We start from the raw sequence: 144,179 nt of genomic DNA, 5'->3' as shown, positions 1-144,179 counted from the left end.
ACTCCGAATCCAGCATTCATTCCAACTTGATAATCACCACGTTGTCTTTCACCCCCGGTGGAAATGAGATTATCAGCGTATGTAAGGTTACACTTAAATCTGGGATAGAATAATCTTTTAGGAGGATTATATTTCCCATCGTGTAGACTGACTGATAACACTAATTTGATTTAAGGTCATTGATAACCAGGGGCCTACCGTTTGCGCGTTTAATACTTACCTCTGTAGGAATTTCTGAAGATATCACATCCTTCACTTAGACTTTGGACTTTGCCTTACCCTAAAAAAAGTAACGTTTTACGCTCGAATCAGAAGTTAAGTTTGGTTTGCGATAGCGGAACAGCAGTAATTGTTCTCCTGTGTAAACAGACACTTTGGCATCTTTTATTTAGTTTATCAATAGTAATGCAAAAATGGCTGTCTAATCAACGCTATCAAGCGTAACGATGAAAAATTGTTGGTAGAGTTTATGAATAAGTCTGGTCATTATTTGATTTCTTTATCTCCCAGGCTCTACGGTAGAGTTATTAGTGGTGTGTTATCAAATACCCATAGCAGCAGTATGACCTTGTAAGCCAAAAAAATGTTTTGACTCATTGCTTCATTTACTGTAACTTTCATAATATATATCATTGTCCTGTTAATTACAAAGGTTAATTTTCATACTGATTTCAGTCTGCTTGAACTCTTTACTAAAGTTTTCTGGTTCCGTGCCTGATTAGAAGTTTGTTAACCGATAACTGAGTCCCGTCGTATGGCATGGATGATATCAGACAACTTAGGCACCATGTCGAAAATTGGGACGGTGAGGGGGCTGCAGCATCGCTGCATCCTGGCTGCACAGGGCGTAATCTTCTGTGCTCTGCATTTCACATGTTAGACAGTTCTGTTGGTTTTCTGCAGAAATTATCTCTATTGCTTGATATTAATTGGGCCATGCTGAAGGGGTGCTTGCAGCTGCTGCCGCTTTTTGTCTCTGACAGAGTACGGTGATTGTTTCATTTTGAATGGAGACCATAATACAATTTGTGAAAGCCGTGACATACCATAAGCGTTCCATTGAAGGAAACATACTGTGAGCTGCAGTGGTTAGAAATTCATGTATTTCTCTCTTTGACTCCACAGGTGTGGTCCCAGAAGGAGTACCCTCTCATCCCTGTCGGTAAAATGGTCCTTAACCGAAACCCGTCAAACTACTTTGCCGAGGTGGAACAGATCGCATTCAGTCCCGCCCATATGGTCCCCGGCATCGAGCCGTCCCCAGACAAGATGTTGCAGGTAAAATGTCACAGCCTCAGTCGTAGCGGCAGGGAATGATAATGGGGGAGGAAGGATGGATGAGGGTTGGGGCGGGGTGGGGTTTAGATTGCATTTAATCTCACCCATATGATCCCTGGGATTGAGCCACCCTCAGGCGAGATGTTTCAGGAAAGAGATCATAGCCTCAAAAAGGTGATGTCGAGGAGGGCCATGTAGAGGAGGGCCATGTAGAGGGAGGTAGACAAAAACATTTCAAGTCTAGAAATTCTCTGGAGTCATTGTCTGAATTGCTAACAAGAAAGTTTTAAGATGTGACTTTCATTAAAAACTGTCCATTAGTCAAATAGTTGATGCATTGCAGTTGGTAGTTTTCTATTGCAACACTATGTGAGTGTATCGCCATGGGGATATATATCCCAGAGGTTATAGTGGATTAAAATAAGATACGTTCGTTGTGCTGGGTTCTTGTCGGCATGTAGCTGACCCGACAGGTTTGGTGGGTACCCGCTACGATCGAAGGGTACAAGGACTCAAGATCATATGTTAAACATACCCAGACATGTCAAGACTACCGATATCACTCGATCTGTACTACTACTGCAGGTGAAGAAAAAGAAGAAAGGATTATGCCAAAATCTCTCAGAAACCTACTAGAGAAATTTTCTTTGCCTTTTCTACCATCACATCATTATTGTGAGGTGTTTAATTTTTTGGCCTAAACATGTTTTGAATTATCTTTTTTGACCTCTAGGGACGTCTCTTCTCTTACTCGGACACTCATCGCCACCGGCTGGGAACAAACTATCAACAACTGCCTGTGAACTGTCCCATGAGTGCTAGACCAAATAACTACCAGAGGGACGGACCTGCATGTGCCACCGACAACCAGAGTTAGTCAATTATCATTTATCATTCCTTGCCAAAGGATAGAAAGAAACCTTAGAGTAGTAAATGGAGTGTGTATGTGTCTGTGTGTTCATGGATCATGTGTGTCTGTGTGTTCATGGATCATGTGTGTCTGTGTGTTCATGGATCATGTGTGTCTGTGTGTTCATGGATCATGTGTGTCTGTGTGTTCATGGATCATGTGTGTCTGTGTGTTCATGGATCATGTGTGCCTGTCTGTTCATGGATCATGTGTGTCTGTCTGTTCATGGATCATGTGTGTCTGTCTGTTCATGGATCATGTGTGTCTGTCTGTTCATGGATCATGTGTGTCTGTCTGTTCATGGATCATGTGTGTCTGTCTGTTCATGGATCATGTGTGTCTGTCTGTTCATGGATCATGTGTGTCTGTCTGTTCATGGATCATGTGTGTCTGTGTGTTCATGGATCATGTGTGTATTATTTGTGAAGTATTATGTCCCTCTGTGACTAGAAACCGAGAAACCTTGGAGTTGTTGAAAGTTTGAGTGAGAGCATGATGCTCTATTCAGAGCACAGAGCAGTGGCGGAGCGTCCATACAGTCAGGGGGGCGGATGCCCCCCCTGACGGACTCAAATGGACTGCTGGCGCCCTTTTCAGCTTTTTACCACTTTTTAATTATTCGCGATTATTGATTTATTTATTGCGCTCTCATCTACCTATTGACATTTGTCACATTTTGTTGGCGATGAAACCTATTTATTCTTCGTTTATATGCAAATTAGCAAGGCCATGAAAGGGTCATTTCCGATGATCTAGGGAGTATCTTTACTCAAATTATTTTTGTATGCTCCGCGCCAACCTATGGTGGCGCTCCGCTTAGATAGTGTCGAAAGCGCCCCTACAGACCATTCTCGCCCCCTTGACCAATACCCCTAGCTCCGCCACTGGCACAGAGTGATGCATACAACATGTTTTGTCTTGTACAGGCCATTACAATAACTATCTGTAACACTATAGTATATCAAAGTAAGGTTACCCTCATTATACCTTATCCAGGCAACCTCCAGTATGTCATCCCGGACTTGTCCAATTTATACAGATGTGGCAGGTTTCACTATAGGAAATGGACGTAAAACATATTAATATCTATTCCAGGTAGAACAGTCTTTTGAAGGTCCAGTATTCAGTTTGTAATCTCTTCATAAGGGAATTATTTAGTATTCCCAAATTGTGTAACAATTTTAGAAGTTAAAAATTTTTAAGTTCTGATAAAAAATTAAGTTATAACATTATGGTTCCATGTGGGAAAAAAAACAACTGCTGGACAAATTTGTAGCAGTTTTTCCCAGTTTATGTATTATTTAGATATACAATGCCAGATAAAATGACCCTCCCATTTCTGTTTGCATATTCACCAGCTGGAGCTCCCAACTACTTCCCAAACAGTTTCAATGGTCCATCCGACGACCCCAAGTACGCCCAGTCCCAGATTCACTACTCCGGTGATGTGAGGCGCTACAGGACTGACGATGATGACAACTATTCCCAGCCAGGAGTATTCTGGCGTGAGGTCTTGACGGACGAAGACCGTGCTGCTCTGGTTAAAAACATGGCCGGACATCTGAAGGATGCAGTACCGTTCATCCAGGATCGAGTCGTGAGTTTCAGAAAGAAATCAGAAGCAAATATGAATTATTTGAAGCAGTTGTTTGTGTGTTTCTCATTGTCAAAGTTATAATTAAATTGACTATTTAATGGCCATGCATTGGTGATAAAATATTCAAAATGTTGATTTCATAATTTGTGTAAAAGTAAGTTGGCCTGATGTTTCGATCCTAGCAGGATCTTCTTCAGAGGCTAAATGACAAGTAACAGTTACAGAAGAGACAAAAACATGCACAGAATACAGACAGGTTAATGAGCACGGTGAACACAATGAGATACATGTAAGGGGATTAGTAGACAAGGGATGGAGAGAAGAAAGCAATCAGGGAAGAGGAGCGGTAGGAGATAAACAGTGGAGGGACAAAGGGAGGATTAAAGGAACGGGGTAGGGAATAAACTGGAGAAGGACAAAGACAGAAAGGTGTGGAGAAAAATTTCATAATTTGGCAAATTAGGGTATACGTTGTTGGTTTTGACTGCCAGCAGTTTTCTTCCTGCTTCACTTAGACCTAAAGCCCAGATCAAGAAAGATGAAAAGAAAACTCTGGCTTGGTGGGTTTAATAATGACCCACTACTTGAGACTTTGAAAGTTCTCGAAAATTGTTATCATTGTCATAAAAATTTCTCGAAATTGTTACATATATCTTAGCTATTCATAGTCTTAACATGCACTACATCTATGTTTGATTGGAAATTAACAAATAAATTATTGTAGAAATAGACTACCTACTTAAGGACGTTGTTCTGATAACTGATTAGGTCTACTTAAAAGAGTGGAATGCGTCTAGAATTGGCTTGAATGACCTCAAATGAGATACAAATACTATCCATTGTTTTAATAAATGGGTAAAATCAGAAGGGTGCAGAAAGAATCATCAGGGTTTATATATTTGTTCACTCTTTCCATTGAATACAAACACTTTACAATTGAGCTGGTCTAAGTAACCTAATTTCAAAAAATGTTTCTTGATAATACTTAAACTTGGAGAAAGCTTCGCAAAGTTACGCATCATCGTTTGACTCCACTTTAGGGAAAAACACATCCAGAGACAAGTAAGCACACTTCAAGTTGGATTGACTTTTCAGTCGCTACGGTAAAATCATTAAATTTCCCTCCAAAAGTGCCTCCTATTATGAACCATGTGATAATAGGTCTCTCGTCTATAACAACAAATTTCATGGACTCCACCCCCCTCCCCCTCCCCCCCAGATGGTCTCTCAACAAGCTGCTTTATATGTTTCCATGGTTTCCATATCTGTCTTTGTCCTCTCTACATCAGATCAAGAACTGGAGCCAGGCTGATAGCGATTGGGGAGCCCGTCTGAGGAAGGCCGTGGACGCTTTCAAAAGTGTAAGTACACCATCCTTCTTGTGCATGCCTGGGGTAGAGGGGGAAAGAGGATAAGAAGGAGGTGTAAGTCAGGTTTTGAAGTGGGATTTTAAGAGATCAGAGTAAGGTGAAAGATGGCTTCCATACCTTATTTTCCTTGGATGGATTCCACAGGATGCACACGACTTAAACATTTAACATCTAATTTGCTTTTCAAAAGTCCATTTTTTTCTTGAAAATATATAGAAAGTGGTAATTATGACTTTGGATGATATTTGGTTAATTCATAACGTTCATCTTTTATATCATCACACTTTGCTTGTATTCATTACCCAAAAAAAAAAAAAAAATGTTGTCAAAAAAGGTTTTTTAAATTGCATAGATAAAATAGCTTTGGACTACATATCCGGATGAGTGCCTGTTCACTGTTGTGGCTTTTACTGCTGTTTTTTTTTCTTTTTGGTTTTTAATCCAATGTTTGAGAAAGCAATCACTTTAATCATCTTAGTTGTTTTGCTGTCTGTCTGTCTGTCTGTCTGTCTGTCTGTCACTCTGTGTCACTCTGTGTTGTTTCTCTTTCCTGAATAAGCAGAGTTTTGTGGAAAACATTCAAACAGCCAATGCTTCACTGCATTACCCCTAAGAGTATTTCAACCAAAACTTTACTCTCGAATTAAAGGAGGACATGGTGGTTGGCAACACAGAGATCCTGGCAAAGTGGTAGACAATAAAAAAACAAAGAAGTGAACCAATTCTATGCCTAGTTTGATCAATACAGTCCCTAATTTCAGAAATTGATATTTTGAAAAGTAAACTTTGCCAGCATGAAGTTTTCTGTAAAGTTTGTAAGTAGCTGCAAGAAAATAAACCAATCGAAGGATTTTCATAAATCTCTGATTAAAGCTGTTCAGATGTTTTAGGTAACAGTCAGTCATGGTTACATATTTGGGTATTATGGTTACATGATTTGGTTACACTATTTGGTTACACTATTTGGTTACATTATTTGGTTACATTAATTGGGTCATTATTGGTTGGGTCAACATGGTTACATTGGGTCACTTGGGTCAACATGGTTACGTTATTTGGGTCTGTTACATCCAAACAGTTGTCGGGTTTTCAACGGAGAACATATAGTTCGGGTTTACAAACGATAATCAATCCGTTGAACCTCCCTTTTCCTTTTGCATTTATTAATCAACAAACAGATTTGAACTGATTTCAGGAGTCACAGAGAATCATGCTGTTCTTGCAGATTTAATTAGAAATTCTTTTTTATTGATACACAACAGTATCGTCCTTTAATGGTTGCCGAAAAATCATCCAAAATAATGAACAGAATAAGTCAACATTAATTAGGAAAATAATTAATTCCTCTGAGAAGGGTGGATACCATGAAGTTTTTAATAACCTCTGATATATCTGCTTGTGACTTCTATGAAACCTCAAACACTCCTTCTCACAAACCATATTCAACGCAAAAAACCATCCCCTGTTGGATAATATTTGACTGTTTGTTTGTTATGTCAACATATTTTCAAATTCATTTACCTGCCCATTCCCAGCTTGTTTTTCATTCTTTGAAAGGTGCCAGTCTTTTTGTATGTTACGTATTTGCTGCTTGCTGTGATATCAGCCAGGTGGTGATCACATGAATATTCATTTAACCTTATGAATATTCATGCAGTTAACATGTGGATAACATGAACAGACTATGTGAATATTTTGAACAAACCTTGAGATAAATAACACTCATGTTATTGTAATGATCCCACCTAGTGTGGCTTCCACATGATGCTCTGCAGTGATTTTTTTATCTTCATCTGAAAGATGAATCTGTCGGGTATGATCATAGAGTGACCTTGTGAATATTTACGCAGTGAACATGTGGATAACATGAACTTAAAATGTGGATATCATGAACAAATCATGTGACAAAAGAATAACACATTGTTGTAATAATAATTGCGCCGAGTGAGGCTTCCAGTTGCTCCCTTACAGCTAGTGTCAATCCTCGTCTGAAACAGATGTTCGTTGGATGTTATCTTTGAGTGAATTCCAGTGGCGGAGCTAGGGGTATTGGTCAAGAGGGGCGAGAATGGTCTGTAGGGGCGCTTTTGACACTATCTAAACGGAGCGCCACCACTGGTTGGCGCGTAGCGTACAGAATTTTTTGAGTAAAGATACTCCCTAGATCGCCGGAAATGACCCTTTCCGGGCCGGAAATTTGCAGATTAATGAAGAATAAATAGAGGTCATCGCCAAATTACACCAACAAAATGTGACAAATGTCAATAAGTAGATGAGAGCGCAATAAAAAAGTCAATAATCGCGAATAAGTAAAATCATCCGCCCCCCCTGACTGTATGGACGCTCCGCCACTTGTGAATTCCTGTGCATATTTGTGCAGTGAGCATGTGCATAACATGAACTGAACATGTGGATATCATGAGCAAACCATGTGGAAAACAAACAGGATGTTCATAACAATCACACCCAATGTGGATGGCTTCCATGTGATCCTGCTTGGTTGTTAATTCTCATCTGAATGAGAAACTTATTTGTTATTTCATGTTCATATCCTAGTTTTTTTTATATATATTTTACATTTGATCATATCTCATCTGTCATATTGCATCCTTTCTGCTGTGGGAAAGTGTACATACATCTCCCTGGTAAAACAGTATTAAACACGACCTTGTGTTAATAAAGGCAGCTGGTTGAGTTTGCATTATAAACACTATGATGCAGGGATAGTAAAAATCTTTCATAAATCTAATTTACTCCTTGAAAAGTGAATTTAAATTCCTGTGAAACTGTATTTCGAATTGGTTTGAGTACCAATCTAAACCAATTAAGAGAAAGTCAAAGTTCCTGAAGATGTAAATTTACTGTACCAAATTGGCATCGGGTACTTAACAGTGAAAGTAAATTTACAACAGTTTGTCATCAGTTAAGGAGATCCTACCAGGATCTACATATCAGGCAGGCCTGCTACGGGTTATATATTTACCTACACAGGCAATTTTTGCAGTAAATATTAGCCTTTTGTTGACAGTGGTTTTCTCTCTTTTGATTTGGAGAAGATATAAAAGATCAGAGATTGGCAAATACAAAAGTACATCATTACAGAACTTCCTCTGCATTGGGTTACTCCAATAATGAGACTATTCAAACAATTAGCAAGCCAGTTTTCATTTAACAGTGGCATGTAATATTGCACTACAGTAGAAGACATAAAAACATACCTTATGTGTTCATGACCCTTGACCTGTATTTCCTGTCAACTCATATGTTGGTCAAGAAATCCTAGCATGAATCTTTAGGAATTGATCTTTTTGACATGAACATATATTAAACCTTCATGAACAGTTTTGTCTAATATCTAATGACAGTTGGCAAAATTCAGTCAACATCTCATGTTAATGATTTCTGTAAAGTTTTATCCTTTGAACTTGTTGGTTTCACCATGACATAAACATGTCAAGTATTAAAACAGTTGATTGCATTGAAAACATTTCAGTATCTAGCCATTACAGACAAAGAAACTTAAAGTGATAGTGGTATTATCGGTTTCAGCAGATGTGAAAATTTTCTCGTTGAAGCAAATTTAAGCAGACTTTAACATTTAATGAAGACCTAACACACTATCATAGCACAGTGAATGTAAGCGTAGCCTACATTTTATGCATAGCTAAAAGTAGCCAACAATAGCCTATACCTCTAAGCAAAATGGGCCTAGCCTGCATTAAATACAGGAATTAGGACTGAAGTTGCTCCTGATAGTACTGCCAAAACCGAACAAAATGCCCTGTTTTAGCCAGGATGAAAAGAAGACAGAAGAGTTGATATATACCGTAAACAAAGTTTGAACTATTGACTTGAGAAAAAGGATGGGTAGAGGGAGATTTTAATGAAACACAACCAGCTGCTTTTATTGTCGTCTCTTGGAAGAAAGGACGTTTTTGGTTTTTTTTTTTTCCCGGTGGTCCATTAATGAGCTGTGACTTACTTTTTCAACGTTTCAAATCCACAGGCTTAACTAAATGCTCAAATCAGCCAGGAGCGTAAGTGTTTTCACTATAAAAAAATGTAACCGGGACTCGAGGACAATCCATTCAAAAGTTATCAAAGTTATTACTTTTTTAACGGAATCGATAGTAATGTCCCTCGCATTTCGCTTTATGCCACCACTTACGACAGCTGTGCTACATTTTGCCACTCGCTTTTGGGGCTTTGCGCTTTCATTATTCGTGTATGTCTCTGATGTATATCTCTTGAAATGTCTTCAGTAATTGCCCAACCTCCACCCTAACTGAAATTTGCTAGGATAACTATAAAATGGTCATCCATGTTCAAATAGTCTTGAATCATTAATTTGACTATCAAATTTGGTACTCCTCCTGTGACTGTCAACTGACGATCAGGAGGAATTCAAAGTTCCAAAAAAGTTTTTCTTTGAGAATGTTCTCCTCAGCTGGCTAAATTCGGGCGGAATACTCATGACTTTAATAATGACTAATTTAGAACCAGGAGTCACGTTTAAGTATTTTGTGAGTGAAAATGTTAAGGAAGTGCAAGAGAAGAAGGGGAGGTGAGGGGAGGGGAGGGGAGGGGAGGGGAGGGGAAAAATTGGGGGTAAAGATGGTCAGGTGATGGATTTGTGACAAGTCTCTTTATTTCATGATAAATTTGGGGGCATTTCTACTAACTTTCCTGACTATCTTCTTTTGGTCAGACTACCGCAACAGGGGATCTTAGCTTTCAGGGGATCTTAAATTTAGAAATTAGAAATGCATGGTGGGAAAATTTCTTTTAATACTTCACTCCGGTTGATTAAGTAAAAAAAGAAGAAAACTGGTTGACTCCAGGCTTTGTTTTATTATGTTGTTGGTAAATTAGTGCATTTGTAGAATCTTAAAAGTGAGGTGATGTTGGTAGGGACTTGCACCAAAGTATCAATTATGTATTATCTTCATATGCAAAAATACTTATAACATATTTGTATATATATATATATATTTGTATACATATTTGTATATATATATTTATTTGTATATATATTTGTATACATATTTGTGTATATATATATTATGTATATTATTATATATATATAATATACATATGTTAATGCACAATGGTTGCATGTGACAACGTCAAAGATTGAAGCTATTAATAGCATCATGTTAAGATAGCATCATAATAGCATCTATTGCATGGGAAGTTATAAACTTAACAAAACCACATCAACTATCACAAACAGATGACATTATTTAACAATGTATGTTATACCGCAACAACCACTCTTATCACCATTTGCTTCAGCCGATCATTTTCAGGTCACGTAATCTTTCATTCGTACCAGATTATATGTTTTGAAACGAAAATGGTGCTTCGAGTCATGCTTGCTTGCTTGTAATAATCTCCATTAACTTGTATTAGAAACTAGCATATCATCCAAGGGAAGCCTTTACTTGTAGCCTACCAGTCACATAGAACAGTGCCAAACAGTGAACAGGCAAGCGTTAGAAGTATTAGAACTAGTGTTTATATAATATATGCACCATATTAACTTACATTAAATCTTCTGGTTTGGGGATTCTTTGCACACACCTTTTCATTTCTTTCTTTTTTTTTTTTTACTTCATTTGCTAGTTGCGAGCATTGATAAGTCGAGGACAGAAATGTTTTTCGTTTTTTTAGTCATCTCCCTCAAATCCAGTGGACGACTTATTTTAGTATGTATGGGATATGGGCGTACAATTTTGAGGTGGGGATGAATTTATTCCACAGAACTTCGGATCGGTTTACCCACGTGTGGGGTTTGGCAAAACTGAAGAGTAATGGTACCATACTGTTGATTTACAGATCCTTATGATGTGATAGAAAATTGAAGGAATAGCAGGGGGTTGGGGGGGGAGGGGTGCTTGGGGGTGGAACCATCTCAGGATTGATATTAACTGTTCTCTGTCACACATGAATATTTAGAGGGAAGTATGATATATTGATTTACCACAAGCCAACAATGTTGGCTTGTTCAGACTAATTGTTCTGGGATGGTTAGACATTGATCATCGTTATTGATTAATTTGATTACATTGATCAATTGTCAAATTAAGTCTCCAAATCACAATTTTTTTCTGATAATACAAGTTCAAAGATGCATAGCAGTTTTGTAAACTGGAAACTAAGTATTTTATAAGAGGCAAATGTCAGAACCATCAAAATTGCTGCACAAAATTTATTTTTTTACAAAAACTTTATTCCCTGTGTTGTCCTATAGGTTGAATGATATACCACAATGGACAGACGGACACCAATTCCTTCAAAATTAGCAAGAGGGGGGTACACATATCAGTCAGTAATTGCACGATGGCACCGGGGGATGGGAAAGAGGGTTCAATTTGGGGGGTGGGTGGGATCATCACTTTGCAGTGGGACATGTGACTTTGATTTGAGGTGGCCAACCACAAAGTTACCTCAAAACCCTACAATCAAACGTACATTGGGTTTTCGTACCATACATTCCACGAAAGGGCACATTTTAATTACTTTTTTTCTAATAACTGTTCAATAAGAACCACACTTTTTGAAGTACAAATTCTCAATTTTGCAACAAAAGGGTAGTAGTAATAGTTTGGTGGCAAATATGGGTTTCAAGAGTGGTATGTTGTCTGCTTCTTCACCTTATTCCATTTTTCCTGTTTTTCTTTTTCTAATGATTCATCCTTGCTGTAAGGGGTTTATATGTAGCTGCTGTAGCTATTGACACAGTGCCTGAGAGATCATTTAGAGTTTGTTGCAAGATAGCTAGATATAAATCTCTCTCACCAGCTTCTGTTAGTATCAAACATCGCCTCTCAGCTAGTCAACATTGCTTGATGATGCATATTCATTGCCTCTCAGGTAGTCAACATTGCTTGATGATGCATATTCATTGCCTCCCAGATAGTCAACATTGCTTGATGATGCATATTCATTGCCTCCCAGTCAGAGCCACTCTCAGTTATCCACACCCTAGCGAGGAAATATTCTCGTCGTTTGTCTAGGGGATATATCCATGATGTATTCTTTTTGCAAATGGATATGCACTTTCTATATAAGGATATATTCTTATTATTAAGCCTGACTTTGATAACAAGGTGACAGCCAACATAGCATGATGCATATTCATTGAATCTCAGATAGAGTCCAGCCAGTTGGGACAATTTTCTAATGCTAACACCTCTCTAAACTGTCCTCCCATATCATGCTTCAAAGCACACATATTGACAGTATGAACAATTCCTAACCTTTATCTGATAGAAACATGATATTCATACTGGTCATATTGACAATACAAGTGCTCTGAACCAGGACATGAGAGGACGGTCACACCTCTATGTTCTGACATCTCTATATTCCGACTTCTCTATATTTCGACGTCTCTATGTTCCGACAAAAGGAAATAATTCGGGACATTTTTTTTTCATCTAAAAAGTTGTTTGACCAAGAAAACAAGTTTTTAGACCCTAATATTTTGCTGACCAAAATTTTTTGGGCCCACTTTTTTTCGGACCACAAAAAAATGTGACCCAAAATTTGTTGTGACCCAAACAGTGAAAAAAAACAGTAAAAAATTCTCGAAAATTCGGTCCAAAAAAATGTTGGTTCCCAAAAAATTTGGTCACAAAAATATTGGGGTCACAAAACTACTTTTCTTGGTACAAACAAATTTTGGAATACCAAAAATTGCTCTGATTTTTTTTTTTGGTCGGAACATAGAGACGTCAGAACATAGGGATGTCACCGAGAGGACAGTATAGAAAACATTTTACCAACCGGGTGATAAAGTCAACATAGCTTATGCATATTCAATACTTTGGATACCTTTTCTATGGCAGTGCGAGCCAATGGAGCTGTGGAGTTGAGACATCAAGCTCATAATTTCACTCATTCTGCTGTGGCCATGTGATACAACTTTCCCAAAAATAAAACCAAATTTCTTCCCTATGCTATTTACCATCCTCATTCTTCTCTTCACATGCAGCTACAAAAAATTTTTTAAGCTATTCAATATCAAAGAAGTTCCCAAACAAAATTCCAAACGTCACATGTAATCAATCAACCGTACTGCTGTGTTATGATTGTAAAATTATCGAAAATTCACTAATTTTGTAAGTTGAGGTAAAGTTTCAGGTTGGGGAAGGTATTATTATATCTTGTGAATAGAGCCTTTTGTCAGTGATACGATCTGGCCATTCATTGGGGTGGGCTGCTGAGGTAAGTTCCCAAAATTCACTTGACAAAATGGCCAACATCTTGTAAGAAAGGGTGAGAAATAACTGTTGTGGATTTCACAAGATCCTGATGGAATATGAAGGCATATTAATTTGCTTTTAATTGTAGAAAAGTACCACCATTGGAATATCTCATTCAAAGAAAACTGGAGATGAACACTTTATCCTCTCTTAAACTCTCATTCAAAGAAAACTGGAGATGAACACTTTATCCTCTCTTAAACTCTCATTCAAAGAAAACTGGAGATGAACACTTTATCCTCTCTTAAACTCCTCCCTCCCTCAGGTCGACAAGACAAAACCTGGCAAAGATTTAGATTCCCTACGAAAAAGCCATTGTTGGCATAATTCTACTTAAAGTAATATTAACATTTATTGCCATAAAAATAAGATATCATTGTTACATATTTCAATAAGATATATATAGAGAACAAACCAGTATTTACCAGAGTTTAACTTCTTGCTTTATGTTTTTCCTTCCTTTTCTCTCTCTCTCTAATTACAGAAACAACCTAGACCTGTTGCCAGTTTATAATGAAATCACTTGGGATTTTTATTTTTGGAATAATTGCACCTGAAGTGCCAAATAACTCAGACGGTCGAATGAATAGAATGACACCAATGAGGAGAAAGAAAGAAAGATGCGGAATCCAGTTACAGGCCCTCGATGTCCAACCAATGTAGCTACTATTTAGCTTGTTTCAAGTACATGCTTTGTTTCATGGTGATAGCTTACAGATTGATTGCTAAGATGTTATTGATCACTAAGATTGTAAGAAAGAAAAAAAAATGAAATAAATCAATGATTCATTTTAAGACTTGTGCAACAGGAAGTATGGTTGACCATATCAAATAATTTTTTTTTTTCAATTTGCAAGTTAAAAACATGTTAACAATTTTCAGGTGACGGGTCGATTTATATCTTTGGAATGCTTCTCTTTCATAAATTTCCTTATTTGTAGCAAAATAATATGATATATTATAGTAAGGCATGTGTTGATTATAAACAAGTAATAATATACTTACATTCATTTATACACAGGTACTAGAATAATATCTTAAGTTTTAGTCAGTTTGATACTGGATCAAGCGTGGTGTCATTTTGATGATATAGTTAAGATCTGTTTACTAAATTTGGAGAAAAAAATCTGCTGTCATAAAAGCATTCAGGCCTCCATGGTGGTAAGATGTTGTGCCAAAAAAAAAATATTAAAAACATGGATCACACAGTGTAAATTTTAATATTCTATAAATAATATTCCATAACTTCCATCTTTCATGACAGGGCATCTGTTTTAAAATATTCTCTGTTCCAGTAGATTAAAATCAACCTCCTACATGTTTAGCTTCATTGAGCGTCGTCTCGGTGACAGCTTTTAAAACCAGGATGGCAAACGATATGTCGGCTAGAGCTGTTTGAAAAATGCTACAATACTAGAAGTATTTCCACTTTAGTACATTCCTCCAGTCTCTTCAAAATCAGCTGACAAGAATGAAAGTCAAACTTTTCCCATTTAAATTTTAAAACGTTTTTTTATGTTTTGGAAAGGTAAACCAATCTTTCTTGTGAACAATCTTTGTGCTTGAGTTTTTATTAAGTGATAAAAATTAAAAAATCATTGATATGTGATATCCATAGCCAGTCTAGACTACTGTGTACATTACAGTGTTATCTTTTTAATTTTACAAGTTACTGCATATGGTTTGCCAAATGTTTTCTTCAATATTGAAGGCTAAACTGTGAAAACGGCTGGACCAGTAAGTCTACAGACAAATAAGCTCACATTTCATGATATATCACGTAATGAATTAAAGACAATACAATGTAATTTTTTATCGCTAATGTTCGCTGCTTTATATTACTCAAATGGGAGAAAAAAACAAAAGTGGTACAAAATGATAATATAGCAATATACAAAGAAATTATAAATGTTTTTGAGTGTCTTTGAAAACCTTGTTCTTGTTCTTATTTATAATAAATAACTTTTCAAGACGAAACCTCTTAAATACACTAGCTAGCCACTGTGGTGAGAAATAATTCAAAGGAATTACAAAGTCTGAGAAATAAAAATATAAATATAACACAAAGCTAGTGATGTGATATAAAGCACATTAATCCAACTCACAGCTTTATACCGGCATCTTCCTGGATTAAAACAAAATATTCTGTTTTATGTGGTATTATTAACACACGATAATCTCTGATTTCATACACGGACTACAGAGAATCAACTGATTTCGTTTTCCATAAAACTTGCGAAGATTAAACAAACTCTTGGATAATTATTTGTTAACTGTGTCACAGGATGTTATTTATGTCGAGGTGTGATTTAGTGACACCGCACTAAAAGAAAAAGTGATTTCAATTCTGGTGGGGTCCGAATTGCATCAGTGAGTTTTATGTGTTGTCTATGTAGGACATCACAAATGATTGCACAATTTGCATTATATAAGAATAGTAAATTTCAAAATCGAATATCACAGCCAAAAAACAAGCTACCAAAGATGGGAATCAGACCAATGTGCTTCTTTGTACCCTGTTTGGTTTACGTTTTAATCTGACACTTTGTAACTCCTTTAAGTAAATGAGAGTTGTGGTGAGTCACAATATAACAGAATTCCTTCAAAGAAAATTTATATAAATGGTGGTTACTTTATCCTCCATCGCTTCCTGTTGTGTCACCACACCTGTTTGAAAAGTTGCTGTCAAACATATTGAGAGCACTAGGTTCCGCCCGCTCCCACCCTCACTCTCCCCTTTTCCCGCTTCCGAGTCCTGCGATATATGGAGTTCTGTTTATGTGAATGATTCATACAGATGATACACAAAATATGGATAACTTATATGAATGTTCATAGTTAATATAGTTCATAGTTAACATAGTTCATAGTTAACATAGTTCATAGTTAATATATGAATGTTCATAGTTAACATAGTTCATAGTTAATATAGTTCATAGTTAATATGTGAATGTTCATAGTTAACTTCTGTTCTGAATTTCCTTGACCTGCTCAACAAGAAGTTGTTTCTCCATCATCAGAGTAAAGATCTGCGAACAATAGACCAACCAAGCCACCCAACCCGATCTACTGTTGGAATGGGTATTGTGTATCCCACAGATATATACTCCACATATTTCATAGATCTCCACGGCTTTTAAAGAAAAGCCATCCAAGATGGAGTCTGACTACTCCCAACCTCAAGTTCCCTTAAATATCTCGAGTGTTACCATCCATACATTATCATGGCAGTGTAAGGTTAAGCATGGAGTTACCTTTCTAACTCCGTGGGTCTTTAGTGAAGTATCACTCTGTTATAGTCCATTTCCTTTGTGCGTCTTATCCATGATTACACTTTGCCCGAGCACTCTCAGCCTCAAACAACTTTTTGGCTTCCCACGATCAGCCTCACCTCGCCATAAAATTTTCATCGGTATTGCCTGCAAATATCAGCCAGAAGTTTTTCAAGCAATCCTCCTAGGAGTTTGATCCACCTCTTCAGATTACGCCTCTCCGAGGATGGGGAGGGTCAAATTTGACGATGTAAATGTCTCTGCCCGGTTACTGTGCCGAGCAGGAATTAATCCAAAACGTGGATTAAATATGTTCGACCACAGGTGACCATTCTGCTGGGTTTTCCAGCATATCTGAAAGCAACCATAGATGACCCTTCAAACGAAACTCTCTTCTGACATCGACGAACAGGCGAAGATTGAATCGATCATCTTGGGTCGGATCAGTTTCTCGATGTCCTCCTCTTGAAAGGACGCGGGTCCCAACGCGTGGTGGAGACGACGGAGAGCAGCCTGTTTGACAAGAAAAAACAGACAAGTTAAAGGGGCAGAGGGCATTCAGAAAGCAGATGGGGCGCCCTGGGAGACAGACAAGTTAAAGGGGCAGAGGGCATCCAGATACAGGTGGGGGCGCTGTGTGGGACAGACAAGTTAAAGGGGCAGAAGGCATTCAGAAGCAGGTGGGGGGGCGCTCTGGGGGGACAATGATGTCACAGGGTCCCGTTTTGCACTCTCTTCATTTTCCGCATCTGATGGGCAAGGGGGGGTGGGGGGGAAGAACTGATGACCTTTTAGTTTTTTTACAGAGTCCAAAGCACAACGGGGTTGTCTCCTTGAATACATTTCATTTTACTTAAAAAAAAAATTTAAGAGAAATTCAAACTCACCAAACATGCAATAAGTACAGGGACGCTTTTATTTCGATAGGACGATGTTTTACAAAGTCTGGCAAAGATTGGTATACCTGAAAGACAAAGGAGACAAAATGAGAGATAACTGACGAATTCTTACCTAACAAAAAAGTAGCCAGCTGTGTAAGTATTGAATATTTATGACTAAATCCCAAATTCCAGCCAATCCTAACTTTACAGTATTTCTCAAGAGAACCGTTTTGTACACAGTTTAATATGTCGAGCAATGTCATCATGCATGATACAGCCCAATGAATGACATATCTTGTGGACCGGGAACCTGAGGAATACTGCATCATGTAGTATCAAACAATACCGTTCTTCCTTAAGCAATGCAACTTGCCGCATGATAACTTGTCTTGAGAGATGAAAAAAACTTGAGGTCTTGATGCAAAATTCTATCACAGTAAGGCGAAACTGCATTTAATAGAACGAAAGAATTATGGTTTCCTTTAAGCATATACCATTCAAAAAGAAGAAAAGTTTCCTATGAATCTTTACGAGGACAAGGCGTGGATAATGGGGTTCCCAGTTTTTTTCTTCTTATACATACAAGGGTTTTTCAGCTTGATGAATAAAAATTAAGCTTTCCTCGAAACTACAAATGTTTTACAAAATGAAATAATAGTACATATTACATTCAATTTGTGGGACACAATTTTTTTGTAATGGGATTAAACATTTAGTATCTCTCTGATTAGCAGTAGCCATGGTTACAAGATATACAGGTCCCTTAGGTCCAGTTATTTATTCCAAAGTATTCTCTGTTTTGGCAAGCATGCTGCAAACTTAAATATACAAAATGACAAACTGAGGGCAGTCTTCATTCATCTTACCATCACAGACAGCAATTTCAACGGCACATGTAACATCCTTCGCGAGTCTGGCCAGAGCTATCGCAGACTTCTGTTGAATCTGTTCGCAGACTTTCTCTTCAAATTCTGTCTGGTCGGGTGATTTCTGACTGTCTCCCTCTGTGACCTGCGTCTGCAGTAGCGTGACCAGCAGACTGATTCCTCCGGCACGTTTCGACTCCTGCCGACAAGCTTGGTCCTCCGCCATGTTAGCAAAGATGGTAACCAGCTGTAAAGTGAGGGAAAAGTCCAATAAATGCTAGGATATGATCAAATCCTCTCCAGCCATCCTATATGTAACGAATTGTATGTTTACTAGCCTGGCACCTTCCATTAATTTCCCTACACTGAGAATGTCAGAGCCTGACCGAGATAGCCAGGAGAGGGGGGGGGGGAGATAATTTAGAGGGCAATCCCTCTGAAAAAAAAAAATTAAATTTTCTTGGGACATTTTTGAATGCTAAAATTAAAGGCACAGAATGGAAGGAGGGGGAGAGGGAGGGGGTGCTGTATGTCAATGAATATAATATAAGTTAATATCAACAGTAGTGCCCCTAAAATTACCTAAACAAGTTCAAAGGTCACTTAACAATACGGACGGTGTTTGAGGTAATATATTGGCGATGAATTCTACAGGAACTTGGTCTTCCAAAAGCAGTTTCCACTGACTATTAAGTATGTTAAACACTGCATTGAGATATTTCTAACATGTATTGCAAGTAGCTTTGTCACGTTACACATTAACAATTTCTCTCTTTTTAAACCCATCTTTGATATATACTATTTAAAAGTTATTGCATGATAAAACAACGATACTTGGAAATATCTTAGTCGTACATCCAGGGAACAATTGAGTGCTCAGATTGTAACATAGCAGTTTTGAAGAATGAAGTTTTGTCTCTTAACAGTTGTATGGTTCCTGTGTACTTGTATTAGCAAGAGCGATACTGGAAACATTATTCCCTGATTTCTTCATAGAGATTGCGGGGAAAAAAGAAAAGAAATTGCCATGCCGTATCCTGGATATAATTTTGACCTACCTGATCTTTGGCATTTAAAGTGTCGACCTTTCCGCCTCTCCACCCCTCCACTAACACCCCTGCAGTGCCTTGTTGGGCCAGGTACTCATATACCACCGACCCCATGAAGGAGATGTTAGCCACCGTGGATGAGATGACTAGAAATACCAACGGGTCTGTGCTCTGCTCCATAAGCTCTACAAACACAAACGATGAAAACGAAATGGAGGTTACTTGAAATTAACTGCTTCCTAATTCAAAATGTAAAGCGTGTTAGAATTCAGCAAATCATTCAGTTCATTAGTTTTCACTTGCCACCAGAAAGTCCCTGATACTTTTGTAGATGTCCTCAATAACTTTAAGAGCAAGTAATTTCCACCAAGCCACAGATGGCAAAATTTCAACAATCCCCCTCCCCCACCCAACCTCCCATCCACCACCATGTTATCTGTGCCAGGGTCCCTGTACCACAGTACACAAGGAAAAGTGACCCTGAGAAATTCTAAACACACTGGAAACTATCTAAGTTCCATGTCCAATTGAGTGGAGCATCATTTCTGCTCCGGTTAAAGGCATTGAAGACTCGCCTCAAACCGCGTGCGGCCATCTGAAAAAGTTAACTTTCTGTTGCTTGCAAGTGACGTTTTGTTCGTGTCGCTACAAAATGCAGACAGTAATGAAACGTGATACCTTGTTATCTTTAGCTGGACCTGAGATGTCCATGGCTGTATCGTTTTTACACTGTGATGTGGGTATCGACCGCAGCTGTATGTACTGACTGTACACTAGTGGCTAATTACCGACGGTAGCAAGCTGTGTGTGTACTTTCTGGGACCGATGGCTGTGTCTAACACTTCTGTCACACCTCATTGGAAACTAGGTCAGATTACCGGCATTAGACGATTCTTTTTGCGCGAGTCTTCACACCCTTTAAATCTTACCAGTTAGAGCTTTGAGGAGTATTTCTAGATGCTGGTGGATCCGTGTCTGACTGTACTCAGAGATAGTCTCTGGTGCGGTCAACTGACCGACCAATGCCGCTGCTTCTATTTTCAGAGCCTCTGAAGATGCCGGTGAAGAAATCATCTGTGTCAGGTATCCTATACCACCGATCTGTGACGAAAGAAAAAACACAAAAAATCTGATTTAAGATGCAACTGTTTACACGTTGTATTATCGAAAGTAAAATCCCTTAAGAGAAGGGCTCTAAAGGCAAAGCTCCCTCACAATTGACCTCCCTCCATCCCCTCCCTGTATCCTCCTCCAGAGACCTTCTTTAAAACTCTTTCAAAACTCTCTAAACTCTTTAAAACTCTCTAAACCTCTTTAAAACTCTCTAAACCTCTTTAAAACTGATGAAGTTTTTAGTACATGTAAAGTTTTAGTTTTTTATAGTTTTAGTACATGTACATGTAAAAAAAACTCTTTAAAAACTCTTTAAAACTCTCTAAACCTCTTTAAAACTGATGAAGTTTTCAGTACATGAAAAGAAACTTTAAGGTATAAAACTGATCCTTAATATGTCAACTTGAAATGTGCCAAAGTTATTATCCACTGTTGAACACAAACACGTAGAAAGGATGGATAGGGGTTAGGGTGTGGCCCAAGAAGAGTGGAGGAAGGGAGCTCAAGCCATGGGCCCCGGGTCGATTAGAGGGCCAGGGGTCAAATAGGGGCCCAAGGACAAGGCCAGGAAAATCTGAGATAAAGATGATACCAGGTAAAAATGAGTCTTTTCTCCTTTTCATAATATACAGAAAGGAAAACTTAAAAGTGCACAACAACAGACAATCAGTGTTATAAATGTCACAGTGGCCAGCACCCTGGCTCTTCAAGCCTCCGATGTGCAGAGTGAGGATAAAAATTCCCATAGATTCATGACCGTTAACTACAAACAGCGATGGATATATGCGACCACATCATCAACCATGGTAATCAATTCTCCAATCCAATCGTGCATTTCGTTTCATAAGCAAAAGAGGAATTCATGATATGGATGCAATGTCAAAATGTTATGGGACTTTCACGCCCCAGCCAGGATTAATATGACTGTAATAAAACATTGTTTTTAAACAGAGACTCATGACGTCATAATACCTTTTCGGTTTCTATGCGACCGTCAACATCTTGGCAGAGTTTGGCGATGGTCTGTAAGGACAAGAGCTGTAAGGAACTAACAGCAAAACTGGTCTGGAGGCAAACTTGAAAGAGAGCGCTGGCTATCTGTTCCTACACGAATGGAAATGAAACAAAACTTTGAGCATTATGAACTAAAGGGTTCGAAGGAAAGGATATTGGAAGTTGGGGGGGGGGGGGTATCAGGGTGTTCTGTACCAGTGATCAATTATTTTATACCAAGGTTTATAAGTTACCCTCTCATAAGCTGACATAACCAATGCAACATACATAATGTACATCCTCAATTTCCCTGCCATTGCCCTGAAATTTTAAGCACGATGGAAATGTCTACAACTTTTGAAAACCTCTTGCAGACAGGTTCTGACCAGTAAAATTGCTCTCAAACATTGTGGAGTGTTCATGTTTGACAATTTGTAAATGTAAATATAATCAATCAGGAATATTGCTGAAAGTTAATTGCAAAGTGAATATTAGCCGCCTTATTTAAAATATAATTCTACATCAAAAAAGTATGGTGGCTTAATAGTGACATAGTGTCCCCAAATCACAAAATTTGACTTAAGGATGTTACTCCCAAAATTATTCACCACACTGTATGAAGCTTCCACTTTCAAATATTACACACTGGTGGCAGTTCAAAATGCTTTTAAATTTTGTTTTGTAGCTTTCTTGTCTTATTTAAACCTTTATGAAATAAATTCCAAATGTTCACCTGGTCCTGCAATCTACAGTTGTCTGAATGTAATGTAGGACAGCCGGTTCACATCTGGTGAAGTTATCAGCGTATTACCACATTCCCAGCAGTGTTTGAGAGACGAGCACGGCGGCACACGTCTACATTCCAGTATTTTATTAAGCATACTATATTAACCTAGCTGAGCAGGCATCTTGAGTTCAGATATTAAGACTAGGATGGTAGGTATGTGTGCAGAGCCGGGGAATAGTTATGATGCAAGAATGATGAACGGGACGACACAAACACATCACAAGACGGCCTCAGACTTGATGAGGGGGATTGATTCAGACAGCTCACTCAGAGACAGGATCTGATCAGAGAGCAGTACAGGCCTGAACAAGGCAGTGATATAGTGAATATAGAATAAAAAGTTGAAATTGCCAAGTTTACCCTTTGTTTATTATTAAGTACATTTTTGAGCAACACTTAAAGGGAGTGAAGACTCGCACACAAAGAAACGTCTAATGCCTGTAATCTGACCTAGTTTCGAACGAGGTGTAACAGAAGTGTTAGACACCACCATCGATCCCAGAAAATACACACACAGCTTGCTACCGTCGGTAATTAGACACTAGAGTACAGTCAATACATGCAGTTACGGTCAATACCCACAACACAGTGTACATAGCAGCCATGGACATCTCAGCAGGGAGTTGTTATGGAACTCCCTGATCTCAGGTCCAGATAAAAGATAACAAGGTATCACGTTTCATTACTGTCTGCATTTTGTAGCGACAAGAAGAAAACTTCTCTTGCAAGCAACAGAAAGTTAACTTTTTTCAGAGGGCGGCACACGGTTTGGGGCAAGTCCTTTAACCGTAGAGGCCTAACCGGGATACCAAAGTAAGGCTAGGTATTAATTTAATGAACTCAGGCCCATGGTAAGGATCAAGTTTTAAGTTGGCAGGTGGTGGGGGGAGGGGGAATGGGGGAGGGGAGAGCACACAAATGTAGTTACAGGACACAGTGTGTGTGTCCTGTACCTTGTACAGTTTTAGCCACTTCTAGCTGTGCCACACAGCTATGTATGCTGATGAAGCAAATCCACATGGCAAGTGTGTCGTCATCAATCAGATAGCTGTAAATTAAGTCTGTTACATTAGAGGTTTGGAAACAAAGCTGCAATGCCTAGCTTATTTTAGAGGAGATTTTGATGGCTTGGTAGTACTAGCTTGCTTAGACAGCACCATCGACAACGTACCATATCCCTGTACCATAGTTACAAATAAAAATATTGTAAAACAAAACTAATGTGACTTGGAAAATGGGGGGGGAGGGGGATGGGACACATGAGTTTGCATGGGAGGCACATTAGTCTGCTGGGGGGGGGGGGGGAACCATGTCCCAGCCTGGCTGTGAGCCTACATAAACTACAGTGTGGATCTTTCTGAAGCCCCAAAATCATGGCGATACACTTTGGAAAGCAGGCGATCAGACTTACCCGAAGTAGTATCTGTTTAATTGACGGGTAGTCTGTGATGAGTGCGTGGACAGTCTTCACTGACACCATGATGTTAAATTCACTGGCTGAGTCTTGGACACTATAAACCAATGCCTGTGAGAAGGACAGCATAGTGTAGAGAGAAGGTAAATTGTTAATGGCTGAATTTACAAAGTTTAAACTTGCAATTTAGGAAATTTGTAAATGTAAGGGGGGGAGTGAGAGAGGAAGGACAAAGAAGGTGAGGTGGAGAGGGGGAGGGGTAAAGGAACCAAGACAATAGAAGAGACTCATATAGATATGAGTTCGTGAAAAGGAGCAGAAATTAACCAGTGAACAGTAAATCTTTATTAATTTAGAGAGGAACCATCGTTAGGATGACCTGGGAGAATGGATAGATGAGAGAAGCGGGTATGGGTAAGTTCATCGATGAAAATTACAGTGTTATGACTTTGTGTTGTTTGTCCTCTTTGTTCCTCATCCCTCTCCCACTTGTCTGATATCCCAAATGACCTCCCCCTCAACCCAACCCCCCTCAACCCAACACCCCAACCCAACTCCACCTCAACCCACCCACCTCAACCCTACCCCCTCAACCCAACCCACTCCCCGCAACATCTCCACAAAAGTCTTTTCATCCCCCGCACAAGATCCTGATACTAGCTAGGATGGAATTGGCCTCAAAGCCCCTAACTCAGGGTTTCCCTAACTTTATCCCCCCACAAACCCCCTGGGATGGACTCATGCACCCCCTGGGGGTTCATGCACCCCAGTTAGAAAACCTCTGCCCTAACTATTGTCAATTTATGGATATATTTAAGCATCTGTCCGTCACCTCCTCGCACATCAATTTATATTCACAATTAATCTCTGTCTCTCTCTCGTATTCAGAGATTTGTTGAACTAAGAGCATAATGTTCCAAAAATTGACAGACATGTTTGTTTGGGTTCATATCCAAATGATTAAATGTCATCGCTATATACAAACTGCATAAAATTCAAATGTATGGACCGCCCATCGTCCAATGGGCTGATCAAAGTAGATAAAGAAACAAATGCACAAACAAAGCACAAAGCACAAACAAAAACACAAAGTTTTTACAGTCTATTTCTGACATCAGTCTTCCTAGGCTCCGAGATTTTATTGAAAATTTGGGAGTTTGAAAACAAAACCGTCATAATTAAAATCATGCCCAAACTGCTGGCTGTCGATATGTCGTATCCATGGCAAGGGGCAGACAATTACAAAGCGAGGCTTTAACTTGTTCTCGTAATCTCCCAAGTATAATAAAACCTGTACTCGTACCCTCGCACTTCTACAAGAAGGGGATTAGAAAGAGGGTGACATCCCTATGTTCCGACGTCTCTATTTTCTGACGTCTAAGAAAAAAATCAGAGCAATTTTTTTTATCCAAAAAGTTGGTTGTACCAAGAAAACTAGTTTTGTAACCCCAATTTTTTGGGGGAGTAAATTTTTTTGGACCCACATTTTTTCAGACCTAATTTTTTTGGGGGGACTCGCTTTGGCTCCGAAAAATTTGGGTCCCAAAAAATTTGGGTCCGAACAAATTTGGTCAGAAAACATGTTGGTCACAAAAAATGTTGGTCAATAAAAATTATCAGTCCAAAAATTATTTTGTATTGTCGGAACATAGAGACGTCGGAACATAGAGAGGTCGGAACATAGAGACGTCGGAACATAGAGACGTCGGAACATAGAGACGTCGGAACATAGAGATGTAACCAGAAAGACAATGAAAATATTTCTACCTGAATCAGTTTGGTTTGGACCGTTTCGACAAACAAGGCACACTGTTCTCCTAAGTTGATCAGCTGACTGGTCAGGTGACTCTCCGATTGCACAAAGTTACTATGATTTACTTCTGACCTGTGAAACACCATAGAAAAGAACCCGTTTTTCATCTGAAATTGTTTGAACCGCAATCGGGATCAACATGTACGCCTCTGTTCACAGCTTTTGCCAAATATATCTACCATTCTACATCTACCATTACATATATATATATATTTTTCTTTTCTTTTCTTTCTTCAGGGAGTATTCCATACTGTTAAGCTATTAAGCTTTATGGAAGACTTCCCTCCACTTTGTACTTTTGTGGCAAAACAAATAAATAAAATCAAAAATGAAAAAGAAATAAAAAATTCTGAATGCTTGCAACGAGTACAATTCCAGTATACTTTCCATTCGCTGTAATCTTGTCTATATTCACGTTTTGGTGAGGTTCCAGAATTAAGGGGGGCGGGGGGGAACAATTTACATGCTAAGATCTCTTGATCCTTATGGGAATATCACCCCAAGTAATAGGGAACTAACCTAACGATGGTCAAACAAAAATTGGGGATTCCAACCCTGAGCTTCTCGGTTCGAGACCCATTCTTGCCCAATGTCTCTTTCTATGGTACAGGCTAAAACTTGGTGGCAATATATGGACAACCCTGAAAGACACATCTGGCCTTCCAAAAAGTAAAAAAACACAGCTTAACTAAAAGAATAAGTTCCAGACTTTCCCAGCTTCTTCAGACAGAGGGTCATGTTCATGAAATTTTAAATTTGTCAAAGCTTTAATCATTTTGAAAGATCTTAATCACTGCTTGTAAATCATATTCTACTTTTATAAAAAAGCAGAAATCAACCAAACAGGTTGGCCCTCCTGCTAGTCTCTGAGAAAGAAAATATGGCATATTAAACAGTTTTAAGGACCCCCAACCCAGAGAAAACAACAGTGGCCTCTGATGAGGCATTTTCTTTTTATGTTATACGTATATATTGATGAAAAGTTATCAGCAATCTTCACAAAACTCCCCAACAACTTGGGAGACATGGAGATAAAAATTCAAATATATTCAACAAAAAGTTTCAATCAAAACCAACATGGGAGTGAACATGCAAAAGGAATAATAAAGTTGTATCTGTCATAAGTGTTTTTTTGTTTACCGCGAACAATTATAAATACGTTCCCAGATTGACAAAGGCCTTGCAAAAACTTTGCTGTGTGACTTTTCATTTAGCCTTTGAAGAAGATCCTGCTAGGACCGAAACGTCAGGCTAACTTACTTTTACATATTCTCTTACACAGGCTCTTTAGTGGATAAGCAGTTTGCTAACAGTTTTATTTTATTTTGAAAGTGTTGCTGGAAGGTTTGTGACCCTAAGCCTTTGAATTGGGACAAATCTCTCAACTTACTCTTCGATTGATGCCTTGAACTTAGAACATTCTTCAAGCAGTCCTTGCTGAAGCTGTGTGAAATGAAAAAAAGAGAAATGGGAAAATTAATGAATAAAATGACAATAACTATATTTTGTTTTTTATTATTTTGGCCGACTAATATGTTACCTTGAGAGACGAGTACAAGATTCCAAACGGACAGTGGATGGGGGGGGGGCAGATTTCAAAATCCCCTCCCCTTAAGACCCCTCCCCGAGCACGGCAGCAGTCCTCCAGCATTGATGTGTTCCCCCCCCACCACCCCAAATCAGTTACTCTGGCTACTGGCCTGTTCCCCAAACTTGAGAAGTTTTAAAAATGACATAAAGTCTCATTTAGTGGAAGAAATTGATAATTTCTCCCTATACTACACACTGAGGGAACAGTTTGTTAGTTCCCAGGTTCGAAGTTTACACTTTATATATCGGCTAGGGATCGATTCATCAATCGGGGCAAAATATACCATTCTGAGCTATTAGCCGAATGGATAATACAATGGTGACAAATATTCTCAGTTTGTTCGTTCTCATTCTGAAAGTTTTTGTTTGTATTTTAAACTAATGGGAAGATCTAAGTATAGACCTAGAGCCACTCACCGAGACAACCGCAGAAGGAACTTCCACAAAGAATCCTGCGCATTCTTTCGTCATAGACTGTATTTCCTGTAACGTTATGCGACAAGAGTGCCATGTATCGTGCGAATGCTCGCCCGTTAATTTTCTGGAGGGCAGAAGTAAAGAAACAAAGGGGATACAAAAGTGATGTCTACTCACGGCCAAAGTTAAAATGACTTATACTTCAGCCTTTCCCTTACACTGCAAGCACAATCTTTTGGCACATTTTAATATTTTGTTAGTTTCCTCGAGAAAACGTTTTTTTTATATTTTTTTTTATAATTATACAGTGTGGTTTTAGAGTCATTTTAGAGTCACCCTTCAAAAAGCATGGTAATTAATTTTCATGCAAATTATGTGCAGATTATATTAAACTTATGTGGAATTGTCAAGAAACGACTCCAGAGTTGTTTTGTTTCAACTCTCCGGCAGAAACCCTGCCCCCGAACTTGTTAAAAAAAAAAAGTATCTAGAACAGAAGAACGAGAAGCAGAGACGACTTACTGATGAAGTTGACTAAATTTCGCTGACAAGCACTTGGATGCCGTCTTCAACTTGAGGACGTTCCCTACGAAAGAAAAAAATAAACGTCTAAGTAAATACTTCTTAAATTCTACTTGAAAGACTGAATTACTGACATTGGAAATTCTTTTGCCAAGAAAGCAACTGGTTTGTGTTTTCTATGGGTGGTAGATTATATATATTTCTTTGTGAAAACCACAAAACTTACGGTACAGAGTGTATGTATAGGAGACAGTTAAGGGAGGAATGAAGTAAATAAACACCTCGATCACTTCAGTAGTTAAACTTGCCAAGCCGAGCCAAAACAATTTCAAATTTGTGATATGATTCGAATACCATCTTCTGAACGAACTGTCATTATCCACTAAATGTTTCCCCTAAAGTAATGCCTACACTTACATATATTCCCAATAATTTGTCACCCAAAATATTCACTGGTAAGTTTAATACTTTTGCAACTATATACATTCACATGTACCAGACAATAACATTTCAGGGGAGGGTTGGTATTAATTTCCTGCTACCCGAACAAGCTTGGTTTAGCCTAATGAATTTGACAATTAATGCTACAATGAAGTACCTCCCTCCTCTGAAAAGGTCAAAATAAACATTGACCGATGTAATGCTTAGACTTATTGTTTTCTCTTATTGTTCAGTTCGGAGATTGAATGAAAGGTGAAAGGAAGAACACAGACCCATTTACGACCCCTTTTGTATTCTGCAGAATGGAAAGGATTGGAGAAACAGGAACGACTTATTGTCTAACCTTTTATAGTGTTGGCCGTCATCTCTAGGTTGAGGGGGGAGTTGTGTATAGATTTTCCTTGTAGGATGCACATACTCTCGCAGTCTGTGTTAGTTCTTATATCAAATAGCCACTGTTGAACAGAGTCCACCTCTGTCAGCTCCAGCCTGTAATTCATTAAAAACAAAAATAAAATTTCAAACTCGGTCTAAGCATTTAACAGAGAAAGGGAGGGGCTATGGGGGAGGGGGGAGAGGGTTATTTAATTTTTATGAATAGGATTTGAGTGCCACATTCTTGAAATATGTGATAGGACCATATGCACGCATATGAGAGAGAGAATTATGAGGGACATAAATATTAACTAGGACTCACTAAGGCCACAATGCATCTGGATGGATGAACATTACTAACATTTTGTGTCTTTGCCCCTTCACCTACCCCACCCCTCCACCATCGCCACCCCCACCCGCCCCCCCCAGTGGATGTCCCCAATATTTTGTGACTAGACAAAAATTTCATAACATGAATCTAGTACAGATTATTTTCAGTCTCTCAAATCTAGGTAGGCATACTGGTCCCTTCACAAAATCTTCCCATAGTTTTGTCTCTGTCCTAGTGAGGCCACATATCGGTTACTAATTAACTTACATGTTAATTCTGCCTGCCCTTGGGGAGGGGGGCTGGACTGATTTTGCTCAGCAGGAAACTTTACAATCAGACTGTGTGTATATGAACATGAGTCTGGCATCAGTGGAGGGGGGGGGGCAGTTGAGAAGATGAGTAGCTCTGTTATTGATTTGCATGAATTGCAGTACATTACAGTATCTTGTTATAAATGTATGAAAGATAAAAAAAGAGTTATTCCCTTCCCCTTTCCCAACCCTAATCTGACACAATAGATGGTAAAACCATTAGCAAATTTGGTACATTTAGTACTTACTGAAGAACAGAAGATTCCACCCATGCTTGCATTGGACTTTTCACTTCTGAGAGGGGTGGAGCTCTGAAATGTGTGAGAAATATGAGAAAGTATTAATTTTTTTCAATATCTATGTATTTGTTTACCACCGTACGGTCACGCACATGACTAGTTTCCTCTTATTATCACCGCGGATACGATTGATGAAAGAGCACTGTCCGTTTCTTAATATCGATGTCACCGACAACAGAAGTTTAAGATATTGAGAAAGGCTGTTATTTCCATATCATAGATTTATACAAAACTCAGATGTGCCTAATTAATTGACTGGAAATTGTTTTTTTTGTTTTTTTACTTTGAAAAACAAATTGGAGGCCTAGAATTTACACTTGAAATACTAACTTTGCCTAGTTTTCAAACTGTTACACCCACTTGGTCTGCAATTATGGGATTGATGGGATTGATGGGAGGGAGGGGAGTGAGGGTCATTTAGGAGGCTGTTAAATGAATGGTAAAATTAAACAATATTACAAGAGCAAGAATTCCACAATGATAATTATGATAAACTGAATCACTTACAAACAAAAACAGGAGGTTACAAACAGGTTTTGATTTGATACAGACCGACACAAAGGAGAGATGAGGGATAAAGGCAGATATAAACATATAACCATAATGGTCAGGGCCCAGGATAAATTACCAAACTGAATGATCTCAAACAGGAGCAAAGACTGATCTGAAATTCTCAGAATCTGTCCCTACAAGGTGCGCTGGCAGACCTTGTCACATACATGACAGAGGCATTATATATATATAATGCTTGGACTACTGCAATAATGTGCTCTTTGGACTCCCTGATAGTCAACTGGCTAAATTGCAACGCATTCAAAACTCTGCTGCCAGGCTGATCACTCGCACTAGCCCTGCAGCTGTCTCTCACATCACCCCGATACTTCATGACCCTCATTGGCTACTGTACCTGTCAAACTGCGTATTGCTTACAAGTTACTCCTGTTAAAATGTATTCATGATATTGAGCCACACTACTTGAGTGAACTTGTTCAAAGTTATACCCAACTCGCCGTCTGCGCTCTAGCACCCAATCATTGCTCTCTATGCACCCTGTGTCCACTAAATCTTATGGCGAGCGATCTTTCCAGTACTCCTCAACCCTCCTTTGGAATAAACTCCCACTCAACATAAAGAATGTTGTGTCTGTGGAGATGTTCAAAACTGTTTTGAAGACACACATGTTTTCATTGTTATAATTGTTATGTTTACTCTTATTGTATATTGTGTACATATCTTTCACTTTCTTTTGTACAGCGCGGCGAGACTTTATTGTAAGTTGCGCTATATAAGAACTGTTTATTATTATATATACAGTATGTCACGATACTGATTTGCATATGTGTGACTGCATGGTGACATTACGTTAAGTAGAGACCTAGATTGAGGGCGACAAATGTGCTGACCAATGGCTGTGGGGCACAACGAAGGATCTTGATCGCAAAATTGACACTTTTCAAAGGAGACTACTTCGAAATATTCTCAACATTAGATGGACCAATAACAATTGGTTATCAAACGATGTGCTCTACAACGAAACCAACCAAACACCTTGGTCATCCATAGTCGCACATAGATGATTGAGATTTTTCGGTCATGTAGCAAGACTCCAGGAGGACGATCCAGCAAAGGTCGCTTTAAGAGAAGCACTGAGACATACTGCTAAACCAGTAGGAAGGCCCATGACTACCTTGCTTGGAAAAATAAAGTCGCAATTTAAGGACATTAATATTAACAACAGCAAGATCGTGATACGTGGCGGAGGTTAATCACTGAGCATGTCGAATAGACGAGACTCAACTTACTACTACTGCTAATGGCATTAAGATACAGACCATATATTACACTAATGACTCGAGGGTATCTGTCAAGCCTGAGAGAATTATAGTAGCAGAGTTACAGGTTTCGATATGGAGCACCTATAGCTGTACATTATACAGCCATTACTGTATCTTTTTTAGGTATTTAAATAGCAATTATACTTCCTTAATTGTTATTGTTACTTTCGTTATAATTATTCACATTGTTAAATGCCATGGTTGTAATTATTCTCATGTTTCCTTTCACTTCTTAACAAAGATAGCTTCGACGGCTCCCATGGATGTGACATTTAGCGACATTTGTCCAAATTGATAATGCATTGTAAATAGATGTCATCTGAGGCCATGAAAGCTGTATGTTTGCCAATTTAGTTTGTTGTTGCATACGAGGAGGAAGTGATCTACGGGTATATGTGAATTAGACTGTAGAGTCCAGCCACTCTTACTGATGAGCCTCAGCTGTTTACAAGGTCATTTCAGAAAACAACATTAAAGTGGTATACATAGAAATACAACATGGATATCTGGCAGTGTTTTCTAACAGTCTATATAATAATAACGATCTTTATTTTATTCCTTATGATGATTATCAATGTTAATAATAATAATCAGCAGTTATTTTTATGACGCCTAAAGCGACCACAAATGTGGGAGAAACCCGCAAGGGCTTACGGGTTCTGGTGGTTTCCAATTCAACAGTTAAACTCAAATTTGAAATCTTTTCAATCTAGAAAGTCATTGCACATGGGAAAACCGTAGATTGCTCTTGGGATAAAAACCCACCTTACTATGACCCGGCCAGGTATCGAACCAGGACCTCCCGATTGCTAAGCCTCATTGTTTCATATGCCGATGCCTTTATCCACTCGGCCACAGCACCGGTATAATATTAAAATTCATTTTTTGCCTCCGGGAAGTCACCCTTCTCATCTAGAAACTCATATTTTTACCTTGTACAAGCCGATAATTCTATTTGACCAGATTAAAACAATTTAGCCAAGAAACGAGGCAGTGTCTGGTTAATGAGAATGAAACAAATCCTTCACAATAACTTTCAGGGATCGCAGATCTTTAGCTCGCCAGAGATTGGAATGCCTTTGCAACCAAGTTATAAGAGATGTCGTGAGTCGATAATTCCTTAAAATGTCAGATAACTAAATGCCCAATTTGTTACGCCACTTTGGTGACTACCGACGTACGTCTTTAATCTGTAGTCACTTATTACCTGTTCAGAAGCTTAAATGCATTAACTGTTGAAAAGATAAATGACTACCTTGCTTCTTCGAGCCAAACATAAACTCATATTAATTACCACCAGTTCATCAAGTGAGTACTATAATGTGTCAATGTTTCTTGAAAGTTTATTCAATATTCAAGTTAAATGCAAATAAACAGTTTCATAGCTGCAAGGGAAGAGGAAAAAGGGGGAGATAAAGGAGAGGGGACAGAGGGAAGTAAGAGGGGGCAGGAGAGGGGAAAGGAGAGGGAGTGAGAGGGGGAAGGAGAAGCCAAGAAAAGCGATATGCTGGTACTGACTGTCCTGACATTGGATCCCTGTTTTGTTTTGTTTTTCTGTAGTTTTTTATCATCAGAAGCTGGCAGTATATTTTTCATCAACTGGGTACAGCAGTAGTATCATCAGATCGGCTTTCAGCTTTATTACCTGTCCGGGGGGGGGAGTAGGGGGAGGGGGGACAGGACCCTGATCCTCCTTGCATTCTCAAATGTCAACAAGTCCAAATCTTTACTACAAACCGATGCTTAGATTCAAGGAAATTGATTCACAATAAAAAACACATTCAGGAACTTATACAATATAGTTTAAACAATCATCATTAGATCAAAACACCCTTATACTTAGCAAACAATTTTTTTCTCAGTTTCCACAACATATTATTTTTGACACTTAAATCGGCAACCTAGATTGTTCATTAATAATTTGTCCAATATTATTCAATTTTTATATTAACCCTTGTGACAATAAAACTATACAGTTTTCCCCCATTGGTAGACAATACTTAAAGGCATTGAAGACTCGCCCCAAACCGTGTGCCGCCCTCTGAAAAAGTTAACTTTCTGTTGCTTGCAAGTGAAGTTTTCTTCTTGTCGCTACAAAATGCAGACAGTAATGAAACGTGATACCTTGTTATCTTTTATCTAGACCTGAGATGTCCATCGCTGCTATGTACACGGTGTTGTGGGTATTGACCGTAGCTGCATGTAGTGACTGTACACTAGTGTCTAATTACCGACGGTAGCAAGCTGTGTGTGTATTTTCTGGGATCGATGGTGGTGTCTAACACTCGAAACTAGGTCAGATTACCGGCATCAAACGTTTCTTTGTGCGCGAGTCTTCACACCCTTTAATACCCCCTCCTAAACAGGGGTTACTACACTTTCTGACTTCCACACAATGACATACATGGCAGGGCATTCATCATGGCAGACGTTTAAGTGGTCTCATCAGAAAAGAAAAATCCTTTGAGCTGCTGAGTTGTCAAAAAATGGGAAACTTTGATGTTATATTTGTTTACAATTTCCCACCAGTGGTTTGTAATAAAATTTGGAGATATACCTTTACTTTAAGAAGGTTCAATTTAGCTGAAAACAAATGCCCAACCCCTTAAGAAAGTCAATAATTGTCACCATGGCAACTAACATATTTCTTACATTGGACTTAATTCACTCTTTATCACTTGTCCTATGTATTTCTTACATTAGACATAATATTGGTTCCATTTATTGCAAGTCGTCACATATTTCTTACACATTCAACTTAAGTTTTCACCACTTGTCTAACATATTCCTTATGTTAGACTTGGTTGGTCTTATACGTTCCTAATACATTCCAAAAATTTTCCTTTCATTAAAAAAAAAATCCTATTTAAAAAATGTCATCCCTTTCTAGTTCCTGACATCTCCCTCAAATCTCTTTCATGAGTCTAACTGTATCCTGACATGTTCCATACACAACAACTCCTAACATTTTAGCTTGCCAAATATTCTACAAACCTTTCTAATTTCCTCATATTTTTCTCTCCCCGTCACAGCCGGTATATATCTCGATCCAATTCCGAAGTGATTCCTCGTTCAGATCTCAAAAAGTTTGTACAAGCTCCGGTATAGCGTCAGTATCAATACAGCTGAGTAAACTATAACACGTATGGTGGAAGTATCATAACCAAACATCTACTATACCAGCATGGTGTTTATACACAGTTGGCTTCAGTATACTAGTATATATACATATATATACTGTATGCTTCTAATATTTTTAGTTCATCCAGGCAACTAAATTTTTGCATTAGGTAGTTTTACCCTGGATTTATCTGAAATACTTCCCCAACTACAGCCCATGACTGTATAAAAAGTACATGTAAGTTCTGAACTGTCAAATTTCTGTGTATAATTGTGTTCATTGTGATGTCGTTAGCCCAGTGAGCTCTACGCTAACAGTCCAACACTTTTGATAAAACCTTGACACCTGTTATAGGCCTATTTTTCCTAACTACAAACTATAAAGAATCTAAAGCTTGTAACAAAGAGGCATGCACACAGGCTGGTTGTAACTAAAAACCAAGACTTCCATAATAGGAACAGGAATGTTAGAAACCCTGGATTATATCCACACAATAGGAATAAGACAGCAATATAACTATTTAAACTATGTATACACATCTATTATTCAGCAAGGCAGTCAAATATTATTCTTTCAAATATCTATGAAAGGTAAGGGATTCTATTGTTAAATAACTCTATAATCTTCTTTCAAAAGTTAGAGAACAACTTCAGTGATTATAGGCCTATCTGAAGATACATGCATCTGTGGGTTGTATCCATGGCAATGAGTTTGGAAAGGGAAAAAAATGATCCTCTAATATATCAGATTGATTAAATTGTGAAAGATTCTATTTTTCTGTCCAGAACTAGACTCCTCAAATCTTTGACCAAATATGAACCTAAAATGACTGTTAACTGCATAGTGAAGACAGCTGTCCTGTTTAGGCAAGGGAAAGTAACGCATGGAGCGTTCTAGCAACTTTTCTTAGGTATAGAGTTTTATTTTATCACTTTTAAAATTCATTATTTTCATTGGCCCAATTTGTTTTTTTAATCGCTCATAATCGCAACATGTCAAAAGTATTTCCTTGAGGCTATGATCCTCCATATTATTCTCAACCATTGAGGATGAGTGTTAAAATAGGAAATAAAATCTCTCTATGTTGAAATTTGACCATCATGGGTGCACCAGCCATTATCTGTTGTTATTTAGTATTAATTAATTAATCACATGTAAATAGCACCCCCCCCCAAAAAAAAAGTGATTGGCAAATCGGAGAGTCACTAGCCCACTTAGACAAAAATACAATGAGGGCTGAAATGTTTCTATCTAGCTATTTCTGCTTTTTCAAGATATTGATCCTTAAAACTAAGCTTAAATGTCTGGAAATGCTCCTTTAAGGCTATAACCTCGATCATCACAGACCTGGCCTAAGTGTGACTATTAATCAATTTTTCTACCAATTGTTATATTACTCAACCAAACCATTGTTCTGTTAACTTCATATGAACATCAACAAAGCACCCTTGGACAACAATATTCAATACCAATTGTCCAATTGACAAAATTGTCCATGCATTGTAAACTGTGTTAAAACTCCTATATATTTTCACATAGAGTTTTGTGTTGTATCTGAGGAACTGACCTACCAGTCTAATAAAGCATTATTAAAGACTAAAATAGTACCTTATCTTAAATTAATTGCCCTCAAATTTTTTAAAGGGGCATTTCTCAAAAATTAAAGAGTTGTATAAATGACCGGGACTGAGAGTAGTGTTTTTCATTGGTACTCCAACATATTAAACTTAATTCACTGCTTATTAAGTCATCCTTTTAAAGCTTCGATCCCACAAGCATTTTCAACCGTTTACTCTCATAAAATCTTCCAACGATCACTCAAGATATGTGACTGTCTAAATTATAAGGCCTTTGTTTTAACATTTCTAATGGACTGGAAATAAACTATATATCCTCACGAAAAATGTTGATGAAATTCAATGTTTTTGTTTTTTGTCATCTTTAATGAGGGTAGTTCTGCTCAGTGCATAAGCACTGCAATGTTCTTGGTAATTTAATGTGTCCCAGACAGCTCTCAATCAATTTCCATGGTAACCACAGATATGGAAGTTGATTTTATAATAATATATCCTCACAAAAAAAGTAAATGTTTAGCAAATGTTACCATAATTAAACTGATCTGGATGGCAATGTTTACGAAATTCAATGTTCTTGGTAATTTCTGTATCCCAGACAGCTTTGAATCAATTTCCATGGTAACCACAGATATATTGAAGATACAAGGTATGTATTTACATACCATATATGCAAAAACATTTAGCTCCCCTAAGTACTGTAACTTCTCCTTCTATAAACCCAATAATCTTCTCCTAGACCCAACCTCCCCCCCCCCCACCCCAACCCCTCCAATCAACCATTCCATTATCCCTCAGTATCAGCAAAAATTTAAATTAAATTAAATTGTAAAGACTACATATTTAGCACGGTGATCAAAACTTAGTGCACACTTTATTGTATGTATATACCATAATATGTGAGATAATTTAAAGCAAAACTGACTCTGTCATCAGTCACCATAAACTGTGTTTGTTTTGTTTCAGCTTCCTATATGAGCTAAGTTATTGGTTCCTGTTTCCTTCGCTTAAGTGCCTGCTTAATGTGCTAATAAGGAAGGGCCTGAATTGAAAGTTTACTATACATCTGACACATACACTGCACTACATAGATAGCTATAGCCTTGTATATAGGTATTGTTATGTTCGCATGTTGATGTGATATGTCTTTTCTGACGTGTATGTACACTTTACAAATTCATTGGCAAAAGTATATATTATGTTTAATAGTTGATGTCACTTACTTGCAGGTCAGGGCCTAGCTATAATCAGTGCAGAATAAATCCCCTTTGAGGTGCTAAGGCATGATATGGTCCCCACCCCCTCTCCACCCCGTCCCCTTCCCCTACTCTTTCTCTCTCTCTATTTCCCTTATAAAACTTGGTAGGCACATCGTACATATAGAAAAGTAATTGCATATCTTTTCCTAGTACTACATCCAGGACTTGTACTTGGGGCTATCTACTAGCCAAATGCCAGTAGATTTTTTCATTTACCAGTAGAATTCAGAAGTCAAAACTAGAGTACTTTTTGTTGAACTAAAGTCTGATGTATCATATAATTTAGTAATGTGCAAAAGTCGTACCTATCGACAAACTCTTTTCGCATTCCATATGCATATGTTGCCATAGTAGTACCGTATCGTGCATGTGATAAATAACTGAATTATGAAACAGACACAGGCTGTTATGCGTATTATAGTATAATAATGACTCAGATCGTGTCTCGAAAAGTTGGGGGTTCGTGGACAACTCTGACATCCACATGGGGTTTGTGGGGGGATAAAGTTAGTAAAACCCTGTTCTAGAGTAACTACTGCATTGTTACTCACGAGAATGCCAGTGAGAACTTGAATTTAGCCAGTAGATTTATTTAGCACTGGTATCTTTTAGCTTGTGGCTAAACATCTGTGAGATAGTAGGCCTGGTATCCCAATAATTCACTGGGTACTGCATGACAAATTGCTATGCAAGATACACTATTGCTTTGCGTATGTATAAATATGTTTATATATATGCATATGTATGGCACTTTTTTTTGTACACAGCTAGGAACCATCTAGCAATTTATAAGAAACAGTGGGAAAATTGTGAGCCTTCAAAAATAGCATTCACAACTATTGAACGATATTAATTATGTATTGCCTACTCAGCTTACTTAAACTATATAGTTAGTTGTAACAATGCAGCCCAGCAAACGCTGTAAACCGCTTTGGAATTTCTTGGTAAATACACAGATGACTCGATCTTTTGCACTCTGAACTGACTTCCTTGTTAAAAATACAATGTTGTAGTGTAGATTGCAACAAAACCTATTGGACACACTAAAGTCAATATGAGACTAAAATATGACCTGTGATCATTAATAATTGCCAATATGAGATTTAATTAACATGTGTACCGTGTTCACGAGGTTTACCAAATCCATTATTAACGGCTTCTTGACTTTTCATCGGCTACAAACTATACCACAGTCGTGCAGGACGGGTTCAGCTAAAACAAGACGACATGTTATCGCAATTAATAACAAATGATAATTGAACAGGAACTTACTGAGCCATAGGTACGCTGCTGCGTGTCCTCAAAACACAATACTTATCTCGTTAAATTTAATAACATTCCCACCGCTCGAGACAACGAAACTTATACAGAGTTCTTTCGAAGGTGTGCTCTGTGTGTAGCACTGGGGTCTGCCGACTGGAGTTATGACTTATCTTTGACGTAGAATAACAAGCAGCGTCTGAGTTGCCGGTGTACAATATACTGATCGAAGCATTGTTTCCTTGTTGGCTGGCTGGGCAGCTCTCTGCTTGCAAAGGTTTAAAGGGATTATATTACGTTACCTTTAATAGTACTTCTACTCGGAAAAATGAATGAATGCATGCGTGCACTGTTCTGGCTATGAAAAGTACAAGTATCACCTTATCGCTATGCACTGGTAGGTTTGTAACAATGGCATGCTAAAGTTGGATAACGAAACAAGATAAATACACTGCAGCAACAGAAACTATATATATTTATGTATATATATATATATATAAGCCCCCACTTCTTCAAAAGCATATATATAAAGTACATTCAAATATCTTTGGAAATATTTTTAATAGCAGTCTTACATGGTAGCTAGGTACCTATATATTGATAGAAACACACAACCAGCACTTTTTAACAGCCAAATTCAATATTTATCTGTGGGATTAAAGTAAACATGTAAGATACAACAATATAAACTCTGAGAGTTATGAAATATTTATTTTTCTACAGGAATTTATTCCACAAAGGTTTGGAGATTATTACCGATTGGCTTCCTAAGCTTGAGGTATCTGTAAATACTTTGAAGAAGAAGAGCATTTTTGTGGTGATTTTGGTACATATATTCAATCAGATTAGTTACTCAAATTTCACAACTTTTGAACTTCAGTTCGACTATAGGCTTTTTATTTTTATTATTTTGTCAATGGTTAATATTTAAGATGTCATTTTCTATCTGATAACGCTTACCTCTAGGTGGTGAAATTCTTGGAATCGAATGGAATTATAATTAATTCCCGGCTATTTTTAGCTTTCTATTTGATGAGTTGCAATCTTATTTGAATAATACCCTATTAGTGGGTTTCAAGAAATATGCAGGCGATTGACAAAAAATTTGAAAATCACATAAAAAGCTATTTTCAAAACAAATGCATGGATACACCCAAAAACAGTCCAGCTGTATTGCACACAGATCACGGGCACTAGTGGTGCGGCTAAGCACCATGGGGATTAGTGGAGGGGCTAAGCCCCATGGGAATTAGTGGAGGGACCACAGACTTTTGTATGGCAGACTGTAATACAGTAATGGCGCATCTTAATCATTTGAGTAAAGTGAGGTCTGAGGAAAGGAGGAGTAGCAGAATTGAGACTGCTTGAAAAGTTCAAAAGATTGCCGATACACCTGTCTCCTCTTAATGCCCAAAGTTAAACACTTGATTCTTAACCTTTGTGTTTTAAGCAAACCTTTACAATTGAGACAATATCCTCTACCATCCCTTATTGTCCTCCTAATGTATTATGAGATCTACAAGACTGAAAGATACCACACCCCTAACGACCCCAAATTACCTTTGACCTCCACAAAAAACAATAGGCTTCTACTTAATTTGGTACTCCTTCAAAGAAATACGAGATTTCATGTTTACAAGATTTTCACCATTTGACCCCTGGTGACCCTAAATGACCTTTGACCTTAACGAAAACAATATCCTTTTTTTCCTAAATGTGGTTCTCTTACACACGAAATATGAGATCGGTCCAAGCTTCCCTTCTTGTGATATAGTAAATTACAAGGTTTGCACAATTTGACACCTGGTGACCCCAACATGCCACACCCACCCATGCCCCTCCTAACCCTCAAAAGTTTAACAATTTTTGTTGTTGTGACTTTTTTTTAAAACTTTAAATTTACAAGTTTAATATCCTTTATCATCTTTATTGACTTCTGTAATTAAGAAATCTGCTGGGGGTATGTCATATCATTTCCATAGAGTATAAATATGTCTTTAGTTTGAGTTTCATAATTACTTTCTAAATCAACCTGATATTTTCTACGATAATATTTGCATCATTTAGTTTTTTAATCTAATGTAAATACAAAACTAAGGCTGTCACAAAGCCCAAATTAGCCATTGATTTGATGTACAGTACAAGAAGCTGTTGTCTGCATGTCTGTCAATCCATGTTTGTCTGTTTGTATTTGTTTCATTTCATGTACTAAAACGTATGGTTCTGCCTGATTATGAGCATTGTATTAATGTTTCATATCCCAGTTCTGTTAAACCCACATGTGTATGGGATTTTTCTCTGTGTTGTCTAGATGTATTCTTTTTTCTGTACAAACTTTCTCGTTTTTACTTTGTAAGGGAACCAGACTTGAAAAGTTGTCTTACTTCTGGTCCCACTGCCTCTTTGCTATAACTATGTATTAACAAATTGTAAAACATTGTGATTTAATGGCAGAAATAAATTAAATTAAACAACAACTATGTATTTGTTTGCATGTATGTATGTATTCTCCTGCAAGCAGGAACTCGCAAAGAAGCCATCATTGGCTTATCAAAGCTGCAAGCTGACCAAAGTCAGTCTCTTACATTCATATTTAATGTCCATGATTATGACTTGTCTACTAGTATAAACTAGTATAAAATAGCAAATATTTACAAGGAGTACAGAGTCCTATCAAATATCAACATGAAAACAACATGTGATCAAAAATAATTTCGAAATATATGTGAGGGTGAGTAAGATTCCTAAAAGGTTAACACTTTAATATAAAATGAATGAACAATGACTGAAATTATATTAATAAAAGGTACTAAACGATCAGACTGGATGAATATATATTGCAGCACATTAAATGAAGGAATTGACTGAATGAAGGAACCTAAATGAATTAAATGATTGAAGGAACAGTTGAATTCTGTACTTTGGCAAGATATACAGAACCCTGAGGTTTCTGCTCGATTTAATTCCAAGGTATTTGGTGTTTGCCGAGTTAAACTCATAACATCTCTCAGAGATGAGCATACAGGCAAGGTGAGAAAAATGAAAAACCCCCCAAAAAATTAAACATCATGTCAAAGTTGAGCATACAGGCGAGGTGAGAAAATGAACAAAAAAAAATTAAACATGTCAGACGACATTTGGATCTTTCTAATACTGGCTGGCCTCAAAACGGAGCACTTTTGGCCTCGGAACAATTGGATCAAACAGGAAGCCGAATGAGCAATAATGGTTCCGTAATGAACCTTAGCTCAGAGTCAAGCTTTTTCTACAAACGATGGCTTTCACATAAAAAAACAAAAAACAAATTTAGGTTATTAGCTGTTAAAGTCATTGATTCAGCAGGTTATAAACGGTGCAAAACCGATTTTGATATCTATACCGCCATCAACAAGATGGAGAAATTATGGCACAAATTTTGGCGAGAAGAAATATAAATCAAGAGTTATTATTTACAGCAAAATAATAGTTCATGATATGTGTAATACAGATATGGCAATGGAATAACCAATAAGGTACTGTATGGCAACACAGTATATATCTGGAATAAGGCCTATGTGGAATATGGATGTGTTTTATTTGAATAAGTATAGGTTAGGTCTCAGCACTGAAACACAACCAGGAAAGTTATTAAATCAGTGGTATTTAAAACTTTCACACCAAATTTCCAAACGACCTGGCAGTTCCTAAATTTCCTTCTCCCCCCCCCCCCCCCATTTTTGTTGGCCTCATTCGTTAGATCTAACATAATCAGTAACATTGTCGTCTTCATTTTGTTTTATTTCAAATTGTCTTAGCCAATATTCAACCAAACTGTTTTGCATATATTCAATAATTTGCATACATAACCAACATTCCTACAAAAACTTAACGATTCGATTATAATTGATTTTAACTGATTGTCATACCTCACAACTCAATTTTCTCGAAAAAAATGTTCTCATAGTTTGCAAAATTTTATCCCATAAATATCACTGAATTACATAATAAGTTATATTTTGTGATCTATAGGCATTCCGTATCATTTCTTATTGTAATAACAGTCTAAGCATGGATTTCGCTGAGAACTAAAATTACTCCCCAAAAAATTGATCTTCCCAAACTGCTATCAAAGTACATGAAATGTAATAACACCTCTCTGTTCCCATTTTATACTAGCCTCATGATATCTTTTGGGTATTAACAAAAGTTCATCAACTTTGCAACAAAACCAAAAAAATTAAGCTCTAAAAAATAAAGACAAAAAATCAAAACATTAAACAAAGACTTTAAAAGTACAATTCACCGGCCAGTGGACTTTAATTTACCTATTACCATGGTTTCCTATGAACCACTTTATCATGGTAGTTATTTCCAATATAGATATACCAATACTTGTTTCCCTGGGTCCTTCTCTGTTAAGATCCATTGAATTGCTATGCAAACAACTAAAAGTATCATAACTTCTCAGACTGATGGATATTTTCACAACACATGTGCATAGGCAAGCGTGTGATGTTTCTTTGTTTTTTAACTTTCAATTAACAATAATTAACAACAAGTCATTATTGCCAACTCGAGTGTCTTGTCTGATTTCCTCTTTGCCTTCAACGTTAATCATGTCCGATATCATGAAGGAAGTGAAAACAAAATATGTTAGTGACTTAACAGGAAGTCGAAGGAAGAGATAACACATAGCCATCGTACTAGACGCATAGTACTATGCGATATGACATGCACAGCAGTCTAATACATTACATCTGACAAGGTTGTTCTATAGAATGGTACTTACTGATGACCATTGAATCAAATCAACAGGTTCTCACATTTCTTCTTTCTTTTTTTTTTGTGAAATTTATTTCCTCTCCATGATAGGCAAATAAAGAGAAGGCTTGGCAGGCTGGGACTCCCAGGTCCCCAAACCAACGGGCACGGAGATTCTTTTATCCCCTGCCGTGCAATGAAGCTCTCTAACTATATCTTACTTCATTGATTTGCGACAATTTTTAACACTTAACCGTATTGTTTGTATATGTACACATTAATATTTTGTTATCTTTCTTTTAAACATGCTGTACGTGCGAATACATGAATTTCCTTCTTTGGAGAAAATATAGTTTTTACTTACTTTATTACTTATTGATACTCTTTTAACTCGGTACTAACAAAGCAATGACATGTTTTCTTGTAATACTAACAGTACACAGATTTGGTTGATTTAAATAAAATCTTACCTGTAGACAGGACTCCACTCTCGCCCATTCTCCATCTCTGTTTTACTTCCTCTGTCGTCTACCCACTCCCCTATATCACCCTCCTCTTCATCCAAGTCTTTGCTAGCTGCTATGACGACTGCTGCCGGTATTAAGTCCGGCGATGGATAACCGGGCGATGGAAAACTAGTAACTAACTTACAATGTGAAGTTGATGACTGATCCTGTGAAAGACTATTGACATCCAAATGGTGGCTCCCTTTGTCAAATACAGTGGACAGTTGTTGTTCCTCAGGGACAATAAAATCCGTCATTGTGTCCCTTACAGTAGCGGCCATTTCTCTTCCATCGTTTTGGAATCGGTCTCCGGTAGCAAACTTTCCTTTCGAAAGATTCAAATGTTCGGAGTGATCTGCATGTGCATTTTCAAAATGGTATCCGGGCAACCTTTTCCAAGAATCTCTGCTCTCTCCGAGGGAAATTTCCTTGGATTTTACATGTTTTAATCTGTCTTCAAGAATGGTGGAGTGGGTAGCTGGAATTTTTGATTGACGATAAAATTGCCTTTGCGATGTGTCTTCAATTTTTGCAGATGGTCCGTACATGTCATGAACGAAACCATTTTTTGTCGAATAATTCGTTCTCTTGCCTTGTAAACCGACACTCCCAAATTCATCACCACCGCTGCAAGACTCGACTAAGCCATCTCCGGGACCTCTGTTGAGGTTCCTCCGGTCTAACGTGTCATTAGCACCAGTTATTTTGTCCCAATCGATTTGTGTAACGTTCTGATACAATGTCACACCGTGTAAATGTCCGATGTTATCCTCAGTCTGTGATCTCTTGTTAACTTCTCTGCCATCCCTATCGGAGTGGACAGCATTCTTCACACCCTCTCCCCAAAATGAAGTCTGCCCCCTCACAGAAGCTATTTCATTCCTGTCTGGACCGGTACGCGAGAAATCATCGTCCAAATATGGAGGCATATAGAGGGCAGCATTTGAGGGTAACTGTAACGGAGACCTCCTACATTTGCCGGAGATGGTAATAGATAGATCTCGTTCAGGAATTGGTGGAGGGACTCTGCTCGAACTATTTGGTGGACTGTTGTCATGGTTACAAACGTCACCGGCTACATCGGGTGTGTTATAATGCCTGTCGGGGGCTTTGACGCTAAAGTTATCATATCTGAATGCTGGTGCTCTTCTAATTTTACCTGAATTTTTGGTATTTTGACTTTGACGATCAGAATGGAAAAATAAATTGGATCCAAGATCTTTCGTCTCTAGAGGGGAATCTTCACAAATTGCACGGAAGTTTTGCTGGTCTCCTGTCATTTCCGAAACTGAATTTTCTCTCCTCCAATATTCCTTCCGAAAGCGATCGACTTTTCCGCCCATCTCAGATTTATCTGCTGCTCTCGTCGTCGTCGGGAAGGAGAGGGACCTCACTCGATGACCCAGCGCTTCTGATGTCTGCCGGCGTTTCGAGAGGTCCCCGTTTGCCATCCCGTCCGGCTGCTTACCACTCGTGTCGTTTGGAATTTTTTCCTTCGATGACTTCTGATTCACCTGATTCGGTTTATATTGGCCAAACTCGCTGGGATTAAACCCGTCTCCATCCTTCGAAGAGAGTCGGCTCCCGTAAAAATTTCTAGCGTTATTGTTAGGGTCGTCCTTAAGATTCGGAAAGGGTGGAGAAATGGGTGGGCTTTCCGGTACCGACGTACCCAAATGGCACGAACAGCTGCAGCATTTGTGGCTTTCTGCTTGCATATCCTGAATGGGGATGACGGAATAATTCGATACAAATTTGTCCTTGTTTCGTTGGGTCCTCGGTATGAGTGGGTACAGCGGAGGGTGAATATAGGACCTGTGACCATTTAATCCATCTAATCCATCAGCCACTCGCAAATCATGCTCGACTCTCTGCGGCCCCGAAGAAATTTCAGACGGACTCGCGGGAGTCGCCAATTGTTGAAAAACGTTTCTGACAGAGTCGTTCTCGATAAAAAGAGAATCGCTCAGAGGGGGCAGAGGGCCTCTCGCTCCGATCGTATCCTCCCATTTCGCCGTTAAATTTCTCGTCGTACAATTTTCTAACTTGAACTGGGATGGGCTCTGGCTGGAGAAACTCGAGCTGTGACTCCTCGGAAACGGCAAGCCCACTCCCGACGACCAAGAGGTAGCTATGGATAGAGTCGACGAATTCAAACTGTTCTTACTTTCTTGATCCGTGGAGGATGGGGACAGCTTCGTCAGACTCGACGAGACCCTCCGGCTGAAACTGGGAGACGACTGAGCCGAGACGCTCAGATTAGCTTCCTTTAAAGCTTTAAATTTAGGACTTGACAAAAGAGATTCGTTGAGGTTTCTTTCCCTGGACGAGTTCTGAATTGACAATGGAGACTGCACGTGACTCTTACCCTGTGCCCCAGGTGCATTCTGGGTATCAACAGGAAATCCTCTCTTATGAAAGATGGTTGAAGAGTCATTGTGCACATTTCTTGCATCCATCTCTCCTCCGATAGTTCTTACGGAAGACATGAAACTTGCATCGTTCTGATTCGGCGAAAGTGTGCTCAGCGATTCTGCGAAATCTTCTCTCCGAGAAGTCGCTGCACTCGTCGACCGATTATGATTGGTGGGACTTAAAGGACACGGGTCGTGAATGAGCGTTTGGGAAATGCTGCGAAGATTCTCTCTGCTGTAAAAGTCCCCGTCTTCGGAATTCGCACCATCAGAATAGATTGGATTTGAAATGCTTAAACCGTCCAAAGTTTTCTGCTGCTGTACACTGTCGCAACTCTTGTACACGCTAAATTCTTGCGAGAGTGATCGTTGGCAAAACTCGCCGTTTACGACGGTGTCGTCCGATTGATGACTACACCGAGTTTCGTTAATTTTCAGCTGTTTGATACTTACAGCTGGAGGACTCCGATCCGGAGTGAACTCAAAGGCTGTCTGGGGGTCTGTCGGTATTTCTTCCTTGGAAATTGGATTGCCATGGTTGGGCCAATACGAAGTCTCGGATTTGGTTTGGTATGTGTCGCGTTGACTGTCGTAAGTCACATGGTAACGAGGGTCATCCGTTTCTGACCGACGCTCATGCGACATCGGTGGGAATTCTATACAATATTGATCGTCAACATGTTTGGACAACTGATCGTTGTGACCTGATGACATTGACTGTCTTGATGAGGTCACATGATCATTTGGATATGTCACCTGATTATGGGGATAAGTCTCTTTCTGACTTTGATAAGATGAAAATGAGTCTGAATACGACAATGATGATTCCTGGAGCTGACCGTGGTCGGTCGTTCTCGGGTGAGGACTAACTCTGATAAGGTCGGGGGTCATTTTTCTCTCGACTCTTTGACCGTTGTGGCAGACTTCATGGTTTGCCATTTTGTGGAAATCGACGTCGTTCCGAGAGTAGCTGTGTTTCGAAGGAGAGGACTGATTAGCCTCCGTCCAATCACGTAACACCGTCATGATATCCCGGCCATCTTCGACAGCAACGGGTGCTCGACTCCTGTGTGATGTTGCGATATAGTGGTAGGGTTGAGAGGAACTAATCTGTCCCCTCATGGAAGCGGTGGTGTCGATCTCAAAAGAAGACATGACTTTTTCTTTCATCTGTCAAGCTACATCCAAGTACAAGATCCGCTGTAAATACCCGTGACTCATTTCGGCTGGAATTATCAAGCCCATTATTCCATTTTAGGCTTTCCAATGAAATCTTGTCCAGCTAGGAATCTGCGCAAAGGAAAGAATATGGAGAAGGCAGGTTGCACTAGGAATTAATAAATTCCGCCATCTGATTATCTGGTAATTATGAAGTGATGTATGTAAACTAAAGTTTCTCTCTAAAGTTTGCTATAAAAATTGTGAAGACAATGTCTAAAAAGGTTAATGTGAAATTTGGAATTGAATTATTTCAAAGTTTGAGAGACCTATTTTAGTAGCACTGTGAAGGTCTGGCCTTGTTTGCAGTGTTGTCATGGCAACAAGGTCCAATCATGGCAGCATGTTCTTCACTTCCAATCAAGCCAAGCTTTGACTACTTCATCTGAGTCCCTTCAAAGCAAACTTTTGCGCTCCATTGCTGGATTTTCGTTTCAAGTTTACCGAACGTACAAATAACATTCAAAGTACGATAACAACTCAAACTGTAACTCGTTATACTGTAACTCGTTAATTGCCCTCAAACAGTTTTGTTACATTAGCATAATTTACCATCGGATCAATGATTCCCTGTCTCAAATATCATCTCAATTGTTGAAACTATTATTTGAAAGACAATTTGAAAATTTCAGTTAATAGTTGTATTTTGGATAGAAAACAAACTTAAAGCTACATGCTGATTGAATTAAACTATCACAAAACCTTGTAAAAACAATCAAACCCGCTTGATCTTCTCAAGTGATTCCAAAAACAGTTTACTTTCTAAACTTTGAAACTTTCTGTTAATCTATCATTTATGATGAGTCATATGGCCCAATGGAATAACTGAAAGTTACTACTAATCCTTTAGGCTTGACGTAACACTTGTACAGATCTGTAACTATAGAGTCAGGGATCTAGAGCTTTTTTCGATACCAGCCCAGACCCGGTGCAACCCTGGAGTGCTCTGCCCTAGCACTGCCAGTTGGGTCACTGAGCCAGCGGCAATTTACCCTACCCTTTATTGGTTTGCCACTGGTTGGGTAGTAGTAGTAGTACATCAGTGTAGGGAAGCTGGGGCCCATGGTTTCAGGTTTGCCCAAGACCGCCTTTTCAAAATCAGTGCATTTATCATCCAAAACATGAATGAATGATTTTTGGTTCAAGCAATCCACATTCCACTGTCCCCACCCTCCCCTGCCCCCTTCAACTCCACCAACTTTCTAAAGAAAACTGTTGTTACAAAGATGTACTTGCTTCCAATTTTCCATGTTAGTACCATTGCATCATGTACTACTGATAAAATATCCTAGCCATAAAAGTTATCCAAATCTGCTTGACACCATGCCTACCCCCTCTTCCCCACTCCTCCCCAACTAATTTTCACATAGGCATGGTGCCACCACAGGTGGCAAATTCAAAACCACTGAACACTGATGTCACTCCTGCCATACCCCCCCCCCTTCTTTACCTCCCCATCTCTCGAACAACAATAAAAATACATTAATATCAATCAGTAAGAGATAACTGTTTCTAATCCCTTCCTTAATACTAATCCTTGATGCTACCAACTACAGCACAAAGATGAAACTAATGAAAATGTAAAAGACAACCCTTACCATGACCTCAAAGAAAGGTATTCTTGCAAATCTATTTAAGAACGCCAACAAAGTTCCTCTGTTCCTGCAAGACAATTTAAAGAATAAAGCCCAAAAAATGAGCGAGACATGAGCTTTTTTTTATCTCTCAATACGGGATGCTCATTCCGTTATGGGACACCCCACAGTGATGTGTGCATGTACCGGTTTCTCTCTGACTTAATAGAACCCTTGTTTACGGTTCTTCAAAATAAGCAAGAAGATGAAGACAATACCTGCCTCTCCTGACTACCTAGGATAACTTATTGATCCTTTTTACGAATGAAAGGAACAATTCCTGATGGGTGATCCAAGGAGAGCCATAGTTTGTATGCTTTTAACAAGATTATTGATTTTTTTTGGGGGGACACAGCTATTCAAATTTAAGTTTCCAGTTATAAGGGTAGAGCAACAGAGTTGTTTGCCTGAGTCACGACCGAGGACATGTATCTGATGGGAGGAATGTGTCGGATGAAATTCTTTGAGTAATCAGAGAGGGGTACAATCGCCGTCCCTTGTGTGAATATAGATTACGACTGGGCTGAATGACTGATGGATTGTAAACAACTTGTTTTGATTTAGGCTCATCCTGAGATGAGATCAATATTTTTACCACATAAAAGTCACCAACATGATGATTATCGATGTAGCCAGTGGAATCAGAAGGCCCATAATTAAATATGAATGTTTGGTATAAAGCAAATTAAACTTTTGTAGTATTTCAGTCCAAAATTCCTGATTGGAAGAAATCATGATGACAGAAATTTAGCAAATTAAATTAAAAGCAGACTAGATATTGGTAGAGTGGTGCAGAAAAAGGGGAAAAGTGAGAACGGTTAAAATATAAGGCAGGGTAGAGGAAGGAAGAGGGGTAGAGGGAGGTAGGGAAGGAGGGAGGGATGTATTGTGAAAGGAAGGAAGTGGAGAAAGAGCAAGTCATGGGTAGAAAGAAGGCAGTGATGGGTTCGGGGGCTGGAAAAGGGATATTTAGGTAGAAGAGAGGCAGGACGTGGGCAGGTGCTGTGGTAGGGAGGGAGGCATGCAAAGTCAGAGAAGTGAGGAAAGTAAATGATAGAAGCAGGGAAAGGGGATGGAGAAGTGGGTGATAGAAGGAAGGCAGGGAAGAATGATGAAAGTGAGAAGGGAGGCTGGAAAGTGGGAGGGACTGTGGAAGAGAGATGAGGATTAGAGGGGGGGGGGACAAAGAGTGGGAGAGGTTAGGGAAGGGAATGAAGAAGTGGGATTGAGAAAAGAGGCACGGAAGGGGGGGGATGCAAATTGGGAGAGTCAGGAAGAAAGGAATGGGAGATCGAGAAGTGATAGATAGCAGAGAGGCAGGGGAGGGGGAGAATGCAGCATGGGACAGCATGTGACATTGGTTACTATAGTCAATGGCTACTGTTCAGGACAACTTGACTGTGTAAGTGTTATTCCAATATATCCTCATCAAGAGTGAAAGGTTGCTAACTGTGAAACAATGATTAGCACCACAGTGTTCCAATTCAGGACTAAGTTTGAAAGCTGAACGGTGCATGGGGAATGAAAAGACTGGAGATTGGTGCTAAAACAGTTTTGTATGAGCACTGTAAATGCCAACCTTTTGTATCCCAGTTTACCCTCGGGCGGATCCAGACTGGTGGGACAAGAGAAAAATCAATCAATAACATATAGAATAAACTAGAAAAGAAAACAGTCTAATTGAAGCATGCATGTGCAGTAGGAGAGATGGGATTATGGAAAATAACATGTAACCAGAATAATCCACAGTAGTATTACTGTACTCGAAAAATACAAAAATGATTCCCCCCCCCCCTCCTACCCTCCTACCCACCTCTTTCTCAATCTTCTTTATAGAAATATTCAGTATATGATGGCAGAGTTCAAGAGAATTAATTGTAGGGAAATGGGTATTTATTAACACTTAATATGCAATGAAAGAGTTAGAAATTGTTTTCATAAACTTTACCTCCCATCTCCCCGACCCCCACCCCTCCCTCCTCCTTCCCCCACCAAACTTTGTCCTCCAGGCATGATTAAATTTGTCCATTCCTGTTATCAGGATATTTGCTTCCAGTATAATCAATGCAAAGATATTTTTGCCAATAACAGAGTCTTTTCCCTAACAGCTTAATGATATACAATACTTGCTGAACTCATTCATCACTTTTCTATCAAACATACAAAACCACAGCTTTTGGAGGCATTTACTGTAACTACATTAGCGTCCCCATTCATCAACTGTGAAAGAATTGGGAGAAGTTGAAAGTTCTTTCTTGTTCAATAACACCTGAGAGTTTTATTTGGAGAGAGATACTTTGCTGATACTTGGGAAAGACTTTTCATTCAAGAAAAAACTGTCAAGTACCTTCAAGATCTCACTCAAACAATCTCAACAGTGAAGTCACCCCTCTGTGGAGCACAGCCATTAAGTAGTAAGTTTCTCAAAAGTTGGTGGCGCTATGACATTTTATCATTCAATTTTCATTTTAGAAATAGCTAAAGCTGGGTAGATAATTTACTCAACTGTTGGTGACTCACTGACTGCAAAATTTGTACTGGATTAGATGTACCAGCCCTCAGTCTAGAGTTACCTAGGGGATATAGCTTAACATTCAGCATGAGAGGGGAGGGGAAGGGTAAGGGGAAAGAGGAATGAGCAAGGAAGGGAGGATGGTGGTAACACTGGTGGGTAAGGGTTGGAGGACTAAGGGGGTAACAAATTGATTCATTAAGGGCACTTTTGTGTTTTTGTATATACTTTGCACTTGATGTAAATTTACAACTTTGCAACGTTGTTATTGTCACAAATAGTTTCCATTCAAAGATTCTGAAAGGATGAGGCATATTGCTTCGTGTCATAACCTAACATTGATTGTATACATAAAGTAACTTTGATTACTGTAGTTCTTTGTAGCATATATAACCTTTAATAGTAGATTGCCAAACAGTTTAATTTTGAATCCCACAATTTTACAAATCTGTAGGAGAATGAATCTTCTTTCTTCATAGGCCTACAAACAATTATGGTTCTTATTAAATTACCCACTTGCTACCTCCACCTCCCTCCATTTGGCAGGCAAGCAGGAAAAATTTGACTTTGAACTCTTTCCCAATCCTAATTGCTCCCACTTTTCTTTCCCCTTCCCCATCACAACTGCTTCCATGAAACAAAGTAACATATTATCCTTGAAATCTGGTACAATTAATGTAATGTGATCATTACGGTTATACCTATAACGAAAGTACTTTTAATGTACTCAACTTATAAAAGTAACCAATTCCATAATTAATACTTGTACCAAATGTAAAACCCTGCATTATGCCAGCCCTGACAATTAAAGTACTTAACATTTCTAAATAAGTTCCTCATCTGCCAAACATTTGACAAATGTAGTTGGAATTTCTGTAGTTGTTTATAAATATAAAAGGATTTCAATAAAATGCTAGGGTCTATGAAGATATTTTTAATACTTAATGAAGAAAGGCGTGCATAAGTCTGGGACATCGATTTAGGCTCTTATCAGATGGAGAGAGACCTGTGGCCTGAACTAGGCTAGGCTATCCTACTCCGAGGCCTAACGACTACTTTGAGATGATAGGCGTTATAGTGGGCTCATGCTCTGGTTAGCCTGTAGATTGAAAGTATCATCCAATAAAGATAAAACAGCTTACATGAAACTAACCTGGCGTCGGCACTTAATTCACTTTTACAACTATTCACTTGCCATGAATTTCCTGGAAGGTGACACATTTTCAGTTCAAAGTCGCTGTATTTAAGGCTAGCGAAGCCTTGACTCCAATCCACATTATCAAATTCCCAGGTACGTAAGCATGCGTGAAAGTGCTTGGGCGTACGGTCTGGTTTTATTGAGGGAAATCCCCTTTCACCAATTTGATTGGTCCAAAATAATAGTTAATATTTACAATGGGTGTAAATGCATATTGGTAATTCTCAAGAATTTCAATCATGGAACAATTTTGTCGGCGGTATTGGCATCGCATCGGTTACGTCGATGCAAGTGGTGGGCGCATACTCCTGTCGCTGAATATCGAGACAAAGGTCATATGTATTGTCTGTATAAGCAGGCGCGTATCCAGGATTTTCAAACCCGGGGGGCGCGAATTACTATCTAAGCGGAGCGCCACCATCAGTTGGCGCGGAGCGTACAAGAAAATTTCTTATTTTGATACCCCCCAGATCACCGGAAACAGCACTTCTCGGGCTTGAAATGACCAACCAGATGTACACTTTTTGCCTGAGAACCAAGTATTTCCTAATAGTTTTTTATTCCATCCATAACCTTTTTGAAGATTGTCAACCCGGCACACATCATGTTCGACCTGATCGCATCTCCTGTGGGTCTTTGCTTTTGTAGGTGATTCTACGTCACGGCCCACAATACCCGTCAGCCCCACTTTTCAAGGTTTTAAGCCCCATATTTGTTCCGAATTTGAAAATTCACATTTCTCGTGAATAAACTCACTTGAAAACATACCCATAATGTTGTACAAAATTTCATCTATGGACAACCAATATAAAAAAAACTTCCTTGAACCCCTAACAGACTGGTCAAAATTGCACGAGTAGAGGGAAGTGTGATGCAGAATGTTGGTGATAAATTTTCGAAAATTCAGACACAGTTAATTTATTGGTGTAAAAATATTAAACCTGTTATAACGGCTATTATAAAACTTGGTTGAAGGAAATGAAAAAAATAGCAGATATTTCCGAAACCGAACACTATACACATAGGCGTAGGAGGCGCGGCGGAAGTGGCGGAGCTAGGGGTATTGGTCAGGAGGAGCGAGAATGGTCTGTAGGGGCGCTTTCAACACTATCTAAGCGGAGCGCCACCACTGGTTGGCGCGTAGCGTACAGAAAATTTTTGAGTAAAGATACTCCCTAGATCGCCGGAAATGACCTTTTCCGGGCCTGGCTAATTTGCAGATAAACGAAGAATAAATAGGTGTCATCTCCAAATTACACCAACAAAATGTGAGAAATGTCAATAAGTAGATGAGAGCGCAATAAAAAAGTCAATAATCTAGAATAAGTAAAATGTGGTAAAGAGCTGAAAAACGCGCCAGCAGTCCATTTGAGTCCGTCAGGGGGGGGGGGCATGCGCCGCCCTGACCATATGGACGCTCCGCCACTGCGCGGCGGGGGTGCAGGCCCTAATTCGCCATTACTAATGTAAAAGAGAGTTTTGACATAATTGGACCTCCATGCTTTTTATACATCTACATGAGACATGTCGTTGTTTACATTAGCATCCCGCGGTATACTGCGGAATTTTTAACGGACCGTACGGTACACGATGGCATGCGATGTATTAACCGATGCTTACTTATATGATATTGACATGAAGACGTTGAACGCGCGAAAATTTTTGGTTATTTTTTCAGGCAAGTCGGACAGTTTTGAGGCATTTCATCCTGGAACGCCATTTTCATGCTCACTGATATGATGTGATATCTGCTGTTTGCGTCACAAATTCGAACAGGCGCGTAGCGAGGAATTTGCCAAGGGAGGGCGTAGCGCCACCATAGGTTGGCGCGAAGCGTACAAGAACATTTTGGCCGAAAATGCCTCCCAGATCGCTGGAAATGGCACTACACAGGACCATTTGTTAGCGCGTAGCGTACAAGCAAATTTTGGCCAAAAATGTCTCCCAGATCGCTGGAAATGACACTTCCCAGGCCTTGTAAGTTGCATCTAAGCACTTTCTATTTTGAAATTACTTAGCGATATCATTTAAAACAATGCTGAATGGGGGGGGGGCGGGCGGTCGCCCCCATCCCAAAAATCGTCATGTTCCCCAACGACACGATCGAGTTCGAGACCAGCCACAGTTGGTTTGATAGCACAATTCTACACACGCGTTATGATAGACCATATATAGTATATATATATAGATCATTAGTGAGAGAGGAAAATGGAAACGTCAAAAAATGGAGTTGTCGGTGTAAGGGGTAGGGTGAGTCAAACTTTTACGAAATCATTGATCCGTCACTGGCTACCCTTCAGCGCTGTAATGATGTCACTGTTCCTCTTTCTCTTCCCGGTGTCTTCGCGTTTTTCTTTTACTCCCTCTTTTTCTCCTTTTTCTCTCTTTCTTCTTTTTCTTTTCTCTTCCTTCCTCTCCTCCTCTTCTTTTTTCCCCTCTTTTTTCCTTTTTTCTTCTTTTTTTTTCTCTCCTCTTTTTCTTACCCGGGGGGCGCGCGCCCCCAACGCCCCCCCCCTGGATACGCACCTGATAAGTGTGAGTTTTCGGGGGTTGGGAAGTGTTTGTGCTAGTGCCGACAATTAAAAAACAATTAGTCTAAGCTTCTTCAATTCTGTGTTTACTCTACCGTTGACTACTAAAAGCAGCTGCTGTAAGACTATAAACCAATGTGATGTTTCTTTCAGTCTTTCCCAAAATTATCACCTCTCGATATCTCTCTTCCTGCTTTACAATCTGTGGTTAATACTCAACTTTGTTCATCTCTATTCACACCATCTGTTATTCTGGAAAGGCTGTTCTCGTTCTGCTTACTGGGTCTTGCTAATTCTATAGGAAGTTTAGTAAGTTAGAACAGGCGACGTTGTTTATAATAAACTGTTTCGCTCATGGCACAGTATCCAGAAGATACTCAGTTTTGATCAGCTGTGAGACTTGGCGAAGGCTACTAATTGAAGATGCATTGTCTATCCCTGTATATATTAAAACTGATTGCTACATTGATGTTTTGAGACAGCGTTATGTCGGGTACCGAAAAGTAGCACCATGTTTAGTGAAATTTCAAATATCCATTAAAATATGTTACTTACGGACCGTGATAAAAAGAAGGGTCCAATTTACTAAGATACCATACTTTGCAGACACTATTTTTTCTTCATATACAACTTTTAAGTTTTAGGTTCAGCAGTTTATGCCGTCGTATGCACTGTTTATACGGTCTCGTAGATACAGCCTACATGCAAGTCTCGAAAATAACTTTTTAAACCGTAGCCACAGATGTGAAGGTGTAAGAACTCACAATAATTAGTAAATGAAATTAATTAGTAGTTGGAGTGGTGAAATTGTAGGTCTCAATCTACCGAAATGTGTAAGAAGATATACATGTATCAGTTGTTTTGATCTACGTACGTTTGAACATGGAGCTATAAACAGACCATGGTTAGAATAAGGTTAGTTGGCCTGGTATTGGCAGGTGCTGTTATCAAATTTCTAGGTAGATAATGCAAATGCCTATATATAGGGGACATAAAAATGATCTTATGGGGCCTGCAGTGGACACTTTTCAAATCAGACATACCAATTACATTCTGCTTTTGCTCCGTGCCTGTCGAGGATCATTAAGGGGGAATAGATGGTGTGGGGGAGCATATGGTTCCTTATTGCACAAGAGGTTGCTAATGTGGCACTGGTAAGGGGTAAGTTAGGATGGGGAATACATAACCACTGCTTGTTGTAATAAGGAGTTATGTCACAAAGGTACTGTGAAGCCCCAGTAATATTTTCAAAAGGAAATGTTAAAGAACAATTAAATTATATTTACTCCAGGGTGCTAGCAACAATTAAAATTCAATCATTTGGTTTGCGTAATATCTTGGAAACAAGGTCTCCAAAACATCAGATAATTTGTATAAAGTCGCTAATCGAGTAGCGGCTCAAAGTTGCAGTGAGATACTACATTGGTTTACTCGCGCACACCTAGCTAGTATGTATCACCAAGGAGATTCCAAATGTGTGAGAATAGTGAAAATAGTTAACTCCCATACACGTAGACAGGACCCTTTAGTAAATTTAATTTGGCCGACATTATGGGGAGATAGGAGGGACAGATTGCAATGTCCCAATTTTCAGGCACATATAGCGGTGGATCACCGTCCTGGAGTGGGGGAGGGGGATTTATAAGGGGAGGGGTTTTGTTTTTCGAAAGTGCTAAGATGCAAAATGACGCAATCATTTCCATTTTGTTAACTATAGCATTCGTGTACTTAAATTTTCCTTTTTGGTAAAAACTTTGATAAAAACTTACCAATTTTTGGGGGGGAAAACGAAAAATAATGTGCACGCATGCATGGTCGAAAATCATCCAGTTATATCACATATAGAAACAAAATATATATGAATACAAATATATGGCCACTCAGAGAGACACTGCAACCTCACAGGTAAAGCACATATTTTGAGGAGACTGTTCATTACATTCTCTTAGTAGTCCCCCCCCCCCCCTTCCACCATCATCAGCCCCATCCCCCAGGTTTGAGTACATTTAGACCTTTTTTTTTTGCTCTTTTAGATTTTCACCGTCGCCCATTGCATCTCAAAAATTTTCTGCCCCCCCCCCACGCTGGCTACACCTCTGCCAACGTCCCTCACCTCAGCCACCCGTTTTCCCCTTGCATTATCGTTTACAACGAACGCAACCAAAATACAAACAAATGAAACAAACATATTCTTTTTTTTCCACAACAGGTACTTTTTTCTCTCTATTTACATTTACATTTACATTAGCATACATTCACCGATCAAACTGTTTTTCTTTTACACAATTAAAATACATAAATATAGGACTAGAATTCTCCATTTTGAATTTACATCACAAAACAATTAACAATATTTGATTAATGCGGGCATTTATGTAATCGAAAAAACCATGAGACCTAAGAAATAATTTCACACAAATAAAAATCTACTAATAAATCCATATATATAATTTTTTATCTGTCTTTCAAATACATAGTGCTTCTAAAATAATAACACGTGCTGTTAAAAAAAAAAAAAAAAAAAACATTGTACGCTTTCCTACTGTAAAGTTGTTTGAATTTGTAATCATTTATCAAGAATAGTTTTACTAGGAACTACTTTGAGTTTGAAGATAATATCATGTTGACATTTCATGTATGCTTCCTACCCCCACCCCCCCCCCCCCAAAAAAATACAATCCAGGCTAAAATACTATCACAAAAAATCACTAAACACATGACTTCAGGACCAAACAAAATGAAAACTATTATTTCAATGAATCAATATTCTCTCATTCTCTAACATCAGTACAGAGTCAATGTGATCATAACGGTGCTTTGTCTATTTCATGGATAACTAAACTGGATATGTAAATCAGGATATGTAAATGTGGATATGTAAATCAGCTTTTATTATTCAAAAAGGATAATCCTCTTCTTTATATCAGAGAAGAATTCTGTTTTGAATTTTAATCAAGAAGTTTTGTGTTTCTTTCATTCTCCTTTTTTACGATTTCACAAACATTGTCAGATAAAGCTACGTTGGTAAAGAAACCAGAAAACAAGCAGCCTTCGAATACAGACCTCTGGCCAGATGGTGGTAGTGAAAATTTTGGAAAATAAACCAGCAAATTGTTCACTGAAAAAATGAATGCAAACTACTTTCAACAACAGTTGCCTTCATGATTCTGATGATCAATTATTCAAATGCTCTCACATTGTTTTTGGTATTGTTCTCACATTGTTCTTCTGATTACCTCACATCTGTAGAATCTCAATCACTTACTCTCTAAATGCCACATTTCACTGAGTGTCTTATTAACATATATGTAGGTTAGGAGACGGTACTTTATAAAAGCAAAATCTTCACTCCCATCTCCATCTTTCCTACAAAACCAAAACAGAAGCTTTCAATGAAAGAAAACACTTTTTTCCAGTATGTCACAGGTACATCAGCCACAGTTACGTTCATTTCGGAGATAATATGAAATCGTCGTTTCTGTTTCGTTCAGAAATTAAAATTATCCATTTGAGCAACTATTGCTTTGCCATATATCATTTTTCATTACCTTAATAACTACCTCACTAAAAAATATAATATCTCAATATTAATCTTATTCTTCCTCCTCCTCCTCCCCTTGCCCCACCCCACCCCTCCCCTCCCCTCATCCATCTCATTGACTAAATATCTGCACCATCCCTTAAAACTTAATAAAACAGGTGGTATACTGTTTAACAGGCAAAAAAAAATTCAAGAAAGGTTAAACTTAAAATATCAGCTCTTGACAATATTTCACTGAAGTTACCCTCCTGTTTTGGGGGCTCTGATCCTAATAATAACTTCTGTCTTATTTCTCCAAACTTTTCGCTCAGAAAAGGACACCCAATTCGATGATAATTACCCAAAATGTTTGCCCTGAAAATTTACCATTTATGTTTTGACACTGCACATATAAGAAACAACAATTTTCTTTCCATTGTTACTATCAATAGACTTTTAGGTTTTGTTTTCTGTAGTTCTTTGAATATAACTATTTTCTATTATTCATTATTATTTATTATTATTATTTATTAACTATTATATGTTCAGTACATGTTCAAGAAACAGAGAGACAATTTTTTATAAACATAAAATAAAAGAAAATATCACTAAAGTTACAGGTTGAAAAACCAGAAACTTCAATACCTCTATAAACACGTGCCGCACAAAATCCTAACACAAAGACTCACCATTTTGGGTTTGTTTAATTTTCCCGAAACGAAAGCGAACATATCTATCGTGACGAGTTACCGTCCTGCACCTAAAACTAGCACAAGAAGATTTATACTAACAACATATGTTTTTTCTCTTTTAAAAATACCTGCGACGACAAATACCATTACAGTTCAATTAAATCAACAAGAATAACAAATTTCAAAAAATTTATGGATTTTTTATTGAGGAATGTCTGTCTTTTGAATGTTCCTGATGATTTGCCTCAAACTTTCTAAAAACTGATTTTTAATGGGTTTAACCACTCAACATTAGGGCACAGTTGAGAATTCACTCACATTATTAACAGACATTAACAGGAGAGTCCTTGGGACTACTTTCTGGTCTTGTCTGGTTTTCATGTATTATAGGTAACCTAATTTATGCGGATTTCGGGTATCGAACACCGTCTGAAAATCCCTTTTTAAGTACCTCTGTGTCAAAATATCTCAATGTTATTCGTCATCAATTAACGTAAGGAAAAAAAAGGAAGATGATGAAACTACAAGTTAATTATTGTTGGAAATGACTTTTGATGATCGAATACTTTTCCATTGTTCCTTGAATTAATTTTGAGTCTTTTAATTTGAACTACATATTCAGTCACAAAAAAACAACAACAAAACTAAACAGTACATTCTAAAACTAAATTAAGTACAAGTTTTACAGCTTTTGCAAAGGCAGTGTACTTGCCATAGCTTCTTGTTATGTTACTGAAACATGACTGGTGAAGAAGTTGGCTCTAAGAAATTTGCCAAGATTAGGCTTTCGCAACCTTCATCCACGCCGTTTCGATAATAAGACAGTTTGAACTAAAGAACTTCCTAAAGATATAACACCACAAAGTAACACTTTCAAAAATGAAAACGAAGGTAGATTGTACGTCGGTTTCATTAACAAATTGAAACAAAGGCAACTGTTTTGTAAGAAAATTACCAGGCAACGATGTTGGGATAAAATACAATTAGGAATGGCTTTTCAATTTGGAGACGTTTCTCGCACCCTCGAACGAGCGGCCAACTCATATGAGAGACGTTTAAATTTTTTCTTTGTAAAAACCACGGAAACTAAATGGCTACTTGAAGAGCCCTCAATTGTTTTACAACTTTCACAGGAAATTTATTTTTCGTGGAAAAAAGTTCTTGATTTTTCTTTACGTTGTTGTTGTTAATGTCATATTGGCAATAGATGACGTGACCTTTTGAGGTTTGAAAATGCATTAATGAAACAGAAATTGATTGCTTCAATCTATAAATAGGGAGACATCAAATTAAACTGGAAAAGTAAACTTAGAAGAAGAAGAAGAAAAAAAAAATACCGACTGTAAGACAAAACTCTCTAGTGATTATTGACATAATATATCGTTTGGAATGAAGAAATCGTAAACCACCACATCACAGAGGTCAGACATTTCTAAAGGAACCCTTTACTACACAGATGACTGGGGGAAGCTAGAGGGGGTGGGGGGAGGGTTCTATTTGGATGAAGCAGAAAGGGGACAGGTATCTCTGTTCAATATCAGGTGGTATTCACCTCCACAAAAGATAGCGATAGGAGAAATTACGCCACCCAGAAGATTTTCACAGTTTTATGGGGAAAATTCTTTTCTTGCCACCAATCGGTCCAATACAGCCGGGATAGCGGAACGGGATTCTATTTAGCCTCTTCTGGTTCCTGTAAGGTATGCCACTGGGCGATGGGACGGCGTGGCGAGGCTAACATGTCACTCCAGTGGCGCAGGCCTGCCCCGGTCGCATTGCAGCCCAACGTTACCTTGCCGATGGGCTCACTGCTTCCGAGCTTGTCGTAGTCCACCACCGTGACGACCAGGGTCACTTTCTGCGAGTAAAGAATGATACGGAAGGATTTCAAAGAGGGCGACGGACAATTTAAATATACTTTATCTCTTAATGAGAAAAATGTTGCACACAACTAATTGAGATATTGAGATATGGTTTGATTGAATAATACCGATCTTGACTTGTTATTGCTATTGTTATTTGGGACAATGCTCTTTGAAAAGCTTTCAGTTTCCTAAGATCACACGGTTTTTGATTTACTCCTTGACATGTGATAACTTTGGAATGCTTGCTTATAGCTTCATATCCCCTATATTTTTAAATTTTGTCAAAATGAAACTTTTCTTTCCTCTATGGGTAAAGAATTTCAAAATTTAAAGGGAAAGATTTTTCAAGATCCACGAGAGTCTAAAGACAAGCATACTTTATAATACTATAAATAACTACTTGATCATTAGACAATCATCGTGACCGTTCATTTACAGATGCATTCACAAAATATCACCAAATTGGTCAAAAAAATCTTAGCTTTTTGCCAAAAGATGAGACAGTAAAACAACTTTTATCTCTAAAATGTGTTTCAAATGTATGAAATTTAATCAATCCATACAACATGAGTAAACTTAAAATCATCTAAATGGTTTCTGTCCAAAGAATATTTTCCCAAAAGACGAAAAAAATGAACGGCACTGAAGACAGATAGCCTAAAAATTCACAGCCTCCTCGCGACCTGTGACTTGACTCTAAAAGGGATGTCTGCTATCCCGCATATTACCTGAATCTGTTCGAATGGCACCTCAAAGCCGAAGGACTCGTTATAGTACGGGTTCAGCGTCCGCTTCTTAATCGTGGTCTTCTTCTTCTTGATCCTCTTGTTGTTCATGTACAGCGAAATTTTCACGTATGGATCTGGACCGGACCAAAAACAAGAATGAAAACAGTTTTCACAAACATCTTTTATTTCTCAAAACTCCTTTTCAGGTTCCACCAGCTTTTCTGACAAAGGATGATGCTTTTACCGAAATTACGACAGACCCTTGTATAAAACAGAACTATGAATCGATCTAGAAATATATCTGTGAACAAACACTTCCAGATATTTTGGGTGGTAGACTGAGGAGGGGGGGGGGAAGGGGGGTAGTCTGGAATTGGACCAGAATGATCTAGACAGGGTCGAGAAAGAGTCCATAATGGGTGAGGAGACAGGTAAGTGAGGAAGTGAAATATCGTAAACAAATGTTTTAACAAAATCCTAGCAAAACAAGACGTTTCCCGCAAAATGAAAAATCATTTGCATTTTTTTTTTCCTTAATGACAATTGCTGTCTATGAACATTGGATTGTTTTAAACCTTGTCTGAGAATGTAGACTGACAAGGGTAGTTATATTTAGCTGTACAGCTTATAAATTTGTTTCTATCTCTTTCTTTCTCAGCATGTAACTCAAATTTCAGACAATTCGAGGGCGTCGGTATTGTCCCCAAATATTGGAAACGTTGCTAAAAATTCTGAAAATAGACTCCTACGAGTTCTAACGATGCCTGTGTCCCAAAGTTTTCCAGACATTGTGAAGTGTAATATGAGACATTAAAACATGCTTTGTAGAAAGTTTGAACTGTGACCTCACTTTGACTCTCTGGAGCAATATCAGAAACTCTCTCTATCTCTTTTCTGCATGTACATGTTCAAATTCAAGAATGTCCCTTTTATCAAAACTATACTTTTGACTTTTACTTGAAATTGCTGGAAGGTTACAAACAATGTCAGTTTCAAACTTGTGGACTGTGTCCTAATAGTTATATAACTAGTTATAATAGTTATATAACTACATGAACAGATACTTGGTAAATCCCCAAATTTAATCCTAGTGCCGGGTTTAGGGCGGGTCCACCGGGCCCCCATATATTTAGGGGGCCCCTCACAAGCTAGATCCGGCCCTGCTTTATCCCATCCAATATTAAAGTAAAACATAGCTGGGAAGAAAAGAAATTTCCTACACTTTTGAATCCATGAAAGAGGGATTAGTCTCCACCTCTTTAAATATCGACTTGAACGGCAAATGAAAAATTAAAGAAAAGAAATTTGGATGAATCGCTGGTACCCCTAAAACCGGCCTGGAGAGCCTGGATGTGAGTTCTGTTCTGTATTAGGTCATACCAAAATTGCATTTCTGTTGTTACCTGACAATCCACCTACGTCCATCTTCTTCAAGTTCTTGGCTTCTAAGACAACCGTCGTCAGCTTGCCAGCGGTCGGGACATACCTTAGCGAGAAGCAGATGTCACCCAGCTCGGATTTACCCTGAAAGTAAGGAATGATATGCTATATATGAAGGAGTTGTCATCAGACAGAGATATTAAGAGAAACATTTTGCTCAGGATGGGGGAGGGGGGAGGGAAGCAGGGGGGGTGGAATTTGGGTCAGTGGAAAATATATTTTGTATTAGACACCGTGTCAAGTCGGACGCCGGCAGGGATGCACGGGACGTAATCTTTTGCGCTCCAAAACTGGTAGACCAGGGACATGACGTTACAGTAACATTACTACTAAAGTTTCCCAACTGGGTAGAGAGAGAGACGATATGAAATGAATGTTCACGACTTACATCACCGCCAGGAACCTCTGCACTCTGGAGGTCTCTCCATTCTTCGACCACGCTACCGAGGTCAATCTGCGAGAGTTTCACCTTGACCTCACCGATGATGTCATGCCTGGAGAACCTATCGAAGTCATAGATTGCGAACACCACTGTCTTGGCCGCCACCTCACCGTACGGCACCTGGGATTTGAACGAAAGCAAAATGGGAAATCAATCTACAGTACGTCTGGGGTGGGCAACCTACGGCCCGCAGGCCACATGTGGCCCACCAGTGATTTTTTTGCAGCCCGTGAGATGTCTCAAGAAAAGGAAAAACCAATCTATTTTACATCATCACAAAAAACGAGCTAGCTGCTTAGAATTTATCGTCATTATCGAATTTATGCTGTCAGGTAGGCCTATTATCATCTGTACTGTATTGACATTATGTTTTTATGAATACAGATTAAGTACACACACCTATTGTTTGAAAGTCCTTGGAATAAACGGTTTGAAATCAACAGCAGGTCGTTTGTTAGGTGTGGCCCAGTCAATTTTTAACTCCTTATATCTGGCCCATTCATTCAAAAAGGTTGCCCACCCCTGATCTAAGTATTTACACATAAAATCATGTAAACAAAATGTGGTCTATCTCTCACTACAAAAACAACCTCCTCACAATTCTGCAACCCATTCCCCCCCCCACCCCCACTGCCTAAGAACACTCTCCCTTCCAATGAGTTAAATGCAATGCATTGTACTTTTTTTAAATTTTTTTTACCCCTTTTCTTTTCATTCTTGAGGTAAAACTGAGTATTACAGGCAGTCGCTGTGAATCGGTCATTGCCATTTTCACAAGCTCTACAAATCCTCTGGGGGCTGTTCATGTCTATATCACTCTTGTTTACGAAAGGGAAACTGTTAATAACAAAATGTCAGAGAGGGGAAGGGCAGAATCGGAGATAAAATTTCATAAGAAGTGACAACTTAATGGAAGATAATGTTACATAACATAATCTGTTGCCATGACAACAGAAATTTGACATCCACATTTAATATCAAACCAGCGTTTTTATCTTGTATGAATTCCAAGGGACTTTCCATGACTATTTGTGATCTCTTCTGCTTGTAGTTATGAGTAGCGTTTTGTATAAATCGTACAGGAATATGTTGCTGACGGTTATCATCCCAGTGTTGTCACTCTCTAGCATACACAGCTCAAATCCTGTGGCCGGGGGAAAGGGGGGTGGCCAGGCGGGGTGGGGGCATACAAATGACATCAGTGAAAATGACATCAGTGTATATTAAAACCACATCATCAAAGTTTTAATACTGCAATGAAATCGCAGAACACTCACTAATTAGGGATCTATGAGTAATATTGATGAGCTTGGAAGCTCCAAGGGTACTGGGATGAGGTAGAAAGGGGAGGGGGGGGGTATAATTTACCCAGTATCACATCACAAAAAGATACACACAATCGGTAAATTTCTATAATAATGCAATGATAAATTGCATTTGTAGTTTTAGTATACAATAGCAGATTTAATACACACAAACCATACAGTATTTTATACAAGAGACAAAGTAAGAGATCCTTCCAAACTGCCTCACAAAATCTGACCACTAAATTATTCCCTAGGGATGGAAGGGAAAGGGGGAGAGGATGGGGTGTTACATGGAACATTACAACGTAAGTGAGTCAAACTGCCTTAAATTGGTGAGGAAATGCAAAAACACAGTGCCTTTGAGCAAGGGAAAGAACACCAGTTATATTGCTCATCGGAATTCGTAGTGAGATTGTATTCATTATCATATTTTAGAATAATTACTAGAAAACTGGTACTCCCCCCCCCACCCTCTCATGAATTTGTACTCATACTTGTGCTAAATGTATTCTGGAAAGCTAGTACTCATACTGGTGCTATATACAGCGCTAGTATCTGCACTTAAAAGCCTCAATACTTGTATTCTGTACTAAATGACAACGGAAAATTTTGATTGTTCTCTTACTCATACTGAATATTGACCTGGTATTATTATAATTAATTACTTAATTAATTACTACTTTATTACTAATGATTACTGTAGGAAAGGGCTACAAAAAAACTTATCTTTACATGTAGGTCCAAGTCCAAGGGTTTATTGACCCTTTGCTGTACAGAGTAATTGTCATCTAACCCTCAAAGCTAAATCAAGTCTATGAGTTAACAGTCAGTATTATTTTTTTTAAAGGTATCAAAGACTCGCCCCAAACCGTGTGCGTCCATCTGAAAAAGTTAACTTTCTGTTGCTTGCAAGTGACGTTTTGTTTGTGTCGTTACAAAATGCAGACAGTAATGAAAGGTGATACCTTGTTATCTTTAGCTGCACCTGAGATGTCCATCGCTGCATGGTTTATACACTGTGCTGTGGGTATTGACTGCAGCTGTGTGTACTGACTGTACACTAGTGTCTAATTACCGACGGTAGCAAGCTGTGTGTGTAATTTCTGGGATCGATGGTGGTGTCTTACACTTCTGTTACACCTCATTCAAAACTAGGTCAGATTACCGGCATTAGAAGTTTCTTTTTGCACGAGTCTTCACACTCTTTAAATCGTGACATGGGTTCATAGAATTTTATTCACAGAAAAAAAAAAATTATTCTTACCTTGAAGACAAATGACTCGTTGAACACGGGGTTTAGAGTCTTGCGATGCACCTTCGTTTCAAATTTCTTCTTCTTGTCTGGCATGAGGTACACTTTGACGTACGGATCGGACGTCCCTGAAAAGTCCATCCCTGGGAGGTCCGCAGCTTGGATGACCCCAACAGTGAGCTGCAGAAGGAAAAACAGGAAGAAAATTAAAGTAAGGGAAAAGGAGAACATTTTTATTGACAAAGAAAAAACAACAGTTTTAGTCCATGTTCTTCTTGTCTTTTCTCCATCTAGAAATTTCTCAGGCAAATTTTCTTTGTAAGAGAAACAAGAAGCAGATGCCTGTATCTGTAATCAATATACCCTGCTCTATCTTCCCCTCATCCTAACCCCTGCTTGATAATAATACCAACTTGGCTCTACCTTTATTCAAGGCTCATCTAGAGCTCTAAATATTTGGACAAATTATAGAAATATTTTGCTCATCTTCTGTAGATAACACTTTTTGCATTCTGTGTTGCCCTCTTAGTCCAGCTTAAGTTATTTCCATTGATCAATGGCCCTCCTCCCCCCCCCCCACCTTTTTTCTATATCTTTGCCTCCCTCGTTTGAAATCTTATCTTAAAAGTGCTGATGTTTTTAGAAATTATGTAAAGATGTTTTCAACCATTGGTAGATGAAATTTTCCTTTGATACTGCATAAACTGTTCACATTTCTCTTGAATGATTAGCCATTTACACTGTTGCATACCTACTTTCAAGTCTTATTTCATCTCTCATGCTTAGAAAATGTAACAAACAGTTTGTGTTCATCTTTGGTAGATAGCATAAATGTGTTACTGTGTTGCCTTTCTGAGTCGATTCTAACATATGCCCAAGAATCAATAGCAATTATTACTGCAGTATTATTTCCAGACCAACGCTCGGAGGAAATTAGACTAACAATTTGTTCATCTTATGTAGATAACACTTTGTGACAGGAAAGCCCATTCAAAGTCAGTATATGCCTTTGCAAAGTCGGTAATGCCTTTGCAAAGTCTATAATGCCTTTGCAAAGTCCGTAATGCCTTTGCAAAGTCCATAATGCCTTTGCAAAAGTCAAACCTTAGTTACAATTACTTGATTAAAGAACTATTTTCTTTCTGTCTCACTGTTTGAGTCCTACTTTATATTCTACTGCTTGTATGCCATTGCAAAGTCCGTAATGCCTTTGCAAAGTCCATAATGCCTTTGCAAAAGCCAAACCTGAGTTATACAATCACTTGATTAAAAAACTATTTTCTTCTGTCTCACTGTTTGAGTCCTACTTTATATTCTTCTGCTTGTATGCCTTTGCAAAGTCCGTAATGCCTTTGCAAAGTCGGTAATGCCTTTGCAAAGTCCATAATGCCTTTGCAAAGCCAAACCTAAGTTATACAATCACTTGATTAAAAAACTATTTTCTTTCTGTCTCACTGTTTGAGTCCTACTTTATATTCTACTGCTTGGAAAAATTGTTCGCTCCAATAGTGTTTGTTTTCTTTTGTAGATTGCACATTCCTCCAGTGTATTTGATTGAAGCTAGGATTTCCCTAGACATGATGTTGATCAATGTCTACTCCACTGAGAGAACTGCGCTGTTGTATAAATTACATTTCACTTGACTGATCATGTGTGGACTACTTTCTTACTGTACGTCTTAAAGATGCGAGCTCCCTTGGTTATATGCAGTGGTTGGCAAACTTGTCGTTGGTGAGCCTATCACAAACTGCATGGAGCATTCTGGTGCTGATATAACGGCAACTTGTTCAAGCAAGACAGTCCAAAGTGCAGGTAAGGGATGTATGACATATGACGTACATGCATATATCAGCAATGCAAGCCTAACTTGATTATGACAATGAAATTCAAAGTAGCTCCATTTTCACACAAAAACCCATAGAAAGCAGACTCTACCTTTCCCAAAAAAAACAGCCTGTACTCAGCAAGTGCTTGTTGAGACATTGAATGTATCCCAGAGTAGGCACAAATTTCTATTTACGACATAGGCCCCCTCCAAATCCCTGCCCCATTCCAGAATAGTTTCCTTATAATCCATTCCCAAGGCTTCCCAACATCCCCACTCCCACCAGCAACTCTCTTTCGTCCATTAATCACCCAGCTCATACAAAATTCCTCGTTAACAATCCTCGTAATTTGCATACATTGTGTATACTTATCGGTTTCAAGGTATTATTCCTTATATAATTCAGCCCCTGCTTTTGATAGATAACTGAAATTCTACGGCTACACCTCTCAAGATTAGGAGTGGGCTTATTAAAATATAGCGACGAAATCAAGGAAGCCGAAACAAGAAGAGCTTTAAGCGATTGTTGAGATCGCAATCTGCTACTCAACGAGAGCCATCTGACCAGCAACTTTCTGTTGTACTCGTGACCACCACACCTGCTGCAAACAGGACCAATACAAACAGCACGACAAGATATACCAAATATTAGACACAAAAATGTTGTTAAAAAGGCAAAACGAAAAAATCGAAGAAAAACATCATTGACACAAATTTTGTTTTGACTGAAAACAAAATACATCAGCATAATCTGTGAACCAGGTAATGAATAAACTTGAACACATTGCTGTATGGAGTGTGGATTGGACGTTGATGAGTTTTAATGAGCTAAACAAACCAAAAAAAAAAAAAAAAAAAAAAAGAATGAACACACCAACAAATTTATATTATGAATAAAAAATGAATGTGAAAGCTGAAATAGAGGCGGGACATCGATGCATGAGAGAGAGGGGGAGGAGAGAGGGGGAGGAGGGAGGGGGAGGGGGGCCATTGCATGAGGAGTATTTTCCTCTCTGAATAATGACACCAACAAATATATAAAATACAATGAATGTAAAATGTAAAGGTTAAGATAGAGGCGGGGACATCTGTGCATGAGAGAGAGAGAAGGGGGAAGGGGAGGGGAGGGGGAGGGATACATTGCATGGGGAGAAGTTTGCTCTCTGAATGATGACACCCGTTCGTCTGGTTATTTCCTTACCTTCCCTTCTTGGAAATCGTAATCCAAGGAAAATTGAAGTTTGCCGAGTTTGATCTCCGATTTCACCGAGTCTGTGTCTCCATCGTCCTCACCACCGTTATCCAGTTCTTCGACATCGGGCTGAACCTAGTCGAAGAATCGAAAACAAAAGAAGCGTAAAATGTAGGTGAAAATTTGAAAGAAGAATCACATCAGAGATAAAGTGCACTTTCTTCGAGAAGTCATGAACACTCGTAAAAGTGAACAACATTGTGAACGTATACAAGAGTAACAATGACAGTGAAAGAGGTACCAAATATTAGACACAAAATTGTTGTTAAAAATGCAAAACAAAAAAATTGAAGAAAAATACATTATTGACACAAGTTTCGTTTTGAATTAAAAAAATATACATACAGTATATCAGTTGTTTCCTTAAATCTCTGTTTTCTCCTAATAGTCTTCTGCCATTGGTTGACATTATCTTATGCTTTTTTCCTTCCATAACCTGATGCCATTTTCATGCCCAATAGTTCCCAACTTTATATCTATTGTCTCTTGTAAATAAAGGGACAGAGAAGATTTTTGAATGTTGTCCTAATTCAAATCCACGTACTAAAATGAATGATACTTGTTTCATTATGTAGATGCATCATGCTTGACTTTATGACTTTATACCATACACAATGCCACCCCCCCCCCGCCTACTCCCCAAACCATCACCTGACACCATACCACCCCCTCTCGACACCACCCACTCCTCACATCCAACCTGCCATATCTTCCCACAATCAGGTTGACATTTCTCATATGTCATTTTGTACATCATATCCTGACAGCTGTTACAAAACTTGGCTTGACTTTGAAGTCCTGAAAGACAATGTATCAAGTACAAAGTGCAGTGTTCTACTTTGCATTTTTACAAAGTGGAAAAAGTCCTATCAGCAAATACTTTGTACAGACCTTTCGAAAATAAATAATGCAAAGTGTCCAAAGAATGGGGTCATTACTTAGGAAAAGCCTACTGTAGCTTCTAATCCTATTGATAAAGTGGTCATTGTATGTTGCATGTAGGTTTAATACACAGAACCCATCAGCTTGTGGGTAGGCTCCTCCTCCTCCCCCCCCCCCTCTCCTTTCCACCCAAGTGAACCCTATATAATGGTCTATGTCATTTCAACATGTATATATCCCTTTTAATTTCTCTACTAGTAAATGATGGGATGTGTATTGTAAAAATTCTTTCAAAATATAATTTTAAGTTCTTCTGAGTGTACTCAATACCACATATGAGCTATGAGTTTTGGCTACACTAATTTTTTAATTAGCATTTTTATGCCATAAGAATCAATTTCAGTCATATCACATATGACAAATTTATACTGATGAAAAAGAAAAAAGTAAAAAAAAAAGAAAAGAAAAAATGAGAAGGAAGACCAGCACACATCCTTCAATTGTTTTTTTTCTCACAGCTGTTTTCAATAGTTTTTGTCATTAATCTTTCTAATCAATTCATCTCTCATAACAGTTGAGATGTCGCCGTGTATTAAAAACGACTTCACTAAAAGAGAAAATATATGGACCGATACTCCTTGAGACCAATGTTAGCGATAAACAGTTAATAAGAAGGTCAACAGCAAAAAGTTATTCGAGAGAGAAGACGTTATGTGAGTGTAAGATGCTACGAGTAAAACGTAAATATGTATCACTGATACCAAAACAAGCAAAGAGAAAAGAAAAAAGGTTACAAAATTAAAACAAAATTAAGCGAATATGTAAACAAATCAACTACTGATATAAACGAAAGGAAAAACACTTTATAATGCTACATAAAAATACGATTTATTTTGAAAAATAATACCAACAACAGAATACTGACTACAAATTTGTCAAAATTGATTTTTTTTTTTTTTACTTTTTCTTTTTACTTTTTTAATATTAACAGAATTCTATAGAAAAACCATAATTGAGTTGGATGATCCATGGTCCTAAAGTGTTGCTTCAAAATCCAATATAGTTCAAATAATGAACCATAGACCAATCTGAAAAATAAAGACAGATGAGTTCGGTCCATCTCAGACCCTCTCTCTACCATTGTCGGAGAGAAAACAAAGGACAATAACTACTTCATATAAAGGTATCTATTTGTTTGTGTATAGCAAAAGGATATTATTATATATAAATGGATGCTTTTTCACAAAAAAGTATACTACCAGCAGACTTCATGTGTTAAGTGTGAAAGCAAGGCTAAAATTCAGAATTGAGAGGATGGGAATAATTTTTTATGGCAGGTTAATATAATTGCCTTGTGTTTTTTTCATCGTGAAATTATCCACCTTGAAACCAGTATTTTTATGCAGATATAGATAGACTGTATAGTCATTATCATAAATTGACACAGACAAGGTCTTTGCTTCGCATCGCACCACTTATTCCAGAAACAGATTACAAATCATTTCCACATCACCAATTTTTTTTTTTTTTCACTCTCTGGTGGATGATGACAGGAACGAGTAAATTAATAAGCGGGAGTGTTTGTAAATATGTAATGTTTAATATTCATGATCGCTTGTACACATCCTGACTAATTTAAATCGGTTGCAGCTGTACAACCAGCTATCACATGCTATACACAGCTGTTGGAATATTATTGTTCAAACTCTAAAAAAAAACAATGGGAGGAGTTTATTGTCAACCAATTAAGCAATTTATAGAATGCTCCATACATGTGCATGACATGTCATCGACTTCTAAAATTGGCGAGAGAAGTCGGACAGTATTTTTTTTTAGATCAAATTTAACGAAGTAAATGTCACAGCTGATATTACCTAATTCGTAAGTGTTCTTCCGACAGTCAATCTAGAGGAAACTCGGATTTAAACCAGTGACATTGATCATGTTTTAAACTTGTAACTGCATGACAAAACTCGATACAATACAAATACGATTACATGACGAGACTTCCCAAATTTAAAAACAATTCTTACTTGCTCTGTTGAAGTTTGAAACTCTATAATTGCTTACAAGTTCTACTGATGTCGACTATCTGACATGAAAATAACCTGGCCGATCATTTTCTTGAGAAAGATGAGTTTTTTTCGCCTCCAAAATATGACTTTTACCTCCCCATCTCACTGATCCCTTCCCATCTCACTGTTCCCTTTATTCTCCTTCCCTGTTAAATAATACAATATGCTCTTTCCCTGTTTAATAATACAATATGCTACACATGATACACATATATAGCATTATCAAATTGATGCTATATTAATCAAAGCCAGACAAATGGTAAATACTAACCTAATGGAGTAAATAACAAATTATTTTTCATTCCCCATACTAGGGTTTATTTTCATTCCTCCCCCACCCCCCTCGGAATTATTAACAAGTACATAAATTTTCAAAACTGTTTTTTATGTTGGAGGAACTCTATGCAGAGGGCCATGGCATTAAAAATGCACTTAATCTGAACTACCATCCTTTTTTTAAAGTTACTGGTTGTGTAATGCCTCCATCAGGTAGACAAAAGATTTCTCCTATGATGGAGGTGGATTTTGCTTTGCTTTGCTTTATCAGCTCAAGAGATCAGATACTTATAAACACGAACTGTCAGTGCCACATATATCCTATCTGAAACTTTACTGGTAGCCATCATAAAAGTATACATGGTTAGGATTTTTTATCCTATCATGGTGATGTAGGCATCATGTAAAAGTATACATGGTTAGGTTTTTTATCCTATCATGATGATGTTACAGGCATGTAGTCAAGGGATCATCACTCCAAGTTCTTTCCCATTACAACATACCAAACCCCCAATAACCCCCCCAACACCCCATCCTTTTCTCCCTCATTCTGCAGATACATACAGGAATAGTGTAGTGTTTATAGCTCTTTTTTAGTCATTTTGAAGTTGATTAATTTCGCTTTTCTAACAGTATGCTGAATAAATATATCGTTCTCTGCACAAATATTGCTAAACATCTTTGCATAACTTGTGTAGTAAATTGAAACATTTAGGCATTGCTTTTTACAATACCATTCTGGATAAATTATTCACTGGATCATTTTTGAATAATTCTTTATTCAAACAAGATTGAACTTTTTCCATGAATCTAAAGGTTGTTAATTTTCTTCAAATTACTTATTCATTCCATCTATAACAGACAATTCAATCCATCGTGTGACGTTCTTCTTGGCGACAGTAAAAGTAAAAATTCCTTTCGCAACGAAGTTAGAACACGCAAATTATATTCCCCAAGCAAGAAGACTCCCAAAACTCTCTAATCTCCAGAATGCCTGCATCATGTGCCTTTTCTTCTTTTCACTGCGTTTCATCCAATCAAGGATCCCTATAGCCCTATCGCCTCGGTTGAAACGGGAATTCAAATTTTGTTTGCGGTGCCTTGATGCTCTTATTAAAGTGACATGTACCGTAAGCTTTTGCTGTATCCACAGTAAACGACAATGTATACCATGCTAAATACAGTTTGTACATGGATAATCAACACCAATTGAATTACATCAAACTCTCATAGTTTTATTTTGAATAAAATCGCTTAAAGTTTTTTATCTAATTAATACATATATATATATATATCTAATTAATACATATACATATAAATACATATATATATATATATCTAATTAATACATATACATATAAATACATATATATATATATATATATATATATATATATATATATATGTATAAACATATACATATATATATACATATACATATATATATATATAAGTATATATATATATAAGTATATATATATATATAAATACAGCTACAGTTTATACTATAGCTGATTCTTATTACTGTAGGTACTTTCTAAGAAAAGTCACCCAAGAAAGAACCTGGGCACAAAAAACCAAACAACTGATCCGTTTTCAAACCAGTCCCTTTGCATTGAGACTATACGACTGTATGATCATCGTCAGGGGGTGTGCGTCACAGGGAACATAATGCTACACATACTGTAGGTATGGTGGTATATATGTTACCTACTATAAATACAGTTTAGTACATGTAGCAGTTTGCTAGCCAGTTCTTGAAAGAATCATTCTCTCAAAAACACATAAGCGATGCAGATCTTTGTGTACATGCTTATTGATCCATATAGCCCTTTCATAACTCAGAAATTTAAATGACAATAAAGCAAGTCATTTCGAAGATACAAGGAGCTCGTACTAAATTTCATTCTGTTACCGGATAGATAGATCTATTCACATGCAAATTAAGCCGACTCAGTCGATAATGGTCTAGACCAAAAAGATAGTGCCGCGAAAACTATATCGAACAAGGAGAAATTGTTATTGTCTCTCCACCTTCATTCAAGTCATCTTTGGGTTTCTTTCGTACATTTAAGTCAAGTCATTTCAGACTATAAATTGTACGAAGGGAACAAGATAACTAGCTAGAACACAATTGAAAAGCATTAGTTGAATAAGAATGAGTAAGAACTTATTGCTGACTTTAATTGCTCACATATATATATATATATTTAAGCCCTGCTACAGTACTATGCATGTACACTAGAGGATACTTTTATTTTCCACTTTTGAAAGAAATTTTATTTTATTTATTTTTTACTGAAAGTGTAATATTTAGGTGGAAAATTTGAAAATTTCATGAGGAAAACATGGAGAAAAAAAAAATCATCTTTTGGAAAAAACTGATTCAGTTTCCCATTTCATGATGAATAATTTTGTGTTTCAAATTTTTGGTTGCAGTTTGGAAAGGTTTTAAATTTTGTGTCTTATAACACACTCAGCTTCCTGTGCACAAAAGCTTTGCTATCCCATCTCTGCACTTGGATAGCATCTTACTTCATTTTGCATATATAGGTCTCTTGTGATGCAGTACGAGACAAATTATTCCTCTCAATGTAGATATACCCTGCAATGTTTTGTAAATTAACCACATCGCCAAACTTGTGATGCTCGGGGAATTTCCCAAACTTAAGTTTTCTCTTGAATTCCCTTGCAGTGCCTGTCTACTGTTAGTTTTATAGACAGGAATAGGGGGGAAATTGCAGTTATAATGACAATTTAAATAGATATCATTTAAGCTGTGACAGAAACTACATAGCTAAATCCAATGCAGCATACAATCTATATCTACTTATTTGCATTTATTATAACAGCTGGCCTCATCAAATTTTTGTCTGCGATCCTATGGCGGAAATGCGAAAAAAAGGTGTGTCGAGGTATCATCAAATATTAGAGGTTAATAATTAACAGAAATTATTTTACAGACATCAGTGAAAATATGGCAGTAATTATTTCCACTGTAGAATTGCATCGCCTTGAGTAGTCACATAGGAATTACACTAAATTGTGTTGTATCATTATACACTTAATAGCGCCAGGTCTGAAGAGGAATTTAAAAATTTACAACATCCACAAAAATGCTTTCCCATGTCAGTACAATAATTTTAAACCTTGATGATTAAAACAAAATAAACAAATTATTTTCAGATAAATAATTAATTTCCTCTTTTGCTTTCTATTTTTATCTCTTTTCCTTTCTTCTTTGGTTTCATTTTGTTCTTTCTTTCTTTAGTTTATTCTTCTTCTGCTTTTTTTGTTGTTGGGAGGGGTGGGAGGGGGGTGGGTGGAGGATGGGGGGACATTCATTCTGCTCCTTTAAAATCTAAACCAGCATCTCTCCAACTATATACCTAGGGCTGTAAGAGCTATCCTAATGAATTCTCATCTTCTTGCGAGGAGAGCTGCACTACTTGGCACTGCATGGGATGTAACGTCACGACTGAAAGGTTACCACGGCAACCGTTTCCACATCCAAGCTATTGGGCAGAATGCACGATATAAATCACCAATGACGTCAATTAGATATATACGGTGAAGGTGGAATTGAGAGAGTTGATTATTTGTGATCTTGGTTGTACGCCGGCAAAGCTATACGACCGAGTCTACGAATGTCAACAATCTTTTAGCAGCGTCTCATCGTGTGTGTCAAATTTTTCTAATTAAGAGGTGGTATACCACAGTTAGTACATAATTACAGCAGGCAGATCTACAGTATGCAATGTGGTCTCAGGTACTACACAGTACATCCATACATCACATACAGTACCCAGGCAGCTGTTTTGGGAATTTGTTTACCACGCAATTACCTTATATACATATATGCATTATCCACTAATACTATGCTCAAGTTCGTCAAGTCTTTAAACTGGGGGGGGGGGGGGTGTGGCTACCATCCATCCAGGCCCAACCGCACCCTCTGTTTTAATACTTGACCAATCTGAGTGTTGTATTAGAGGATAATGCATACTATGTGTATGAGGGAAGTAAAGTGCGTGTTATAAATTCCTTAAAGTTTGTATGTACATGTTTCATCCTGTCCCAAGTTATTCTAAAGAATGCCACTGACTTGCAGACAGGTCATATATTATTTAAGGAGGGAAATTTAATGACGAAAATTATATAGAGTTTCCCAGAAACCAGGTAGGGGAGAGGGGGAAGGGGGGGAATGGGTGCATTATTTCCATTAATTAGTGGCATAGCATGTACAAGCTGGATGAAATAAAAGAATATGTTACTCCTATCTCCCCTCCCCCCCACCCCCATCCACTTATTCATTCTTCCCTAACTCTGCATTGAACTCAATTTGAAAATTAAGCAGCAAATCTATCACAAACAGACATATCCAACATAACCATGTCAAATTCCATTGACTCCTGTAATAGTACGTAAAAACAGAACTTTATAGAAACTGCTCGGGTTATCTTTCCTGAATATCCTTGAGATGTATGAATCGCAGCACTGTACATCAATATTGTTCATTACTTTACCATGAAGAAAGATTTTATGATGAAAAATAATACGAAAAACAACAAAGAAAAACTGTGATATTGTTGACAATATATGGGACATTAATAGTCTAAATAATGCATTCATCACTTCAGTAATACTGTAGCAGTCTATGTATGTCATGCACTGCACTAACCCTTCACCATGCTACTAACACACTAACAGAATAAAACATATAGCTAAACTGTGTTGTAATTTATATGTATGCACCGACTATACACCAATCATACACCCTCCAAATATTAGCACTGATACGTACGTCACGCCTGTATGAAAACACACACATGATGTTGGGCAAAGAGTTGGCCGGGGGTGGGGGGCAGTGTTGCGAGTGGGAGAGGAAGGGAGGCGAGAGGGCTGGACTTGCAACCATACCTCTGGCACAGGCCCTCCAGATCTCCAAAGTCCTCTCCCACTTGGCAATCAAAGTAATACTATCAATGCCCACACAGATAACAAACATGTAGATGTGCCCAATAACCAACAAAGATTTAGAACTCTAAAAAAGCTAGTATCACCCAAAAACTAATCTACTTCATACGACCAATAATTACATTTTGTAACATCTAGTTCTTCTCAAATGTTCATAACTACACCATTTAAAATTTGGCAAAAACAACTATTCACAAAGGAATTCAAACATCCCTTCCACTTCCCCAACTGAAATAAGTGTCATCATAAATTAGTGTAAGCCTATAATGTTTACTCCTCAATTTTTGGAATGTCAACAAGAGTCTCAAAAACCTGATGCGAAATCCACTCTGCTAAGATTTCTCTCACGACCCTCTCAGATGGTCGACAACTAGCCTCCCCATACGAGACCAATCATAATGTCGCATCTAATTGTGAACATCCTAACTGTTAAATGTGTGTTCACAGAATATGCCTATGAGAATTAAAGTTAATTGACACCAACCAGACCCAGTTCAACAAATCTAGTCATGTTAAACCACAAATAATAAAGAAATTTAAAATTGAGCTTAACCAGATATTTTACTACTTTCCAATCATAATTTAGAAATTATCAAGAAATAAAAGAAGCAATACATACATATTTTCACATGAACTATTTAACTACTACTACTAAGAGCTATGTAGGTCCACAAGCAAGAATAAAACATTACATACATATTCTTTTTGACCTTTTATACTTTTTAGGTTTATGAAGCTCATCGTTGTCAATTTCACTTTATTCTCCCTTCATTTTAAGTACCCTCCCTTCATTTATCTCCACTATTACAGAAGGAGTGAACTAGATGCTACATCCCTCAATGGAAACATTCATCCCGTCTGCCTCTAATTTTCACATGCATCTCCTTGCAACGCAGAGTTGCGTACGTTCCGTTATAAAACAGAAAACTGCTGCGACTACGACGTGCAACGACTGAAGCCATAAACAACACAGCTGCTATTATGCACAGATCCTGCAAGGTTGCTGCGCAAGTTCTGTTGCCGTAGCTATTCGAGTCAGTGGAGAGATGCCTTTCCCAGACGTGACATTTTCGACTGCTCCAACGCACGGCAATTTATTTTAAACTCTGCATGTAAAACAGATTTCAGCAGGAGATGTAACGACGGGCGCTTTTCAATGTCATCCATAGAAAACGTGCGTATGACAAGGTTTCGTAGAGACGTGTATTAGTGTTACTGTGGGCTGATAATTAATTTAACATTACATGTGTCAAAAGTTAAGATGTATACAGGAAGTTGAGCCATCTGATCCACTAATTTTAGAGATTCTAGAGAAAAGTACTCAAATTATCGTAATACTGGAAGAGAGAGTATTAATGCAACTAGTGATGTTGTATGTATAGGCTATACTGTATCAATCTGCAAGGATTCTGGTTTTCAGCTGAAAAGTATTTAGTTATTCTTGAAAAATATTCTATTCTATCACATTAATTGACCTTCGATGTTAGGACAAAACGTCAATGGTGGACCAACAGTGCAAGATCACCAAAATTCAGTTTTTTGCGACCAACATCAGCTTTGCAGGTCAGTTCCATTAACTTTGACTGCCAGACAAATATAACAAATATTGAAAATATGAGAGTGAGGCAAGACTGAAGAGGATGTTACAAGAAACGCACATTAGTTTGTTAGAAATAGTTGGAAAATATTGCCATATTCCCACGATCCCCCCCCCTCCCTCCCACCCAATACCCCTCTTATGTTTCCTACCCCAATCACCTGTTTTATACACAGTAGGTGTTTCAAACAGAGCTACAAAAATACTTCCTCCCAGAACATCCATTATAAATAGCCAAACTTTGTGAGCTACTCTGACTTAAGGATAAATGATTTTATCTGGCCCAGAGATACATATGGCAGATTTATATATTGGGATTTATACATTGTCATATGATCAAAGAATTAATTAATTAATTAATAAGGTTAGATACAACTTGGATCAAAGTCGTACTCGGGCCAGATAACCTATTCTGCCTTAAATTACAATTTCGAAGAATTGGTCATTGAAATTTATTCTGAAAAATATAGGTACTTTATGTTCTAAATTTAATGTTTGTATAATCTCAGTTTGTAAAATTTGCAAATTGAAAAAACCAAATTCCTAAATAGTCAAAAATCTACAAAAACCTCATGCATTCCAATAATGAAGATATGTGTATACACACTACAAACGTTAGTATTATAAGCCACATCGAAGTTAAAAAAAACATGGAAAGAGATATCGAAAGAATTGAACACCAAAACGAAAAAAAAAAATGTGCATTGCTTGCATCGGACTCACATGTTGAAAGACGTTGAAGTAATCCGTGTCAAAATTGAAAATGAAATGATTCAAACTGGATCAGCGACGCTGACGTCAATTTTTGTGAAAGACGTTCAAATACCGCCCTCACTAAGTCACTGGGTGTACCACTTATTACCATTTAAGTACAGAACCAGCGCAAAGTGTTGTGGCTGCGAGCAGCTGACAAGCAATCATTGAATGGTGGTATAATGCATACATGCATATTTATTAATAAATTTAATGGTAGCAAGTAAAAAATGAAATTAATTAACGCAATAAATGTTTACATTGAACTAACATATGAATATGTAACTTATTTGAGAAACTGAAAAGTACAAACAACATCTGAAATTATCCTTGAAAAATATGAAGTGGTCAAAAGAAAAGAAACAATTGATTCTGTAATATGACAAGAAGGTAAGAAAAAAGTTATGAAATCTGATGTGAAATGAAAGACTTAAATTTCCTTCTAGTTATTATATAAAATTACCTCAAAATATCTTTTGTCTCCATCACTGAATGTCTACTACTAAATGGAGGCTTCTCAGGATAACTTTTAATCCATTTGTAAAATTAATTTTTCGGGTATCAGGAGAATTTCATTTCCTGTTACAAATTAGGGGGATGCATTATGTGGGTGCTACCGATTCCCCTCCCCCACCCCTCCTCCACCCCTCTTTAAATGTTATTTTTTTAAAGAGCTTTTGATAAATAACAGACCTTTGACTAGGCCTCTGCAATTTTTCCTTTGCATACATGCGCCATACTGGACGTTATGTTTCAATGAAATTTCACCGCTCTTAGTAAGGCACTGTGCACATTAACCACTTCATGGTTAACGATATGTATATTGTTGTGGCCAGCTGTGGTTTTGTGTCGAAAAGAAAACAGGACAGCAATTGGATGAATGTGCCACAATCTAATGCATATGGAATCCGTTTTTGGGTAAATTTTATTTTCAGAAGGAATTGACTGGTATAATCTGAGTAATTACAAAATGAATTCAAAATAGTACCATATATAGATATGAAATTGTTTAATATTTGAAATTTTTTTGAAAAGATTTTATTCCTAGACATCATTCTAATCTTAGAGATAGTGGAAATTAATATTTCACAAGAATACATTTTTTTTTTTAGTTCTTCAAGAAATGTTGACAATCAAGCCTTTATGATTCTGAATCTACTTAACCAATTTTACCCCTGCCCGCCGGCGCCCCTCCCCACTCCCCCCTCCAGTTCCTTGATGGGTAAAGAGGTTGAAGAATTAATAATAAAGTCCATCAGACACATGCATGAGCAGTTAAGGAATAAAAGCACAGAGAGAGTTCTACCAGTAAATGCTAAAGCAGAATTTTTTCTGGCTCAATTTTCGAGTCTTGCGATTGTGACCTTTGACCTACCTTTTCTTTGTATGCCTCCCCAAGCATTTGTACTGTCTTGAGATCGACTTGTCCCTTCAGACCTTTCTTGCCCTCTTTCTTCTTCTTCTTTCGACAGCATCTTTTACAGAAGCACCAGCAACAGCATAACAGGAAGAGCAGGGCTACGAAGGCACCACCAACGAGGTATGGCAAAGGTACTGTGGATAGAAGGGGGGGGAGGAAAGAAAAAACAAATTAAAAAATACCCAAAAACTCTGATTTTTGAGTCAATCTTGCATAATTATAAAGTTGAAATTATAACAAACATGTTCAATAAACACAGCAAAGGGTGTCAGGTTGGAGCAAACCAAATACGCTTACTACGAAAATAATAGTTAAAAAACACATATGCAACCAACCAGTATTTAAATAATGCTTACAGATTAATCTAAATTTTCATGACTTTTAATTGGGGAAGAAAGAATCGGGGGGGGGGGGGAACTTTAGCTGACAAACATTTTGAGGAGGGATCTTCTTTCCCCTTTGAGAAACTTTTTCATCAGTAGATGCAAAATGATGCTACGATATCATTTCCATAATTTAACTTCATTAGCCAGTCTTCATGACTTAGCGTACCTATGTAATTTGTTGCCATCTGTTTTGTTCCAGCCCCCCCCACCTCCCACCCCCTCCTCCTCTCTGGCTACACCACTGGCAATAACTATCATACAATTCATTAATGTCAGTTTTTCATAAACTTACAAACTGTATATAGTGCATGTATGCAGTTCAAACAATGGCACATGCATCAATTTATCACTCTCCATAACGACTTTACTTATTTCCATAACTACATGCCAAATGAGACTGCAGTTTGCCATGAAAAGTTTTCACATGAGTGGGTATCTAAGTTCTAGCAACGTTGATTGCTCTTGCTTTAGTTTACACTCGCAGATTCACAGATTTCCAAATTAGACAAACGGTAACCATGCCTAATTTCATCCATCAATTGTGTTTTATGCAGGTATGTAAATTTGGTTTAGTGGCCTGTATCATGTTATAATAGCAACCGTAGCCTACATATACATGTGCATGAGTGTCTATGCAGGGTAGCTATACAACGGGCATATTCTATACGTGTACAGAACACTACCACCCAGTTTTATAACAAAAACACTTTGGGCTGTATATCGATGATATAAATCACAACGTACAGGATTTCTCAGAAGTGGGACCCAGTACTGATAAGGCTAGTATCAGATGCCAATATCACTACCAAAAATGCAGTGAATGTCTAAAAATAAGCATCGGTTAAAAAGCTGTAACCATGGCTTGATCGAATCTATGTTAGTACCCAAATTTTGAGTACCAAAACGATTTCAAAGGGGATGGGATGGGTTGGCATTTCCCTTCCCTTCTCTCTCTCCCCTCACCCCCCTCCCACCCTCTTGGTCCACACCTGCTGTGTGTGAGGATGGTTTTGACAAGATGATGCTGCAATTTCCATTGCAAGAGGAAGCTTTTGCCGTAAACAATTCAACAGCTTTACCTGCCCCTTTGAAGGAGAAGGTGACCAGAAACGTAAAGGCAAAAAGGTCGTTCTTGAAGGTTTCATATCAGTATTGGGCCCCAAATATGCTAGAAAGTCCAAAAGTGGTCCTTGATCATGCTCTTCTTCAACCCGGCATTTTAACTATAAGCATCCTCAAAGTATATGTCATCACCGAAACATTCAACTGTCTTATTTAATCGGGCTCTTCAATATCCGAAAGTAATCTTAAAAATCCACCAGGAACATCCTTTTGAAAATATTTCTAGCAATTTCTAGCGGGCTGAAATTTGGAGCCAATACTACTGACCTTTATATACAAATATGTCATCGACGGCCAGTAGTAATACAGCTGGACGCAAAATTCTGGCTATCTACTGGCTAAATGCCAGTGGATATTTTGGCGTTTACGAGTTGGAAAAAAAGCACTGGCAATTTTCTACTAGTAGACGAATTAGAACAAATATGCCATCGGTTAACAACCGTCAGTCAGAGAATCGAGATGATTTTACATACCTGTATAATTGCTTTTATTATGATCATATATAATTGGGCTGCTCACAAAATAAGTAATAACAAACTGAATAAAATGACATTACAAAACCAATTGCCTTCAATGCATTGCTCTGCTTTATAACACATATCGGGTAGCGCCCGAATTTGCAATACCGACGTAATTAAAACAGATGTGTACATATTTATGAAGAAAAACTTTTCCTCATATACTTCTTCTCATCAATATAGGAAGCGTGTCGTTATGGCATTTTGAATAGATAAATATTATTGTCAAAGCTGGCAGCTGTCACCTAATTATTAACGAATCCATAATTTTTTTCTTTCAAATTTAATTATTCATTTATTTAAACCAAAAACAAAACATGGCGTTTAATATAATTGATTATGAAAATGTAATCGTATCATGGTTTGCCAGGTCACACAAACATTGTGTTGTCAAATATTTTAAATCTTAATTACAAATTAGGCACATGTCAAACATTTATGCTTGGTTTCGCACTGGTACATAAATTGCAATCTCCATGAGTTCTGTGAATTAACAGCAAAAAGTCAAGAAGCCTTAATTTATTCATTTGTTTTTTTTTTGGGGGGGAGGGGGGGAGGGGGGAGGGGGAGGGGGAGGGGGAAATGTCCCTTAAATACCAATTCTTGGTGCATTCATTAACTTCCTGTTACTAATTTTGAATCTGAACGTGGTTCTTCAGAATGGTAATTCTGAAGGAAGAGAAACTGCATGGACGATGACCCCGCAGAAGTGACCCAACCCAAGAGTTGAAATGCTACCAATTTTTGACAAGTCTTAATTGGTATAGATGGGAAAGTGAATGATTTTGAATGGAGACTGGTATTTAAGCCAGGAGTGAAGTAAAAGGTTCAATATTTCTTAACCTAAAATTAAAACTTACACACTGTATTTACGCAATTAAGCCTAGATGGAAATCATGTTGAAATCAAATCAGTTCTTCTATTAAATTTGACTGACAATTTTACTAAACCTACAAAGCCTTTTTTTTTGTTCAAAATTTGATCCCAATTTCTTCTCACTAATATACCCTCCTCTTTTTCTCAGCAAAGGTTAATGAGTATTTAATAAATTCAATTCCATCCTCCTTATTACATGTATGGCCCAGGCTCTTCTTGTAATTAGCCTAAATCACATTCAAATGCAAAATTGGAAAATTTCCCAAATTTTTCAGAATTTAGAGTCTCTTTTAGGAAATTATACAAGTATTATATATAATTTGAAAGGTGTACAAGAAATCATATGTGTGTGATCGATGCTAGTATGAGAGCTGTAGACTAGGCCACAGAATTTAGTCAGAAGTAAGTCAGAATCGAGTCAATTAAGGATAACATACAACTACATACTGTATAATATACTGTTAAATATATTATTATATGTTATTACAAAAATTAATAAAGCGCTCTCTTATAGAAAACCACATAGTATCCTGTGATACTATACAATTTAACACTACAAATCTAGCAATCGAAAAGTTTAAAGCCACTTTTTTCACAATACGTTAATGTATTCAATTTGATCCCCAATGTTGCATCCTTAGGCAGCTTTGCAAAAGGGTATTTTAACACATGTATCTAAAAAGCAAAATTTACACCAATATTTTAGTCACCTTTCATTGCTCTCCGAGTTAGAAAATTTCATTTGTCTAGTCAAGCTGACCAACTGCGTGTGCTAATTATATTAGTGTCAAACAGAAAGAAACAAATTCTCAAAAAAACCAACTCAGAAATGCTGCTTTACAGAAGACCTCAATCTAATAAACCTATACCTACAAGTCATGTCAAAAGTCAACTTAATTTCCAAAGTCAAATGAATCCAACTATCTTGTCAAGTGTCCCCCCCCCCTCCCCAACCCCCAAATAGAGACTTGAGTCAATGACTCAATCAAAACTAAGTCAGAGAAGATTAATATTGGCAATGCCTTGACTCATCCTGAAAATGAAATAACTCGTTCATATACAACTCTGCCACTACACCTACAACAAACCTTCACCTACCTACACCTACAAAACCTACACCTATAGGTTTTATGTTTCCTGTATTACTTGAAATGGCCATTTCATTTAAATTTATTCAGATTCACCAAAATGCCAAGAACTATCATGTGATAAGAAAAATAAAGCTACAAACTGTCTATCAAACTAGAACATAAGGCCTATGAAAAAAAACCAAACTGAAAGAAAAATAATTCCCGGACGTAAAAATTTCAATATTCACCTGAAAATCCGGCCACTTCGAAAACAACCGACATCTTTATTTTGGCGTTATTATATCCACACTGGCGTAAATTATGTCCATTAAATCAACTAAATGCCTCATAGAAACTATAATACCGCTATACCATATTGCAATACTAGGCTTTAATAATTATGAGCTATTATCAGCTTCTCCTTCGTGACCAAGAAACTGTGACTAAAATTCGAGCCCAGCGATATTATTTCTCCCTAGGTATATATCATACCGCGAGACCGCCCTATTGAGTCACGGTCTGTAGTTTAGCAGACGACCAACCAACTGTGCAAAAAAGACGAGAATTATATTCTGTTTGGCTTAAAACATCTGCTAACTCTGTAACAGCTGTGGATGTGCCTAGTGACAGTTCGATGTGCATACGTACAGCACAGTGTGCAGAATGTAGTCCAAACGTTCTCTTTGACTTTCTCAATTCTGTGGCCTCGTGTTTTTTAGCTTTCCCATGCTATTGATCACAGGCCTGATTTCTGTAGACCTTTGTAATTATATAAAAACAAATTCAAAAAAGTATATATATAAGTATATATATTTTGAAATTCATTCGAGTAGTGTTTACATTTAACCTTCAAAGGGTACAAAGTATTGTTGACTCATTATCTTTTTTTGATCTGTTTTTTCTAGGATGTCGGTTTAGCTTCTAGTCATTGATATCTTTTGACATTTACTAAATAATGACAGAGGTGGACTAAAAACCGTAATCTAATATGAAATGTGCTGTGTGGGTGTGTATTATGGCCAGTAAGTGGTCAGTTGGTCAGCGAGAATTGATGCTATATTTATACCAAGTGCCGGATTAAGACACTCTGGGCTCCATAAGCAAATGTAATCAATAAAATGAAACCTGTTAAACATTGTAGCACATGTGGCTTAACTACGGCAGATTTAAGCTTGTTCAAGTCTTTAGTGTTTTGCGGCAGGGGAGGGGCGAGGAAGGGGAAAGGGATGGGAGAGACAGGGGAAAGGGAGGGGAGAGACAAGGGAATTTGGTACAAGAAAGGGAAGAGGGTGGAAAGAGGGAGAAATGTGGTATGATAGAAGGGGGTAACAGGAAGGGGATGGGGGTGGAAGAAGGGAGAAATAATTGGACAAAGAGAGAGAAAAGAGGGTTGAAAGAGGGAGAAATGTGGTATGATAGAGGGAGGAAACAGGAAGGGGATGGGGGTGGAAGAAGGGAGAAGTAAGGGACGAAGAGGGAGATAAGAGGGTGGAAAGAGGGAGAAATGTGGTATGAAAGAGGGAGAAATGTGGTATGAAAGAGGAAGGCAACAGGATGGGGACAGGGGTGGAAAGAGGGTGGAAAGAGGGAGACTGAAGGGTAGAAGAGGGAGAAAGAGTGGTGGAAGGAGTGAGGGAAGAGGGAGGTATGTTGGAAGAAAGAGGGGGGAGGGAGAGGGAAGAGGGAGAGAGAAGGAAGGTAAGAAAAAGGTAGGGAGAGGAGATGGAAGGAGAGAAGATGATGAAGGGACAGATGCAGGTCATGGCTGTTATGATATTTCATGTGTTTCCTGCATTTTTCCAATCAGCTATAATCAATAACACTGCACTTAAATCACAACGTATCAATAGTAGTTTAATGTATTTAACTGGTACTATTTACCCAGTGTACACGGTGACATCTGATTATACACACAGACTTTTAGTTGGAACTTACAAGGAATCAAATATTTGCCTGGCAAACAATACAGGCAACCTCCTTCACATATATCCTTACTTTTGCAAAGACATTCCCCTCCAACCCGCTAGCTCTTCATTCTCACAACCTTTTCAACCTTAAATAATCATACTCAAGATGATATAATTGCGCCCCAGTCAGTGGCAGAGCTAGGGGTATTGGTCAGGGGGGGTCGAGATTGGTCTGTAGGGGTGCTTTCGACACTATCTAAGCGGGGCGCCTAGACAGGTTGGCACAGAGTGTACGAAATTTTTTTGAGTAAATATACTCCCTAGATTCGCCGGAAATTACCCTTTCCGGGCCTTGCTAATTTGCAGATAAACGAAGAATAAATAGGTGTCATAGCCATCAAAATGTGACAAATGTCAATAGGTATTTGAGAGCGCAATAAAAATGTCAATAATCGCAAATAAGTAAAAGTGGTAAAAAGCTGAAAAGGGCGCCATCAGTCCATTTGAGTCTGTCAGGGGGGGCATCAGCCCCCCCCCCCTGACTGTATGGACGCTCCGCCACTGGCCCCAGTATCTGTCATAACAGATGCTCATGGCATATTGAAAACAACAGTGAGAAAGTGCAAAGCGAGAAGACAGATCTAAAAAGAATAAGATAACCAAAGGTTAAAGTTAATTTAAAGTTGTTGAGTTCTAGCAACAGATGAGTTTTCAGAGTAGATTTGAGGGACAGAAGAGAGAGACAGAGAGAGCTTGATGAATTCGAGTAATTAGATCCAAATAAGCAAAACAGCAATTTCCGTGAGATCCCGTCAGTAGGAGGGTATGGTGCAAAACGGTTAGCTTAACAAATGTAGTTCTGATATACAGTTCACTCTCCCAATTTCAACACCTACCTGAGACATGTCAGGAGTCATTTTAAATTTCCAGAACTGCCTTTGTGCGTTTATGATGGTGATCAGCATCGCTTTATGTTACTTAATTGGTAATTAATTGGATTACCCATCACCCCTACCCATCACCCCTACATATCTTCCCCTACCTATCACCCTACCAATTACCCAATGATCCCCTACCCATGACCCACTACCCATGACCCCCAACCCATCACTCCCTGCCACCACCCCTACCCACCACCACTACCCACCACACCCCCTACCCATCACCCCTACACCAATCCCTCCCACTCCAGTCCCCACCTCTCCCACTCCCTTCCTCAACCCCTCCCAACCCACTCTCCCACCTCCACCCTCCCAACCCACTACCCACCCCTCCCACCCGTTCACCTCATGATGCTTCCTGTATCATACATGGTCACTTACAATTGCTGAGCTGTTCCACTGCATTATCCTTCATATTATTCATGGCATTGGACATGTCCTCCGCTATACCGTTCCCCTCTGGGGCTGGAGACACCCCGTCTGCTGCTGCCTCCACTGCCCCTTCTTCCCTCGGGATGACTTCATTGTCCCCTCCAGCGGTCTCTTCATCAAGGAGTCTCCTCAGCATGGAGTGGCCTTCAGGCATTACGACTGGCATCCTCTACCGCCTGGGCCTGGTGATCTTACCACGAGGAAACTGCATATTTAGAGAGAGTTTCAAGATTGAAATTAACATATTTTTTTTTTATAGAAAATTTTATGTAATTAAGATACAGTAAATTTACTACATGATCAATTCCATGTCAATAAGCTCGGACTTAAAAAGTAAATTGAAATTCCATGATAAATACACCAACCATGTGAATCGCCGTGTAAATGACTCATACAGCTCTTAAACCACTATCTCTGCAGCCCGGTGGTGACAGTTTTGCTGGACTGTTCCATTTTGGAGTAGGTATCCAAACTACAATGCATGAAACATTACATTTTATTCTTGAATTAAACTGAAATAGACAAGTAATAAAAAATAAAAAAAAAGAGTGTAAGGATTTAAGACACTAATAATACTGCTTAGCTTTGCACAGACTTTATACGCACTCGCTATTACTTTATAGTATAACGTACTGTCATTGTACTTAAAGAAACTTTAGCTGAAATCAGAGAGCTATGGCCCAAGAAAACTTTCTGAACAAGTCTATTTTGTGTATGATTCACAAGAAAAATGTGACTCTTTTACTCAAAATGTAACATATGATGACCAAAATCATTTTAGTTCAAATGCAAAGAAATAGTCTCCAAATGGACAAACTTACACAGAATGCCTAAGATGACAAATCTGATATTTTCCTTACAACAAGATTTTCATTTGGTTGGCTGTCGGGTCCAAGTGCAAGCATTGAAGAATAAATAAAAGAAGAGGGCCTGACGTTTCGATCCTAGCAGGATCTTCTTCAGAGGCTGAATGACAAGTTACAGAAGGGACAAATACACGCACAAAATACAGACAGGTTAATGAGCAGGGTGAACACAAAAGAGAACAATGTACAGTAAGAGGATTAGTAGACAAGGGATGGAGAGAAGAAAGAAATCAACAACAGAAAGAGGAGAGGTAGGAGATAATCTGTAGAGGGACAAAGAGAGGATTAAAGAAAGAGAGGGTAGGGAGTAAACTAGAGAAGGACAAAGACAGAAAAGTGTGGAGAAAATCTAGGGTCCTGCTTGGATCGAACGTCAGGCCCTCTTTTACTTTTACACATTCTCTGACACAGACTGTTTAGTGGATTTGGCAGTTTGCTAACAGTTTATGTTTTATTTTGATTTTTATCAGGAAATTTCCTTGTATATAATACATTTACTTTGTTTCGAGCCTTAATGAATCATTTAACAAATAACCTTGGGATCTCTTTCTCATACCAGGCTGAATGAAGCACAAAGAAAAAAAACAATGTGACAAATCTTTGCGATTCTTCGTGTCGTGGAAACAACTCGTTAACGAAGATTTAATTGTCGTTCACTAACATCGACGTCAAACAATTTCGAATAAAGCAATATGAGTTTTGTATTAACGATTTCAGATGGGAAGCACTGTGAGTTAATTAATTCTCTTGAGAAAGGTGGTCACGAGATCGTTTATTCATAGCATTCAAAAAGTCAATGGGTGTACTTCAAAGAAAATACTGGTCCAAGGTTGTATTTACTTCAAGATTAACCTAATGTAGACCTTCATGGCTGTAAATGTGTGTAACCAATAATAACTAGATTTGATGAAGTTAGGAGAGCTTGTGAGAACTGATAAAGAGGAAAGACAAAAGATATTGGTGCTGGGGAATTAATGATTGGTGGCATAATTGTAATTAGTCAACCCATTCAAGCATACAACATTATCACCTTGATTGTGAGAATTTATTCACGCAAACATGTAACTTTCTCTCATGAAAAGATTTTTTAAAAATAATAAAAATTGGTAGCCATTTTTGCATGCAAAAATATGCTAATAGTTTGTTTATATTACTTTTCTAAGGGCTGATATCCAAAAAGTCCTTTATTCAAAGACATGGGGTGGGAATGATGGTGGGAAGGGGGTAGGAACTGTCAAATTAAACAATCACTGTACATTGTTCAAAGAGGAATATGTTGTGAGGATGGCGATAAAGGGGCCATGAAACTTTGAAATAGGTGACCAGGCTAGCATATTTAGGCATAAATTTGGATGACTTTTTTTCTTCTTTTTTTTAAATTGATTCCAGAGAATTTTAATAAAAAACAAGGAATTAATATTGGCAATGGGTTGCCATGTACGGTAATTGAAGTTGTGGTAAAGGCGAATTATCATTCAAACAAAGATCAACTATATTGACATGTTTTGCTGGCACTATCAATCAAACATTTTTACTTGACTGTCATTTTTTTTATCTAAATTTGCATACTGTAGCTGCAAATAATTTGGAGAGCTTTAAACCTCTTCCATGACATTTTCAGAATTTTTTTTCCCCACAATTTTATTGCTAAAATTGTCAGAGCTTTACATACTGAAACAGCTTCAAATACATAAAATCCATGAGGCTTTACAGGGCTCCAACACGACACCCTTTCTTAATTCTGACAGGGTGTAATGATGCAAGCTTTTTAGTATCATTGCAGTCACAGCATGACTGACTGTAACAGGCTTCCCTCACAAATCGAATGACTATTAAAAGGCTTCAATCATCAAAATCTAATCAACATGAGGATCAAACTAGTAAACATCATCAGTGTATAAATGTAGTTTTTGCAACCTGTATTTAACTTGATCAAAATCTATACTTTCAGACTATTTTTTGTATCATTTAAAACTTCTTTACATAATATGGTCCAATGACTCTCTTAATTTGTCACTGAACTCTTACTTAGTAACATTATCCTTTTTAAATAATTAATCTGAGGTTCCTTGGTCCATTCGAGGAGAATTTTAATTCCGAGAACTATAACCTTAAATTCTCGAGCCACTGAGCGAAAAAGCTATTTATAGACTAACAGCATTAACCATTGATAATGCCCAGCGGTTTATTAATCCGCCCATATGCAGTAAACTCCAACATATTACACACCTAGGCTTTTAATCAAATTGGATTTTGTTAATAGGGGGCCGATAAATTGGCTGAATTATTTCCTTGAGAGCTGTAAGATTAGCTGCGGTTGGCCAACGTTTTCTTCCAAAAGTAGCGTGATAAGGGATATGCACTGAGTAGTAAACACACACACACTGGAGTAGGAATACCGAAATTGTTTGCGACAAATGTTAATTTATGGGCTGTTATGACAAGACTTGAAACCTTTTGGAACTATACTAAAGATTAACAGGTTTTCAATTTGTTTATATTTGCGTGGATTTGTTCTGTCTTTGTGTTTTTGCTGGGTTTGTATTGTTGGGGGTGGGGGTGGGTGGGGCTGGGGGTATTTTTATTGTTTATAATGCATACTCTCCTGTCAACGTACAAGTTTAATTATTGACATTAGAAATTGTTTCAGTATAGAGGAAGAAAAGCAAATTGTAATCTAAAGTTATTAGTTAATGAAAACAAGGTAGATACTGTGTATATGTGGGTTAAAATGTTATTTTTTGACACAAACGATAGAACAATAGATAGAACGATAGATCGATAGATTGCTAGATTGATAGATAGATAGATACATGGATAGATTGATAGATAGATAGAATAGTCAGGGATGGGGGAGGGGAGGGGGGTTTGTCTGCTCCAGTCCGGGTGAATCACATGTCAAGCACTGAAAATGTGTACGATAGAAACTATAAAGGGAAACTTAAGACTCAGGAAAAAAATACTCAAATCGAAAGGCATTTACCATAGGTTGCAAGTAACTATAGAAATAGCACAAACAGCCAAAGGAGGATGACTCGCTGCTATAGACACTGAAAAATGTGACATCAGGCGATTAGGAAGTTGAACATTAACTGACGTAACAAGCAAATACAGTACTGCATATTAAAAAAAAAAGGGGGAGGATTATAGCAATGGTCACCAGCCAGTATGTACTCAAAAATGCTAGAAAAGCAATTTATGGTCACTTAATTATTTTCACACTTCAACATATTTTGTGCCCCTCCTCCATACCTTCTCTTTCCTCCCCACCCCTCCCCACCCCCCCCCCCTTATATGAAAAGCTTCTAAGATACTAGACAAATTTACCTGAGGCCATAGTGATATTGTATACATCTAAACTCCTAACAAACTCCATCAATGATGATGATGGTGCATGCATCTTTTCCTTACATCCCATTTCTCTTTTGTCATTAACCGTTATTGATTTTTTCACCCCCTCTCTCTTTCTTTCTCTCCTCCAACACCGAGTGCCTGCAGATCGTTACCGCGCATACATTGTTCCTATATATTAGATATCTATTTCTGTATGCATTCCCCTACTATACAGAGTGCACAAGGTTGCAGCAAAGAGTTGACTAACTAGAAAGAAAAAAAAAATCAATACACTTTGGTTTGCTGTTTAAGCAATATTCGTTTTCATTGCGGGTTGCAATCCCAAGATGCCACATATTTTTTCCCGGGTAAAGCTATACAGAGATCCGATCAACTCCCTTATCGCAAGGCCTGGCAGATGAGAGTTTGCTTAATATGTTAATGGAGGACACACCAGTATAATTGTGTTTGTGTATGAATACAAACGGTATACACTGATGCATATACTGGCATATAGGTATATATAGGCATAAGGTTGCATGCAGGTTCACAAGCTCCAACGAGTTGGTAGATTATAACGGGATTTGAAGGTTATAGATATATATAATAAGTGTTCCTTTCTTCCAAGATGTTTGATATTTAGATGATCAACTGTATGAAAGGAAAAGTCGAATAACAACATATATACTCAATGATGTACTGTAGGTGTTAATACGTAAAGACCTAGGTAAAGATGAACAATTACATGCCATCACTGGCAAACTAATACTTCATGCGTTTTGATAAAAATTTATCATCAAGCCACACCCAACACACTCTCAGAGAGAGAGAGGTGGAGAGAGAGGGAGGCTAGTTACAAGTTTTCCATATGAAGTGCACATAGGCGTAGGAGGCGGGGGGGGGGGGGGCTGCGGCCCCCCAAACCAAATATTTTTTTGATAATTGGGGAACTATGCTGAGAATTTTTCGGGCACCTACTGAAAGAAAAATAAATTGCAATGTGTTTTTCAATGGATAAACTGACATTAATGTCATCATTATTATTGTAACGACTTCCCCAAAAATGATAACCAATATGGAAGGGTAATAACACTGCAAATGATGTAACTGGCATGCGATGTAATAACTGATGCATGCCTATGCGATATGTACATTAACAAGTTGAAAAATTTTGGTTATATTTTTCGGGCAAGTCGCTTCAGCCCACCTCCCCCCCAATCAAATTGAGCTCCTACGCCTATGGAAGTGCAATCCGTAGCAGAGTTTTGTAGATGTATACAGTAACAGGGATGTACTCAGGGATATTTTAGAGCCGGGCAGATATGTGCAGTAGTGTGATCCAAGTCCTGGGGGAGGGATCTCAGGGGTGGGGTGCCCCCTCCCCTTTGCAATTTTTGCAAATGAAGTATGCTTAGATTGCAAATGGTGTTAGCTTTGTCCTATTCTGGCGCTACTTCTGTGCTACTTCTGTGACAAGTATTCACCCATATTTTGGTAAGTTTTGATGATTCATTATTTTGAAATTGTAATGATGAAAATCTTATTTCCCATCAAAAATTCGGATATGCAGTATATATATATCACTTAAAACAATATATCAGGTGTTAAATTTGATTCCCAGTCTTGACACCTCGTGAAATCGTCTGTAATAGGATATTGAGACCATATTAATTTGAAGATTCAGATTGTACAGTAAGTCAATAGGGATATTATATGGCGTATGCTACCTGCATAATTTGTGATAGAGTTGTTAATTCGTTAATGAAATCCTGTTCAGAGTAGATTTGAATCCAGTATTTGAAACACGATCATAACCATCACCATGTCAATATTGTTGACCTTAACTTAAGAGGACTATACTAGTGGTAACAATAATCCGCACAGAATGGTAGACCATAATCAACTATAGTTTAAAGGGAATGGCATGTAGCTCACAAGGTCGAAACTGCTTGAAGGAGCTTGCACTGTTAATGCAAGGAACATGCTTGCACTGTTAACAGAAGTAACGAGCTTGCATTTCCATGGGCAAGCTTGTGAAATCGTCTTCAAAAGGACATTGAGACCACATTAATTTGGAAGATTTAGTTTGTATGTCAATCATAGGGATATTATATGGAGTATGCTACCTGCATGATTCGTTACAGAGTTGTTAATTCTTTAGCAGCTTGCACAGTCACATAAAGCAATGCACGCATGCTCAATTTTCTACTGCAAGCAAACATCAAGCTCACAAGCTTCAGAGGCTTATGGATCATGCAACTTTGGCAAGTGTATTTTGGAAAGCTTTTGCAAGCCTTAATTTGATTTTGGTAAGCTTGCGCAAAGCTCTATTTTAATTAATTATGTATGAATACTGTATTGGGAAAAGAGTCACTTACAGCTCCTCTTGTGCCTTATTTTCGACAGTTACCATTCACAGTGTGACATAAAACAGACACAATCAATGCATTTTTGTTGTCACCGAGTTCAAAAGTCAAAGCCCAGAAATTAGAGGTGTTGATGTAAAAAGAATTTACTACTGTGTAATGGGATTTACAAGAAGCAATAACACTTTTAGTAGGTGAAATGTTTCAGGAAAAGACATTTTTAGGCTTCTGTATCCCCTTTGATCGAAAATTATTATTCGAGTAACAGATTCCTGGTAGCAGTCAAATCCCTTTTATGTAGTTCTTCTCTTTGTGGCAGTGAACATAACTACTGTTGCCTTGAAGGGCCATGCATGATATTGCATCTACTAGATTTATAGAACACAGGGAAAAAGTTTTTATCTCTCCCAAGTTGTAGCAACTTTGAAATTAGCAACAAGATAAGAGTCCTCTATTTGTGTCCTTTTACTAGTTAGGCACTTTAAATACCATATCCTGGTATCTTGAGAAAAGTCGTAACCATTTTTTTTTTCTTTGCGTTTGAATATTAAATTAAATGCAGCAAACGAAAGATTTGATGACGTTATTATTAATTAATGACGTTGTCCTGATAAACGTAACATCAATAACGTAACACAGCATCAAGCTTATATCTGTAATAATTAACGTTAAATTGACTGGGTCCAATAAAACGATATGAAATACTGTAATATTTCCTTCTTCTCTTCCTTCTGTTGTAAAAATATCAAAGTGTAACTACTAGTGTATAATGCAGAAAGAAATGGGCACATTCTGTTGAGGCTTTGTTTATAATTAAATATACAGTACTGATTTACAAGTCTAATTATCCTTTTCCAAACGTTTTTTTTTTTTCGATGGGAATAATTTACCTGGTACATCTCATAAGCAAAATGCATCTACCAGTACAAAATGGTCAAATTTGAAGGGAAAAGAGATGCAATGATAAATTTAATATACAATTTTTGTTCATAGAACCATGAAGCATTTTGAATAACTCAAGAAGAATCAACATTTATATAAACTTCCGACCTCCCATACAAAACGTGAACACAACACCATCCTCCCCAATTCGTCACATCGGGACTACCGTAGAGAGTACATTATAACTGTCTCTCGTCTTCCAATCTCTTTCATGTGAGAGCAATCAATATTTGTTTGAAGATGAACATCTGGCAGCTGGTTATATAGTATACCTTCTGCAATAGCAGCAGCATTAGGCTGGATAATGAATGTCAGAAGAGGGGAAAAAACAGGAGAAACAAAAAAAATGGAAGACTTTTGGCATAAGTTTGATCAACTTACACATAGCAGCTCACTCCCACAGCTAACAGTATATACTGTATGTTGTATGTATACAGATGCACTTATGTTGTAGACTACAGAATAGAGGTTGGCAATATACTGTACTGCTTTGTGTGAGATTTTGATAGAAAGTCTTGCGACGTGACTATATTCTGTACTTAGACTGAGATTTGTATTACGACCAAATTGCTATTGATCGATCTCGCCGCCTCTAAGACAATCTCTGGTGAGGTGGTTCTCAGAATTAAATAGCAATTTATTCATACCCAGTATATATAGATGTAAATAATGGTAAAGCAGCTGAGTTTAATTTGCTCTAGTGTGAAGAATGTCTAACAATGTACAGCAGGGTAAAATTGTTAAAGGATTTTTTCTGGTTATCCATCAGACAATTACCAGGCCTCACATTTTTGGTTGTCTGAACATTTGGTAAACTGCTTTGAGTTTATAGAATGCCTTACAATGTGACTGGATATATACCTTAACTGAGATTTGTATTAAAATCAAATTGTTATTGATCGATCCTGCCTCTCAGGCAATCTCTGGTAAGGTGTTTCTCAGAATTAAATAGCAGTTTATACATTTGCAGATAAACTTAGCAGCTGATTTCAACCTGCTAGAAATGTGGAGAAATGTCTTTCAATGTACAGCGGGGCAATTTTTTTTAAAGATTTTCTCGGGTTGTCCCTAAGACAATTTACTAGGCCTTACATTCTGGTTGTCCGAAAAAATGTAGCAAAATAAGAATGACCAACTGGTATGTCACTGTAGGATGATAATTTATAATGATAATAATTATTATTTTATATAGGGCATTATACCGGCGGTCTCAATGCGCTTTACAAGAAACAAAATGAGAATACAAATACAGCAAATAAGAACAAAACTTTAAGAAACAGAAAGGATCGGAAAAATTACACGGATGTTTACTCCACAGGAGAGATGTGTAGGTTGGTGAAAGTAACAATGATAGGCTAAATATAGTGTGGTAGCAATGTATCATTTTTACCTATTTTGGAGGATATTTAGTTACAATGCAATTTTAATTTGATGTAAACAACTATTGCACATAGTTGTCATCCACAAGACAACCTCCAAAGTTGACTTTGGTTATCTGAACAGAAACTTGATCCCTAACAACCATTTAAAATTTGCTCCGTACAGTAGTGCTGAATTACGAGTGACTACGTACAAGAAATATAAACTGTAATTGCACCTATCAGGATTTTGCATTGTGACAAGAAAGTTATCGATCGAGCTTGAGCAACGCCCAGACAGGTGTTTTCTCAAAATCAAATTAGTAATATATGCACAGTATACAGGCAGAAATCTTGATTGCAGATTTGAGTATGGATCAAGAATCTCTTATAATATTTACAGTATTTACTGTGTTACGAGTGAATACAACTTTATTGCACCTTAACCAAGATTTCTATTAACAAAAAGATGATTTATCGGTCAAGTTTTTTGGCAACCTCTGGTAAGATGTTTCTCATATTTTAATAGGAACATATGTATAATGTTTAACACATAAAACTTGCACTGTACATTAAGTGAGAAAGAAATCACAATTTCATGTACGACCTGTTTAGACTGATCATCAAATTTAAGAAATGGATGATCCTTTTTGATATTTCAAACTGCTGATTGACAGGTTTTGAAACTCAGTTGGTTAATATTGTTTGTTTTTTATTTATTCTCTATCATGGGCTCATTTATGTAACTACGAACAATAGAAGATGATAGCCTGATACATACATATGTTTATCTCACATGAAAGTGAGAAAACGGCTGTTCAAATTTATTAGTAAACGCTGTCAAGCGTAATATGCAATATTTCTGTACACCTAGAACACAAACCAAGAGTTCAAAAAATTGACCTCTTAAATCCAAAATCTTTCAAATTTCTTACGTTCCCTGTAATATGTCATATCCCCAATTGCGAATAACGATCAACCTATTTTTTGTCATCTAAAATCAGCTCCGCAACGTTACTATTATCACATCGATTCATGTCGAAAGTTGTAAATTTGATTGTTAGAAGTTTTAAGGAACAGTAAATTAACGTAGCCTAGAGCCAAATTTTGTTGGCGTCTACACCAACAGTACTGTTAGGCTATAGCAGATGACATATACGGCATAATTTGTAGTAAATTAAATAAAAATAATAATCAGTAGTTATTTTTTTACGACGCGTAAGCGACCACAAATGTGAGAATAAGCCGCAAGGGCTTATGGATTACAACTGACACATTGGGTGGCCGACTTCCAATTCAACATTTTAACTCAATTTGGGCATCTTTTCAATTTAAAAAAATCTTTTCAGATGGGAAAAACGTAGATTGCCCTTGGATGAAAAACCCAAATTTACTGACTCAGCCGGGTATCGAACCTGGTACCACCCGGTTGCTAAGCCTCATTGCTTCAAATGCCACCGCCTTTATCCACTTCGCCATAGCACCGGTTACAAATACTGTACATAGGCAACTGAGGGTACAGTTCGCTATATTGAGGGCTAATTAGCAGTGAAACAAAGAACGGTGTCCCAGGCAGCAAAAGACTCGATTTGATAAAAAAATCTCGTACTGTGAGTGAGATATTAAATTCCCATTCAAAAATTATCCCAGGGTTAATGAAATATTACAAAAGTTTGTATGCAACAATATTCCCTTCATGTCCCTTGTAAAGTACAATAATTAACAACACAGCCTCTTAAAACACAGGATAAGGTTGAGTGAGTATTGAAAGGTTCGGTGGCAAAATAAAGCAATGAAGTAAACGTGTGGGAGGGTGTCGGTGGAGCCGTTGCTAGGCAGCAGAAGGATTTGACACTTTTGGGGCGATTTCTTGGATTTCCAGCCATTCAAACGGCCTTTACCCCAACTGAGTTTCACATTTTCACTTGTCAAACAAATCGTATTAAATAATTAATACTACAAGAGGATAAACACCAGAATTTTCCATACTGATCAGCAAAATGTTTTATCCATTTATTGATTGTTCGTGCGTTATCAATTTCTTTTAGACATAATCATTAATGTTTTATAGCTAGGTAGGTTACATTATTTGCTAACCTCAAAATTCAGGCTATTTACTGGTTAATTGTAAGCAGATTTTGCCTGTTTGACAGAATTTTGAAGGGGAAAAAAAAAGAGCACTGGCAATTTTCTGTCCATAGTCAAAAATAACTTTAACAGATGGTAATTCGGTCAACAATCGTCAGTAAATAAAATGGGTATGATTCTTGTACCTAAAATAATTAAGCTAATTAACCCCAGGTATTACTATTCATTTTATCTGCAAATATTATTGAGCTGCCTTCAAAAGCTTAAAGTGGAATAACTTATGTGTGTTGTAATTCCATCACGAAAAATGACTCAGAGAAACTTGAGTTTATAGCCAGTATATTTTTGAAGCAATGGCATTTGTTTTTAAAAAGTGGCTAGAATTGTGACTTTTTAGGCTTGATTGAACAATGCTAATATAGCTATATAGTTACTTCAGTACTGAATATTTTGCTGAAATTTCCTGAAGAAAGTCACTTCTGAATGGAAGAATTGGAAGGAATGTGGGATGTGAGATTGGAGGTAAACGTTGCTAACATGTCACCAATTTAGTATGTTACCATTGATACAGTAGATAGGCAGAGTGCATCTAGACCGGAGACAGGTAAGAGATCGGTGAAGTAAACTGACAATTTGACATTTGAAGTAAATATATTCTAAGCTTTGCAGACAGATGTAACCAACAGCATTGGGTTTTACTAATGTAGGAAAGCTGGTTATATACTGTACAAAAATAAAATACAGCCTGTTTGTATATTTACGGGCATTCCGCTCTGATAGTTTCACCCAAGGATACGCCAGATAATTGGTTACCATTCAATGAACATGCAGATCAACAGAGAGCCATAGTAACGAAATATTTTACATATTTTACTGCGGCATGCACGGATTGCGATGAGTGACTTTGAAAACCCGAGCCTGCAATTATAGGCCTTAAAACAAAAGAACCCCAGTGCCTTGTATTTCGAATGCATAAACTTTTAACCTTGGAGAACCCACTAGGAAATAAATAAAACAGGCAAGCAAGTTCCTTTTTTGAATCACAAACTTTCAACCTTCATTTTAACACTATGAGAAATAAATTACATCTAATGGCTGATTTTGTTGACATTGCTAACATGGAGAATTCGAGCAACTGTAAAAATCATTTCTGTAATCTGATATCCCGATCAGATTTGACAATATGCAGAGAAATATTTCTCAGCTTCCAGGAAGAGTTGGGGGAGGACGGACGATCAGTTTTAATGATGTTTCTTGCCTTTTCCAATAAGTACAATCAAGATATGATATATAGTAATGGACTATTAAAGAAAGAGGTCAGTCTTGAAAATATTTTCTTCTCCATCATTCATAGGAGAACCCCCCTCTCATCGAAACCTCATCCTTATTCTCCAACACTGAGCTACAAACAAGTCACACACACACAAACAAAACTACAAGTATAATTTGAAATGTTGTTCCCCATAATCCTTTAACTCAGGGTTGTCCAACCTACGGCCCACGGGCCACAGTCCGGCCCGCCGCAGGGTTGCGTCCGGCCCGCCAGAGATGCTCTACGGTGCGAAATTTTAGTGAGCAGATTTATTGATAACAATTTGAAGCTATACAATCAATCATTCGAACCTTGTGGGTCCACAAAACTGCATACAGGTCAGTTTGTGTGACACTCTCTAAGCAGAGGGGAGGGGGGCGGCTGGACTTCATTCAACTGTTTTATCAGGAAGGAAAATAAATCAGTGCGCTCCGAGCGCAGTGCTCACATTTTGTTGCCTTGGGCTTCGGGCAAAAAATCGAAAAATCGAGCGTAGGGTTCATGTGGCCCCCTCCTTCATCATAATCATTCCATGTGGCCCTCCTCTGCAAAAGGTTGGACAACCCTGCTTTAACTCTATACCCCTACACTATGCCTATCTTCTTCCTTGGATAGCACAACACATCCCTTTCACCAAAATACAAACTGATAAAAAGGGACACATTAATAACATTGAAATTTACCACATGTGACAAGTGTTTTGTACCAGCATCTGTGAAATCTGGATTAACTCAAGTGCCATGACATACCAGGAATACCAGTACAAGTTTAATCTTAATCCCACTTAATCCCACTATAACCCAGAAGCTACAGACAGTAATTTGATAAGAAAAGTTGGCTCTAAGCTTCCATTACCTGTAGCTGATCAGTTTTGAGCATTCAATTACCACAGTTATTTTGAAAATTGCATTGGAATATTGGATGTATCCAATAATAAGTACATCTCCATGGACAAAGACCATACTTCCTACGCACATATATATCCTTCATAAACCAGAGCAATTCTTACGGATATTTCCTTGCGAGGGTGTGAAATAATTGGGGTAACATGGTTTTGAGAGAAGCTGATGAATGGACAACAATGGAAATGAGTGTTTGTGTACACTGTCAGTATTAACTTATATACTGTATGCAACTTCCAATATGGCCGCTACATACAACTTACATTGAAACATTCATGCACACAATAGTCATTAATGAACACAATGTTGTCAATTTATGAAATAATACTTAGGATATGAATTTTAATCTCGAGAATGAAGTGCATAATAGTCACTGTCAGTATTAATTTATATATTCAAATTCCAATAAGGCAGCTATATGTACAACTTACATTGAAACATTCATGCACACGATAGTCATTAACGAACACAATGGTATCAAGTTACGAATTAATACTTAAGATATGAATTTCAATCACGAGCATGAAGTGCATGTAGTCATTGTCAGTATTAAATTACTGTATATGCAACTTCCAATATGGCCGTTACGTACAACTTACATTGAAACATCCATGCACACAATAGTCATTAACGAACACAATGTTGTCAATTTATGAATTAAAGGTAGTCAGTATAGGCCCTAAATTATAGCACGCTTTAAATGCTAGATGTTTTGAAAAAGTACTTTCCTGGAGGTCTTTACTCTCGAAATTGTTCTCAGACATTAAGGCACACCCTAGTGAGGAAAATTTCCTTGAAGGTTGTAATAAAAACAGTTTAAGAATTTTGACCAAAGGTGACCATATTTGAATATCTAGCATATTGGGGCCAATACAGCATATCTTTAATACTTAGGATATGAATTTTTCAATCTCTCGCATGAAGTGCATCATAGTCATCATAGTGTACAGTACATTATGACACACTTGATCCTTTAAATTAGGAAGTCTGCAGAATTAGTGATTAACTGGATTTACAATTAAGTCATCTCTTGATCCCACTGATAAAAATTTTTGGGCTGTTCTATTCAATGACTGAGTGCTAGCTACAAGGAATGTTACAATCTCTTGATCTTACCATACTCAAGGAGGGATTGATGGATTAACTGCAGACCAATTTGGACCTTCCATTATTAGCTTAATGAGCTGCGTACTGATAAGGCATACATGTTCACTGTTTGCACACATGGATTAAGTAACGCCAGTCTCAAAATTAAATATTTGGCTGCAGTAATAATGTCAAGGCTAAGTTTATATCCAGTTGTCCAAGACAACCAAATTTCTGTTCAGACTAGCAAGATGTAAGGCCTGGTTTAAATATTAGAGGGAAAACCAGACAAAAACTCTTTAAATTTTTTACTATAATTATCACATATCAAGATTCATAAGATATGTGTATGAAACTGCTGGTCAAACAAAATCATTTGAAAAGTTGCACTGATAGGATATGTTGTCATGGTTACAAATCATATTGAGAAGCTACAGTATAGTACAGCGCATGAAATTAGGATGGAAGTGGTTGGTCCTTGCATAATTAACCACCATCATTATCGAGCTGTAACGTCACAATACATCTAACTCGTACAATTACAGCTCATGAGAAAAAACCTTTAACTGTATGTGTCATTGACAAAACAGTATTGTCAAATTGTCCACACAAATGACATTGACTAGGATAGCACACCGTGCATGCACAATTGGCAAAATAACACACACTCACACCCATACACATAGCATAACGTATGTGAATATATATAGTCACGGTTGAAAGTCAAATTTGGACATTTATATATGAAGCCATTAAGGAGTGGGTGTTTGACTGGTGGTGACTGGTCGCTGAGGGGTCGTACAGGGGTGTGAAGAAGGTCACCGACCAGTTCAATATGGACAATGGTCGAGAGACAGAGAAATTGCTGAGCTAATGAGCTAGGAGACAGACAACATGGAGGAAGCAACATTAATTGATGTATTAAAGTTAACATTTTAACAAATTAATGTGGTGTTGACATCCTACTGGGGTATACACCATGCAAGAATACATGAAAATGATTGCTATGAAATTGTTGGGGATGCAGGAAAAGGGACAGTATATTGTTAATTTCAAAATCATATTGGAGTTTCCATCGTTCTTCAAACTTTCTGAAGAGTACTTTTCATTTTGCCTGTAAGAAATTTCACTACTCACCCACAATGTCCAAACCTGGAAACAGAGGAGCCCAAGTAACTGCAACAAAGGCACTGTTCAGCTAGTTTGGATGGATTAAAGTTAAATCCAGTCTTCACTTTTTCCCTTTTTTACCAAGTAACCAAGCAATCTTCTTTAGATATCACAGTACATAGTTGTGCAGTGTTCAATACACTAGAATCTTTACTCAGTATAGCTAGAGACAAAAGAAATGTGAAAGCTTCCAAAATCCTTCCACATGATCCCCAAAGGATATCATTTTGGATAGGCTAGTGTTAGGGAACCTTGCCTTCTAAGTGTTTACACTGTCAATTGATACGATAGCCATCAAGACGAGCTCTACAAGAATGTGAGAATTGGAACTTAGAAAAAGGGAAACTCTCAGCTCTATAAGAATGCGAGAGTTGGAACTTGGAACAAGGGAAAATCTCAGCTCTACAAGAATGTCAGAAAATTTTGGAACTTGGAAAAAAGGGAAACTTAAAGTCCAAAAAATTCACCGGTTTGGTTATTTAGGATCAACAATACCAACTGTACCAGCGATCTATATTGATAATGATAAAATTGGTAACATGTTAGTGTTGCCTCCGCTACTTGCATATCCTGCTTCCAGGACACCGTACAATTTCAATATATGCCAAAGTTAAGACAATTCAGTTCTTGCCGATGGTACTGTACTTCTGGTACTGTAGTTCAAAGAGCAAACCATGGGTACTGTGATGTATACAATATACATAATATCTAGGGTCGATATTGAGGTTTCTGATAGCCTGATGCACCCCTGAAAATCAGTTCAGATGTCTACCAATGGTGAGGGAACGTGTCAAAAGAAAAGCTGCAGCAGCTGCAAATGCCCTGCAGCAAGGCTGAACCAATACCAAAGAATATAGATTATCTCGGCAGACAAGTAGTGCCTATATTGTAGGTAAATGCAGAGCACAAAGGAATTTGTCTTACACAGCCTGGCTGTGTTATGCTGCCACCCCCCACCAACCCCCCCCCTCAACACCACACTTTTGACACGGTGACTGATATTAGACTCGTCCGGTACTATCACATTCGCCTATATGAACCACTGTTGGGTGTGTACATTTACATTCAATGTGTTTTAGGTCATTGTATGAGACACATCATGGGCATGAATACATAAACATATATACTGCTGGTCAACAAAATTTACAATGGAACTTTATTTTGACGCCTGTGTACTGTACAACTGCCCTTCATTAGTTGAAAGTACCTAGCAACTGATTGTTCTTAGGTATTAAATGAAATTACAAAATATGTTTTCGTTCCGTACGATTGTTCTAACCTCTCGTTTAAACTGACAAAAAATCGCTTGTTTTTATATGAAACAAAGAGTCAATATATATAAACAATTTATACACATCGTCTACTCCACAATGCCATGCCTTCATGTACTGTGACGTGATTACGATCCGACTTGTCGTAAATTTAATTTCAACCTCGCCACAGATGTTCCTCTCCCATCGATTGCCAAGACGTTGTTTTTGAACCAAAAGATTTCTAAAAGGAAAACATGGTGATCTTTTACAAAACTCAAACAGCCATGCTCAATGATTATCACTCCCCGGTCGCCATGCAAGAGCAGCCGAGCTAGCAGAAAGCCACATATTTAACAGCCTGCCTCTCACTGTAACGAGAAGACCTTATGCTTGTTAGTCATAGGTTAGAAAAAAAAGAAAAAGAAAACACAGTCAAAAAGGAAGGCTTCATTTTCTCACCTTTACTCTTGGAAATTACGACAATCTTGAAGTCCTGCAGAAGCTGTTTAATTTTGTTAAAGACCCATAAGAATTTAATCGTTCCTCAAAGATTCCTCTCGGATATAAATGTCTCCAAACACTAGAAGTTATTGGAGAGAAAGATGATATTTTTTGCCCGTTAATCTCTTTACACTCCCATCGTTTCGTGGCAGTTACCCGATACAGAGAGAACCTCTCGTTACAAAACATGCACGAATCCCACAGTATTTTTTCCTATTGCAAGCATCTAATACGTCGTCTACAGAAGTCTCATTAAATTTTTTTTTTTCATTCCATTCCCATGTATATGGGGAGAATGAGGTAGACCACAGTATCGGAGTCAAAGCTGATAAACACACATTTCTGACGATGGAGATTCTAATTGGAAGGTTGGAACATTCCATTTATCCAGCAGGTAGGATTCCTCTCTGGACGTTAGGGCGAAACTGACGTGTCGGGATAAAAGTTCATGCTGACGAGTTCTCCGTATTATAATGAACATGTAATTAAATCGACAAAATAGAGGAGGTTGTTTCTTTTTTCTTTTCCTTATTAATTCCCTGGTTTTTTATTGATGGCAGGTTTTACTCGCTGGTTTTAACGACGTACCATTTTCACAAACTGTGACCTAATTGGATTTGTTAAGGGAAGGCCAGTTCTGTTTAGTATCTTAAAACGGACCTTTTAATGAAAAATATTGCCTCTGAATGGTAAAGGAGTATTATTGCAATATAGCATAAACAGGTCAAGAGGCAGTTGTAAGTGGGTATATATGAAAGACAGAGAGGTTCACTGTATTAAACACTTTCATCAGAGTCATGAAAACAGCAAGACATTACCCCACTGAACAGGTCTCAAATCTTTAGATATTATTTATATATATTTATTTTCACTTGCTAGAGTGATACTGACAAAAAAGAAGAAAAAAAGAAGGAGTTATTTCTGCCATGGAACTATGATTTTGAAACAACACCATCTGTCTCACTGAAATTTTGTGTGAAAATGTTATATACAGTAGGACTACTGTACATACGTACCTTCAGCATAAGCAAGCTACTATATTAAGTGTATAGTGCTTAGTTACAAATATGTACTACAGTATTGTAAATCTGAATAAAAGACTTAGTATAAGATATTATATTTGCCTCTTTGCTTAGGTCTCCAGTCACTGAAGGCTGGGATGTTAGGTGAGGGGTGAAGGGTTAAGGGGGGGGGGGGAGGGGATACTAAAGAATCTACCAGACCAAAATATACAGTAGTTGGGACAACACATATTTGCCCATTTTCTGTAACTAAGGCATATATTTGGTGAAAATATCAGAAAGGACTGTATCTTGGTGTTGATCGACTGAAATATGGAAACTATTGTATCACTGGATTACTGTACACACATACATAGCTCATGGTGCTTGTTGTAATAAATTATCTAATCAAAAGTGTATACTACCTGCTATAAGTATTTTCTTTATTTAAATAAATCAGTTATACCTGTGACAACCTCTAAAAACATGTAAACTGTCGGTTTGTAGTACAGTACTGTATGTCCAAAGATAAATTTAACAATTTTTTTCAGATTACCAGAAAACCATTAACACAATTTTTTTTTTAAATAAAAGGAAATGAAAAGATAACTTTGTCTCTAAATTAACAGAATTAACACACAAAAAAAATCAGTTTTGAATTTTGAACCTATACATGTATAAAATACATATCTGTTTACAGATAACATTTCATCATTGTATAATTTTCAATAGGCCCAGCTTGAGAAGAATACTGCAAACTTGTGTGACTAAGTTCTTTCCTGCACTTCAGATGTTAATCGAACATTTTCCACATCCAGCACTGGACTTGATTTTCATGCATTGAAAATTGCACAATTATAAACTGCTAGCTGACCAGTCTATGTGTACAACCTGTGCTAGTAATCTCAACTGTGGTGTACATACATTACAGTGTATGTATGCATTTCTACAATACATTTAGTACAGTGTTAATATATATCAGTTTTAACCGATGATTTACTCAGCAGAATCATCCAAGCAGACCCAACTCCTGCAGTATAGTCAGAGTTCAATTATTGTCAAGGCAATACACAGTACAAATTTCCAGCAATTAAGTAAACAAAACTCTCTGAAAGGATTGTACACACTAAATAAGCTGGGGTAGAGTAAATATCACTAAATGTCACATACGTCATGTATGTGCAGTGGTAGATCCCCTACCACGGGCAAATGAGGGAGACATTTACGAGGTAACTTCAACTGAGATTGCAGTGCTGATTAGTGGAGTGTTAGCTCAGTGGTTAACGCCGGTGCCTTTCAATCATAAGGTCCCAGGTTCGAGTCACTCCAAGATTAATGTATGTCGTCCAGTTACAGAGTTGTTGACAATTAACAATTCATAATTATGGACGTTAAATATGAATGCAAGAGACTGACTTCGGTCAGCTTGCGGCTTTGATAAGCCAATGAGGCTTCTTTGCAAATTCCTGCTTGCAGGAAGATCTAATATACATAAGCCATCCGAAATCCCGGATACTGACTGAATTAAGTGACGAGAGAAATACTAGATTAGTTGGGTATTTGATTCGCAAGGGTCATGAACCCAATAAGAGAGCTCTCTTAGATCCTGGTGATGATCATGCATGGATCATGCATAATAATAATAGTAATAATATTTAGGATTTATTAAGTTAAAATAAAACTGTTAGCAAACTGCTTATCCACTAGAGAGCCTGTGTAGGAGAATGTGTAAAAGTAAGTTGGTGTAAAAGTAAGTTTCGATCCTAGCAGGATCTTCTGCAAAGGCTAATTAAGACAAGTAACAATAACAGAAGGGACAAAAACACGCACAGAATACAGACAGGTTAATGAGCATGGTGAACACAAAGAGATAGATGTAAGAGGATTAGTAGACAAGGGATGGAGAGAAGAAAGAAAGAAACCAACAGGGAAGAGGTAGGAGATAATAGGATTTATTAAGTGCAGACATATCCAACAATAACAGTGCTCAAAGCCTGTCAAACTTATTCATGGCAGCAGCTAAACAGCGCCCAATTGACAGTTTAACTCACAGGTCCCCATTTATATGCCTGGGTGAAGAGAGGCAATGGAGATAAAGTGCCTTGCCCAATGACACCATGTAATGATCTGTCCAGGACTCAAACCTGCAAACTTTAGATCATCCACTGCCTGAACCACTTGACCACAACACTCTCTTAAAGTTATGCATATATCAAGGAAATGGCCCAATGCTTAAACGCGATGTTAAACCTGCCCGTAAACACAAACAACTGTGCCATGGAGCTTTAAGGCCTCATTAAAGCATTTCGTTATAAACACAACCTACCTTGTCAAGGGCTAATTCTAGCATCCTTTTTGGTACTATTGCGTACTATAAAATAATCACGCAATCATAACAATGTACTTTCTTGCAACAATTTTGGCCCATTCGCAGTGGAGCATATGAAATATTTAGGAAATTGAGTTTAAAGTTTTTCTTTTCAAATACATACATCTTTTTCGACAATTTTCTACAAATTTAAATGATTCAGTTTTAAAATCCAACTTTATTCGTTAACACCCTCAAACTCAAACTGAAAATTGTTTGATTCCAATTTATGCCCCATCGTTTTATAATTATTCCCAAAAGATCCCAAAACTATTTTTGAGTGTTATTGCAAAATTAAAAGGCAATTAAGAAGTCTTCAGGAGGTAATCATAATGATCAACAGTTAAGGCAGGTACACATGTATGTACAGTAAAAGCATGAAAAAAAAGCTGCCAATTCTTAGTCTTTGGAACATGTAGGCTGGATGCAGTACTACACTAAATTTCCCTTTATTCCCTTAAAACTATGAAGAGCAGACTCATTCATTCTTCATCAGCTGCTTTAATAACTTTTTAGAATACTAAATTTAAATTTTATCCATAAATTTCTTGTTTTATCAGTTACCATTATAAGTTATAATCAGAAGTCTAGATAGGTCTGCCATTAAGGCTTATTTTTAAGTTTTTTTGCAATTTAAGGCTATCATGCATCTAGTTTAATATACACCTACAGGTATATATAACGGTTGAATTTTTCCTGACTAATTGACAGGGCAGATCGGCTTGTAGTAGCTTCCGTGTGGATTATCTTACTTTACTAGATGGTCAAGTCACTGAAGCGCATCGACAAAAGGTTGGTATATATATATCTACTACAGTATTCTATTGTGCTTCTGTGCTTTCAGTTTGCACGCATGGGTATACACTATATATGACCTTCCCTATAATACGGTCTTCGTACCCTAAAATATAGTTAGGAATTGCAAGGCTCTAAAGAGGTTACCTTTGCACTATCGTTCTACACAGAAGCTCTACGGTATAGTTTGCTAACAACAAGCTGATCGGTATCATCTTCCCCCCCCCCCCCAACCCACGCAGCAGCATTATAGATAGTAAATTAGTGGCCACTGATTCTCAAACATAACAAAAATATGAAAATACTTTGGGAGGATTGAGAATGAGGGGGAGGAGAGGTGGGGTTGAATTTTGAGGCACACAGACAAGAAAAATTGATAAATTTACTCCCAGACAATACTATATAGTCATTGTCAACAAAGTTACAGATTATAATGACCGGATCCTACAGACTTAGTATTTGCATATATTTTGTATTTTATTGGTTCCAAAGTTCATCAAACTTTATATCGAAAGCAATGCTGCATTTTAACTTAACCAAGTTTATGGTTTAAATTTACTGTATTTGTGTGACGGCAAAGATAACGTAGCAGTAGTTTTAATTGGAAGCTACACCTGGAAATATAACAGTGTGTATTGTAATTGAACTTATATTAAACATGATGAATGTACAAATTTCCCTTCATAGTACTAACAAAGTCCACTGTATGCATTCTATTTTATCTATCTATAGATACTGTATGAGTACAGTACATATGCACAGTATATTGGCTGACAGACTTTTACAAATGTATATTGCTGTGAGAATGAAAAGCTGTTCAATGGCAGCCTACCAGAACAAAGATATTGTGTGGACTTAAATCTCTGCTATGTCCACACAACCTGATTCTGTGTGGATATTATAAATGTTCCCTGCTTAGTAACACGGAATATATGCTGGGTGTTTCTCTCAAACGAATTATGTAACACAAAGACATATTATGTGCATGCACTTGAGTACGTTGTACATACTGCAATATTCTACTTTCAAGTTGGATTCTGTGTTCCATGGCTAAAGTGAAACCCTAGGAGATCTAAAAAGATCTTCTCTTTAAGCATATAGGGGTAGGGAAGATGATCATTCATGCAAATTGATATATATGTCATAAACTGAAGAATAGCTAGGCCTATAACATCAATTGGAATTATCCAAGCATCAGAAACCTCTTTTTGAAAGACTTTATGAGGGTATCGTTATCAGTGAACTAGAATTTACGACAAGGACAAATATAGCAAATAAAACTATGCTCAAATATATCAGAAACTATACCATCAGGAATTGAAACAAGCTTGCAATGATGAAGCATACATACAGTACACATGCACACACTCTGTATTATCCTGACATGATAATGTGTATGCTTCCATGCACATGTACGTGCATAGACTATTAACTCTTTTCAGTCAAGAGTGATACTTGTACCCTTAACTTTTCAACAGAACTTGCATTATTCATTTGTATGTGTTCAACCAACCAAGAACAGGTAGGTTTCACATATAAATTACTGCAACCTTCATGACATGTTGTGTACAATAGTAGTTTGTATGCAAAATTCTACAAGGAATTTGGTTAATTATTTGAGTGTAGAAGCTTTCATCACAAATTTCCAAACTTGTGTTACAACTTCAATTTCTGCCTTAACAACTTCAGTTTCTGCCATTCAAAATAATCTTGTTCATTACTGCATATAAAGGTGTCTATGCAACTTCCCAATATTTCCAAGCTTACCAATCTTTTAATTTCTTTTGGAAGATCCTGTACCAAAAGTCAAGATACTGACGTTTAAATTTTGCATTTGCCATACAAAACAATCTTGTTTGTTAAGTTTTCTGTACAGGTGGCTATGCAGAGAGCTTACCAATCTTATAATTTCTTTTTGGGAATCCTGTACCAATAATCAGGATAATGTTGTTCACATCATCTTAGAATTTTGGAGGGCGATAAAGAGGTTGTTTGATACCCTTACTGGATGGAGAACAGTTCCTCTCCTTCTAGAAAGTTCTGGTTGCTATTTAAGGGAAAGGGTCTTAGATGCAAACTGGTGCTATTTAAAGTCAGTCAAATTAAAAACATTTGTGTAGTACAAGTTTTCATTTTTGATACAATCTGGATCAAAGTTTTGGGGGGAAAATGAGAGACAATGATCTTCTCATCATCTCACTTATTAATGGCACCTATTCTCATAGCAACGCAAGACCGAACAAAGCTTTTAAGATGACATCGTAGAGCCCTACTTCTTAAATATTTCTTTAAAATTTGTTACCTTGTATATTCTACAGAACTTATGGTTCCATTAAATTGTCATTGCAAAGTAAATTATTTCTATAATACAATGCTAGTACAGGAATTGACTATAGTACATGGTTTCAGTATTAATTTCAGAACAACATTCTCAGCCACTCTAACTATATGTACAACTTAAAGTGGATCAGTGTCAGAAACTGGAAAATTACATAAATAATTTTAAAAGCAAAGAAATTATTGGAATTCTTGCAAAACAATTTGCTCATATCTACTGAAAGCAAGAAAGTATGATAAATATCTAAATATCTAACAAGTTTACATAGTGGTTGCACTATGACAACATGTTTCACACTGTAAATTTGTCTTCATACAACCAGCTCAACTCAACTCAAAGCTGAAAGGAAAGATGTTTGCAACTTTATTGAAAATTATACTTAGTCAAGGAACACATAGACTTTGGACAACATGAAATTCTTCTGAGCTTGTCAGAAAAGCATGGTTGTTTGTCCAACGAAAAGAACACACAAAGTTCAAGATGTTCTGTCGCTTGTATCAATTATGTAACATATCATAAATTACATTTTCACACGTCACATTCAATAGGCCCTACAGGGAATGTAGGGTGAGACAACTTATTTTAGTCTATGTACAGGAATGACAAAACCACTTTTGTTACTAAAAATGGCACAATCAAGTTTCACTTTTAGGCTAATATGAGTAAGGCCTCATCGTAGTATTCCAAGAAAAAGCTTACGCCAACTTAATCTAAGGTTTGGTGCCTATCTCTTGGTACTTGTTAGGCTTGTCCGAACTACATTTTCTCACATAATTTTGAATGCAGACATAATTAAAATTTCTCCAAGGAGTAAAATGTTCCTTTACCTTCTTGGTGTTCCCTACTGCGGTAGGAGTGTTACTTCAGAGCCTAGTATAATATGAAATAGGCTTAACTTAAGAACTTTTGCACTAACGAAAGTAACCAAAACAATTGTAGGCTAGCCTAACGACGTTAAGTTATATTGACAACGCTAAGTAGTTAACGTTTAACATGAGGAAATCGAGGTAAAACGAAAGCGACAAAGAAAATAAGATACTAAGTGATAATAATATAATTTTCTTACCTTCCTCGTCCTACGATGAAAGTTATTATTTCCTTTGTAATTATGTGAATACTTTTATTGTTCAGGATTCTGGACCTCGGATAACATCCTTAAGTCACTCATACGTAGGTTTCACTGTTTACAGCACAATACTGTACTAAGCTAACCCGCACGAATATACCGCAACGAAGTACAATGGGGCATTCACAGCGATTGCAAAGAATACTTTGGCAACCGATTACGTCATACCTCACTTTTCACCAATGGCTGGCTAATTGGGTGGCGTGAATCCTTCACACGAGCTGTGAAACGCTGGCATTCTGACAATGGCGCCTAGAGCAAAATATCTTGATATTTCAACGAAACTTTTGTGCACACTTGGAAAAAGATCTAAAATTCTTCATTCGTATTTGTCAAATTTCTTGAAAATAACACTGAATAAATAACAATTGGGGAAAAAGGGGGGGGTGAGGAGGAAGTGTAGGGGTGATGCGTTAATATTTACAAGCGAAGAAAGCGAAGCTTTAGTGCAGGTATTTCAAGGTTTATGTTCAGCTCATTACATTTGAAAACTGAAGAGAAACAAGGGACTTAAATAAAAGGTTGCTTGAAAACTTCCTACGGAAAAATCTGTTATCTTCTAAAGAAATACCCAACTACCCCATTGCAACCACGGTTTTCTTTTTGTTGTTGGTCATTTGTAATATTTTCCGTTTCAGAATTAATTATCATTCACACCCTACTACCCACCCGATGATTGTGGGTTTCATGAACACGAATATACAGTATCATGAGTATGACTTACGACCGTTTCCTCTCTGTCGAGTGAAAAAACTAGAGTTGACTTTTGACCATCAGTATATATAGTACTAGTTATTACAGTCACCATTTGATCTCACCAGAATTGAAAGTGGTGGCAAAATGTTTATCCTCCACCACTCCCCAGCCCCCCCCCCCTCCCCGCTTCCCGCTTCCCGCTTCCCCAAATCAGTATTATCGTTTACATCGTTTACATACTGTTTTATCGATTGGTATGTATAAAGACATATTAAACAGGTTTTTCGTTGGCAGGCGTTTGATTAAACGTACCAATGTCATAACAATTTCTATTAATCTCTCTGCATTTAAACAAAAACAATGTTTGTTGAAAAGTTCATAAATTTATCTGGTTACAAAGGAAAATCACCCCATCGCGACAATTGAGAGTACAGAAAAATTCGTTTGAAAATGAAGGCTTACTAGTCAACAGAAGCGGATTATATTCTTAACACTGTGGACCATCATTAATCTGGCATTGTCAGCCATCGCTGGAATATCCCTCGAAGACAGACAGCTTATAACTTTCTCGATTTTGAGTTTTGGTGCAAAGTTATAACGAACCGATTACCATTAAAGAAAATGCAAATGATCAATTGTAATTTGTTTAAATGTTTGTGTAGGGTTACAAAGGGGTACGTATTCCTCCCCCCTACCCCCCACCCCGTGGATTCGTGCTTGCATTTACCGTCTTGGGGGATCAAACAATTGGCATCATCTGGATATAGGAGATACATGGACATCGAATACAATAACGTCAACACCAAAATTTCAAACTCAACACCAATTTTATTATTATGATATTGATGACGATGACGATGATGATGACGATGACGAATAATTTCTCTATTACAGATCGATCCTCTGATGTGTTAAACGTGTTAAATGTCCTTACAAATCCGTGAATTTTAGGAAGGATTACGAGGAGGCGATGAATCCTTACTTCGTCATAGATATATATATATACATGTTAATAAAACTGTATTTTTTCTGTACACGGTGGAAGCATTACGAATAATCATGTCAAGATGCAAGAGGGGTGGGTCTTTACTATAGGTATAAGTCCGGGATGGCAGAGGGAGAAGGTGATGGAAAGGGCTAAAGAGAGGGAGAGCGAGGGGAAAGTTGAAAGAGAAAGGGGTGCACCAGGAATATTGTCATCCCCTCCCATGGGAGGGGATGACAATATACCTGAGACAGTGTTTTTTTTTTATATTATTTTCATCTTTAATGGGGGTATAGTCCTGCTCAGTGCAGAAGCACTGCTTTCCAGAGGAACCCTCAACAAGTGTGGTTGTGCATTGAAAAGTGTCTACTATGGGTGAGGCGGAGCTATTGGGAGGTGGAGTGGAGGGGGGGGGGGTTATATTTATACCTCTATCACAGTTATATCGATGATCTTATGTGTTAAACGTGTCAACTATCATTGTATATCCAGGCATTTTGGAAGGACTACGTGGAAAGCAACGGATCAATACTTTGTCATAAACATGTGTTAATATTATTGGCACAATGACGTAAAAATGTATTTTTGTAAACAGTGGTAAGATTATAAACAATCCAGAGACGTCCGAAAAGTATTTTAAGCAATGATAATTTTTTGGGTGGGGGTGTGAGGGTGAGGGAAGGAGGAAGTAAAGGGCAGACAAGGGGCGGGAGAGGAAGGGGGAAGGAATGACAACTTTCAAATGACAGTGTGGTAGTGTATTATTAAGTCTCCATAGAGGAAAGACTGTCAAAATATGTGGTTTCCCAGTCTCCTATTGATCCTTTTTTTTTTAAAGTTTATCAATACAATAGCGCTTCATTTGCAAAATGGTGCCGTGTAACTCAAAGAACAAGATGCAGAGAAATTCTAGGGAGGTCCGCGTGGGTCTCAGAGTTTTTCCGAGGTGAGGGGTTAAGTGGGATAGGGATGTATAGGGGGATTTGTAACGCTATTCGTATTCCTGATAGTTATACTACAATACACTGATGATTACTGGTCCCGATCATTTTCCCTGTATGATATTTAAGTTATTTCATTTTTTGCACAGGCTTACTCATTTAAACAAGAGTGAAACGGGATCGAACCTCCCCACTCCACCCCACTCCACCATCCCTTTTTCTAAACTATGGCGGAACTGTACGGAACTGCGTCGATGAGCAATGATCGTACAGCGTACGATGATGCCATGTTAAATAGAGGGAGACATGTTACTTTAAGAAAACACATAGTATTTTTATATGATATTATGGGGTAAATAAGCGGGATGAGGGCCAAATCCGTCCACATTTCTTTTTCTTCCTATACCGCCACCATTTGCCATGTATCCAATTTTTTTTTTTATGATATATATATTTTTTTCCGATCGGATGCAAGACACCCAATGTTAATCGTAATGGCATTGCCAAGGTAGAATTTGTATACGGGCTTATGATCCCAATTCCATATCCTCCCTTAGTCCGCAAAAGCATCCAGGAGAGTACGTTGAGACTCCGGCCTCCGGGTCAGAAGTGGGATAGCTGTCTTGCAATGGACTGGGTAGACTGGGTTGATGTTCAGTGAAACCATGGTCTCAATGAGGCGTCATTATTCTCTTGTTAACTTTGGTTTTGTTTTCAAGTTGTTATTTGCACTGCCTTCTTCATCTTCAATTTCTGCCTAGGTCCGATTCCCACTTTTCTTTTTCCAATCTGATTCATTTCATTTTTCGATAAGCAATCAATTTTACTTCAGATTAAATTTACTCTCACGTCTGCCTAAGTTCGATGCCCGGACGAAGCAATTTTTTAAAACATTTTTCTTTTATGGTTTCGGGTAAATATATGTGTGTGTATGCAGGTCGGTTTATGTTTTTTCCTGTCTTGGGGGGGGGGGGGAGGGTAGAGAGACAGATAAATAACATAAACACATTATTCCAGGCCTTCGTCCAGTGTAGTGAGTGAGATCATTGTGCTATGTAAAACTTACGTGCTCCATTTGAGAAAGCATACTCCACATAATTGTCCATTGACTTGTACACACTAAATAGACAAAGTAATGTGATCTCTAAGTCCTTGTAGAAGTTCTCACCAGCTAAACCCTATCCATCACTTAATAGCCATTCTTGGCACCATCAATTGTCTGCATCGTGGCCATGAAAGCTTTTGCTATGAGAGCCTGAAGTTCTCGATCGTTGTGAACAAACCTCTTTATAGTTACTTAGTATGGTAAACAATTTTGCCTCAATTGACCCAATGTTTGCACTAGATTATACATTAAACTTTATCTGACTCTTGAAATTGACGATGTAGTAGATTGGTCTATTTATAATTATCTCATCGCTCCCACAATGAGGATGAGATATTGTAGTTCCTTTGCCAGTTGAGCCATATATACAGCTATGCCAGTTGCCAGAGCAAATTTCAATCGAACCACACAAAATCCATTTGGTCCTAAAGAAAAATGAATTGATCGACTTGTTTTAATTTCTAACCATTGAGGCTGATTCCTAAATTAAGGCTGCCATATTTAATCTTCTCAATTAACAGCAGTACTCAGTGGCGATACAGGGAGAACTCGGTTGGGATTATTGCTTTAATAAGTAAATTGGGAATTAAAAGAAGACGATATAGCATTCTACGTTTCTAGATTAAATCACTGCAGTGAGTGTGTACAGTAATAACTTGACTTGTACGCATATACTCTGTGCATACTGTGCTATTACTCATGGGGTTTTACTCATACTCATGCAGTTGTATTCGTCCTCACGAGCTTTTACTTGTACTATAACGGTAGAGTATATTTCGACCTTACAAAAAAAAAATCAATTTTAATTCTGCCCACTTTCATTTGTGTATTCGAAGGTAATATGATAATTTCAGTTCTAATGAAAACAGTTGTTGGTGTAGTCCATAAAACATTTCAAATTATTACACAATAGAGTCATCCAAATAAAGTGTTCAAATAAACTTCAAAATTTTCTTTCTTGTTCTCGTACCTTGTTCTCTTACCCCCCCCCCCCCCCGCCCCTTGTAAACAGGGTGAATCATACGCCCCTGATCATAAGGCTCAGTTGCCATGCACTTGAAGGCCTCTCTCTGATTAACGATTTTACTTTTCCATTAGCCGTACCTGACCATCATAAGCCAAGATGTTCCTTAATATTGTACAAGGATTGCTTATCTTGTTTTAAGCAAAAAGTAATTAAAGCAATTTGTTTGCAAACCCAGAATCAACGACACCGCAAATACCTTCCTCCCCCGCTCGTCTTCAATCTTGTATGTTCATTTATTTCAACCAAACTCTACGCTCAAGGGCAGACGGCCCAACGGTTTGTTAGGCTTTCAACATTTCAGTGTGTCACCTGTTTACCTATCAAATGATTCCGTCACGAATACAGCAAGAAAATGCATAATAGTGAGAAAGTTCACGAATGATCATCCCAGGTATAATTTCGTTCCAGTCTTCCGAGTTGTAGGAATGAAAAGTTAATCCCGCAATGTTGAAATAAGAACAAAAAGGTGCTGTTAAGATTTCGTTTCCATTACACTAAAATGAAAAGCCCTAAGGTAATGTCAATGGCATATAGCGTATAGGTAAAAACGTGTGTCGCAAACTCCTTCCTAAGTTACATCAAAATTGAAACTTAGTGGGTAGGTGGCCTGATCATGGAAGCATGGGCTTGCGTGACAGATGACGTCATAGGTTACAGGTCACAGAGGCCAATAAACATTGTTTTTTTGCCATTTTCTGCTTATCAGCATGTAGGAAAAAGTAATTGAACCGTAAGATATGTAGAGACTGATGGGACAAATTTGAAAATAATACTCATGTGGTTGTTAAGGGTCAAGGTGAAAGGTCAGTTTGTCCACCTAAGTCCACCTAAACCGTAAGTCGGATCAAGTTTAGACTTGTATTGGAAGGTGCCTGATCATGTGACGTTTTGCTTGCCTGATTGATGACGTCATAGGTCTAATGTCAGAGGTCAAAACACCTAAAAAACATTTTAGCCATCTTATACTTGTCATGTAGGAAAAAGTCATTAAATCACACGATATGTAGAGAATGATGAGGTGAATTTTACAATTGTGCAGATTTTGGTGTTTAGGGTCGAGGACGAAGGTCAATCGAGGTCAATTAAATGTCAATTTTGCCCAAAAAAAGTGTGTCGTGAACGCCTCCTACACTTTAAGTCCGTTCAAATTCAAACTAATTGTGTGAACAAATTGCATCTTTCTTTAGCAAAATTGGGATGCCAAGAGTAACGCGATGAAGGAGATGAGATCTGCAACTCCACGAATTGCCCTCTTGTTTTCCTTTTGGAGTAGTTTTGGAAACATTAACGCTTCATTTCATGGAATTTGTTAAGTGCTCAAAAACTGACTACCAGTGTAAATTGCAAAAAGGAACGAGGAAAGCACCACTAAGAATGCGCCTGATCGTTTGCCATTATAATTTTCTTAATTAGTTTCTTAGTTTTTCAGGTTTTTCAGAAGCACGTTAATTATTTAAAACAGTATAATGTATAATTGAATACCTTCTCCGGAGTATTTGTTTATCCCCTGATTTGCCAGTACACGGGGTTCAAAGTCTGCTCACTAAAGTCGAAAATACTTGATCAGTGAGTAAACAGCACACCGGTCCACTTCTAAAACCGCTGCTCAGCACATAGACTACAACATCACACTAACCATGCAACTCGTGCGTTTCCGTGTTACAGTGTGTCCACGACGACATGAAAAGTTGGCGCCTAAAGAATAAGAAACATTTGTTTCCTTTGATCGTCTGAAGATATAATAGACAGAGGAACAATTCATTGAAATTCATCGAACGGATTGTGTTAAATTATGAAGCATTGGGTGAGTTACGTACTACCTGTTACTTACTTTAAGTTGTGTATATCGTTAATGACTATAGTTAGCAGACAGGTCTAATAATATTGTGAAATATGTTTGGGTTTGGAGAACTGACGCTGCAAAGAGATCTGATGACGGCAATGCGAAGGGTGAGATGGAGGCACGGGGGGGGGGGCGGCAACGTTCCCACCCTCATCCTTACCCTAAACAACAAGTTGTCAATTATAAATTTGTTAGTTTAATTAGCAAGCAAAAGACCGTCGCATATCTCGTGTGAGTTTGCATTCACACTGATATATATCCGCCAGCCAGCTAGCAAGTTTTCAATTAATGCTAATACCACTCGGTACTGTGCTCTCGTGACATGATATAAAGCGGTCGTACTGACAGTATGAATAGTTCCCATAGTTTATCTAATAGAAACATGATATTTATACTGTTGATACTATCAGTTATTCAGTATCATTGCTTTGGACAACCGGGACATGACAGTAGGCCTACAGTATACTAACAATCCCCACTGTGTGATATCAGCCAGCCTACGGGACCCCCAGGCACAGGTTTGAAGATATGTTCAGTTGCGTCAAAAATGACGCATAAGGCGGCACCGCGCCCACAGTGTTATATCGCCCCTCCCCATTCCCGGACCCCCCACGACCATTGCTTGCTTTATTGTCTAATATTCTATTCTTGTTTCTTCCAGAATCGGGTTGCAATGGCCTTTCTAGCCGTTGTATTAATATACGCAGTGTTCGCCATAACACACAACCGATTACCAAACTATGAGCTACTTTCCTCACAACTTATACAGTAAGCCTATTAACATCCCACACATATACCTTCTAACTAAAAAAAGACAGGCCATTCTTTGGCATGGGAAGGGGAAGGGGGGGGGGGGGGTCGAGAGTGTTGATTGTCGTAAAGTCACCAAATTTTAAGAATGTGTATCTCTAAGATATGAATTGCTCATATGATGTGATTTTGGCACAAAGAAAAGTTCCAGCAATTTTGTTAAACTTAAACCACCGGAATAACCCGTCGGGTGAAATAACGCTGTACCATAGTATGCATGATATATTCACTTGGTTTCTCGTAAATCTTTAAACAAAAGCAAAATGTTGTATTGAAACCGTTTTGAAACTATCGTATCCAATACAACTAGCTTGAAAAAAAAAACACGATTCACACATAAAATAAATCATATTTAATAAATCGTGACGTAGTAAAATATAATATCTAAGGTTGCTTTCATATCTGTCTTGTGACGTCATAACTTATACGTGAACGAATTAATGCTGGCTAGATTGATTTTCTTAATCTATATAGGTGTAATTTAAAACGAGTATATGTCCATGCTACATGTCTTTATTCTAACCTATATGCGGATTGATCGATCGATCGAATGAATTATTGATCTTCTTTAATATGCTATTCTTGTCCTATCCAGGACCAGACGAAACAAAGAACTAAGACGTGACCCCTTCCCAGCCCCTTTTGATGCGGACACACCATGCACCCCGACTACAAACGTATTCTTCGTCAAGACGCATAAGACTGGCAGTACAACGCTTCAGTCAATAGTAAATAGGTTCGGATTCATTCGGAATCTGTCGTTCGCATTTCGGAGACAAGATCCTCGGGGTCACGTGACCTTCAAAGATTTCTCTAAAGCGAGCCCCCGTGAGATGTTTTTCCCGCCTATACATGACCGCATCACGTGTACATTCCGCGGTTATAATATATCGACGGTCCATATCGCCTATAACCGTCAAATTGCCAACTCGTACATGACAGAAGGTACCAAATATATATCGCTTTTGAGAGAACCTGTTTCGCAATGGCTATCCGCTTATCAATTCTTCAAGTTAGATAAATTGACAAGGGATCACAGCATGGAGACGTTGCTGGACAAGAAAAATGATTATTGGAGAAGTAATTTGTATTCACGTAATTTACAGAGTCTAGATTTAGGTCTAAGAGTCAACCAATTCGAGGATATGGCTTCTATCGAACAACGACTTTTAATACTGGAAAATGAATTAGATTTGATCTTAATTATGGAATACTTTGACGAATCTTTGATTTTATTGAAAAAGGAACTCTGTTGGTCTTTTGAAGATATTTTATACCTTTCTAAAAATATTCAAGTGGCACCCGGTCTTAATATTTCAAAGACGATGGAGAAGAAAATACGTGATTTTAATTCTGCAGATATGGTGTTGTATCATTTTTTCGAGGAAGTCTTTTTCGACAGGATGAGAAAGTATGGTCCGAATTTTGAGAACGACTTAAGTAAGTTCAGAAAAATGCGAGAACAATACCAAAAAGAATGCACTGAGAAGACATTGGAAAGAACATCATTTGGAACATTTCATTACAAATTAAAAGATCATTCAGGAGAATTCTGTCGTCTGCTAGCAAAGGAAACGTTGTTCCCAGAAATAAGGGAGAGGCAAAGTGATTATGACTGCTAGAGACTTTGTGCTACGTTTATTACGTTGCTAGGAAGTGACGTCAGACTAACGTAATGGTCATGCACATCTGCAGAGCGAATATCGTCTGCTGATTGCGCTTGCAAAAACTTGTGTAAGGTTTCTTTTACGACGGTGGTGACCTTCTCTAAACAGGAAAGAAATTGCAACTGTCCTTTCGGGATCTCTCACTCCCTCTTTATTAGTCTCACTCGCGGAAACTAATGTTGCCGTCGCAGAAATGTAGGGATAAACCGTTACGGTCGTCGAAGGAATTTTGCAAAATAAAACCAAACATGAAAAATTTAAATTGCAACTTGAGGTTAAAGGCATTGAAGACTCGCCCAAAGCGCGTGCGGCCATCTGAAAAAATTAACTTTCTGTTGCTTGCAAGTGACGTTTTGTTCGTGTCGCTACAGAATGCAGACAGTATAAACATGATACCTTGTTATCTTGAGCTGGACCTGAGATTTCCATCGCTGTATCGTCTATACACTGTGCTGTGGCTATTGACCGCAGCTGTATGTACTGACTGTACACTAGTGTCTAATTACCGACGGTAGCAAGCTGTGTGTGTATTTTCTGGGATCGATGGTGGTGTCTAACACTTCTGTTACACCTCATTCGAAACTAGGTCAGATTACCGGCATTAGACGTTTCTTTTTGCGCGAGTCTTCACACCCTTTAAGTTGTATGAGTAGTAAATTATTCCGTTTTACATCCATCAATATCGTTAAATTATTTTAATTATGTTAATTATTCTCATATACATTGAAATCAAAATGGAGAAAGAAAACAAAAAAAATCAGTTTGAAGTAGTATGATAAGGTTTTCGCGGAACTACTGTATGCGTTATTATGTAATGAATATTCGTTGTAATTATATTCAATAGAACTTTATTGGCATACAACACGCTTTCCCAGTACGTTTATTTTACCTCTTCGTTGTTTGTATGCACCGCCGGACTGAGCTACCCAGATTGTATCTAATATCAAGAGAAACAACATGAAGGGCTAAACCCTGTTTTGAAACAAACAAAAATATAATACTAACAATTAGAATAAGGTGTTTCATAACTTTATTTACCGTAAAATAGTTAAATATAGTTAAATATTGTTCACGTCGGTGTAACTTATAAACTAAAAGAGGAAAACAACAATAGTACAAAAACAGAATAAAAGATTTTTTACAAATATCAAGAAGGAAAGTAGATTAAAAGTCTTGCTCCCACTAGTAACAGAGGCAGAGCAGTAGGCGATTCATTTCCCTAGCCCCGCCCACCCCCGCCCCGGTTCCCCACGTGTTGATTCCGACATCGTGAGCCAACGGATTACAACTGTCAGCCAAGAAAGCCAGCCAAAAAAGAACTCTTGTTGGTCCAATGTTGCTCCGAACAAATTTGAGTCCCAAAACCCCCAAAAACTTTGGTCCACAAAAGTATTGGGGTCACAAAACTAGTTTTCTTGGTACAAACAAATTTTTGGATAAAAAAAATTGCTCCGAATTTTTTTTTTTTTGTCGGAACATAGAGACGTCGGAACATAGAGACGTCGGAACATAGGGATGTCACCGTTTTCATCATGATCAGTTACCATGTTTACACTTAGGTATAGGATGTTTAAGATCCATGGGCATTAACTAAAATTTTTATGAAACAAGAACCACAGTATCAGTCATCTAAGTTTTATCTCTGAGATATCAATGGTTCACAGCTTGACCTCTGATCTCTACCAGTTTTAATAGGGCTATTGTACTCTAACCACAGGTTATCTTTATTAATAGTTTAATAATATTGTGCAGATCAAACGGATTGATGTCATGTTAACTTGATCATAAATCAGCTTCTTGCATTCAAGGTTTGGCATTGCATGCCAGATATTACATATAGACATGTTGTCCTGCTTGATATATCGTTTTAACATGGTTTTTACAATTTGACCACTGGTGACCTTTGACATCCACCAAAACCAATAGGCTTCTTCTACTCAATATGGGGCACTCACACACCAAGTATGAGCTTCATCAAATTTTTACCCTCTTGAGTTATCAGAATTAGACATCTGGTGAGCCCAAATGACCTATTTGAAATCCACCAAAAACAATAGGGTTCTTGTGCTCAAATATTGGGCATCTTCATGCCAAGTATGAGATCCAACAAGGTTACACTTCTTGAGATATCATGTTCCCATACACACGCACACACACGCACACGCCATCACCATTGCATAACTTCCTTTTGCCTTCGGCAAGGAATAAAAGGGTGTGGGGATTTAGTGCTCAAGTTGGGCCATAAAGGGTTGTTTATGCAGCAATTGCCAGACCATTCCAGACGGCTTTGATGTATTTTGATACAATGACATTTGGAGGCAATATTGATGTCCTTTTTAGTATTTGAAGATCGCATGACTACTATAGCATACTGTATACATTCCGTTCAGCTGCGAGTAGGTTATATATATGCTACTGGATAAAGGGGAAGTGCGCATGCTCGTACATGCTCCGGTAAGCTGCATGACCTGTACAGCCACCCAAGCAGGATAACAAGAGTATAATATATATAACATGCAATGATCAATGCAACTGAATAAGTTGTTGTGTTTGATTACTAAAATTGTACATATCGGCAATTCCACTGTAAAATCCTGACGCTTTGGAAGGAATTTTTGCATTTCAAGTTCAAATGTAGAGACAGTGTAATGTTCCAGAGAAAACTCTCATTACAGTTCACCTCTACATATAAACATTCATCTAGAATGAAAAATAATTTCCTGCTTCCCTGAAATTAAGAAATAAATATATTATTAATATGTGGGGTAAAAGCGTGACGCTAAAAAGAGCATAGGATTTTTCCTCGTTTGTAAAATGCTAAAACTCTGTGATCTTCAAGAATCTTCCTTTTTGAAGCACTTTGAATGCATTTAATAGTCCCTCAACTATAACACTCCAGGGTATGTAAAGTAAGAAAGCTCATGTACCACGGATAATATATTAATGTTACAAGTTAAGAATGTTACAGGACTTGTCATATGAGTAATTTAGAATGTCTTTCAACTGAACTATTTGCCATTGTGTAGAAATTTGTGTTCTTAAATAAAGGTAAAGCCTACTTGGAAATGTTGCCATCTTTTGTGAGAAAATTTGAATTTGCACCGTACGACTTACACAGAAATAAAAATATGCTCCTGGCTGTGCTTCAGCAAAGTGAATTTTGATCTTAAACTTATAAAGAGGAACAAATTGTTACACCAATTTGAATCTGATTTTGAGAAAACCTCTAGAAAATCCCCTCCCACCATCATCTTCGAACAAGATGCTCGACTAAGAATCCTCAGGGTGTCACTGACAAAAATTAGATGGTAAAATGATGAAATATCGAAACATCGATGTGTCTACTCTTAGATGGGGTGGGTGAGGAGAGGGGCGGGCGGGGGACGGGGAGGTTGCTTGTCTGTTTTGCAAAGATCAAGACATTTTCAGGAACGTTGCATTAAACACAATACTGACTGTTCCAAAGCCATAACAAATGTATAAACCGTGCTAGTATATAAAGAAGTGTAATAACTGAGAGTCCGAAATAAATTTTAAAAACATCAAAATTTGCCCCCCCCCCCTACCACACCCCCTCCCCCGTGGTGTTGGGGGATCTGGCATTGTAAAGTTTAGCATGCAGATGGTTGATAGGTGTCAAGCATAGTACTGGATATGTAGCCCGCACTGGATTAAGACGGTTTCAAATTCCTGCTAAGCTCCACTATACGTTTTTAAATACAACTTGGCTCTCTATTTATAAAGCGCGCCACACAATCCTAAACGTTTACAAAGTATGTTGAGGTTAAATTGCGCCCTATAGTAATAATAATATGCAATCTTGCATATTCTCACCTTCCTTGTTTATCATAATCGCAGGTGGAAAATCTTCTAAATCTGGAACTTATAATATCATTATTTTGTGTCAAAGACAGCAATGACATATATGCTATCAACGAATGTTATTATCAGTGCCTGTTGATTACTTGATAATAAAGCGCGAATAGTATTTAGTTAGCACCTTATTTCTGTCGCGCGATTAATGTTCTTTTTTACCCCGCTGTGATGTTGGTTCCCTATTCCTAACCAGGTTAGCAGTGAAAATTGCTCAGTTCAAGGCATTTTAGTAAATACATTTCAATGATGTCGTGTTTGATCGCCATAGTAACAAGAGAGCAACTAGAGAAGTAGGCAAGCAGAGGAGAAAACTTTGGGGGCGCTTTCCAACAAATGCCTTCACCGCGCATATCATGTATTTTTATTCGCATGGTAATTGTCTGTGTGCTTCTTCAAGCTAAACTGTCTGTAAAACCCTTTCCCACATATTGTGCATATAAATGGCTTGTGTGCATAATGGGTCCTTTCGTGTGCTTTCCTACTGAAGTCGCGTATGAACTTTCTCTCGCAGAACCGGCACTGGAAGGGCCTTTCTCCGGTGTGCAGCCGTTCGTGTAGTTTTAAAGAGCTTTTCTGAGTCAGGACTCTGCCGCAGTAGCGACATTGATTTTCACCGGACTTCGTCGGTTCACTCGTTGGCAATGTTCCCGTTACCATCACCGGACATGGTCTAGTCCGAATAGTCGATGTTGTAGTTATTCCCATCATCCCGACGGTATATCTGTTCGGATAAGTAGCGGATGCTTCACCATGTCGGAGAATCCCTGTGAAGAGATGAGAAAATAACACGGTTGAGTGAAGCTAGAATCACAAATAAGCCAATTGGGTTAAATTAGTAATTGCCTTAATCTTGTCAAGTTCTTCCGAAAAAGTGACATAGTGAGAGGGCGGGAATAAATCCATTTCTTTCTTATCAAAGTGAAGTGCCCACATGCATGCAGGTGTGGTATATATCATCTTCCATTCTTGTTTTGGTCCGGACAGCTCTTGATCAATATTATAGGCAAACTGCCCCAAAAGAATAATGTAAAGTAATAAGGTAGAAAAAAGAAAGAAAAAGATACAACATATATATAATGTTGAAATGTATATATTGTCATACTGCAGTGAATTGCCAAACCTGCTGATAATCTGAAGGCGTCGAGGCTCGATTTAGTGTGGAAAGCTTGCGTTACAGACAAGCAGATTGTGTGCGTGTTTGTGGGGTGAGGCAAGGGGTGGGGGGGGGGGGGGGGAGGAGAAGTCTCTTCACGCACAGTCACGGTCCAAGTAACCCCTTCACATGTCTTAGCATGAAGGAAGGGCATGAGTATACCGAGGGTTGCATGTTGATCAAACAGTTTTTTACTCAAAATGTCAAATTAAATATTTTTACGGAATTATGCAAGAATTTAATGGATCCTTTCGAGACCAGAAATGTCGACGTACATACACTTTGTCATTCAATACCCTTTACTATACATTTGCCATTTTGCTGGAAGTTTTGGAAAGTCACAAGTATAATGCATAATACAATATTACATCAACAATCATGGTACTTGACTTGCACCGTAGCACATGGAACTGAAATCAGGGGACGATAAAGACACATCACCTTTAAGTATTACATATATAGCTTCTAATAGCTTACACATTCATGATACATTCCCTTGGTCAGATCGCTCATGGCGTGATGGCTTAGTGCATAAGTCAATGTGGCACGAATAAGTTGTGGCACTTACTCTGCAAAGTAGCACAGAGATCTGAATTCACCTGATGAGCCAAGCAGACACCTTAAAATGTTGCTTCTAGCTTCCAATAGTTTTACACACTTAAGATATATTCCCTGTGACGACATTTTGCTCATGGCGTGTACATGGACAAAATACTTACGGTACTTAACATGCACCGTAGCAGAGAGGGACGCGACGAACCCTCCACCAATGACTGTTGAGTATATCATCCAATAAGTTACACAATTAAGGATACCTTGCTGCGATGATATCGCTCTTGGAGTGTACAAACTGTGCAAAATGCAACGAAGCAATCGTGCATATGGTACTTAACCTGTACCGTAGCACAGAGATCAGAAGTCACGTGATGAGACAACCTTTCCACCACACCACTTTTAACTGTTTTACTACTTTCCAATAGTTTACACACTTACGACAAATTCCCTTGATGAGATCGCTCATGGCGTGTACGATTCCATTTGGAGGTGAGCGATTTTTCGCAGTAACGACACTTGTAAATAACCAACTCTTGATGCCTACGCTCGTGTACTGTCAAATTGCTCTTTTTGGTAAATAGTTTAAGACAACGCTTGCACTGAAACCTACGACCCTGTGAGGAGGAGAGCTGGTCTATTTCTGGTTCCTCGGCGGGCCAATCTCGTTGAGCAGACATGGAGTATCCTACTGGTTCGAATCGAGAATTGGTAGATATTTGGTGTATCACTGCACCTCCAATGGATAAGGCTACACGAAAATAAAAATGAATACGGAGGATAATTAATGCGACGACTACTAAAATAAGTACAGATTAAAATTGAATAGAGAGAATAAACAGAAATATGAGGACAAGAATATACTGTTTCTGTTACAAACTTTCGTTTGATATGGGATTTGTCCAAATCCTCCCAGATTTGAGAGATTCGTGCGTCAAGTTTTATCGGCACCATCTTCACCATCTATATTCAAGTACTTCTTTTTGAGTGAGGGGCAGTAAACCTCTGATGAGCACATCCCCACACCTCGATTTTTAGTTAACGTTACCCCAAACCCAACCAAACTTGCTCACTACGTGGGAATTATTACTAACCCTTTTATGGAAGGACTGAAAAATTCATGAAGGAAAAAATTATTCTCTACTTAGAAGGGAGAGAGAGCAGGGTTCGTAATTTACATGAAATGCTCATGATGATGATGATGATCATCATCATCACCACTCCCACCATCATCATCACCACCACCACCACCATCATCAACATCATCATCACCACCACCATGTACCACCACCAAGTACCACCACCACCATCATTATCATCATCACCACCATCATCATCATCACCATCATCATGATCATCACGATCACCATCATCATCATGAAACGTATACTTAAGTTATATTATGGCGGTATGGTAAGGTATATGTTCGGGGTGTTCGTGCAGTTGCAAACTGAACTACGGTTTATACTGTAGGAAACTAGAATAAGGCAGTCAGTAAATAGTAAAATATGGGTTTTGGGGTGGGAAGGGAGTGGGAGGGGGTGGGCAAATATTAACTGATCTCCCTCCTGGGGAAGAGGACAGCCCAACCCTACAAGAAAATTTACATTAAGGTCGATAAGATACAAAAACTACAACTGGTAAGTAAAGTTTCATTTTAGTACAATCTTTATTCATTTTGTAAAAAGTGGCAAACCATGACAAACGTTTGGGGTGACAGAGGGAGGGGGGGGGGGGAGGGGGAAGGATCTTTCTTAAATTTAAAGTTGACTGAAAGTCTGATTTCTAATGTTGTTTCATAAAAAAATGTATCGGTTATTCGTGGCCTGAATATACTCTTTATGTGTAATTAAATGCACCAATTTGATACACTAGAAATAATGTACGGAAATAATCATCAAAAGAGTATGAAGCCGCTTTCATTAAACTTGTTACTATGACAACAGAACAAAATTAACTGGAGTAATTATTTCTCTTTACATATTTATTTTACAAGATTCTCAAAATTATGAGCACATTAACAAAAAGCCTCAGGAAGAACAAAACTTACAAAAGTTATACAAACAAATATTTGACAGTATTTGTAATCATACGATGTGACTCTTTTATCATGAAGGGGGAACGGATCTTCCTATTCTAAAATTGATCAAAAATCTGATTTCTTATGTTTCATAAAGAAAATGTAAAGGCTATTCGTGGCCTGAATATACTCTTTATGTGTAATTAAAAGCACCAATTTGATACACCAGAAATACTGTATGGAAATAATCATTTATACAGTATGAAACTGCTTTGGTTAAACTTGTTACTATGACAACATAACAACATTCACTGGACTAATTACTTCTCTTTACATATTTATTTTACAAGATTCTCAAAATTACGAGCACGTTAACAGAAAGCCTCAAGAAGAACAAAACTTACAAAAAAGTTACAACAAACGAAATATTGGAGAGTATTTGTAATCATACCTTGTGACTTATCATGCTTAGGAATATGTAAAACAGAATACAAACTCGCTGCACACGCCATTGTGAATAACTGCATGGTTTAAATGCAATCCATCAGTTAGGCATATCGTATGATATATAGTCCCTATACTCTTGTAGCAAAGTTACTCTCTTCCAAGAAAAGAAACTTTTTGTTTTCCATAGAGATCATTTGACTACGTAATGCTTACGATATGTTAATCGGAATAGTACAGATCCTCTCCAATAATTACAGCGTCAGTTGTTGGGAATTCCCAGGCGCGTAGCCAGTGGGGGGGGGGGGCGAAGGGGGAAACCGTCCCCCCCCCCTTGAGCATATTTTTTGTATTTGTTTTATGATATCGCTAGTAATTTCAAAATAAGAAATGCTTAGATTCCACTTTTAACAAGGCCTGGAAAGAGTCATTTCCAGCAATCTGGGAGGCATTGTCGGCCAAAATTTTCTTGTACGCTTCGCACCAACACATGGTGGCGCTACGCTTAGATGGTTTGCTACAGCTGTTACAGCTTTCGCCCCTCCCTTGGCAAAATTCCTCGCGATGCCCTGGGAATTCCTAAGCCAATCTATTGAGGACATTATCATTGACCACTATACCGTACCCATTAGTACTTTGTTACTAAATCATCTTAATTTTGTCAGTCCCCCCGCCCCCCTTACATGCTTGGTCAGCTATCATTACTTTCGACACAGCACATGACTTCATTAATCTTACATAATAACGATGTGGGAAGCACATCTGATGTGTCAACCGTTTGTGTAGAAAACGAAAGGCTCCATTCCAAACGTCACAAACTTTTACCACCGCTGCAACCAGCGCAACTACCTTTCCCACTGCTGCAACTAACTAACACCACCACTGACTGCTGCCACCATCAGCACGCCAACGATAACAGCGATACAGTTAATAGTTATGCTCGGAAATTAAGCTCAAAACCGGAGTGACAATGTATAACATAGTACTCGTTTGCATTCTTTATTTACAAAAAAAAGTTTATCTTTACAAACAACAATAGCAACACTAAAATGTTTATATTTACAAACAATACATACAACAAAAAACGTTATTCCATTATCGATCATTGTTCTGTTCTCAAACATTTTGAAAGAGCGGAGATCCTTAATACGATTCAGACTGTGTGACCTTATGAATACGTTTTATTTACTTTTACAAACCTCACGCCATCTCGGTCTCTCATTGTTTTTCTTTACAGGCTGTTAAAAGGACGAATGTCTTCTTCTTACATGTTTGCTTGGCATTAAATACTACATTACAACGTTAAAGAAACAGCAAAGGGATGCTCAAATGACGTACTCCCAAACTCAGGGATGAGCCTGGGGTAAAAAAAAAAAATCACGGAACTTTGCAAAAATTGCGGTATAGGCACCAGTTTGCGTATGCTACAGTGTGTTAGGATAAAAGTTTTGTCCCCGAGGTAGAAAGAATTCATGGATATTGCGCGAATTCGCGGGACTCAAGCTCATGCCTGCAAATTTCACGAGAGAGATGTAGTCAACCATTCAACTCTCTTACGTGAGCCTCTGAGTAGATCTACATAGTTGGGAAAGAGGACTGGATTGTTAGGTAGTTCTCAGAAAGTTGTGACAAATACTAATGAAAACTTGCTTGATGGCACTTGGGCCATCCTACTACTCCAAGCTGAGCAATGAAGTGAAATTGTCAATAGTAACAGTCTTTCAATCGACGTAGCTGATCTTACGTTAAGATAAAACCTGTAACTTCAAATCGGGCAGCATTTTCACTCAGTTATCTCTCAAAATATATTTCCCTACAAAGGTGTTGGAGGGGGGGGGGTGGGAGGGAGGGGACAACTGAACTTTGACCAATCCCACAGGCCATGACAACTTGTAATTCGTTCTCCAGATAAAAATATGGTAAACCTACATTAGCCTCATTGAAGATGTGATCCGTTCATGTGCTGGAATCAGCAATTTACAATCTATTTGGTATAAAAAAATCTAGAGGGATTTCGTAGTTAGTAAGAAATGCTGAAATTGTTTGGGAAAAAAATTCTGACCAAACTCACCAAGGTGCCATAAGGGTCAAGTCGATACATCACCGGGTGATTTGCCTGACCTCGAGTCGACCTGGTCATGGACTCGAGTCACTGAATTTTTTTTTTTTTATGTGGAAATACTTGAACTTGTTTCACATGTGTGAAATGGAGTGATTTGAGAACTTATCAAGGAAGTCCTAATTTGGCAAAGTTTAATAATACTACTGGCATATGGATAATAATACTATTAGCATATGGCTCATGGAGATGTAAAATATTATCAGCATTGTCCTCAAACTTTTTAAGCATTCTTAGTTTCAAGCATTCTTAAAGTTTCAAGCATGCTAGAAGGTTTCAAGGGTCCACCTTAAAAGTAGGAATTCAAATTATATGTTAATCAGGGATGAGCCTGGGGTAAAAAAAAATCAAGGAACTTTGCAAAAATTGCGGTATAGGCTCCAGTTTGCGTATGCTACAGTGTGTTAGGATAATAGTTTTTGTCACCGAGGTAGAAAATATATTACGGATATTCCGCGAATTCGCGGAAAAAGTCATGTCTGATGTTTGTTTACCCCAATTTTAACCTTGGCGACCCTACAGTGTCGGATGTTGTGGCCAGGGAGAGGGGGTCTATGGGAGGAGGTATTCCAGTCTCCGTTTACCCCTTGCAAAAGTTTTATATGATTATGGGTGTTTAGTTATAAACTGGAGTTATATATGGCAAATTTTTATCTTGGGACCCTTCAAAATCGTTTGTTGACCCTAAAAAAGGTTGCGACCCCCTGTTTGAATACCAGGGCTCTAAAATATTCCAAACCAATTTGATGAAAAAGAAACTTAAACAGTCTACTGAAATGTTTTCAGTGTTCATGTCAGTAATTTTTTATTATTTTATAGAACTTGAGCTTAAGTGACCATATTTTGACTCTCTAGCATAATTAGAGGCAACGTTGATGATTTTTCAGTTTCTCACATTTACCAGAACTGTGGTCATTGAGGATCTCCTGGTGTGTTGCCATGGTGACTCATCTCGTGTTCCAGTCTGTCGTCGTTCGTGGTGAAGAACGACAGACAGATGGAACATCTGAACTTATTTTTACCCTCCGTAAAGTGCACGTGTACCTCGTGCGACTTCAAATTTGCCAAAATAGCGAAACATCGGCCGCAGGTCGAGCATTTGTACGGCTTCTCTCCGGTATGTATACGCTCGTGCCGCCGTATGTCCGACGTGGAAGCGAACGTCTTTCCGCAGAACCGACAGGGGTATCGGCCGGACCTCTCGTGATATCGTTCGTGGGACCTCAGTCGCGTGACGTCCTGGAAGAATTTGCCGCACTTTCGACAGAAACCGCCTTCCGTATCTTCTGTCGTCGTCGATTGAACTTGAGGCATACTTCTAGCAGCGGAGGAGGAACGGGACGTTTTCTGAGATTTCTTGGCCGGTTGTTTGCCGCTTTGGTCGATCATCTGAATCATTCCCGAGAGAGGATAGGGTTGATGAGGTACCGTGGAGGAGAGGAATTGCCCTGAACAAAGAAGGAGATACATCAGAGGGATATCAAAAAGTCTTGTTCGTATGATACAAAATTATGATGCAGTTGCTATGGAAACCTGAAATCATATTGAAACCATTTTCCCTTAATAGGTAAATATTGCCTCCAATATGCTAGAAAATCAAGATATGGTCACACGTGTTTAATACTCAACAGTTCGTTTACTTTAATATAACTAGAGCACCAATGGTGCAGAAGCTCATACCTTTTCGAGCTTAAAAATGTAGGGCCCACAAAACTTTATGGCCCACCAAATTTCAGGCCATTTTTCAGATTCCACCAATTTTGGGCCCATGAGGGATAACCCCCCCCCCCCTCCGTTAGCAGACTCCTGGCCACACTACTGGCTATAATTCCTATTTTCCCCCTTTAAATCCTATTTTACCCACTCTCTCAAACAATACCACTGACCTACCCTATTAAACTTTCTCCCCTCTACCTGAGCAGACCTGAAGCACTCCTTGCCAAAATTTTGGCTGGCTGCCGACATACCTCAGGCTCAAAGACTTCTAAGAATCGGCAAGTGCTGATTGGCTATAGGGCTCTCCTGCTTACGGTTCAACAGTTAATAACAACTCCCAGTCCTGCTTTAATTCCACTAACAGCCTCTGCAGAGCTTAACCACAAATGTAAACAAACACTGCAGAGACTGGGAGACAAATTAAAGGAGCTTTGGCAAAAGGTGAAGGCTCAGATTTTTTTAAACAATGGGGATTAATTGTAATTAACTTTTGACCAAAAATTATTAGGCATCACCTTATTCATACACAATCGAACTATCATCAGTTCAACTTTGAATATGATTCATCAAAATCTTGAGGAGATTGAGATATTTGAAAATATTACAAAGAATGACCCCCGATGACCCTCTAAATGACATTTGACCTCAATTTTCCGAACACCCCTCGTAACTCTCATCCCAAGGAATGTTGTGACCAAGTTTCATTATAACTGGCCATACACTGTACGAACAGGAGCAATTTGAAAATATAGGGCCGCGGCCCGGGCCACAAAAGACCCCTAGTTGATCTTTGATCTCAAATTCATGAACACCCTGAATGTAAAACTTCCATAGTACTATAGTGACAAACCCTCAACATTGTACCATGGAATCTGTAGAAGAAGCATTTTGCGTATTTCCACAAAATGGCCCATTACGGCCCACAGGTGACCTTTGACCCCAAATTTGGGACCATCTCTGATGGCCCTATACCCAATGGTCCTTGTGTCCAAGTTTCATGAAATTCCATCAAACATTGTACGAGTGGGAGCGGTTTTACCAATTGTTGACGGATAGAGTGATAGAATGATAGACGCCGCACTGTAACAATAGCTCACACCAGCATGCTGGTATGAGCTAAAAAGGGAGGCGGCTTGATATCCTGAAAGCTTTGTAAACCTTCACTTTTAGGTGAATCTCGTACTTGGTATATAGATACCTCATAATGAGTTCTTGACTGCTATTGTTTTAGTGGAGATCAAAGGTCATATGAAGAAAAGCAATGGTCAGTCTGAAAACTTTTAAGCATGATTTTACAGGTGTTCAAGCTTTCATGAATCCTATATACTTGGTAGATAGATGCCCCATACAGAATTCTGTTGTTGGTTTTCAGGGGACAGATTTGTTTTTAATCCTCAGTGTTTATCTCACAATTATCACATGAATGGGGTGTCAATTGAGCTTCTGTAAACTAAACAGATGGACAACTAAATTGGACCAATGAACAATGAATGATTTTTGCTTCAGTTATCAAAGTTTCTCTTGTTTCAATAATCTGTATTCGTCATAGTTTGCCTTTGAAGAAGATCCTGCTAGGATAGAAAAAACGAGCCCTCTACATTATACACATGTATAAATAAAATTAAGGTTGTGTTGAGGCAGCAAATGGGGTAATAAAATTCTAGCCATTTTCAATGAGAGACAGACACATTTTAAAGAGGTAAAGAAAGCAATCGGGTTGGGGGGGGGGGGAGGGAGGGAGAAGGGTGAGACAATTTTTCAGTGGTGCTGGAATTGCCACCTGAATTGCTGAAATTGGTGCTACCACACACAAGTAAAGATAATGGCTGTGACATTCTTACAAGCCACTGCCTAATCCACCTCTCCGGTGGTTTATGGGGCCCTGGGCTTCCAACATTTATATTTCATTCAGTCATTGAACTAAAGTTGGGGAAAAGACGAACTGCCAGAAGCCTATGGACATATTGAAAGTTCAATGGAAAGGATATGTTTTTCTTTCTGTAAATAGCTACGTCACTTGTATCCTTACTATAATCACTGGAAAGGAAGTGTGCAAATATGAGATTAATGATTTAACAACTTTAAATGGGGACCTTAGTTTGGAGAGGGTAGGGGTTTGGTTGGTTACTTGTTTTTCTCTTGGGCAAGTGGAGTATTGCATGAACCAATGTACTAATTGGTGTTATTTATAACTATTTGTGACTGTGGCAGGGCTTAGGGGGGGGGGGGAGGGGTGGATGGACATAATCTGCCAAATGAGGACCTCTGTTGCCACGTCACTGTCGAGCTTAGGGCTCTAATAAATTATGAAATAACTCAAGTTTGTTGAAAGTTCGGCCCCAATTTTTTTCTTCTCAACCACAAAATCTGCAGAGTATACATGTATCAAAGTAACTGGTTTGTAAGGAAGATAAAGAAACTTTAAACGGTAAAAGATGCTAAAAAATTAATACAAACTATGATGACATCATGGCAAGAAGATTATTCATGAATATTCATGGAGGGTACAAAGTCATTAAAAATTACATTATACTGATTCATAGATCATTTACACTGATAAACTTTTAAAATATGTGTGCTGATTGCAGAGAAAACTAAGTGAACTAGGAGTAAACAAAACAGAGAAAACTAGGAGTAAACAATATAAGAAACAAGCATGAATAGGAATTTGTAGACCAGGTAATCATTGGAACGTCACCTATATTAATTAACCATCCCTACCCCACACCCGACCCCCCTCCCTCCAAGCCACTGGGGAGTCTAACGAAAACAGCCCGAGTATAGATGCAATCTTGCTTTTATGCTTCTGTACAGTGTTAAATGCTATGGTTTGTCTTGGGACTTGTCACAATGTTGTTTTGTCATAGAGGGTGGTAGTGTCGAGAATGGTACCAAACTGACTGGTGCCATAAGAGTTGTACCAGACAGAGTTTTACCATAAAGAATGGTACCACTATGAGTGCATCATATAGAGTGTGGTACCAAAACTGACTGGTGCCATACTGAGTGATACCAAACACAGTTTCACCATATATCTATATTTATCTATATAGATATTTATATATCTATATAAATATATATATATCTATATATATAAAATTATCTACATATAATTGAAAACATAATGAGAAGGAAAATAGACTTATTTGCCTTACTCTAGAGATCAAACATGATTCTAACCAACTCGAAGTCATTTGTGATTCCTAAAGCCTGATCTCGAAAGAGATACTTTAAACAGATTTTTGTTAATGAAATGGAGGTAAACAACAAAGGCAAACGAATATATAATTGAATACGTAATGAGTTGGAAAATCCAGAACAGTGAAAAAACTTCCGGCCTCCACCGGGATTCCAACTCGGGCATCCCGCTTTATATGCGGACACCCTATATATATATCCTTTAGTTTCAATGAAGGGTATTGAACACGCACAGATCCACAGGGAAGGAGTTGTACACCTCCTCCTCCCTCCCTTTTCAACCCCACTCAACAAATCAAAAGTAATAGCATATCCTTGAGTGTAGTACTAATAACAGACCTAATTTATAGCCAAAATATACCCCAGAATGAACAATTTCACATAGATTTAAGTTTACTTTCTCCTGAGTAAGGACTCCCCCTAAGTTGGATTCCAGGGCCACACTGCTCTTGTTATTTAAAATCCTGCATCTGCCCCTGTTGAGGGGTATCCTATTTTGCGTTAGTCAATATTGGCGCTATACATACATGTTTTCTGATTGATCCATTAATTAATAACACGGCTTACAAAATTTGCGCCCAAAAAAGGAATATACAACGTTAAGGTCCTCAGCATAATCACCAAATATGTGAGATCGTCAAATAACTGCTTACATAAGTCCAACAGTTCAATTAACATTTTACCGCCAATTGACAGCAGCACTTTTGCTACGTCGTGACTGTATATTTACTGAACACTCGTCATCCTTCGGGAATAACTCGGAGGGAGAGTGCACTGCTGAATCATTTTCAACAGCTTAAACACCTCCCTCCCTCCCCTTGCCCTCCCCAAGCAACACCAAAGCTCCCTACCTAGTTGCTGACAAGTTCCTACATATCGTGAATTCTAATCTCATGTGACGTCAAATTTTCGCGACGTGTAAAGGAACGATCACAGGTTTTGCACTGGTACCGCTTCTGTCCCGCGTGACTCCTTTCGTGGCGTTTCAGTTTACCGATGGAACCGAATTGCTTCCTGCAGAATCGACACTGGTATTGTCCCGACCTCTTGTGGCATTTCTTCTGAGCGCGGAGACGAACGACATCCTCGAAGTGTTTGCCGCAATTTTTGCAAACCTCGCCGACGGATACACCTCCGGGAGTCTTGTTCTGTGGTGCTGGACGCGGCGGGTCTTTACGATGTGAAACATGTGACCGAAGAGGAGGAGACGGTGGTGGGTCAAAGTGGGTGACAGGATCAACCACTTGTTGCTTGGGAAGGTGTAAGGTTTGGATTGAAGGAGCGACAGTTCTCATGCCTGAACAAAGAACGAGATATGTATATATATATGAACATGGACGATAAAACTTGATCACGAAAAATAAACATCATCTTATCAGCTGCAGGATTCCACATCGTTTTAACTTTTATTACTGTCCCTTTAGAGGCTTTTCTCAATTATATATACTGTACAAGAGTTTAAAGAAAGGCAACTCATCTTTCAACAGAATGGCGGATAGGATAGAAAAAAGTCTCGCACATATCGTATCCTAGCTATCGATAAGAAAGCAGCTACTGTAGGTGCTACACTGTACTGGAAGGTATCGTTCCATGAGAGCGACGTTCGTGTTGGTACAGGTTGGAAGAGAGGCCGAATCGTTTCCCGCAGATCGAGCAAGTGAACGGCTTCTCGCCAGTGTGAGACCGTTCGTGACGGACGAGGTAGACGCGGTAGGAGAACCGTCGGGGACAGAAACGACACTGGAATCGCTCTCCGGGCAGCTGGCCTGGCCGCAACTTGTCTAGATTTCTGTGCTCCCTTTGATGTTCTTTGTATTTGAAAGGATTGAAGAAGATTATCCCGCAAATGTTACAGACGAAGGAGCGATTCTCTTGCGAGGGGAGGGATTGTGGGATAGCTGCACTGCTACGTTGGTGGCCTGTTGTGATTAACTGTGGCATGTCGTTTGGACTGACTTTCCTACGTGGCAAACTGTGTTTCGTGGAAAGATGGACCCCACTTCTAGAAGGATGTGGAGCCCCGATTGGAACGGACCCTAGGCAAGGAAACAGAAAAATGTGTGTCAATTCATGGGATGGATATGGATGGTATTTTTTCTTTGTTGGAGAGTGGTTTTGTTAAATATAACAAAATTGCAAAACTTGAGTTACTTGCTGTATTCTACCTGGCCAGGCTGTGGAACGACTTGCCGTCTTCGGTTGCTAATCAATCCACATTTCTCTCTTTCAAAAAAGCTCTGAAGATAGTTCTCTTTAATAAGGCCTTTAAGTAATCCTCTTTTTTCTGTCTTGTTGCTGTTTTTGTTCATCTGTATGTTTTATTTTTTCCTTGTAAAGCGCCATAGAATATCGTTTTACTACAACACTATACAAATGCCTATATATATAAGAAATTTGAAAGAAGTAGTACACATTGTACATGCTAGTTTGACAGCGACACAACGAGTGTTCCGAGCTGGCTTTGATTGAAATCTAGAGACACTCCAAGGTTGTGTGTTAACTAATGTAATGGAATATTAATAGGCGTTATGAGCAGTGGCGGAGCGAGGGGTATTGGTCAGGCGGGGCGAGAATGGTCTGTAGGGGCGCTTTCGACACTATCTAAGCGGAGCGCCACCACAGGTTGGCGCGGAGTGTACAGACATATTTTGAGTACATATACTCTTCCATATGACCCTTTCCGGGCTTGCTAATTTGTAGATAAACGAAGAATAAATAGGTGTCATCGCCATTTTATCAGAAAATTACTAGTATATATGATTTTATATGAATTTGGACATAATAGTCAACTCAGAGAAGATTACCAGCATGACTTTGTGCTGAGAGAAAGTTTTAGGGGATTACACTATATCTGCTGGGAAGAGAGTTCTCATTTGGAAACTTTACTCGTGGGCAAGAATTCACTTGGAGTAATGAAACAACTCAGTGAAACTGGATAGACTGATTGCAAATATAAATATATAGACAGACAGGCAGACAGACAGATAGATAGATAGAGCCCAGCTTCTATCAGTGCCACAATGACACAGACTTGCACAGATGGGCCAGAACACAAAAAATTAGACCATATCAATCTTATTGTAGAATTGCAGACTATTTGTGAAGAACATATGTTTTAATTGGCGTTGAAGGGGTCATGGCCTAAAATTAGGCGAATGTTTGTGGGAGCGCATTCCATCGCTTTGGACCACTGAAAGCAAAAGCCCTGGTGCTATATAGATATATATATAAAAAAATAATAATTCAAAAAAAAAATTTTAAAAAATAATAAAAAAATTCAAAATCAGTTGCGACTTACTTTACTATTTTGCAAATGTCTGGTACCTTTGGAATTTCCCTTTTAATGACTAATAACTCATTTAAAAAACAAAACCAAAATCGTTTGTGCATGTCGACATATGGGAGTGGACGTGATACAGTTCTTCAAATCATACTGTTCCCAGTGGATCGAAGATAGGGACAACGAAAGACAAATATATTCTCAGTAAAAATGGATTTACGAGTTGTATACAAGATTACACTGCAAAAGATGCAACTGTACATGTTTTTTCTCGTAAAATTACTTGCTATGAACTTCACAGATATCCATATCGGTAAAACATGAGAAAACAAAACTCATTCATCTATGTGGACATCATCTGTGTGTTGATGTTACCGGGGGATTGAGTTTAAAAATGGAGGGGATGTAACCGTACAGGGTCATTAAAGCTGACTCCCTATGTTTGGGGATGGGGGGGGGGAGAGTACAGTATTCTGAATGCAAGGCTGTGCTAATAATTACTCTTTTTTTTTGTCTAGTGTTGAAGAGCGAATGCCAGTCAGAATTAAGCCACTGTATCTTGCACAACATGTAACCAGGGATCACACCCCTTATTAAGCAAGAGGGAAAGAATTGCATAAGAAATTCACATATTTATGTACCTGCAAAGAATTAGCTACATAAGAACTCTCCCTAACTATGGGCTGGATAGCTCAGGTGGAAGAGTATAGGATTTGTAATCCTGGGGTCTCTGAATTCAAATCCAGCCCTACACCAACATTTTTCTGCTCTTTCCAAATAATATTTGACAAAAAAATAAATAAAAAAATTGGAAGTCATTTAATTATTTCTCGTTCTAAGTTCAAATTTGGTCTGAATCTAGAACGGTATCTCCATCTGGGTTAATTACAATCTTAAACGATTACAATTCATCGGTTCGATAAACTATCTAGTGATAGATCACCATGCAACAGCTAGATAAATACTTCATTACATACACTTCGATCCTCCAACAAACTGTATTTAACTGTTCCTAAACCACGCTTGAAGACCTATGGTTACAGAAGCTTCGAATATTCTGGCTCTTATCTCTGGAACAAGTTACTAGATCACATTCGAACATGCTCTAAACTTTCTACTTTCAAAAGTTTACCCAAGACCCATTTTTTCACTTGTTCTTTTGTTAATTAATTTGCTTTCTTTGTAAAGCGCCTTAAGCAGTGACTTTTGTCTACTGATTAGGCGCTATATAAGTCTCATTTATAATTATTATCATTTCCTGTAGCTGTACTCGATTGCTTAGCAAAATTGCCAGAAATTTCGTACATCTTTTAAGCCCAAACCATAAATATTCTATCCTAGCATTTTGAATGGTAATGATATGAACTTTTAATTTGAAAAAAGTTGGTGATATTTTTTTCTTCAGGCATCTGGCAAGAAAAGAGCTTCAAATGTTTAAATAATATTATATATATTTTTGCAATTTATTCAAATAATTTATATCGACATCTGGAGAGGAAACTAACATTTCTAAAAAGAGTTGCTTTTTGATGAAATTCTTAATACAGAGCACATTGACAGCTAAGAATGTTTTTTTTCCCACAAATGTAACATATTTCAAAGTTACATCAACAAGAAGATTTTATAATACGATAGGGAAACAAAACATGTTGAAATAACATCTTCTATGATGACATTACAGACTATCTGTTGAGATCCACTGCACAGTTTAACCAGTCAAAATAGGTTACACTCCAATCAACAATATCTCGTGTTAGAGACAAGACACCCACGTCGGGTTTTTAACAATTACAGACTTTACAGTACTGAATAGTTTTCTCTTTAAGAAAATTGTTACGTTGCGTACGATCAAAAGATCCTTCTGAAGTTTACAGACGAGTCTCGTCATTCACAATCGACAATTCTTGACATCCTCAGCTGTGCGAGAGTACGTGAGCTTTACGAGTCGACTCTCGGCTAAAATTCTTGCCACAGATGGAGCATCGAAACGGTTTTTCTCCCGTATGGATACGCTCGTGCCGAATCAAATAGGACCGGTACACGAAAGGTTTAAAGCAGTAACTACACGATAACCTCTTCTTGGTATTGTACGGAGTTCTCGGTCGACCGACGGCACTTTGACGGGCGAGGATGGGGCCTACGTTGGAGAGGTTTGAGGGTAACGGCTGCAGTGTGGTAACAGGAACATTGACAGGCCCTGTTAGCCTTCTCGATGGCGTTCCTGATTGTAGAAATAAAAATACACAGGAAAAGCTTGTTTTGTATTTCAAAGTGCTCAGGATATCCAGTGGAAATTTCAAATATATATGGTGCTTCTTTATATACTCAAATACAGTTGTCCGAGTTTCCATTCAACAAATTTCTTAATGAAATGTTGGGAAAATTATTTTGCAATATTTGAGTCGTCACGTTTCAGGTGGTGCTGGTTTCAACAGAGGGTTGTATTGGATAAAACATTATTACTAATCATCGACGAAAGTGTCAGACAAAAATAGTTTTTACCCACAATGACCCAACAATTATTTACTAGCATACTAAAAAGTATTGTACTGTTGCCAGGTGCTTAAAACAAGCCTACATGTTGTGCAACCACAATGTCCCAAATTTTTTTTACTAGCTCATACTAAAAGGTAATGTAGTGTTGCCAGGTGCTTAAAACAAGCCTACATGTTGTGCAACCACAATG

The 144,179-nt window shown here is 38.0% G+C and overlaps 4 protein-coding genes across 9 annotated transcripts in view; 2 read left to right on the top strand and 2 right to left on the bottom strand.

Moving 5' to 3' along the window:
- Positions 1 to 14,594, top strand: part of LOC139965782 (catalase-like) — a 35,898-nt gene extending 21,304 nt beyond the window's left edge. Inside the window, exons 8-13 of one of the 2 annotated variants that reach the window (XM_071968489.1) lie at positions 1,126 to 1,278; positions 2,012 to 2,150; positions 3,547 to 3,785; positions 5,075 to 5,146; positions 9,162 to 9,192; positions 13,910 to 14,594. In XM_071968489.1, the coding sequence (XP_071824590.1) occupies positions 1,126 to 1,278; positions 2,012 to 2,150; positions 3,547 to 3,785; positions 5,075 to 5,146; positions 9,162 to 9,167 (609 nt within the window). In that variant the 3' untranslated portion in view covers positions 9,168 to 9,192; positions 13,910 to 14,594. The remainder of the gene's footprint in view (positions 1 to 1,125; positions 1,279 to 2,011; positions 2,151 to 3,546; positions 3,786 to 5,074; positions 5,147 to 9,161; positions 9,193 to 13,909) is intronic. The other variant, XM_071968479.1, reaches the window with a different exon arrangement.
- Positions 14,595 to 15,230: 636 nt separating this feature from the next.
- On the bottom strand, positions 15,231 to 49,488 carry LOC139965638 (uncharacterized). The gene is made up of 15 exons (XM_071968220.1): positions 49,425 to 49,488; positions 44,159 to 47,898; positions 29,849 to 29,911; positions 28,927 to 29,072; positions 28,143 to 28,206; positions 27,621 to 27,744; positions 27,004 to 27,056; positions 25,568 to 25,685; positions 23,798 to 23,911; positions 21,579 to 21,710; positions 20,423 to 20,594; positions 19,503 to 19,678; positions 18,445 to 18,691; positions 17,585 to 17,661; positions 15,231 to 17,210 (listed from the first exon to the last, which is right to left on the bottom strand). The coding sequence occupies exons 2-15, from the start codon at positions 47,776 to 47,778 to the stop codon at positions 17,076 to 17,078; spliced, it is 5,241 nt and encodes a 1,746-aa protein (XP_071824321.1). The 5' UTR covers positions 47,779 to 47,898; positions 49,425 to 49,488; the 3' UTR covers positions 15,231 to 17,075.
- Positions 49,489 to 57,890: 8,402 nt separating this feature from the next.
- LOC139965800 (synaptotagmin-1-like) lies at positions 57,891 to 114,161 on the bottom strand. 5 transcript variants are annotated; one of them, XM_071968515.1, is made up of 9 exons: positions 114,002 to 114,161; positions 89,206 to 89,461; positions 81,960 to 82,138; positions 69,974 to 70,099; positions 66,960 to 67,127; positions 64,335 to 64,508; positions 63,910 to 64,030; positions 62,507 to 62,640; positions 57,891 to 61,771 (listed from the first exon to the last, which is right to left on the bottom strand). In XM_071968515.1, the coding sequence occupies exons 2-9, from the start codon at positions 89,420 to 89,422 to the stop codon at positions 61,586 to 61,588; spliced, it is 1,305 nt and encodes a 434-aa protein (XP_071824616.1). In that variant the 5' UTR covers positions 89,423 to 89,461; positions 114,002 to 114,161; the 3' UTR covers positions 57,891 to 61,585. The 5 variants fall into 5 exon arrangements, with proteins under 5 accessions (XP_071824616.1, XP_071824646.1, XP_071824626.1 ...); XM_071968545.1 differs by having other exon boundaries at positions 69,974 to 70,093; XM_071968525.1 differs by lacking the exon at positions 114,002 to 114,161 and adding an exon at positions 106,392 to 106,737.
- Positions 114,162 to 120,408: 6,247 nt separating this feature from the next.
- LOC139965817 (galactosylceramide sulfotransferase-like) lies at positions 120,409 to 124,145 on the top strand. The gene is made up of 3 exons (XM_071968568.1): positions 120,409 to 120,619; positions 121,320 to 121,426; positions 122,064 to 124,145. The coding sequence occupies exons 1-3, from the start codon at positions 120,608 to 120,610 to the stop codon at positions 123,088 to 123,090; spliced, it is 1,146 nt and encodes a 381-aa protein (XP_071824669.1). The 5' UTR covers positions 120,409 to 120,607; the 3' UTR covers positions 123,091 to 124,145.
- The last annotated feature ends 20,034 nt before the right edge of the window (positions 124,146 to 144,179 follow it).

This window comes from Apostichopus japonicus, chromosome 1, assembly GCF_037975245.1.
Source record: "Apostichopus japonicus isolate 1M-3 chromosome 1, ASM3797524v1, whole genome shotgun sequence".
In the NCBI taxonomy this organism is placed as follows: domain Eukaryota; kingdom Metazoa; phylum Echinodermata; class Holothuroidea; order Aspidochirotida; family Stichopodidae; genus Apostichopus; species Apostichopus japonicus.
This window is presented reverse-complemented; position numbering and strand designations above follow the sequence as displayed.

Excerpts from the sequence above, each read along its gene's own strand:
- LOC139965638 (XM_071968220.1), bottom strand. The coding sequence starts at position 47,778 with ATGAAAGAAAAAGTCATGTCTTCTTTTGAGATCGACACCACCGCTTCC. Across the intron at positions 27,745-28,142 it reads AAATTTAGTCAACTTCATCA|AAAATTAACGGGCGAGCATT; the intron begins GTAAGTCGTCTC and ends TCTGCCCTCCAG. Across the intron at positions 17,662-18,444 it reads TGAAATTGCTGTCTGTGATG|GTATACCAATCTTTGCCAGA; the intron begins GTAAGATGAATG and ends TTTGTCTTTCAG.
- LOC139965800 (XM_071968515.1), bottom strand. The coding sequence starts at position 89,422 with ATGCCAGTCGTAATGCCTGAAGGCCACTCCATGCTGAGGAGACTCCTT. Across the intron at positions 70,100-81,959 it reads GGGAGGCATACAAAGAAAAG|GTTCAGCCCGATGTCGAAGA; the intron begins GTAGGTCAAAGG and ends TTCTTCGACTAG. Across the intron at positions 61,772-62,506 it reads TGCCATTCGAACAGATTCAG|AAAGTGACCCTGGTCGTCAC; the intron begins GTAATATGCGGG and ends CTTTACTCGCAG.
- LOC139965817 (XM_071968568.1), top strand. Across the intron at positions 121,427-122,063 it reads CTTTCCTCACAACTTATACA|GACCAGACGAAACAAAGAAC; the intron begins GTAAGCCTATTA and ends TGTCCTATCCAG.